Below are 144,179 nucleotides of genomic sequence, written 5' to 3' on the forward strand. Positions count from 1 at the left end.
TTTAAGAAATCTATATTTATATGTCTCTCTCTATATTTTTAAATATCAATTATAAGCAGTCTATTAATTTATAAAATCTTCCTACCTCTTTATTATTACTTATAAGCATTCTTGTTTAATTTTTTGTCTGTTTATTTGTTTGTTTATTTGTTTGTTTGTTTGTTTCTTTTTGAGAGAGAGAGAATCCCAAGCAGGCTCTCCACTGTGTGCGTGGAGCCTGATGCAGGGCTCAAACTCATGAACAGTGAAATCATGACCTAAGCCGACATCAAGAGTCAGATGTTTAATTGAGCCACCCACGTGCCCCGGACTCTATTAATTTTTCAAGTTGTTGCTAATTCTCAGTACTTTTAAAGCTGCTTAAATTTTACAGAGAGATGGTTTATGCATATATTCTAAAATCATTTTTTGTCTTTCTGTCTGTTGCCTTAATTGGATTGATTCAAATTGGGGTAACTAAAATTTTTCTTTTATCTTTCAAGAAATTTCATTTGTGTCAAAGGAGTCTGAAGGGAATATCGGTATCAAAAATTTATGACAAACTGGAGTAAGAGAAGACAATCACAAGGGCAGGAGCAAATGAACATTCCCTTTTTCCAGATTTTTAATTGGATCCTGGTTATTGATTTTTCCACAAATAATGTTTAGAGGAAATTCATGATTTAAGCAAAGCACAGTTTAAGAGATGTGGAATCTGTCACCATAACAAGACTAGACATACAGTAAACCTGACCTAGAACCCCAAGGAAAGTCTTGGAAAGAGCCCTGTAACTTTATAGTTTTTGAAGATACTTGCAATAAAAATGTGCAGAACAAAACAAACTTAACATGGAATCAGGTCCTCTCCTGACAAGTCTGATGCATCTCTGTGGGTGCATCATGACGGCAGGTCAGGGGACAGAGTGATGGCCTGTTATGTGCTGTGGATTTTAGGCAGGGAAACAATGTGCAAACACAGGAAGCTGTGAATTGTAAGAATGCAATTTTCAAGCACACACACAATATAATATTACCTAAGTGTAATGTAATCAAAGTGGTAGAATAAATAATTAAACTATGGTATTTCTGTGTTCAGGAGTAAATAAGTTAAATACATGTATGTAAATAATATACAAAAATAATTTAAAAAGTGAAAAACAGCATGGTGGGGGGGGGGCTTGAAAATACAGGCATTTTTTCACTATATAGTTTAAGAAGTTTTTTCTTTTTGTTTTCTTTTTTTACTAAGTTATTAATTTTAATTCCAGTGTAGTTAACATGCAGTGTTATATTAGTTGCAGGTGCACGGTATGGTGATTCAACAGTTCTATACATTACTCAGTACTCATCGTGATAAATGTACTCTTAACCCCTTCACCTATTTCACCCATCCCCCCGCCCACCCTCTGGTAACCATCAGTTTGCTCTCAACATTTAAAAGTCGGCTTCTTGGTTTGTTTCTCTCTATATATCTTTTTTTTTTCCCCTTGCTTATTTATTTTGTTTCTTAAATTCCACATGAGTGAGATCATATGGTATTTGTCTTTCTCTGACTGACTTATTTTGCTTAGCATAACACTCTGTAGCCCTATCTATGCAATTGCAAATGGCACGATGGCATTCTTTCTAAAGGCTGAGTAATATATATATATATTTGCACATTTGGACTCTTTCCATAATTTGGCTATTGTTGGTAAGTGCTGCTATAAACATTGGGGTGTATATGCTCCTTCGAGTCAGCATTTCTGTATCCTTTGGATAAATACCTAGTAGTGCAATTGCTGGGTCATAGGGTAGTTGTGTTTATAATTTTTTGAGGAACCTCCGTACTGTTCTCCAGAGTGGCTGCACCAGTTTGCATCCAGGAGAACTACCAATTCTACTTCTATTGTACCAAGATAAATGGCATCCACTAGATTCGCACGAAGATAAATCTGGACATTTGGAGCTAGAGTGTCGGCATAATGTCATGCTTACTGTCACAATTAAAGGATATTAGTTTACATATAATATTTTTTAAAAAAGATCTCCCTGGGTTCGTGATTAGAATATATGGCTGCACAGATGTTTCCCAGCCGATACATAAAAATGTTGCTATTTTCTCCTTAATATCCTAATAGTAATTTCCAAAGGGCATAGTATTGGATTTAAATGGAACGTTGGTCAGGGAGCCTGGGTGGCTCAGGTGGGTTAAGCATCCGACTTTGGCTCAAGTCATGATCTCGCTGTTTGTGAGTTGGAGCCCCGCATCGGGCTCTGTGCTGATGGCTCAGAACCTGGAGTCTGCTTCTGTGTCTCCCCCTCTCTCCGCCCCTCCCCTGCTCATGCTTTGTCTCTCAATAATAAATAAACGTTAAAAAAATAAAAAATATGTATATTAAATGGAGCATTGGTCATTTTTGGTTGGCAAGCACCACCTCCTCATTAGAAATTTTAACGCTTTCTGAAGACAATGACATTTATGAACTGGAATGAAACCTGGCATGCTTAAAAATTGTGAAGAAAGTTAATCTATACCTTGTGGAAGAGTATTCTGATTTTCAGCTTATGATTACAAAACTAAATTTAGTTATCCAACCAATATCTAATATGCCAAGCCAATTTAATTGATAGTTTTCTCAGAAAATTAAATGAAGCAAAATGAGCTATTTTAAGGTAGGTAAATCTTACACCATAAAAGATAGCTGCTTTTCAAATAACGCCCATTGGATTTTCAATATAACCTATTAGAATTTTGTTTTCATCCCTTTTTTGGGAGATGTTTTAAGTGAAACATAGAAACCAAAATCTACAATTTGGCTTCCTTTCCTCCAAGGCATTCTTATGTTCAATTCCCACTATTTTCAGCTTTATTCAGTTGTTCCAAGAACATACCTTTTCTCAAAAAGTAATTTTTTCTCCAACTTCAAAGGGAAAATTTAGGAAAGCTCAGAAAACACAGACTCCTTAAAAGTGTACTTGGCCTACTTCTTCTCAGAACTTAAAAACAATTGAGTTTCTTTAGTTCAGTCTCTCTACAGAACAAAAACTATAGCAGAATTTGTTGTTGTAACTGTAAACTTGACCAATGGCAGAGTATTAAGCTTAGAGCTCAGGACCACCAAATCACTTTTGTCCCTACTGGTAAGAACTTAAGTTCCTTTATAGTTGTTCCCTTTTTGTCACTGGTTCTCACAGTCAAGACTGGTCTTTCTAACCACCTACATTAGCCCAAAGACTTCACCGCTTTCTTCAGGTTTTCTGTTTTAAAAAATCAGAAGCTTGGCAATAGACACATGTCTGACCAGCGTGCACTGATCAGGTAGGATATGCAGAGATTACATTCACAATTTATTGTAGGGATGTGATATCATGATATAATGGTAGAATGTAGGGATGTGATACCATGTGATATGTGATATAATGAGTTACAAATAAATAAGAACAAATGATACTACAGAATTCCTAGAAAAGCAGGAGGTCAGGAATCAAGTGTAATTCACAGGGATGGAAAGTATTAACATGAAACCTGTGGTGATTTCAACGTTCTAAGGAGTTGAGTAGGTGTTTGAATAGTAGTGACAAAATAAATCTCTATTCAGTTCCTTTCCACTAGGAAAGGCTGAAATGTCAAAACCCCTGCTGTGTGATGACACCCAGAGTAGATAGTTCTTTGTTGAGTGGCACACAATGAATGAGTCCTTCGGAGGTAAATGTAGTCTCAGAGATGAGTGAATGGTGGCAGATTAACTTGAAAGACATCAAAAGGTGATGGGCCAGAAAAATGGCAGAGCAGAGTGAGATAGGAGAGGCCTTGAGAAAGGAACAGGCTGACTAACACGACCAGGGAAGTAGCCTAAAGACTTAAGAACAAGGACGGGCAATAATTAATTTTGTGTTATTTGCATCCCATCACTGTAGAAAATCACTATGCTGCACCTCAACTTTGCTAAGATTTGAAACAAACAGAGCCACCAGTCTGGTGAACTCATCATTTTTAAGACTTAGCTCAAATGTTACCTCTCTTCATGACTTCACCTGACCCACCCATACCCCAAGAAGTCCATCAGAGAAAAGCAATTTCTTCTCACTCTATGTTCGTAGAGTACTCCATAAATAACTTCTAGAGCTTACCTGCTGAATTATATCGTGCTGCTTTGAAAATGCGTCTCATCTTTTAGACCAGGGGCTATTTTAAGCGAGGGCCCCTTTCTGTTCATCCCTGTGACCCCCAAATATTAGTACCATGCTGGGCTTGGTGCCAATAACCATTCAAAAATTTGATTGAAATAAATCGGTCAAGCAGTTTTCTAAGGACAAATAAACTTTTCAAAAAGAAATAAAAGGTAAAAATGAAAAGCTTCAACAGCTGCTCGCTGATCACATAGCTGGGTGAATAGAGAGATACCCAAATTTAATTGTATTATAGTAGCAATTAGTATGGATTTCAAATGTCCGGCAGATCACTGTCCAGGACACGGCACTTTGTACACAGGGCCCTTATGGCCTTTGTATGACTGTATTACTGCTAATTATTTTCAAGTCTCCCGCAGAAGGTAAGCACCTTAGCCAGGACTTTCATGCATTCCTGTATACCACCCCTGAGGTTATAGCACCTGATGTACGTAGTATGGTTCTAAAAAAAAGTTTGAGAAAGAAAGAGGGGACAGGTTTAAAAGAGTGAGGGGGGGAGAAAAAGACAAAGGGTAAAATTTTAAGAGTGTGGTATAAAGTTATGACAAAAGAATTTTTTTGCTGGGTTGGAGGTGTCTAGGCCAAGGAAGGCAGTCACACACACACAAGTTTCCAACTGAGCCAAAAGAAAATCTGATTCCTCCCGGTCTCCTCCTCGCTGCTCAGGTGCCACATGCGTATCTGACTAACGTCAAAACAGAAAGCTGGACTCCTCGTACAAAAATGTGCTGGCAAGCCATCCAGTGACCTTTAAGAATCAATCACTGAAAATGGGCACTGGAGCGAGAGGAAATGATCCTCAGGTGGCCGTCTCTCTTCTACATATGCTGGTTGGCAGAGTGGCGGGCAGAAAATTATAAGGAGCACATTTCTTGTTTTCAAACTGCCTACCCAAACCTTTCAGTCTTTTCCATAGCTTTACTGCAAAAAATAACACTAGCCTTAAATTTAACAGGATGTGAACGCTCCGTCCACGCTTTGAGACAATTCCCCTCCTATGCCGCTGCGCAGCCTCCTGGCCTTTCCCTTCTCACCCAGTGTGATCTGCGTAAATTGTTTTAACAGCCGGATACCAACAGCAAATATTGGCCTTTCTTCTTCCTGTGTCCCAGGATTTTGCCCTTATCCAAATGCAGCCCGGCAACCGGCCAGAGTCAGAAGGAATTGCCTAGGTCTTATTTATTAGCTCAGTGTGGATAAACACAGCTAATCAGCAGCCCTCACTCTTCCTTCCTTACTCGGACACTTTCTTTCCCTTTGCAAACCTGGGGTCCGGCTGCCTACCTGAAGCTACCCACTGGGGCTTCTTTTTAGAAGGCCATGCCCCGTGCGGTGTGAGACAGCAAATGCAATGCCTGCCCAAATGTTTAACATACAGTTTCTAGAATAAGATTACTCCTTTCGCACGTCTCCAAGTAGTACCCGTTCGCAAGCTTGACACATTGTTTGCTACTGAATAATTCGTAGAAATAGACACAGGAAACATGTTGTGTTTATTTCTTTGTTTCTCTTCTGTTTGTTTTTGGAATGAAAAGGAGGAGAGGAGGAGAGACAGTCGTTTCATGTTTTAGCACGCCTTCTTTTAAGTCAAAAAAAAAAATCTTTCAAAAAAACTCAAAAATCAAACTATATTCAAACTTGGAATAGAGGTCGCCTTTTCCTAAAAGATACGTTTCTAGCACACACAGAGGTCAGTCAGAAGTAACGTTGAGCTGTTCTCTAAAGCAATGCTATATTAGAATAATCCGGTTATAACATTTTTGTCACCAGCCTATGGGAAGCAATTGCCTCACTGAAGAAGTTTCTATAACGTTCCGAAGTGAAGCTAATACTGTACATGAAGTACGACTGACGAAACGACCTTGTTTCATTTTGAACAAACCTGCCCACTATGATACATACATGTAATAGTCACTGTACATCCAGCTGTGAGTTAAATGTGAGGATATACATGCTTTGGAATAAAATGTGTGCTACATTACCATCAAAAACACTTTATTAGCGTTATTTCTCTTATTCATGTATCATATGGGAATAAATGTCAAAATCTCTTCATCTGTGTCCTCCCTGCACTTACTTCTTGGAAATTTGCTGTGAATGTATCTTCAGGGCCGTGCAGCAGTTGAACTCGGGGAGTCTATTCCTGCGACCTTGAAGTCTACGGCAGCAGTAGGAAAGGCTTCTTTGCGACAGGTTGGTGTAAAACTACGTTTGTTGGCAGGGCAGCTGACATCACTCCGCTGGCTCCAACATACATAGTAGACATCCTTAATCAAGGAAGCTACTTTCTCCTGCAGAGTAGAGATTAGACTCAGCCTTGCCAAATACGGAGATCCAGACAGCTAAGTAAACCTATCTCTTGGACTGCTTATGGAGTTAGAGGAAGTCCGTTTGGTTCTCTGAAGTCCCTCTATATGTCTTCTCCTTGTGGTCTCTTATCTATCACAATCACCCTGGGACTCTGTCAAGGCCAATTGGAGAAACTTGGTCGGGACACGATGAGCTACTGCTTTTCTACAGTTCTGAATTAGAGAGAAGAAAGTTTCTGACCTCTCCCGCCCTCTGAGTCAGAGAACTTTCCAGAATGCTAATAGTACTGGACAGGCCTTGCTTCTGGAGCAGCTAGTGCCACGACAGGCGAGTTCTGCAGTTTGTAGAAGCAGCACATTCTGTTCCTTTTCTTGATCAGCCAGCCAGAATAAATGAGAGCGGGGCTCCCCTCATGCCTACAGCTGCATTCCAGCATGGACCGGAGAGGTGCCCCTGACACACGGTGTTTTCTACTGGGAAACGTGCTAAAACTAAGCAGAAGTTCCTCAAGTCCTGGCTGGGGAGGTATCACACAGTCAGCAGAGCTCCCTTTTCCTCCCTCTGCACACTCTTCCTCGCTATCTCTAGAGCAAGTGACCTTTGGCATTCTGGGGGATTTATAATTGTTGTGTCGTAAACTTGTAACTCTCTAGTAATGACCAAATCGTGGACATTTCAGTGGGCAGGGCACTTTCCTATACTAATTCCAGGCATGAGCTACATACAGAAAGATTTCTTTTATGTGACTTTTTCTTCCACAGGCCCCATCTGGCGTTTGCAGCCCAAGTCTGAGGAAATCTAATGCGCAAGTGAAGCTTCCATCTGCCATCTATTAGGCTTCCTGTCTAATGTTGCCTCTTTGGGAAAAAGGCACCTGGCTTTCCAATAAGCCATCTGGGGAAAGAGGGTGAATGGGTCCAGTTCTCTGATGGCTCTGGGGCACCACGTCGCTGAGGGCCGCAGGCAGGAAGCCCACTCCTCGTGAGAACCCCCAAGCGCTCCCCGTGAATGTCAGCAAGGCCATGATGAGGCACTCCTCTACCTACTCCAGGCTACCTCCAAGCCCCAACACAAGCATTTGACTTTGGATCCGCTCACCTAGCCCCACCCCCTCCAGCACCGGCTTTGGCCAGAGCGGACCTCCCACCCCAGCTCAGGCCTGGCCCTGGCGTCCTCAGCTGCTCACACAGGTTAGGCGTCCTCTCTTGCGTCCCACACAGACCTGCATTCCTGCCTTCCTACTGACCGATGCGCCTGTGCCCTGGAGTCCTGTCTCTCCACATCTCTACTGTGTCTCTGAAATCAAGGTTCTGTCTCTCAGAAGGCAAGGACGTTGGTTGGGCCAGGGCACAAAACAGCGGTGGCAGGTGGGACGGGAGAGAGCCAGAGGCTGGGGTTGGAAGCATGGTCTGGGGAGCGTGGGTACTTGTGTGTTCCCTGACCTCATGCAAGTCTCTGACCTGCTCTCAGGCTTGGTTTCTTCATCCTAAAAAGTAGATCGTACTAACACTGAAGGAATAATTAAATATTCTATTTGAAGTCTTTGAGACCTGGCTGGCAAGCACATGGAGCTTCTCACTAGGAGCTTTTTTTTTTTTTTATTGCCGTGACATCAACATACCCCCTGAAGAAATGAATCTCAGCATTTGCCATACCAAAAAGCTTTCAAATCAAATATGCCTGGGAAATGTTGTGAACTGAAGCTTACCCAAGGTCACATGAGGTGGAGCCTGCCAAAACTACGTAATGGGTCTGCTTCCATTTTTCGGACCCACAAAATGGGACCAAGAATAGTCTCTTCCTCCTATTATATTGTAAATCACGCGCCATATATTAAACATTGAGAAAAATGCCTGGCATATCACATGTCAAGGAGAACTTTTACAACTATTATGACTACAACTCTTTAATGATACTGAGAAGTCTTGCAATTAAAAAAAAGAAACAAAAAACAACTTTCTAAGTTTCTGAACCATGTGTTTCCCAAACTTACCTGGCCACGCATCTCCTTTCTGGTGACCAGTAGAAAACATGAGCTGAAGAACTGAATCCTTTAGAGGCGTGCTGTGTTCAATAAGAAGCTTCTGGAGATGTTATGTCTTAACTGAAAGAACTTCTTATGCTGTAGTCATATCCACTGAGCAATCCTTGACATGTATGGTTCATGCTCCAGGGAAAAACATTTGAAGAGGGGCATGATAGTGAAGCATGGGCTTCAGAGTCCAGACTCAAGAGCATCCTAACAGAGGGCCAAGATTATGGGTCTGAGACTCAGATGGTACTGAGTCTAAATCCTCACTGAGTATTTACTATTCTTTTTTGGAAGAGAATTATTTAATCTCCCTAAGCTTCAATTTTCTCATCTACGAAATAGGAACCATTGGGGCAACTTCATAAGATTGTCACCTAGTGTAGTACATGGTTCAGCCTCAAGAAATTATATCTCCTGGTTATTATAACTGTATTACTATTATCTTTGTTATTATAATCTCTGATTCTCTGCCTAACCAGCATATGGTTTTCAGCACAGTACACGTTTTGTTTATGTCTGGAAACTCCTCACGGACTTTTGAAGGTTAAATGAGGAAATGCACTTGAAGAAGGTAGCCCAGGGAAAAGTGTTCACTATAACACTTCTCTTTCCCCAGCTTGTACCTTCCTATAATATTGACTGTAGCCCATTTCATACTGGTCCCCATTGTTTCTTGTACTGAGACTTTTTTTTTTCTTTACCAGAAGGTAAGGTAGATTATAAATTCTCTCCCCTCACTTGACCCTTTTCTAAGAACCTAGAATATACTAAACATATAGGAGATTGTGAATCACTGTGTGAAAAAAGTGGAACATCAAATATTAATCAGACTAGTGTAGGAGAGAGTTTCAACCTAGCTTCTTTCTGGAACCCTTCAAATCAAGACCTAAACGAAACACCTTTTCTAGTTTTATGTTCCAGTGTGAACAGGTCCCACTTCTCCACAGATCTCTTGGCATACTTTTTTCTGCCTGAATTGAAGTATTATAATGGATGTGCATTAAGTTCAATCACAAAGTCTCCAAGTTGAGACAGCAAATTCCTATAGGTATTTTATTCTGCAGAATCTTATCTTCCCAGAAGCAGTCTGCTCTGCTCATTTTAGTGGCCTGAGTAGCTTCCAGAAAGCTGCCAGTAGTTACCCACAGCCCCTAGGGCATAAGTCAAAGTCCCTTTATTTGTCTTAAGGATTGTGTATTAAGATAATTATATGAAAAAGGGCACCCCTTACATATGAAAGTCTAGTGATCTCAAATTTCTACCTTCCATAAGTACTCAGAAGGCAAGAATGGGCCCTGTGATGGTTAACTGCATATGACAACATGACTGGGCTAAGTGATGGCCAGAGAGCTGGTAAAACACTATTTCAGGGAGAGTCTGTGAGGGTGTCTCCAGAAGAGATTAGCATTTGAATAAGTGAACTGAATAAAGGCAAATCGTTCTCCCCAGTGGGGAAGGCTTGATCCAATCTCTTGAGAACTTGCTTAAGTAGAACAAAAATGTCCAGAAAGGATGAATTTGTTCTCTCTCTCCCTCTCTCTCTCTCTTTCTCTCCCTCTGCTTGAGCTGAGAGATGCATCTTCTCCCTCCCTTGAACATCAGCACTCCTACTTCTTGGGCCTTCAGATTCAGATAGGGATTTTCATCATCAGCCCCCATTTCTCAGACCTTTGGACTCGGACTAAATTACACCAGTTCTCCTGCTTCTCCAGCTTTCAGACAGATGTCTCTGACTTCACAACAATGTCTGCCGATTCTTATAATAAATCCCCTCTAGTCTATCTGTTTATCTGTCGTGTACCTATCATTGATCTCCTATTGGCTCTGTTCCTCTGGAGAATGTTGATGAATATAGACCTCATAGGATGGCCATACTATGCAGACAGTTTCAAATTTAAAGTTCATTTACACTCTCTTTATTTTAAAAAGCTGAGAAGACGGGGCGCCTGGGTGGCGCAGTCGGTTAAGCGTCCGACTTCAGCCAGGTCACGATCTCGCGGTCCGTGAGTTCGAGCCCCGCGTCAGGCTCTGGGCTGATGGCTCGGAGCCTGGAGCCTGTTTCCGATTCTGTGTCTCCCTCTCTCTCTGCCCCTCCCCCGTTCATGCTCTGTCTCTCTCTGTCCCAAAAATAAATAAAAAACATTAAAAAAAAAAATTAGAAAGCTGAGAAGATACACAATTTTTAAAGTTTATGTATCTATGTTGAGAGAGAGGAGGCTGGAGAGAGAGATCAAGCAGGGGGAGGGGCAGAGAGAGAGAGGGAGAGAAAGAGAATCCCAAGCAGGCTCTGCACTGACATGGGGCTCAAACCCACGAACCGTGAGATCATGACCTGAGCTGAAAGCAAGAGCTGGTTGCTTAACCAACTGAGCCACCAGATGCCCCAAAGATAGAAAAAATTTTTAAATGAACCAGAAAAGTATACCTCCCGTTTAGGAAAACTATGTTAATATCTATTTTATTTTTAAACAAGCCTACATTGTGAACAACTTGGTTCATTTAAAACAAAATAAAACATAGGTAGTTTTTTGCTTATTACCCAGCACACTTTTTGAAAGTAAGAGCTGTATCTTTTCTCCCTGTTCACCTTGCATACAGTGCAGCTCCTGATATTTAGCAGGGACGAAATATGTGTTTCATCTAATAATTTATATTCAAGCAGAAATATTAATAGAAATATTAAATATAACAAAATATTAAATTTTATAGTTCAAAACATAAAAGTTAATTTGCACAGCTTTCATGACTTAACTGGTTCCTCCATTTCATGAGAAGAATCACATCTGAATTCTCACAGATAGGAAATGTAAAGGTTTCTACTCATTAAAAAATTCAGTGAAACCAGTATGTTTTTATTATGCCAGACACCAGTTAAACATTCAGGTTCTTGAGATAAAATCTAAATTTAGCAACACTTCTCACAAATGGATGTTGGCAATAAATTGAGGAGTGTCTTATTGTTTGTTTCAATTGAAAGTGTCTAGGAACACGTATATGTCATTGTTTTTGATAGATTCCACTGTGTGCAAGACAAGAGACTGGGAAGCACTGTTTGGGTTCAAAACCAGTACTGTACTTTATGACAAATGTCTTTAAAAGGCATATATAATAAAGGGTTAGTATCCAAAATCTAAAAAGAATGTATCAAACTCAACATCCCCCAAAAACAAGAAATTCAGTTAAGAAATGGGCAGAAGACATGAACAGACAGTTTTTCAAAGAAGACATCCAGATGGCCACGAGACACATGGAAAGATGCTCAATATCACTTATCATCAGGGAAATACAAATCAAAACTATAATGAGATACCACCTCACACCTGTTGGAATGGTTAAAATTAACAACACAGGAAAACAACAGATATTGGTGAAGATGCAGAGAAAGGGGAACCCTCTTACACTGTTGGTGAAAATGCAAACTGGTGCAACCACTCTGGAAAACAGTATTGAAGTAAAAAGTTACAAATAGAACTACCCTATGATCTAGCAATTGCACTTGTAGGTATTTATTCAAAGGATACAAAAATACTGACTCAAAGGGGCACATACACCCCAATGTTTATAGCAACATTATCAACAATAGCCAAATTATGGAAAGGGCCCAAATATCTATTGCCTGATGAATGGATAAAGATGTGATACACACACACACACACACACACACACGCATATACACACACACTGGAATATTTCTCAGCCATCAAAAATGAAATCTTGCCATTTGCAATGATGTGGATAGAGCTACTAAGCAAAATAAGTCAGCCGGAGAAAGACAAATACAATGTGTTTTCACTCATATGTAGAATTTAAGAAACAAAACAGATGAACATAGGGAAAGGAAAAAAAAAAAGAGGAGGCAAACCATAAGAGACTCTTGATAATAGAGAATAAACAAGGTTGCTGGAGAGGGGGGGGAGTGGGGAATGGGTGAAACGGGTGATGGGTATTAAGGAGGGCACTTGTTGGGATGAGCACCGTTATATGTAAGTGATTGAATCACTAGGTTCTACTCCTGAAACCATTACCTATATGTTAACTAGAATTTAAATAAAAACTGGAAACAAACAAAAAAGATGAACTTTATTGTTTTTATTATGCAATAATAATAGAAAATTAGGATTGCATTCAAGATTTCTATGCAGATCCTTAAATGCCCACCCAACCTTCTGACAAAATTCAAATCCTTTAAATTCTTACCTGGATTCCTTCCTGAGAATTTACCACTCTCTTTGCAAACGTGACAAATCTACCACAAGAGGGCACTGTGCTCCTAACCGGCTCCAAAAAGAAGCTAAAATCAAAACCGCATTTGGCATTCTGTGTTGGCTCATACATAAAGGTTCCAGCTGTTGCAAAAAAAAAAAAAAAATGTTTACATGGGTCTATTGTATCTGGATGGTGATAAAACAGATGCCATTATGAACTCAATAGTTCCAAATGCAAGGAAATAAATATGTAATGAGAACTTTTGGCTTGCCTACACTTCAAATCATTTTTCATTTGTACCACAAGATGGCGCCTCCTTCCTGCTCATAGCTATGTTGACAGCGCTGAGCCAGCAACAATTTCTTTTTTAACACTTTGGGTTGAATAATCAGCACTGTCATTCTGAAAGTATTTCTTACAGGTGGAAGTTTTATTAAGAAACTTTGTTAACTGTTACTTCAGCTTTTTCGCATTTTTCATCTAACTATGAAAATGTGTTATTTGTAGAGAATGTGTTTCTGTTAAAGATGAGCAAATGTTAAGACAATAAAATGGAACTATTTACTATGTCTGAGGGATTTTCACTAGTCCATTGAAAATAGGCAAGGCTGTGTTTCACGTGTCTTTCATGTCCAGTATTAGCTTTAAAATCTGTCCACAAAACTGATAGAAATCTTTCTTTCACACAATCAGCAAAAATTCTTCCATGAACCATGAGGAAGATAAATTCTTTTTTGAGGAAAATGATTTCATTTCTTGGTGTTGCAATTGGGTTTTGGGCTCTGAGTTTCTGGATCGTTTTCTAACTCAGAAGCTTGCCCGTGTTTTGCCTTTTCACTTGCGTGGTCCATTGTTACAGTTCTCAAGCTTGAGGCATTTCTGGGTTGTCTTGCAGCATCTTGAACTGTGACTTCTTTTTGTAGCATGAAGGTGATGTACTTTCCCCTCTAGGAAGAGGGAGGAAGAGGGCAGCATGAGTGTGTGTATGTTTATTAGAAATATAGACCAAGGGGCGCCTGAGTGGTGCAGTCGGTTGGGCATCCGACTCTAGCTCAGGTCATGATCTCACGGTTCGTGAGTTCGAGCCCCGCGTCGGGCTCTGTGCTGACAGCTCAGAGCCTGGAGCCTACTTCGAATTCTGTGTCTCCCTCTCTCTGTGCCCCTCCCCCACTCACACTCTGTCTCTCTCTTTCAAAAATAAAGATTAAAAAAATTAAAAAAAAATATAAACCTAGATGATATAACAATAAAGAATTTTGATGAGTATTTTTGAGAAGCTATCACATTGCTTTAATTAACCAATTGTGAGCGTTCCAAGCCCATCCTCTGAGATTACGCTTCAGTAGGTATGACACAGGGATGAGACTGGGAAGTTTTATGTTAACAAATTATTCCAATATGATTCTGACACATCCAGGTTTTGGAATCACTGACAAGGTAACTGGCAAAAGACCAAACAAAAGATAATAAGAATTTGAATTGGGGATGCCTGGGTGGCTCAGTCCATTAAGCAGGCTAAGCGTTGGACTCTTGATTTTGGCTCAGGTCACGATCTTGCAGTTCGTGGGTTTGAGCCTCCAGTCAGGCTCTGCACTGACAGCTCAGAGCCTGCTTGAGATTCTCTCTCTCCTTCTCTCTCCCTCTCTCTCTCTCTTTGCCCCCCTCCCGCACTTGTGCACACCTACTCTCTCTCTCTCTCTCTCTCTCTCCCTCTTTCTCTGTCTCTCAGAATAAATAAACTTTAAAACATACAATTGAACTCATAACACTCAAGGATCTATGAGACACAGGGACAGATGACTATGAAAATTGAAGAGGTGGGTGAAATCTATGATGAGTTCAAATTTTCCAGTTTAGGTGAGTGAGAAGACTGTGGGATCTGTTCACGAAAAGGAAATAGATAAGAAGATGGACTTTTTGGAGCAAGATGAGTTGTAATAAAATTTGACCTAATATAGATGCCATATATATTCTTACAAAATATAGTATATACCTATATAACATAACATATAGTATATGTTATATATTATATAATATATAATGTAACACCATATATATAACAATATAATTATACACATATATATATATATATATATATATATATATATATATAAATCCATGTTGCTGTACCTAGTCCAATATGTTGGAGGCCAGGAATTATCATGATACAAACAATAATGAACCCCAAGAAGGACAGAACCCTAAAGAGCACCAACATTTAAGCCTGAAAGTTGCTAGATCACATAAATCCATTCTGTATGGCTGACTCAGCATTTTCTAAATTTAACTTAATTTTTAAAAATTGAAACTTTTAGTTTATGCTTGTGTTCTTTAATTTGACCAGAGACTTCTTCTTTCCAAATTTCCTAATAATTGGCAAGTACAATGCTTATTTATATTACTGGCTTGGCCACCATAGTTACTGAATTTGCCACTTTAAATTCAAGGAGTGGGTAGGGTTTAGGAAAAGATGGAAGTCTGGGGAAGAACGAGAAGAGAAACTCTGAAGAGAGAAGGAGGTAGTGATCCTTGCATTAAATGTGATTGGAAAGTGAGATGAGACTGGTCTTGGAAGCAACCTGGATTATCGTCTAATAATTTGTAAAAGAATCCATTTATTCAACAAGTGTTTATTGAGCACTTTCTCTGTACCTGGTAGTATGTTGGGAGCAAGTGAGAAAACAATAAGATGGTTAGAATTCTTATCTTTGTGGAATTTAAAGGTCAGAGGACGTAGAAAATGATGCAGGGAATATATAGTAATGAATCTTCTGAAAAAGGGAGCACATGATATTATTGGGTAATAGAAGAGGAACCACCAATCCAGATGTGAGGGATGGGAAGAGTCAAGAGACCCCTGGAGAAGTGGACACCTACAGCTGGCCCCTTCTGTCTGGATGTCTGACTTCCTGTGGCTTGAACCAATCTGCCTCAAACTCAGAAAACTCAAGAGGTTTCTGCTCCTCTTGCTTCTACACTCTTCCCTGACCTTACTGTTCCCTTTTCAACTGGGCCCCATGAAATGGATGGAAACCTCCCATTCCTGCCCCACACCCAAGGAACCCCGTTGACCAGGTAGGTAGGCTTTTCTCCTTCCTTGTGGGAAAAGTAACGATTCAGGTAGAAACCAAGTCATTTCAGATATCAACCCATAATGAGATTTGTTGACATATAAGCTTACCAATTTCATAAGTATTTATCTAGGCTGTCCTGTTCAGTGTCAAAGGAATCCAGTAATCTCCCTGAGTTGAGGAGACAGAACGGGGCTTACAAGAAAGCCAAGGATGTTAGTATTCACAGGAAGGTTATAGAGAGGAAAGAGATGAACAGAGAGAAAACCCCAGGCATCTGCAGGGGTCCTCATTAAGCATTCAGTTGACTACTAATCAGCTCAGCTGAAGCCAGGGGAAAAACCATCTGAATTGTTTGGAGGGAATAGTGCCTGGAGGTTACACTACACTGAAAGTAATGCTAGAGTCTGTTTCCACCAGTCAGAGTGAAAAACTCATAATTAATGGGGGCATTGGTTAAAATGCTGAGACATTTCTTGCTTCAGAAGTGAGGAAAAAATTAACCCTAGGCTAGATGTTTCCACCAACAAAACTTAAAAGATCTGGGGATTGAACTGTTTCCAAGTAACTTAAGAGTGATCCAGAACAAAATTCAAGAATATTCATAATAACACAAAAATATCCAGCAACCACTACAGTGAATTTCAAAGTGTCCAGCATTTAATCAAAAATTGCTGCCAAGAAAGTCCTGTAAGGATACAAGAAGATACAGTCCATAGTGGGGGGGGGGGGGGAAGTCAATCAGTTGAAACTGATCTAGAGAGGGGAAGGTCATGGGATAGTAGCCAAGGGCATTACAATAGTTATATCTATATTCCATATGTTTCAAAAACTAGAGGAAAGATAGAGCATGCTAAATAGAGAAATGGAAGATATAAAAGATTCAGTTCAAATTTCTGGAGATGAAAACTACAATGTCTTTGATGAAGAATACAAAGAGTGGTAATAGAGGGGCGCCTGGGTGGCTCAGTCGGTTGAGCGACCGACTTCGGCTCAGGTCATGATCTCACGGTCCGTGAGTTCAAGCCCTGCATCGGGCTCTGTGCTGACAGCTCAGAGCCTGGGGTCTGCTTCAGCTTCTGTCTCCCTCTCTGTCTGCCCCTCCTGCTCTCTCTCTCTCTCTCTCTCAAAAATAAATAAACATTAAAAAATTATTTTAAAAAGACAAGGAGTAGTTAATAGAGTGTACATTACTGAAAAGACATTACTGAAAAGACATAGCAATGGGAAATGACCAAAATGAAGCACAGTGAGAAAAAAGACTGATCTGAAAAAGTAAATACATAAAGCACCAATCACCGTGGTACAATTTCACGAAACCTAATATACAAACAATTGGAGTCCCTAAAGGAGGAGGCTGGAAGACAGAAAAATATTTGAAGAAACAATAGCCAAAATTTCCTCAAATGGGATGAAAACTCCAAATCCCAGATCCAGGAATCTCAACAAGCCCCCAGTGCAAAAAACATGCTGAAAAATACATCAAGGCATATCATGATCAAATTACTCAAAACTAGTGATAAATCAAAACCAGAGAAAAAGACCCACTATGCACAGAAGAATAAAGATGATGATAGCACATTTTTGTCAGAAGTAATGTCAAGAGCAACATGTTTAAAACACTAAAAGAAAGAAAAGAAAGAAAACTAACAGCCTAGAAATCTTTACCCAGCAAAATGTCTTCCCAAAAGAGGGTGAAACATAGACTTTTTCGCAATATAAGCTGAATGAATTTAATGCTCGAAGACCTGCACTGCAAGAAATGTTCAAGGAAATCTGACAAGCAGAAGGCAAATGATACCAGATAGAAAGCTGGATCCACATAAAGAAAGGAAGATGCTGGAATGTTGACTGCATGGGTCGAATGCCTTTTCTTATCACCGAAATTTCTTTAAGGGTAATACACTGTTAATGTCACATATCGTGGGGTTCATAACACATGTAGAAATAAAGTATATGACAATGACAAAAAGGTCTCAAGAGGAGAAACGTGAACATACCGTCGAGAAGTTCTCACACTATACACAAAGTAATGAGAAATCACTTGAAGGCAGAATGAGAAAAGTTAGAGACACACACTCTACCCCCTCCAGTAACCACTAAAACAACATAACTAAGAGTCCTAAGTCGCCAGCAAGAAAACAAGGTGAAGCTATAAATAAGATTCAGTTAATCCAAAATAAGGCAGAAAAAGAGAGAAACGTGAACAAAAAACAGATGGAACCAGTAGGAAACGGTAAGGTAATAGGTTTGGAACCAACCATGTCAATAATGGTATTGAATGTAAGTGGTCTAAAGACACCAGTTAAAACACAGAAATGACCAGATTGGATAAAATAGCAAGACCCAACTACACACTGCCCCAAAGAAACCCACTTTAAATATGAAGACGCATATCAGGGAAAAGTAAAAACACGGAAAAATAAATACCATGCTAACACTAACCATTATCAACTAAATAAATGAGAATTACTTTGCTAAGAATAGCATCAGTCTGCTGACTAAATTTATTTATGTGAGGAACAATATATAAGGGGGCGGGCCATGGAATATGTGAGGAATTTCTGTACCTTCCTCCCAAGTTTGTTGTAAAGATTAAAGTGGTCTTTATTTTTTTTTAATTTTTTTTAACGTTTATTTATTTTTGAGACAGAGAGAGACAGAGCATGAACAGGGGAGGGGCAGAGAGAGAGGGAGACACAGAATCTGAAACAGGCTCCAGGCTCTGAGCTGTCAGCACAGAGCCTGACACGGGGCTCGAACTCACGGACCATGAGATCATAACCTGAGCTGAAGTCAGATGCTTAACTGACCGAGCCACCCAGGCGCCCCTAAAGTGGTCTTTAAAAATAAGGTCTTTATGGGGTGCCTGGGTGGCTCAGTCAGTTGGGCGTCCGACTTCAGCTCAGGTCATGATCTCGCAGTTCGTGAGTTCGAGCCCCGCGTCGGGCTCTGTGCCGACAGCTCAGAGCCTGGAGCCTGCTTCCGACTCTGTGTCTCCCTCTCTCTGGCCCTCCCCCGCTCACACTCTGTCTCTCTCTCTCAAAAATAAACATTAAAAAATGTCTTCTAAATAAAAGTAAGGTCTTAAAAAAAAAACAGTATCTACAATTAAGTGTCTTCTGTTAAGCACTTCTGTTTGTCCCTTAAACATCATCCAAATACTGTTTCATATATTTCCTAACTGTAGGAGAGATGAAAATGTTGTGTTGTTAGGGCGTAGTGACATTTTAGAGCAACCACGAAAGGAAACCGAGTGTTAAATGAGCGAGTGGACCTGAGCAGCGGTATATGTATTGTTGGTATCCAGACATTATCAAGGGAAAACGTTGTTATTTTGCCCCCATACACTCTGACAGAATCAAGCTGGCAATGGTCTTTGAATAAGAAAGACTGTTCTACAGAAGTTGAGAAAGTCTGGCTTTTGGAGGGAAAGGTTTTCATTAAAAATCACATCAGCCCTGGCAACGAGGCTGAGACCATGGAACATTCTCAGACACACCAGGGGCCCTCGCAGCTTCAGCTGAGATGAGTCACCAGACAACAGAGGCGGCACAAATGAGTTCAGCTGAATAAAAGGGCACAGCAGCCCCGGTCCTCGTTGTAACTGCAGCTGGCCCCAAGCTGGAGCAAAGCAGACGTTCCAGATGATGTTTCTCAACTCCCATTCCTGAAATTGAACGTTCTCCTGACACTCCGCACTCCCCCACTGAGGACAGATCCCAATCCTAATATTATTTATTTGTGTGAGTTCTCCAACAAACACGCAGTGAAATGTTTCTGGTACTTAAACATTTTTCATGTACACTTTTTTATTTTGGAATAGCTTAAGATTCACAAGGAGACGAAAAATTAGTACAGATAGTCTGTGTACCATTCACCCAGCTTTCCCGAATGACGACACCTGACATAACCATAGCGCATTGTCAAAAGGAGCAAATTGATGCTGGTATAATACAATGAACTAAACTACAGACAATGTTGGTATTTCGCCAGTATTTTCATATTTTCATGAACTTTCTTTCTTTCTTTTTTTTTTTTTTTGGAAGAGAAGTGTACATAGACTGAGAGATCTCATCACATGTATATATTTGTGTAACTATCACAATCAAGAAACAGAACTACTCGATCACCACAAAGAAACATCCTCACTTTATTCCTTGATAGTCAAATCCTACACCCGACCCTAATTCCTAGCAACCACTGGTCTCTCTTCCACCGCTATGACGGTGCCATTTTGATAATATTATATAAGTGGAAATGTACATTGTGTAACTTTTCTAGATTGCCTTATTCGCTGGGCATAATGACGTGGAGAACCATCCAAGTTCTCATATAGCAGCCCATTCCTTTTTACTGCTGAGTGGCTTTTACAGTGGTTGCATGTACCCCAGTTTGTGTTTCCATTCATCCATTTAAGAACATTTGGGTTGGGGTGCCTGGGTGGCTCAGTCTGTCCAGCGTCCCGCTCTTGATTTTGGCTCAGGTCACGATCTCATGGTTGGCGAGATCGGGCCCCACATTGGGCTCTATGCTGACATCGCGAAGCCTGCTTGATATTCTGTCTCCCTCTTTCTCTGCTCCTCCCCTGCTCGTTCTCTCTCTTTCAAAGTAAATAAATAAATGTTATAAAAAAAGAACAATTGAGTTGTTGTTTCCAGGTTTTAGTTATACAAATAAAGCTGCTACGAACATTCATGTAAGTTTTTGTGTGAACACAAGGTTTCCTGTCTCTACTATAAACACCCAAGAGTGTGAAGGCTGAGTTATATATTAAATGAATGTTTCCTTTTATAAGAAACTAACTGCAAACTTGTTATCAAAGTGGCTGCACCATTTTATATTCCTACCAGCGATGTGTGAGTGATTGATACATTTTTGCTTCATATCCTCATTGGCATTTTCCCAGTGTATTTTTATTTTAGCCATTCTAACATATGGACAGGGGTATTTGTATGATTGTTGTTCATTATATTTCTCTCCCATTAGGTGGTCGGTTCCAGAAAGTTAGGAAATTTGTCATGTTTCTGGCCTGATCAAGTTGGTGCTAAACACGTGCTGTCCAGCTGAGAGGAGGTAAACAAGAAGAAAGACAGGAAGGGTGAGTCCGAAGGTTGAAGGTAGAAGGTAGCAGGGAGGGTGGGGAGACATCACGAGGGAAGAAGAATGACGAATCTAAGGGACCACAGTGTTGGCTCAAATGGCTGGATCCCCCAGTGATGGAGAATGTTCCTGCCGCTGGCTGGGCATCTGTTCACACAGTGGAGGCCACGTCCCTTAAAAGCAAAGGAGGCCTTCGACAATATGTGGCTCCTTCCGTTCTTCGGTAGGAAGAAGGTCACACCTACCCCCAAGGGACAGGAGGGAGCCCCTCTTTTCCCTTGACCTCCCTCTCAGTAACTTTGTTCTTTATTAGTCAAGCCCATTTCTTCTTACAGCAGACTGAAAGACAATGCACCTGCTGTTTAGAGGGAGCCCGTTTTCAACTTTGCACTAGATTCTCCTTTTAGGATAGAAGCCTCTTGTTTTCCTTCTTGTTTTAGTACGGATGCCGCTTTTGTGGGTGACAGGAGAGGATGCATCAAGAGCTAATTATCTTGCCAAACCTTGGGTATGGCTTATGCACACACCTACTCAGACGAAGAAAAAGGGAGAGAAGTTTGCTTTCGACTCCTTTTTAGCGCCTGTTACCTCTTGTAGGAACACACGTTCATTCTTTTACCGGAAGACCCCTCCACCCAGCACATCTCCTCAAATCCTTTTACTCCCACCACATCCTACTGAATTCCTTCTCTTTTCGGAAGGAATAATAAGGTTGGCTGTATTATTTTCCCCGTGACCAAATACTAATGTTCTATTTTTGAAATTTTAGGCAGCAGCCGGGGGGGAGAGTTTTTCCCTTCATCCCATACACCTTCGAATTCATGAAGCTGGATCACATGAATGGTTATCAATTTTGCCTATTTGCAGAATGAGCCCTGCCTATAAAACCTGGCCTTATACTAGTTTTGTTTGCTGTGTTTTTCCACCAGAAATAAGCTATCCCATGAAAGAACTTCACACGAAAACAATTTATTTTGTCTGATGTTACATGCTTTGTATTACATTTGGTACAAAACACTCTAAGTTCAGAATTTTTTTTAGAATTTTAAATACTAAATATATTTAGCTTCTTGGGATTTGGCAACCTACTTTAAATTTTTTTTAGGGGCACCTGGGTGGCTCAGTCAGTTGAGCATCTGACTCTTGATCTTAGCCCAGGTCGTGATCCCAGGAGCATGGGATTGAGCCCTACATCAGGATCTGTGCTGAGTGTGGAGCCTGCTTGATTCTCTTTCTCCCTCTTCCCCTCTCCCCTGTTTGCTCTCTTTTTCTCTCTCTAAAATATTTTTTTTAATTTTTAAAAGATTAAAAAATTTCTTTAATGTTTATTTTATTTATTTTGAGAGAGTGGGCAGGGGTGGGGCAGAGAGACAGGGAGACAGAGAATCCCAAGCAGGCTCCACACTGTCAGTGCAAAGCCCAATGAGGGGCTCAAACCCATGACTGTGAGATCATGGCTTGAGCCCAGATCAAGAGTGGGACACTTAACCGACTGACCACCCAGGTGCTCCAAAAAATTAAAAAAAAATAAAATAAAATAAAGCATAATTGGAGAAACTCTAATCTACATATTTCACAATTATTCAACAAACATTTATAATGAAAGGACTAAAGACAATTCGCTGTGCTAAAATCTAGAGGGGTTACAAAGGGAAACGATAAAAACTTTTCGGCTAAATCACATTCTACAGTCTAGTGGATGTGGATTTTTCAATAACCATCATAAGAGCATTTTTTAAAATTCAATATTGTATCATACCTTTTTCATTGTACTTGGGTCACCTTTAAATCAACCCTTTGTTCATTGTAATGAAGTAAGGCAAAGATTTAAAGTCAATTCCTCACATCAAAATAGGTTCTTAGAGCTACTGTGAGCTTCAGACTAAGCATGCACAATTGTCTTCTGTAGATATACAATATTGGCCAAGGGACACAGTCCAAGCTCTCTTCCCCTGTAGGCTCTCTGCTCACACATCCCGGCCCCCAGTTCCCTTTTCATTCTGGTAGGTAGAGTGTTCAAGAATATAATTTATAAACTAGATAGGATAGGACCAAATCACATGAGAAAGAAAATTTTTATTAGAGATCCAGGCATATCTTACTTAAAGAAAGCTCTTTTATTTTTTTAAGTTTATTTATTTATTTTGAGAGACAGAGAGAACATGAGTGAGGGAGGGGCAGAGAGAGAGGGAGAGAAAGAAAATCCCAAGGAGTGCTCTGTCAGTGCAGAGCCCGACGTGGTGTTTGAACTCACGAACCCTGAGATCATGACCTGAGCCAAAACCAAGAGTCAGATGCTTAACTGACTGAGCCACCCAGGTGCTCTAAAGAAAGCTCTTTTAAACTATTGATTTAAATAAATTCATCTACAGATAATACCAAAAATAAGTTAAAATTTCTAAAAATACCACTCACATTGAGGGGAAATAGAAAACTTAGCTGTATACAATATACCTGTCAAATATTGCAAGTAAAGATGTGTACTATAGGTGAAAAGAAACTATGTCCTATGGCCATCAGAATTGATGCTATATTAGCTATAAAAAGGGGCTCAAAAATTAGAGTCGTAAAAATCCAACCTACAACCTCTGTTTTTTTCACTATATTTGAGTTTCAGCTTTTTTTGTTTACCAGTGTATTTCAAGTCTGTAGCAAAGTGACTCAAGGTTGAATGACTGATGAAAAGTTAAATTTGTTTAAAGGATGCATAGAGTTCTTGCAGAGCCCATATGTACAACCACATCTCAAGTAAGAAAAGACGGACTGCAGGAAATCTCTGTTAACCATAAAAATAGAGATTTTAAGAGAAGGAGAGAGAGAATTTCTGTAGCTAATGAGGAATCACAAAAGCAACAGAAGAAAACTGGCAGCCTGAGAAGTAGGCTCAGTATACCGTATTTGTCCAGTTCTCCAAGTGCAATTACTGTATATGGCTCCTGACCAGAGTATGAAATTGTCAAAATTAACTCCAAACCCTGTGGTTTTATAACTTGGAGACTATGGAGTTTTAAAGAACAGAGTACTTCATATGAGGACTGAATGGATCTATGGAAAGCAACACCATTCTTACAAATCCATTGTGCTGAGTGATGGAATCTATGACTCTAGCATCTGTGACATTAAGCATTGGGGAATTTTCCTCAACTGTCCTGGGAAATCCTTTACACGAGCCAGTGATGTAGATTCAGAGAGTTTTAGGGGGGAAATTCCTCCACTGCTTCTTGTTTGCCAAGTGCATCCTCACAACTGCTCATGATTTCTGCTGAAGGGCTTCAAGCTGTTAAAGTTTACTTTTAAAGAATAAAGAACTAATGGACTAAGTAATAAAGAGACTGGGAAGTAGTGATCAAGATGGTTAGATCCAAATTAAAAGTGGAAATTAAATTAGAAAACAAAAGCAAAAAAGTGAGAAATAAGAGAACAAAAGGTTAAAGAACCAAATAATTTCAAAATGGAAGGTGAAGTATGAAAGGCAAGCTACAGTAAAACAGCAATTTGGAAATTTTAAAAGGAAGCTTAGAATCATCTCTGTAAAAGCTTAACAGACTTAAGATTGATCTTGGAGCTAAACCCTCAGAAAGAAAGTTTAAGGTTCAGGTAATTGAAGTTAGAATTAGCTCCGATAGGAGCACCTGGGTGGCTCAGTTGGTTAAGCATCCACCTTCGGCTCAGGTCATGATTTCGTGGTCTGTGAGGTCTGTGCTAATAGCTCAGCCTGGAGCCTGCTTTGGATTCTGTGTTTCCCTCTCTCTCTCTGCCCTCCCCAGCTCTCTCTTGCTTGCTCGCTCTCTCTCTCTCTCTCTCAAAAAATAAATTAATTAAAAAGAAAGGAAGAAAGAAAGAACTCCAATAAAAGTAATAGGGAAGGAAGTAGAGTTGGTGTGAAAAGTCAGGCCAGGTTCTGTAAAGACCAGCAGATACACGGAACGCCCTCTAGTGGCTAATAGAGAGAAATACTTTCCTTGTAATACAGATCCCTCCCACACCACTCTTTAATTTCCCCTATCTTTCCTTATTCTTGCTTAACAGAATATCACTATATGTTTGGAAAAGCCTGTTTTTCCAGAGGTACACTATTACAAGAAGACAACTTATGGAATAATTGCTCAAGGTGACGTGAAGTTACTGGTAATCAAATATGGAAGAAAACATTTCACAAAGCAATAAAAGAGCAGAATTTATAGCCATTCACATACAAAACTAATCATATGAAAGACAAAAAAGGTAAACTGGTTCATTTTAACTCTGAACTAGCATTTCAGTGAGAAGAGATTATTTCCAAGAGGAAAAAAAGCAAAATATGATGCTTTTCCTCCTCAGAAACATAAGACATAACAAGCAGTCATTAGAGATTCTTTTGAGTGAGTGATTGTCAAACTCACTCATATCTAATATTCATTTGATTAAGTATCATTCACTCAGCCAAAGTAGTTTGGGTAAAGTCAAATTTTAGTTGATTATATCTGAAAAGTAAGAGAAAAAAAAATCTCCATTTCTTGTCAGAGAGTGTGCATCTCAGTGTGAGATCTTGAAAAGAGAGGAAGAAAACTAGCCTTGACAGCTCAGTGTGCCAGGTGCTATATCTTCATCACCACTTTTAGTCCACAAGCAACTTTATAAGGTTAGATATTATTATTCCCACTTTATCAGTGAGAAGACAACAACTTAGTAAGTCCAAGTAATTTGGGTCTGACTTATCCACGTGTAGTTTGTAAAGTGATTGAAACGGGTCTCCCATGATTCCATGCTATTTAACTTTTCTGAACATAAGCATTCACTTATAAGAGCAGTTGTAATTAAATGAGAAATGTTGTGGAAACACTGCAAGTTCCAAAGCATTATATAAATGCACAGCATTATTTTGCTTGTGGATATTTAATAGGGTTATTTAAAATTATCAAGGAGGCAATTGGTTCAACTCAGGCTTGCATCCTACACTTGTAAATTATTCCCCACCTTTTCCGATATCTTTTTTTTTATATTCCGTCAGTTGCACACCATTAGTCTATGTCTATCGATCGTGAACTTTCCAAAGACATACAGCCTTATTTGTCAACTTTCCTCAAATACCTTATTCATCCCATGTAATTCGTTTTAGTATATTTCATTTTACTGTTTCCTCTTAAATTCCTTTTTAAAATTCTATGTATTATACTACCTCTAGATTGATAAAAATGTAGTGTTTGTGTGTTGGCAAAATAAGAACCAGAAGGAAGGAATAGACCAGTGGGCACACATGAAAGGCCGAGGACTGTCGGGCTATGTTTTGTAGTTGCCCATGAACAGTTTGGAATCTTCCAAAAACTTGTTATAGAGACCTGAAGATGTTCTGCCAGGAAAGTAGTGTGCCCCAAAGCATGTTTCTTGGTGAATGTTGCTTCACCACAGCATGATACACTGGGAGGTGTTTTGTATTACACAGCTTCTCTTGGACTTTCAAATGTAGATTTACATTTTATTTTATTTTTTTAATGCTTACTTATTTTTGAGAGAGAGAGAGAGAGAGAGGATGCAAGTGGGGGAGGGGCAGAGAGAGAGAGGGAGACACAGAATCAGAAGCAGGCTCCAGGCTCTGAGCTGTCAGCACAAAGCCTGATGCAGGGCTCGAACTCGTGAATCACGAGATCGTGACCTGAGCCGAAGTCAGTCGCTCAACCAACTGAGCCACCCACGGGCCCCTTGTGTATTTATATTTTAAAGACTCTGAAGAGTTCTGTTGTAAGCCTGTTTAACCCTGAAATAGTTTTCCATGACTTTTTATATTTTCCAGAGAACACAGCTCTAGCCAGGGGAGTAAGGGTTGCTGCCATCAGTCTATTCAATTATCCGTTTTCTGCTCATGAAGTACCAGTTTGACTATGCTGGACTTGGGAGATGTTTCATAGTACACAGCTTGATTTTGTAGGGCTTAGATGATCAAACTAAGATATAAACTAGATTCATGGTCCAAGTCTATGGAAAAAGGATGGTCCTTGATGATGAATAAGCTTTTCACAAAGCTCAATCTATTCAAGTGGAAGGACTGGCATTTATTCTGAATACTTCCGCTTTTCAAAGTGAAATGTTGGTGATGGGAGATTTTAGCTGACTCAGTCAGCGATGAGCCTCATCACAAGACTATCATCTCCATCACGGCAGAGACAATACCTGCTTTTGAGTTCTGAGGCCAACACTCTAGGGTAGAGCCTGGTTCCAAGCAGGCTTTCAATGGCATTTGTGAAACAGCAGTTATTCTGATTAGTGCTCCATTTGACAAAATGTGTAGTTGGCACCCCTCTACTGGTCTGATTGTTTCCAACTCAAAACTCTTGGAATCACTGAGCTAGATGAAAGTCAATTGTGCTAAAAATATATATTTCAGCAGAGACAGCTTCTCCTCTATTTTGCTACAGGCAGCTTATAATTAAGCATTATACACCCAGCCCCTTTTACATCCTAGTGAGGCCATGTGACTAATTTTAACTGACAGAGTGAATCTGGAAATGATTTATGTCACTTTTAGATCATGTGTCTCTCCATTAGCAAGGTGAATGCACAGGACCCTTAGGATCTGGGGTTGACGGAGTCACCAGCTCTGAAGTACCTGAATCACCTTAACAAGTAGAGTCAGTTACCAAATGAGTCACATGCATTGAACTATTAAATAAACATGAAACAAACCTTGTTGTGTTAAACCACTCATATTTTGGCATTTGTTGCATTAGCTAGTGCTAGCTTGTATCAACATATGGATTCCCACAGATATCCTTTCATGGGCATATACTAGAAGCGTATGCACCAAAAGGTTAATTCTCTAGGTAATAGGGCTAACAGATTTTGCTATTTCCTTTTTCAAAGTTACCATATTTTCTAGATTTCCTTCAGCGAATAGGCATTATTACACATTAGGTTTATAATCAGGGAAAAACACAAATAAATTATAAATATTTTTGAATGATTCCAAACTCCAAGACCTCTTGCTCTTTTGTTTTGGGGGTCCTTCTTCACTCCCTGGATTTTTCAAGCCCTTTGTTCTGGACCTCCAAACTAGGCATATGCCCATCTGTAGCCAGAACCAGCAAACTGAGGAATAATCCTCCAGCGGCATGTGAGGAATAGTCCCAACCCAACTTCTCTTCTCACCTCTCCAAAATGGTGGGCTAATGCCTAGTGGAGAAAGACCACATGGGTCACTGTACTGTCGGTGGATCCTTAATTATTTCATTCACATTTGTAACTTTGTATTCTGAAATAATTTCAAACGCCAAAGAAGAGATTTTTAAAAACCCTTCACCCAAAGTCTTCAATTGTGATCATTTTACTATATTTGAATTATCATTCTCTTACTGTAGATACATAGATAGATAGATAGATAGATAGATATAGACAGATAGATGATAGAATTCTGAACCATTTGAAAAAACTTAAACAAGTTGAAGACATCTGGCAATATTCATCTAAGTTCAACTTACAGTTACTAGTTTAAAATTCTTGAAAAATACAACTATTAATTCTGTAATTTCATTCAAAGTAATTTATTGGAAGAAGATACTTATAATCACAGCAAAGTTTATCATAGTGAAAAACAGATGGCCTATGTGTCCAACAATGAGTTTGGGTGAGCAAATCGTACAGTGTCGTCATGTACAGGGCACTTACAGTGCTTCTCTATGTCATCCTGTTTGCTATTCATCATTGGTCTCCATAGCCATTAAAATGAAGTTCAAAGTTCTTAATAGGTCTGCCTCTGTGCATTGCATCTCTTTTATTATCACTTGGACTCTCTTGATCCTGCCTGAGACCCCCTCAGAAAAAAAATGATCACCCAAATACCCTCAACCTCACATGGCTTTGATGAAGATTGGCCTTATCACATGTTTTTTCCCACCCTTCTTGCATTAAGAATCAAAGCAGGGATCACCAGACGTGGACACTCCATCCTCCACTGGTCTCAGGCACTCCTTCCTGCTGGCCTAGGAGACAGGTAATGCAACTTGGCCAAGGGCAGCACCAAAAAGCCGGGGCTGTTCAGGAAGGTCTGCTCGTTGTAAGAACAAACTAATTTAGAATTGATCAGAATCTTACCAGATTTTCAACAGATAGCCTATCCTAATTTCAAATAGAGAGCCCTGTGCCTCAAACACATACATATTCATGAGAATTCCTAAGAGAAAAAGAATGTCAGCTTTATTCTTTGCAACATCAGCTGAAGAAGTTGATTCCCTGGTTCCACCAACGCAAGCGGCCAAAAGCTGTGTATCCCTTTCTAGCCTGTAGATTCACCTTCCTGACTCAGAACATTGAAAACAAACATATCATTATGGAAGTTCCAAAGGAAATCACTTTACTCTGACATCTCAAATTCAGACATTCTGCAGTAAAATAAACACGAAATTTCAAACAGGGAGAGTTTGGGATTATCGTGTTCCTTGTATAAATATCTGTATGGAAAATCACAGAATTCGATATAGCACTTATGAAATAAAAACAAGTAAACTATGAGATACGCCTCATAAATAGTACAAACATTTCAGTAAGTGGATAAATTCTGACAACCAGAAAGGAAACACTCTAAAATACGGTATTTATTCAAAAGACGATATTGTTTGCAGGAGAGAAAGGGCTTAAAAGAATGGAATACAAAATGCAACATTTTCAATCAATTTGGCTGGAAACATCAGTACTGAATCTCTTGGTTCTCTCAAGGAGCGTACAAGATACCACACAAAAACTTAATTTTATTGAGTTTATTCATACGATCCCAAAAGACTGCTTAAGAAATGAGGAAAGGACACACAACAAGATTTGGCTGAACTATACCAAGGGAACCTAAAAGGAGACAAGATCTTCCACTGGTGACACATTCTACTAAGGAAAGTTAGTTCATTAACTAATATAAAAAATAAACCTACAACAGCAACTGCGACTCAAATTGAGCCAGGATGCGGCACGTGTGACACCCAACGTGGTCAGGGAGGTACTGCAGGGACCTCATGCCCTCCTAGGTTGGCTCAGACTATCCCCCTTTGACCTGACACCTCATAAAGGACCCCTCACAGCATGGGGTTTGCAGCCAGCTACATTTTCTCCTCAGCCTACAGTCCACCATATACCATTTCCGTGTTTCTTATAGCTTCTTTCTTTTTAGAGAGTGATAGAGCTCAAGATAAACTCACCTGTCCAGTGCAGAGCAGGGAAGGATAAAGAAATGCTTTGAGATGGGTTTGGGGTCATTTGGGGGTACCAAGAGACTCAGATAAACCAAGAAACTAGAATGGGCATCTTCAAAAAGCACAGAGGTAAGGGGCCCATTGGTTTTTCCCAGAGGAAGACAGAGCTGGATTGACAATGAAACACAGAAAGAACCATTGTTGCCCTGGGGAAGTCACACCCAAAGAACAAGAAAGAGGAAGGAACATGGGAAGAGAGAGTGCTTCCTTTTACGCTGTTAAGATGGAAGTCTTCTGAGAAAGGAATATAGAAGCCAAATGATGAAGTAAAAAGTGAAATGGCGATGATGAGTGTTTACATAAAATGAAATATGGAAGGAAATCAGACACTCTTTCACTTCCACTTAACTTTGTCCGAATTTTTAAAGAGGTGGTGTTAAGTCAGTCCAGTTTTGCTTTATTGGCAATGGATACATTTTATCAGACGTATCTGAGCAAAAGAAAGAGAACCCAATCGGCATCTCTCGGGTAGACGGGGAAGGATGGTGTAGGGAGGAAGGGCGTGTGTGACGGGAAGGTCTCCACACTCCTCACACTCTGCTCTTCATGTCCAAAGTGTCTTTGACCTGACACGTTCGGATCACAGAAAACACTGTCCCCCAGCACAGAATTATGACCACAAGTGTGTGCTGTGCAACAGACTGCAGAGTACCATGAAACACACGAGCAGCTCAAGAGGGTGGTTTCTGGGCGGAGAAGAGGAAGAAGAGGTTCCACACACCAAGGGCTCTGCTTTATATGGTCTTTCCACGTGTGGAGGTAATGCTGTCATCCCTTGAATCTGAAAATGAAAAAGTAAACAATGCCAGTGATTGAAGAGCAGGTTCATGGCCAGGCTCGCTCAATTCCCCCCCCCACTCCCCCCCCACCCCACCCCCCGACTTCTGCAGGGTAAAAGGGGTGGGTGGCATGGGTGGCTGCTTAAGGAGTCAAAGGTCAAAGGAGTTGGAGCCTGAGGGATTCTAAGGGACGTGGAGAAGAAAGCCAGATGTGCCTTTCGGATGGAGAGACACAAACCAGGCTCTGTTGCTTTTCGAAGCTCTCATCTCATCCTATCCCCGCTTCATTCCAGCCTTAGCTTAACAGCCAATCTCCCTCTTCAAAGGGAGTGGAATCAGGAGTTTTCGGTCAACCCGAGCAGTTATGGAACAAGTAAATTATCAGACATATCAAATGACAACTGAAACATCGGATTCATGGATATTTGTCCGTTCCTTAGATTTTGCCTGGAGGGGATTAGGTAACATGTGACATGTGGCTTCTCCGAAGATTCAAACAAAGTAGGGCTCACCGACCACTCCGCGTTGTCCGTCTTGGAGCATCTCACATTCACCGGCAAGCTAAGGACAAGCTTGTTGAAGGAGAGACCTTCCTTTTTAGCCCATTTAAATTTATTCATTGCGTCCATGAAAGAGAGGTTTTTATACTGCTTGGGGCTTTTGATAATGAAAGGCCAGGTCCTGAAATTCAAATAACCACAATTAGTCAGGTTCAGAACAAAAGCATGACACGTTTCCATCACTTTTCAACATTCTAAAATAGACCTCACGCTGGTCCATTTTTACACACATAGAAAACCTAATGCAAAGGATTGATAAACCCATCAGCAATTGCCAGAAGAAATACACGCCAAGTAAGGAGTCTTTTGGAAAGAATGAAATTCCTTATTGTAGTACCAGATGGGTAATACCCTAGACAAATAATTTTGACTCAGAAAGCTTCCCCAGCCTCACAACTCCTTGCTTATTTGTTTTGGCTCTAGGTAACAATGTAACTCAGTACACGTTCAGTTCTGCAGAATGTAAGGCGAATGGCGTAATGAAGAAATCTGTAGGCTTTTTTGTAAGAGACAGAAATTTCAACTCCACACAGTTGAAAAGCCTGACCCCTGCTGGCTGCCTTGTTTTGGCTTGCCTAAGAGATAATAAATGTAACAAATCTGGAACTGAACCAGTGTTCTAAAAATTCTACTGAGAAAAAAAATACTCTTGCTTCTACTTGCCACTCTAAAAAAACACATTAATGTCCAAGAAAGAAAGACGAGATCCCAGAAGAATGACACAATCTGCTTGAAAAGATACTCTTCAAGTGATGTCTTTGATTAAATGTTACGTTTTGTGTTATTGATTCCTGAAAAAAGAAGTGTAAGGAAGTGTTGGAACACCACCAGGATTTACATGAATAAATCCATGGGTCTTCCCAGAGATTATCATGGGTAACCAGCAGGTATTTGGCTCCCACAACATCCCAAGAAGCTATTTCAGTGGTTTTGGTAATTGCCAACCAATTAATTTCCAGTTGAGGCATTTACACTTTTAATATTGGATCTTCCTCATTTATTTATGCCTTTAATTACTCTCTCTCTTACACACACAAGCTACTCAGGCACTTGGAATATTAGCTTTTTAATTAAATTGAACATCTTTTATTGACCTTTTAGAGAAAATAAATTTTTAATGTCTAAAATAAAATTATTTCCCCCTTACTCTAATAAGTGAAACAATGAGTAAAACATTGGGTAATATACAAGGACCTTTACATTCTTCATTTCTAACTTCCTTTTTCTTTTAATTAAAATCAGTATATCTTTGTTGAGTTTTAAATGCATTATTTTGTACAGAGACCTTAAAGTACCTAACTTTAAATAAAGAAAAAGCATTTGGCATCACACTACACTAAACACAGCTAGCAATGACCTAAAATCTATAGCATTCAAAAATTAAACATCCTGTGAAGACTTGTAGAGATGTAAATCAGAATTCGTATAAAATAATTACTTGAAAGGGGCCCATTACGTTTACATACAAAGTCCTTTTAAACACACGAAAAATTACAGCTAGGTTTTATTAAAAATAAAAGTTTTAAAGTCAAATATTAAAGGGGCATCTGAGTGGCTCAGTCGGTTGGGCATCCGACTTCAGCTCAAGTCATGATCTCCTAGTTCATGAATTGGAGTCCCGCGTTGGGCTCTGTGTTGACAGTTCAGAGCCTGGAGCCTGCTTGCGAATCTGTGTCTCCCTCTGTCTCTGTCCCTCTCCCGCTTGCGTTCTGTCTCTCTCTTCACAGAAATAAATAAACATTAAAAACTTAATTAAACATTAAAAATAAAATTTGCTTTTCAAAAAAATAAGATGTCTCTCTTGAAAAAAAGGAAATCAATTTCACAACCAGGGAGAAATGCTGGGAGGAAATCATCAGCCTGTAATTCCCTAAAACACCACAAGGTGGCACTGGAATCTGTACCAAGGCGCTAAAGCGGCTTAAATCCGCTGCGCTGTCTGCTGCCTTGCAGGTAAGAGTGAATAGAGTATTGCACGTAGATGAAATCTTTAAAAAGCTTTGCTGCTAGGATAAATCAGGAAACTAGTTGTTGGGTTTTTTTTTTTTTTTTAGATTTCACAGCATAAAGTAACAGAAGTGCTGTCAGCACACTTGCTAATTTACTGTAAATATATGAAAAAGGATCTAGAAAAGGGCAAACCTAATGGCTCATGTGGAGACAGCATGACTGGGGCTGGTGACCTTGGGACATGGCTGTAAGCCTCTCTCGTATGGCAGCTTGACTCATATTTATTGTCTCCTCTCCATTCCTGCTGACGTCGTTCAAGCCTCTATTCTATAATGACATCACCCCAACAAACCTCCCACCCTCTCCAGCCTACACTACCCCATATTTCCTGATTACCCCTGGAGAAAAAAGAAGAGACAGAAAGAGGAGAAATACTGAAAAGGTAAATATTTTTCCTTAAAAGACTAAGCTTTAAACCAGAAACAGGTAACTTTGAAGTAGAAAGTTCTGCTCTCACCTGGGACCGGGAGCTGGTTAGGAATATTGGGAATGGTCTAGAAATTCAGTTACATTTCTGCATATCTGAGCAGTGTGTAAATGTCTACCCAGATGCATCTATAAATAAGAGGGTATTATTTATATATCACTGTAGTTGATAAAAACAAACTATATTAACATGATGATTTATTATGGGTGAGAAGTCTTCCTTTGCAAATATAATTGACAAGTTGATTTAACTATATATATATATATATATGAAATGAACTTAGACTGCCCTAAATAGTCTTTCCTTTGCAAATTTAATTGACAAGTTGATTTAACAATATATATATATAAATGAAATGAACTTAGACTACCCTAAATAATTCGGGGAAAAGTAAAAAAAATGACAAAATTTTGGGACTTACATGCTCTTATTTCAAGATCTATCATAAAACTGTGATAACAGAGAGTGATACGAGAGAAAGGCTAAATATGAACATCAATGAAACAGAATTCAGAGTCCAGAAATAGCCAGTATATGATCTAATGATTTTCAACAAACATTCCAGGGCAATTCAATAGGAAAAAGGTAGGTTGTTTTTTTGTTTGTTTGTTTGTTTAGTCAAATGGTTCTTGAATAACTTGATATTCATGTGAAAAACAATGAACCTAGATATTTACCTCTTAACACACACAAGAATTTACTCAAAATGGATCATCAACCTACATATAAAAGCTGAAAACTGTAAACTTTTTAGGGGAAAAAAAAAAGGCTATTCCAAAGAAAGCTCCTATGAGCATTATTGTATTAGTCTTTGTTATATGGACATATGTTTTGCGTTTTCTGAGCTAGCACATAGTGGCCGAATCACTGCATTGGATACTAAATTTATGTTTACCTCATAAGACTCTCAAAATATTCTCCAAAATGATGTACCCTTAACATTGTTTACATTCTTTAGAAAAAAAAAAAAAAAAAAAACAGGAGAAAGAAATCTTGGGTAGGCAAAAATTTCCTACACAGAATATCAAAAGCACAAAATAAACAAAAATGATAAAATGGTCTTCAAAAAATACAATTAAAAAATAAAAATGAAAATCTCCACAGACTAGGAGAAATTATTTGTAAAATGTATCTGACAAGAAGCTTCTATCTTAAGTATAAATAATTCTTTAAAAATATAAAGAACTTGGGCACCTGGGTGGCTCAGTCGGTTAAGTGTCTAACTCTTGACTTTGACTCAGGTCATGATCTCACGTTTCTTGAGTTCGAGCTTTGCATCAGGGTCCGCACTGACAGCACAGATTGTGCTTGGGATTCTCTCCGTCTCTCTCTCTCTACACCCTGCCCCCTTCGCACGCTCTTGTGTGTGTGCTTTCTCAAAATAAATAAATAAACTTAAAAAACTTAAAAAAAGAAAACAAGTAACCCAATGAAACAATGAACAAAAATTTGAACAATTAAAAAGAAACATATATAAATGACCAATAAGCATATGAAAAGTGGCTCAACACTGTTAGTCATAAGAGAAATGGAAAATAAAACCACAATAAGGTACCACTACATACACATTAAAATAAATAAAATCTAAAATATCAATAATACAAAACACTGGGCATAATATTAAGCAATAGGAGCTCTTAGACATTATTGGTGAGAATGTAAAAGGTACATCATTTTGGAGAATATTTTGAGAGTCTTATGAGGTAAACATAAATTTAGTATCCAATGCAGTCATTCAGCCACTACGTGCTAGCTCAGAAAATGCCAAACATGTGTCCATAACAAAGACTAATACAATAATGTTCATAGGAGCTTTCTTTGGAATAGCCTGAGACTGGAAACAACCCAAATGCCTTTTTTTTTTAAATTTAATGTTTATTTACTCTTTGAGAGAGAGACATAACATAAGTGGGGGAAGGGCAGAGAGAGAGAGAGAGAGAGAGAGAGACAGAATCAGAAGCAGGCTCCAGGCTCCAAGCTGTCCGCACAGAGCCCAATGCGGGGCTCGAACCCACGAACTGTGAGATCATGACTCGAGCCAAAGTCAGATGTTTAACTGACTGAGCCACCCAGGCGTCCCAGACCCCAAATGCCTTTCAACTGGTGAGTCAATAAATGAATTTTGGTGTGTCCACACCAAGGAATAGAACTCAGCAATAGAATGGAATGGAATTCTGACACATGCACCAGCATAGATGAATCTCAAAAACCTCCAAATCAAAGAAGTCAGGCATGAAAGAGTACATGCTATAAGATTCCATTTTTATAAAATCTAGAAAAGATTGAACTAATGTGGCGACAAAAAGCCAGTTTGCTGTTTCCAGGGGTTTTGTGTGGGAAGTGGGGTTGTCTCCAGATAGCAGAATAGAACTTTTGGGGGTGATGAAAATGTCCTATATCTTGTCCGTGCTGGGGTCAAGTAGGTATACACATCTGAGAAAACAGTATAGTTAAAACAGGTGCATTTTGTCGTGTGTAAGTTCTACCTGTAGCAATTGGACGTTAAAAAATAAATAAGAAAACAGAAATCAAAACATACCAACAGGCCGATGAAAAAAAGACGACAGAATGCCATACATTTTATAATCTAATTGTTAAAGAAGAAAGCCAGGAAGTCTGACCTAACAAGATATAACTTCTAATCCTTTTGACACCCCAAGAATATATGAATATTGGGAAGCCCACAGTAAAGTTGTCTCCCTAACTGTAGAGAAGACCCCATGATGTGAGGCCTCAGACGTTCCTCTGTGAAAGGGGATTCAATCCCAACCAGTTAGAAAACTTCCTTGGGGCGCCCCTGGCTCGCTTGGTAAAACACGTGACTCTTGATTTCTGGGTTGTGAGTTCGAGGCCCATGTTACGTGTAGATTACTTAAAAATCTTAAAAAAAAAAAAAAGAAAGAAAGAAGGAAGAAAGAAAGAAAGAAAGAAAGAAAGAAAGAAAGAAAGAAAGAAAGAAAAAAGAAAGAAAGAAAGAAGCCTTCCTCAGTAGATTTTCTAAAAAACATCCGAGAAAGGAATAACCCATGCACTGTAATACAAAGTTAACAGTCCCACCTCTATACCCACAGCCCTTTACCCTCAAAATATAGTAAGGTGTGTACATAAAATATGTGAGCTGAACCTCAGACTGGTGTAGAAAGATAGAAAGCTACTGTCAGATTTGTTTAGAAGGCAGACAAGAATTCACTCATTTTTTTTCAGACCAAAAAGAAGTGTTAGACAGAATTAGCTCAGCATAAGCAAGAAATGACATAACAACCCTGCAAACATAGGGTAAAGAACTTCTATTACATTTCATGAAAAGAGACAGAAAAAGTTGACTCTAGTAGAAAATATAAACCAGTGATATTGGAGAGAATTCCCATAAGTGTTTCATGTTGTAAATTTATTTAATAAAAACATGAATTGAATTAAATAAGAGCCCCCATACAAGAATTTAGAACAACTGAATGAGATGAAAAGGGAGATAGCAGACCAATGGAAATAAATTTAGGACAAACCAAATTTAACACCAAATAAATCAGAAAAAGCAAGAAGCAGAAGAACCCTTCCAAAAAAACTACAAGAGAAAGTACTTGTGAAAAATTCCAAATAGATTTTCAAAAAACTTGGTAGATATAATATAAGAAAATTTCCCTGAAATGGAAAAAAAATAAGTGAATATATGAAAAACACTTCATGTTTCAGGAAAATTGAATGCAGATGTTCCACACTGAAGTATGTTCAGTTTAACTTATGAATTCTACAGGTAGACGAAGAATGCTCCCATTCATTCAAAGAGACTTCCCAAGGGAAGGAGAGGGTATGACCTTAAAACGTTATATCCAACCAAATGCTGTCCAAATATAAATGCAGAAATTCTCAAATACAAAACAAAACAAAACAAAAAGCCCCCGTCATAAAGCATCTGGAAGCCCCTCTTGATTAACTAACTTGCAGATAACATTCTGATGAATCCAACGAAAGAACTCAGAAATGCAGAAATCCTATAAGATTAGGGATTACCGCTGAATCTATTTAACTTTAAAATTTTCATTAAATATTGTGGGACTTTGGTTTGAGAATTATATGCATAAATTTAAAACCTTGCAAATACAAAATTATAATATGAGTAATAAATACTTGGAAGTACGGAAAGGCACGTGGGAGAAAATATAAAAGTATGAATGTCCTCATCTTTTATGATCCAAAATCGAAACATGTAAAGTGTGTGGGACATTTTAATGTCTTTTACAATCTATGTTCTCAACATTTAAGACCCGCTTACAAAATATTACCCCTTGTGGCTAAAACCAACAGCACCAACAGCATTCATCTGAAGTTCAACAACTGTTCAGTTTTAGTTTAGTGGTTTTTAAAAAAAATTTTTTTAATGTTTATTTATTTTTGGGACAGAGAGAGACAGAGCGTGAATGGGGGAGGGTCAGAGAGAGAGGGAGCCACAGAATCTGAAACAGGCTCCAGGCTCTGAGCTGTCAGCACAGAGCCCGACGCGGGGCTTGAACTCACGGTCCCCGAGATCATGACCTAAGCCGAAGTCGGATGCTTAACCAACTGAGCCACCCAGGCGCCCCTAGTTTAGTGTTTTCATATAAATTAAACAAAATTACGATGTAATGTTTTTATTTTAAACAGTACACAAATTATAATCTTTATTACAGTTAATTTATTCATCTTTATAGCAACATCTCCGTAGAAAGATATCTGTAATAACCTTCAATTAATGTTAATATTGTTTATTTCTTTTCTTATGTATTAAAGTTTATTTATTTTGAGAGAGAGAGGGTGCGTGCACGTGCACATGTTGAGCAAATCAGGGACGGACAGAAAGAGAGAGGGAGAGAGATAATCCCAAACAGCCTCCATGCTAGCACTGAGCCTGACTCAGGGCTCAATCTCACAAAGCATGAGATCATGACCTGAGTGGAAATCAAGAGTCGGACACTCAATGAACTGAGCCACCCAGCAGCCCCAGTATTGTTTATTTCTAACAGAATTTGAGATGATTGCTTGTGTCTTTTTTTAAAAAACCTTTTCTTCTGCGCTCCTTAAAAGCCCTATAATAAGCATGTGGGATTTTTACACATTGTAAACATAAAGTGACTTTTCCTACAAAGAAAAATACAAACACGACCCTTGATTCTTTTTTAGAAATAGAATAAATTATATCAAACTTTCCATCACATAAGCCTCACTGGAACTACGTCGTGTTGATGTGTGGTGCAGCAGAGAATACAGAATTTATCTAAACTCATGATCTTTATGAGTGTTTTGTTTTTCCTTAAGCCTCGCCAGATCTGTAGGAGGCAGAGAAAAACTGCATCCCTTAGAACAGACAAATCCTGAGACAGGATGTAGTTGTCTCTATGTTTCTATCAGCTCCTCCTCTAATCCTAGGATTGTTACTGAATGTTTGAAATAAGACAAAGCACCTAACTAATCATTATATTCAAAGCACAGAATACGAGATTTGGGGCTACGTTTTAAGTGATATTCCTCTTGAGTACTGTATCCTGAAACCAAATTCACAACATTCTCTTAAATAAAACAGAAAACAAAATCACCCCAACTGTCTCTCTTTCTGATCTTTGAGCCAGCACCTTGTTGGTTTGGCTTTCAATAACATTTATGTCAATGTGATAAGCTAACTTGAAAGACTGATTTAAAGCCTAAACATAATTTTATAACAGAGCCTCCTTTTCACTTGTATTTTTGAAGAATGCCTAAATTTAACCATGTAGTTAAATGGTTCTGTGTGGGCAATGACATCTCAAAACTGGTCTTGTCCTGTGAAGCAATTCTCCTTGTCTTTTTAAGAAATGAAAAACCCAGCTTCAATATTTCCTGGGGGAGACCAAAGGTGTGGACTCAGAGCTCTCTGTAACTTGGAAGCAGAGCATTTTCAGAGGATCTACACAAGTTGAACACCAAAGAAAATAACGAGGCCGTAGAATACACTTTTGAACCTCATCGCCTTGTAAAACAAACAGCTTTCAATGTCCATGTGTTTTCAAGATTCTCTCAGATTAACCCTTGAATAGGAAAAGTTTCTAGCCAATATGTAAAACCAAAACAAAACAAAACAAAAACCAATATTCTAAAGGGAAAAAAAAAGACTACTAAGTCTTTGTAAGAGATAATGATATTTTAAACAAGACTATCCCCTAGTGTTTTTAGAATGACATTTTACATACTGTTTTGATATTCACTACTATTTTATTTTTCGCATATGTAATTACTTATTTTGAAGAAACAGGCAGATATCTAGCTACCTACCAGAGGTAGGCAAAAAATGCAAACACTAGCTCCTTCATTGCTTACGTAGATATGATGTTGAACAGCCTCTTAATCCCTGAATTTCCATTTCCATTTCCATTACAATCCAAAATAGGATTGTAAGCCCTACTCTACCTATTGGAAGTATGTGAACACAAATTAAACGAAATTATACATATGGAAATACTTTATAAACTACAAACTAATTTACACAAGCATTTTGTTATTTGTATTTTAGTAGACACAGATTTCTGACGGTCATTGGGTTGTCTGGATAGGAACTCACTAGAATGTATTCACAGATAGTAAGTATAATTCAAAAGAAGACTGCTCTTAGTTCATAATCTACAATCTCTATGACATTTTGGAATAAAAAAGTAGACCATTATTATATTCTACTCAGTGAGTGCATTTACCACATTCTCATTAAGGGTTTTTTAATCCTTAAACACACTCCCTCAAAGATCTGTGTGTTTCTTTTGCCCAATTTCATCAGTCTCTTTTATTTTGAAAAGTCCTAATCATTAGAAAATTCTTCCTTGTATTAAAACAAAACCTATGCTCCAAAATTTCTACCAGCCACTCTAATTCTTCTTTGCGCTATTACCAAGAATGAATAAAATCATTTTTCCTACATCAGCCCTAATATATTCAAAGCAGAACTTTTGATTTCTGCTTCAAATCTGTTTCCCTACAGCACTCACACATCCTCATTTTCCCCTTCCTCTTTTTTTCCCCTCATCATCTCCCTGAAATGCCATCAACCAACAAGTCCAGTGTGTGCTATCTTGAGAAAGTAACCTGCTTGCAACCATTGCTCATTAGTTCTACTGCTATCACCTTGGTCCCAGACACATTCACCTCTCGACTGGGCAATCACAACAGTCTCCTGGTTGGTATTATTATTTCCAATCTGGTCCTCCTAGAGTCCTTTCTCAATTCAGCAGCCAGATCAATTTTGTCTATATCCAATAGCGTTTTCTTTGCACTTAAAACCCAAAGTCTTTATGTCACCTATAAAGCCCTACATGATCTTTGTGTCACCTACAAAATCCCACTTGATGTCAGACCTCCTCACTTATTCTCTGCCGTGTTTCACTCTGTTCCAGCCAAATTCGCTTTCTGGCTGTTCTTTGAACATGCTACCTTCATACCCACCATAAGGTCATTACAGTGGCTCTTCTGTCTGCAAACAGTATACTTTAGATCTTTCCATGGCTGGCTCTTCATCCCTGAGGTCTCTGCTCAGACATCACCTCCTGCCATGGATTGAATGTTTGTGTCCCACCCACCACCACCGCCCCTGCCCCCCTGCCGCAAATTCGTATGTTGAAATCTTAACACTCAAGGTGGATGGTATTATGAGGTGGGGTTTTAGGGAGGCGATTAGCCCATGAGGGCGGAGCCCTCATGGGATTAGTGCCCTCATATAAGCAGCTTGAGAAACCTCCCTTGCATCCTGTGCTATGTGAGGTTACAGTGAGAAGATGGCCATCTCCATCTATGAGGAAGTAAGTCCTCACCAGACACTGAATCTGCTGGCACCTTGATCTTGGACTTCCCCGCCTCCAGAACAGTGAGCAATAGATTTCTATTCCTAAGCTACTCTGCCTGTGGTAGTGATGTTACAGCAGCCTGGACGGACTGAGATATCTTCCCAGAGAGGCTTTTACTACCCTACTGACAAGAGCTACATACCTTCTTCACTGTCTCAATTATTTTCATAACATTTACTAATATCTAAAATTTTATATTTATATTATTTATCCCCTCTCTCCCTCTGTAGCGTATATTCCCAAGAGGGCAGGAATAATATGTATCTTGCTAATTATTTATCTTAAGTAGTTTCTATGATGTGCAATTGTGCAGACAGAGTGAACCTAGCAAGCCTGAGACTTCCATCCTTAGAAATGCCCATTTGGAAGGCTGGCCTTTGGCTAATGTCAAGGAACTTAATTAGTAAACAATTTCCTATACTGATATAAAACTTTCTCTAAATGAAGAGTGACTCATTGCACCTAGAGTATTTGTACAAACAATGCAATTTATGTTGACCATCTGCTTTCCTTCTAAGAGTCTAGATTTTGGTACTTACTAGGGATAGAACACGTATGTAACCAGCCCTTCATAAAAACTCTGAGTATCGAGTCTCCAATGAGCATCTCTGGGTGACAACATTTCATGCATCCTGTCATACTTTGATGCTAGTGTTATTAAGTATATTCTGTGTTATTCCACTGGAGAGGCCCCTTGGACACTTGTACTGGGTTTCCTCTGGACTTGGCCCATAACCTTTTTCCTTTTGTTAATTTTGCATTGTATTCTTTCTCTGCAATAAATGTCAGCCATGAACACAGTAATAGGCTGAATCCTTTTGGTCCTTTTAGAAAATCACTAAACCTGGCAGGAGTCTTGGGGACGTGGACATGCCAACCAAGAAGCTCACCTTGTCACCCAGCTAAAAAAAAAAATTAAATAGGATAGGACTTGAAAAAATTCTATAACATGGTGATAAGTCCAATGTGAAGACAAGCCCATCCTTCTCTGAAGTATACTATCCCACTACGAAATCCATTTACTACTTACGTGACTGGCCTATAGATCTCCTTAACGCCAATGAACTGAAGTTGTTCCATAATGTCAGGAATACTTGCACATCGAGTAAGATTAATTCTTGGGTAATAAAGAAGGTATGAAAGACACATTTCATTCCTGGTGCTTAATCCTCCCTGAAAATGGAGATGTTTTATTTAGAAAAGTATATGTTCCACCAACTTTGACACAGCACCCAAGCCACCAATGTCATACAATTCCATCCAGCTTTAATAAATCTTAAACCTAAAAAATAATAATCTCCTTGACAATTTGCTTTTTAAAAAAGGTAGACACACGTTGAAAAATTAATAGAATTATTTCCATCTCTTTAAAAGTTGCCTTTCTTTAACAACCTAATAATCTCTTTCAAGTTCTGTTCATATGATGTGAACTTCTCACCACAGTGAGGATTATGGGGCTGTTTGATTAACAAACAGGTTATGAATCAGTTTGATAGAATCTTTGCCCTATTGCACTGAATTTTCTATAATCTTGTTTTCATGTGTATCGACATCAGCAGATGCATACCACAGGGAAGACAGGTTTCACATTTTGCATCCAGGTAATAAACTATCTACTGAAATTAAGAAGATCAAAGCTTCTCAGAAGAACAGAGTCTAGAATAGAATCTAGAGTTGCTACAATATATTATCCACAGTGTTGAATTTTCAACCAAAGGTTATTAAATATAAAAAGAAACAGGAAACTGTGATCTGTGCTCAGGAAAAAAAAAAGTTAGCAGCAGAAACTGATTGTGAGAAGATACAGATGTTGGATTTAGTAAAAACTTAAAAACACATATAAATATGTTTAAAGAGTTAAAGAAAGATGTTCAAGTACTTAAAGGCAAATACGTTAAAAATGAGTAAACAGAGAGAGAGAAAAAAAGTATAGAACATGAAAATATCCCAGAAAATATCTCAAAATGCAATATTAAATGCTCTAACATACATGTAATTAGAATTCTACAATGAGAAGGAAGAGAAAAAAAGGGTAGAAAAAATATTTGGAAAAATAATGGCTGAAATCCTCCCAAATTTAGTGAAAAACATGAACTTACAGACCCAAGAAGGTCAACAAATTGCCAAAGATAAATATGAAGAGAGCAATACCTAGACACATCAGTCATACAGATGAAAGACAAAGAGAACATTTTGAAAGCAGCAAGAGAAAAATGACACATAGCATACAGGCGAACAATAATAAAAATGACAGATGATGACATTTTGTCATAAGTGATGGAAGAAACAAAAAGATATTGGGATTATAGGAGCTCCTGGGTGGCTCAGTCGATTAAGCGTCTTTCTCTTGATTCTGGCTCAGGCCACAATCTCACGGTTGTGAGATTGAGCCCCACGTGGGACTCCTCACTGGGCATGGAGCCCGCTTAAGATTCTCTGTCTCCCACTCTCTGTCTCTCCCCTGCTAGTGTTCGCTCTCATATGTATACCCAGATGTGCTAATATTCTTTAATGGAAACTCCATCCTTTGCCACTTAAATCAATGCCATGTCTATTCTAAACCAAGTTTCCGTACAGGGGGTTTATAGGCCAGTCTCCAAAGTTCCTATTATGTTCTACTGTTCTAACTCTGGACCCAAGTACACTATCGATCACCATAGCTTTAAAATAGTCTTCATATGCAATGGCTTGTCTCCACCTTTTACTTTTTAGTAGTGTCTTGCCTATTATTAACCTTTGCTCTTCTAGGTAGATTTTAGAATCAACTGGTTCCATATAAAAGCTAAAACTAAAATTTTTAGAAATACATTTTTTAAAAAGAGAAAATCTTTGCAACTATGACTAGGCAAAGATTTCTTAGGATACAAGAATCTAAAGTCAAAAAATTTCTGTGAATTTTTTATTGGAATTACATCAAATTTTTAGGCCAATTTGAACAGAAAGATCACTTTATTGGGCTTTTCTATCCATGAACATAGTATCTCTTCATTTCTTTTGGTGTACTGTAGTGTTTTGCAATCATGATTTATAATTTTTTCCAGAGACCAAGTAATATTAGATTTTAAGTAAATATTAGGTTTTATTTCTATAGAACTTCTTGAGATAGTTTCTTATATACTAAAATACAGTTAATTTTAGATACCAATTTTCAGGGGGGGTTTGATGTAGAAAATTACAATGCCTGTGAATACTGTATTTTGCTCCTTTGCTTCTTCCTTTCTGATCCATAGATATTTTTTTCTTTCCCAGTAATATGTTGCATAGAAATAGTGATAATAAATACCTATCTTCTTCCTGATATTAAATTAGTACTTCCAATATTTCATTTAGTTAGATATTTGCTACAGATTTTTCATAGGTAAGCTGTATCTGGTTAAGGCACTTCTCTCCTATTCCTGGTTTGTGAAATGTTCTTTTTTTTTTTTTTTTTTTATGACTGACTTAAATTTTATGAAGTCTTTTTCTGCCCCTATTGACGTGGTCACATGTCTTTTTCCTTCAATCTCTTAATGTAGAATGGTATTAATATATTTTCTATTTTAAACCAATTTTACATTCCTTAGCTAAATTAATCCCAAATTTGCTCTAACATTTCATTTTTATATGATGCAGAATTTGGTTTGTCAATACTCTGTCAAAGATATTTCCATCAGGTGCATGTTGCTGACCTCTTTCATACTGTCATTATCAAATTTTAGTATTAAGAATATGCTGACTTCATAAAATGAGTTGGTGGGAGATGTTCTCCGGAAGAGACTGGGTAAGGCATGAATGTTTGTCAGGACTCCCCAGTCAATCTGTTTGGTCAGAAGATCGACCTTAGGGTCATACAATTCATTCTTCCTTTTGAAGTCTTGATTCATCTTAGTCCAGACTCAAGCAGATGGTCATTTGTGATCACAGGTCTTTAATAAGTTTTGGTGAGGAAAAACTAAAAGACTAGAGATAGCTTTTCATGAAAGAGCAAATAAATTCTACTGCAAATATTGCTGTAGTATCACTAGTTAACCTGATAAAATGCTAAAACAGCTTTAACTTCTCTTTTATGATGTTTCATGCTCAAGAGGTTCAGGAATTTTGCCTCTAAATTGGAATGCTTTTTACTTTTTCTCCTTCTCCACAAATGAATTTTAATAATAATAAAAATTTTCTTACCCAAGTCATCCGGGCTCTATCTTTTGTGTTGTAACGGCACTCAGTAATGAGATTATCTCCCTAAAACATAAAAATAAAAGCTTTCAGATTGGAGTTTAGTTTGCTTTATTTATGTAATCCATTTGTAGGCCAATAGTTTTATTTCCTACATGAGTAGATTCATTAAGCAATTTGATTCAGGGAGACCTTTGATCTACTTAATTCTAAGAATACTAGTATAATAAACAAGCAAACAAACAAATAAGGCTCTCTCAGGCCATACTCCACCATGTTCTAGCTGAATGACCTTAAATAAGAAAAGAATTAACTGGGCACAATTTATTTATTTAAAAAGTAATATAGGGGTGCCTGGGTGGCTCAGTCGGTTAAGCGTCTGACTTCAGCTCAGGTCACGATCTCGCGGTCCGTGAGTTCGAGCCCCGCGTCGGGCTCTGGGCTGATGGCTCAGAGCCCGGAGCCTGCTTCCGATTCTGTGTCTCCCTCTCTCTCTGCCCCTCCCCCGTTCATGCTCTGTCTCTCTCTGTCTCAAAAATAAATAAAACGTTAAAAAAAATTTTTTTTAAATAAAAAAAAAAGTAATATATAAAATAACTGTTATTTTTGCACAGCTGTTGTGAGGAGATTAAATGATACAACACACACTTAGCTCTTAGATTAAACATTTCATAAATGTTAGCCATGGATACTAGTCATTGTGTTACCTCTTCGTTTATATTGTTTTCTTTAAAAGTCTTTAGTCATGTCTTTATTTCCTTACAACAGAATTCTGAAGTAAAATAATAGTAATTTATTGCTCCAGTGTTTTCTAACCTTTTGAACAATTCAGTACGCATAGAAAATAATTTTTTTTTATGGGTCACCCCTCAGGTAAATGGACAGACGGCTATTCATAGACCAAAGACAGCTCGCTCTGGGTATTGGTCCCTAGATTTGCTCTCCCTGGCCTACTGCTCAGAAGGTGCAGAGATCACTATCTCAACACATGCTCTTCCATAAACCCAAGTATTGTTGCAAGCTGGATTACAGAGTATAGTATAATTAGTTCTGTCCAAAAACTGTCAAATGAAAGAATTATCCTTATATTCATTTTCACTGAACTGTAACTTCCCCAAACCATCCTATGGTACAAAAAAGATCTCTGATTTTTCCCATCACCAGAATTGCCATGCAAAGGTTTCCTGGAAAGTTAAGTAAGAAAAGAGTAATGTTTGGTACTCAGAAACCAAGTTTTCATTTTCTTCTTAAAACAACTTGAATTGCCCGTGGGAATAGTAAGAAAAATGAGTTTTGATTTTGGAAAAGAGATCAAACACATTCCATCTGGGTTGTGCAACACCCACAGTGGGTGGTTTAAAGAATGTGAATACGATGAGCAATTCATTTTACACATAGAAACCTTGCTAAGTCTCAGCTGATATATGTCTTGACTTTTCTAATATTCAGTGAAAGAGAAGAAAGCACTCATACTGGTAAGATTGTTTGTTCTTCCTTTAGATACTGAAACTCCTGAAAATTGAAGTCAAAATCATCATCATAAGCCAGTAATCTCAATTCCTCCCCTTTGCGAAAATGACGGAGCCTGATGCCCCTGCCCGCCAGGTGAGCATGAAGAAGCACAGCAAACACATGGATTCCACTTGGCTTTTCAGCTTCCAGAGCCTAAGGGCAGGGCACACAGAGGAAGACACAATTAGCCCAAACAAGCGCATGTTCAGACAGTTCACAATAAAAGAGACTTGGAGGGACAACTAAGAAGAAAATCTAAAGCAATTTAAGTGAATGCTTGAGCAGCCAAACATTTTGAACTTGGATTTTTTCATGACTTATTCCTAGCAGGGTTATTAGCTTTGTGAAGTAACGTTTGTAGGCAGAGAAGAAAGGGAACGAATGCTTACTGGGGGCCTACAGAACCACTCCTAAATATTATCTTTCTTTTTCCTTCTTTTAGGAGGTGAAGAGTCAATCAAAGCTCCTGGCAAAAAGACTCCAATATGTTAGTGACCTGTAAATGGAAACTCTTAAAAGGACAAGTCATTCCCACTTTTTAAGATAAGAAGACCAAGTGGAAGAATGGAATTATGTGAATTGTCCATGGTCCTACAGCTAGTAAGTGATGTCATGGCAATTTGCATCATGGTCTAAATAACTCAAAGGGCTCAATCTTTCCACTTCGTCCATCTGCCATCTGTCTACAATTCTTTATGGTTCATAAAGAATATGATCGAATATGATTGAAATATGTTTGCTTAAGAAAAAAAGAACTATAAATGGAAGTAGCCATTATTAAATACTTAAAATATTTTTTTCTTATCCAATATGTATTTTTATATTAGGTATTCTTGCTCTTTGGTTTAAGTAGGGAAACTATAAGCAGAGAAAAGGAGAAAAAATTGGAAATGAATAATGGAAAAAAAAAAAACAAATGTAGATGAAAGGTAGAGAAATGCAAAAGACACAGATAACCAAAGGTAGAAATTGTAAAAGAGAAAATAAAGTGTCCAATATGAAATAAACAAAGGAAGTAGGTCAGGAAGAAAAACATCCTGGATATTAGTCTTGTCCAGAATTCTACTCCTATAGACCTCAAGATTTAAAAAACCATCAGATGTCTTCCCACAATGATAAATAATGGCTTTAAAACATGACAACAAGAAAAAGATTGGTAATAATAAACATGAGATTTTCCAAACATAGTTTTCTAAGAGTATTATTCTGTAAGTGGCAGCTCGCAGACTCAGATGTTCCACATACCTCTTCTAGGCATTCCAGAGTGCAGTGACCCTCAGACCGAAATTCAGGCATCCCTGGAGGGATGGTATGGAAGAGGCTTACCCAGAGGCCAGCCTCAATCACCCCAGCATCGTATTTCCTTATATCTGTTGTATGAAACAACCTCAGTCCAGAATTATCTATTAAGCCTGGAATGCGAGCATATAGTTAAAAGTGAGTTTGAGTTCTTAAAAAAATAAAAATAAAGGTTCTCCACATTCAGTTGAAATGGGTTTATTCATTTTCCTTAAAACTTCATAAGGGAAAGAATTACAAGTAAAGATCACTGAAATACAACATTCAGTTTCACAAATGGGAATTAAAAGACAAGTCGCCATGCTGTCTGCAACCATTTTTCACTTCCAGAGCATACCATGGGAAAAATGTTTGTGTGGTCTAGCTGATATAGTCCACAATTATCTAACATAAAGACAAAAGGGAAATTCTAAAGTCACTCAATAGAACATAGAATAACTCAACAAAAGTTTTATTTTATATTGTTTTCAGGTAAAGTTCAGTAACATTTCTACAAAGGGAGAAGCCCCTTGGCCTAGAAACCATCTGCTAATAGAATAAACTACTAGTGATAACGTTCTTTATAGTTTGCCACCATTCTTTTAATCATTCAACAACGGTCATTCAATCAACAAAAAATAGTAAGAATCTATTATGTGAATAGCATGCATGATAATAGGCATGGGAGGATCAACGATGAGTAAGACACATTCCTTACTGTGACAGTTTTCATAGAGGGGAAAGTATGACCCAAACCCTTCATAAATTTGTTCCACTGACTTGGGAATTAATTGACTCCTTTCTGGAGGGTTGACTTACCTACCTGTGACTACCAAATCGATGGTTTGGAACAACGGACATATACATAAATTTACATTAATTGGTGTGATTAGTTTTATTGTTTCTCTTTCCCACCACACTATAATTTCCATGAGGGTGGTTTGGTTTGTATCATAAAGCACAGACCCAAGACAAAGTTGGTGCTCAGTATTTGCTGAATAGTTGCATAAATCAATGGAAAATAGTAACTTTCATTTGCTTCTTTTGATAGCTTCATATTGAATCTTTCAACTTTTTGGTTTTGGAATATTACATAAGTCGATTTAGAAAAGTAGATTTAGAAATCAAATGTAAATACGCTCATCTCTTCATTTCAATATCATATTACGCAGTGTCACTGCATAAATATTTCTTAAGCATATTTATGGTTTTCCTACCATACAACAAAATCTTAATATTATCTAGTGATGAATGGCAGCTTTTCTTATGTGCAGTTAGAAAGAAAATGTTTCATCAACACTGTGTATTTAGGACTAATTTACATCGCAAATAGAAAAATCTATTATTCTACTTTCTGGAAAGTAGCATGCAAATTGTTTTTTTAAGATCAGTGACCACACATGCCCATTTGCCTGGTACAGTGCTGGTTAATCACTTTTGTCCCAGTATAATTATTAATAGTACCCTCTTTCACTCTAAAGAGTATCCTAATTTGGATGACAAATATATAGGTTAATTCTTTCTAAAATGATGCTAGTTTATTTCAACTCTGTTCAGTTAGGTGTTCTAAAACTTTTAAAAATCAGAGGTAGAATACACGAAGAATAAACTCACCCTCCTTATATGTCGGATTGTCATAATGGACTTCCAGGAGCACATAACGAGGATCTAACGGTGTGCCAAGGGACAATCCAACATGAGGTGGGTAGGAAAAACCCTAAATAAGGAAAATTCCATGAGACGTGCCCTATGAAAGTCCCTACAAGCTCTATTCCTCCAAAAACCCCAACCATTCTCAAAGATATTTCAACATTCTGGAACCCCATAATCTATAGTGGATAAAATAAAGGGGCTTAAGGAAAGAATCCCTGCCAGTGGAAAGAAAAATAAGCTACCCTCATATCAGAAATAGTGTATAAAGTGGGGTGCCTGAGTGGCTCAGTCAGTTAAGCATCCGACTTCGGCTCAGGTCACAATCTCACGGTTTGTGAGTTCGGGCCCCACGTCGGGCTCTATGCTGACCGCTCAGAGCCTGGAGCCCGCCTCAGATTCTGTGTCTCCCTCTGTCTGCCCCTCCGCTGCCCGCACTCTGTCTCTTACGTTGTCTCAAAAATAAATAAACATTTTAAAAAATGTAAAAAAAAAAAAAAAGAAGAAATAGTGTATAAAGCTTTACTTGTAAGTATGAGGACCGTAGGGGAAAGACCTGATCAATGAATAGTGTCACATCTCCATAATCAGTCATTGGCCCCACCTCTCCACCAATGGCCCAGGCAAAAATCACAGTCTCGCAGGTGAGGAACGCATCAGGCATGTTAGGATGGTAGCACTCATGGCCATAGTCCAGAACGCTGTCATTGAAGCTGCTACTGCACTGATAGAGCAGGATGTGGTGGACCAGACTCTCATGGCCTCTCTGTATCACTGGCTCCACCTAAACGAGCACAAATGAGAGGGAGGATGTGACAAATCCAACCACCCGACAACACTCTCCGGTAAGCATGAAACTAGCATAGAGCATTAGCAGTTTTGCGAAGGGATCGTTTGCTCAACGATGTAAAGGTTACGATGGGGTTCAAGTATAATGCATTCTGGATATGAAAACAACGATGGTGATGGGAACAGTGGCAACGGCAAAGATGAGACGATAACCTGTTCCTCCAAGAATCACAGGATTTACTAATCTGTTTGGTTTTTTTTTAATTTTTTTTTTAACGTTTATTTATTTTTGAGACAGAGAGAGACACAGCATGAACGGGGGAGGGGCAGAGAGAGAGGGAGACACAGAATCGGAAGCAGGCTCCAGGCTCCGAGCCGTCAGCCCAGAGCCCGACGCGGGGCTCGAGCTCACGGACCGTGAGATCGTGACCCGGGCTGAAGTCGGACGCTTAACCGACTGAGCCACCCAGGCACCCCTCTGTTTGTGTTTTGAACTCACTTTTGTTTTCCTGATCATTCTGCATGGCAGCTGTTTCAAAAATTGCTTTCTTCCAGGCTACTTTGCCCTTGGTCCCCTCCCTTTTTTCCTTTCTTTTCTCCCCCTGCCCCACACATAAAAAAAAAGAAATTAAGGCTATAGACAGGCATAAACTCCCTCAGTCTCACTCTCTTCCACCTCAAAATATTTTTATCCATCCCTGCTGAAGGCAGTAGATGATGCCTTATTCATCTATTACCTATCTATCTATCAATACTTATCTATCATATACATATCTACCTGGTGCTGAGCATAGTGCTGGGCACAAAGTAGCGTTCAATAATGGATATTTTTATTCTAGTGATTAAAATCAAATTGTAATAAGAATCTTACCATTAGAATTTAGGAGAGAAAACAACACGGTAGTGATGTGTTCCTGTGACACTGCTGAAATTAGGAGAGGGGAAGTAGAAACCAGCGAACAGAGAAGGGGCAGTAAAGTCGGTTCTAATCTTGACAGCACAATGCATATGAACACGTTCCTTCCGTTGTCCTTTCTGTAAGCTCCCTTCGTAACGCTTGTACACCTCAGCCCAGGGAACTCACAGCGAGCTGAGCACATCCTAAGGTCCCAAAGTGCCTTACCTGCAGAGGACGTACAGGAGCTCTGTCTGTACCTAGTGTAGCTGGGCTACAGGTGTTGCCATCAGCCACAGGGTTCTTTGAACGCTCCATTCATCTGCTAAAGAAACCATGGTCTGTCCCTAAATTTCCAAGGCTTGACCTGTCTTAGAGCTCAACACCTTCCGCCTTTAGCCCTGACAACTCAAAAGCAGGCGAATGCATTTTGAAACACTTGCTTGTCCTCCAATTTAGACGTACTTATGAAGATGAAGTGTTTTCAGCTATTGTCTCCTAAGGCTTTCCACTTTGATTTTCTACATAGGTTTTCTTTCTTTCCTTCTTTTTTTTTTTTTTTTAAATCAGAGAATCTAAGCAGCCAAACAGGGAAGCGGTAGGTAGTAGGCAGAGATCTGAATAGGCAGCCGGGGGTTCGACTTTTTAAATCCAGCTTCCCTTTGTGTTACATAGTGAGTCATGCCATAGCTAGCCCACACGTACATTTTAACATCACATTCACAGCAATGACACTGCGCATGGCTTTGTTTGCACTTGTCTCTCATCTCTAAAAGACTGTGTGCCCTGAAGGCAGAACCTATTTTCTATTTTGCCTGAAAACGACAGTTATTGTTCAAGCATGGTTGCATAACACATTACACAGAAGGGTAGCCTAGGATGCCTATTAGATTTTAGTTTCCGTGTCTAGTTTGAGCTCTCTTGTGAAACTTGACTTATTCGGGCACCTCAGCACTCCAAGGGGAACAGGGCACTGCTAATATGTCCAGAGTAAGAGAGGGACGTGAGGCATTTTCACCAAGTGCCTTTTCAGTTCTGGCAGAACCTGTAGGTTGCACTGAGCTCCACAAGGTAGGTCCTAGAAAGGAGCCATTAGGGCTTTAAAGAAAAGCTGGCTCTTGCCAAGGCAGCTACAAAGACAGACGGTCTTCATCGAGGCACAGCAAGAGAAAGCTGAGAATGTGCATGATGAATTATATGTGGCTGGTGGTGCCTGCTTTGAAGGAGCATCACTAAACTTCTTGAGAGAATCTTTGAAGAGCACGCGTTGTTGTTGCTGCTGTTTTTAATATAGGAAATGCTGAAACCAACCCCAGGCTTCCCAACTACCAATGCATTCTAGTAATAATAATAGTAACATCTGCATTTTACTTAGCACCTACTATCTGCCAACCACTGTATTAGCCACTAGCTACATTTCATTTAATATTTACAATGAATCTATAAGGTAAATATTATTGTCTCTGTTTTACAGATGAGAAAATTGAGACTCAGAAGATTAAGTAACAAGCTCAAAATATCATAGCCGGGCAATCGTAGATGGGGATTTGAGACTAGGCAGGTCTGACCCCAAAGTCAGTATTCCTCCCACTGCAACACATCATTGGAGGAGGATACGTTGGAGATGCATCAGGACCTGGAAGCTTCTGCCTGTGAGCGGGGGAGAGGAAAGAGTGGGAGCCTTATGTCTGGGGGGGAGGATTCCTGCCCTCACCCCAGTCGCGTGTCCTTTGGCCCTTAGGGAGAGAAGACAGAGTGTGGCCTTTCAATATGTTCTTTCCTAAGGAGAGCAAATAGCAAGTTCTCTCCTCAAAACCTGGCAAGGTCTTCAAAGAAAATTAAACTGTAATCTGACCTCCAGATTACAAACTGAGGGTAGAGCCTGGAGGCTTTTTCTAAGAAAACAATACATGTATACAACAACAAGAAAACGTTCTGCATGCAAACCTGAGCACTGATCACAGGAGAAAATAAGAAGGCCGGGAAGAAGCAAAGCTCTTGGCAAAACAGAGAGGATGTGAGAAATGAAAGGGCAGAATGAGAAAGAGAAGTGCCCCCAGAAGGATAACAACTGAACTAAGGAGCCACTGATGTCAGAGGAAAAGCACAGGTTACCAAATTCTTGAAGAACAGAAGAATTTTTGGAGAAGGAATTTTAAGATGACCATGTAGAATACTTAAGGGGAACCCCAAGCATATTCTTATGGGAAGGCATAACCTGCTCCGTGCAGGGGACACGTTCCAGGGATCGGGAGCATCTTGACCAGAATGGGTCTGGCTCTCGGTGCCCCAGCACGGAACAGAATTTCCCACAGAGCTTCCTGCCACGTTGACCGAGCATAGTGATGCCAGCGCACAGCTACCCATCCCCAAAACGCCTGCTGGTCATTATCTGCTGCTTCCTCAACCAGTTCCACAAACCTTCGAAGCAGTCACATCACCTGTTGTGACATTCTTCTTTAGCCCAAATAAGGCTGTGGCAGAGGCCGGAGGGCACTAGAGGAGGTTAAACACTGCTCTTTCTTGGATATTCAGTAATTGTCCGCACGAGAAAGACTTTTCCTTTTGCATCATTGCATCATGTGAAATAATGGTGGTGTTATACATTTTTACATTAAAAACCTTTCTGAGACAAATAAAGCTATAGTGCAGTGAATCACTGCTGTAAGAGGTAGCACTTTAAAAGGGCGACTTATTTTGGTTGCTTCAGAGATGTCACATTGTCATCACAATCTAAATGGGAATGCCAAAGGTTACCTCTATTAAAACAAAAATCAAACTTATAGAAATTGCCAAGGAGGTCATGGCAACATAAAGTATACCAATGCGGATTAATTCGTATTTCTGAGACTGGAACAAACATTCAATTTCATTTTTGTTTTAGGCCGGCTGTATGAATGCAGAAGGAATAAATACAAAGGAATCGAAAGTAGTGCTTATGGAAGTGGGTGGCAATGACACAAACACCTGATGACATATTAAACTGTGTTATTAACTACAGTGTTCTCATACACAGGTGGCATTTACAGACCAGAATGGATGACAGTTCCATACACCCACCTGCATATGCAATAGAGGCCAGGCAAGGATGGCCTGGCAGCTGTGGGTTACCTGTTAGTCCCAGTGCCTAGTAAAGGACCGGCCTAGAAAAGAAACCACAGGTGGAAGGGAGGTGAGGAGGAAGCCTTCAGCCTGAAGGATTCTGAAGAGTAAAATGGTCTCTTCTTGTACCCTATGTCTTCAAAAAATTAAAAATAGAACTACCCTATGTATGACCCAGCAATTCCACTACTAGTGATTTACCCAAAGGATACAAAAATGCTGATCTGAAGGGGCACATGCACCCCAATGTTTACAGCAGCACTATAGACAATAGCCAAAGTATGGAAAGAGCCCCAAAATCCATTTACTGAGGAAAGGATAAAGAAGATGTGATAGATAGATAGATAGATAGATAGATAGATAGATAGATAGATAGAAGATAGATACAATGGAATATTACTCAGCAATCAAAAAGAATGAAATCTTGCCATTTGCAACAACATGGATAGAACTAGAGTGTATTATTCTAAGCAAGATAAATTAGTCAGAGAAAGACAAATATCATATGCTTTCACTCTTATGTGGAATTTAAGAAACAAAACAGATGAACATAGGGGAAGGGAAGGAAAAATGAGATAAAAACAGAGAGGGAGGCAAATCATAAGAGACTTTTAAATACAGAGAACAAACTGAGGGGTGCTGGAAGGGAGTCTGGTGGGGATGGGCTAAATGGGAGATGGGTGTTAAGGAGAGTGCTTGTTGGGATGAGCACTGGGTGTTATATGTAAAGTGATGAATCATTGGGTTCTACGGAAGCCAATACTATACTATATGTTAACTAACTTGATTTTGAATAAATTTTTAAAAATTAAAATAAAAAAAAGAGTAAAACAGTCTCCAGTCAGTTCAGATAACTGGACCTTTGAGGTACTCTTGAGAATACTTAGCAGTAAAAAAGCAAACAATAAGAGAGCTACTAAGCATAGTCAAGACCAAGGTGGAAATTAACATCAACTATAAAACTGGGAATTGAAAAGTTCCAAATATTATACTGTTCTCATGACCTCATCACCTTCTCTTACTCTCTTTATCCAGGTCAATATGTCTAGCATAATCACTGCAACATGCAGACTGCTTAATAACTATTTATTGAATGGAAATGAAGCCTTTCCATGAATGAGACTGAGTCATCAAATTTATTGCCTCCTAATTTCTTGATTGTCTAAACTCCAGTGACCCACCCTGCACCCCACTTCAGCTGCCCAATCCCACCGTCCCAGCCTTCACTTAGAACCACTCAGGACTGTGCTCCTCTGAAACTCTCTTTCAGTGCTTTTTTCCTGCTCTGTTGGTTCTCTCACGCCTCCCCAGCCTCTCAACATACCACTTTTTCCCAGGAGGCTACTTGAACTACTTGTGCACCAGCCCCTCACAATGGACTCAGACACTCACAGCTGCGGATCAATCCGGTAATCTCCCCCTTCTGATCCTCTACTTGGGATACTGAAGATGCTTGCACAACCATTAAGAGCTCAAAAGTCATGATTCACATTTGTACTTCCAGGCATCAATCTTTCTTTATTTTGCCATGTTCTGTTCCTTGGCTACGGATGAGCATAATCTGTTCGGTGCAGGGCACACGTTTCAGAAAATGAAAGCAGTTTGCTCCCATGCAAACCTTTTAGCATCTATGTATACTTGCTAATCAACTCTTGGTAAATGACTCAATTATTTTGGTAAGAGAGGAAAGAATTTCAGTTCACTCTGTCACTGAATGAGGGCAGAGTTGGGGTGGAATTTGATACAAAGGACACAATATGGTTGGAAAATTTTAAAAATTATATAATATAATGAAATGAGGCTAAGAATTTTACTCGGTGTGACCTAGGTCTATAGAATAGGATTAGATGGGGATAAGAAAAAAAGTTCCTAAGTGTCTCAGAAATCCTTAGAACCTAGAACCAAGACTACTGTATCAGATTCGAAGGTAAGAAAATCTTAGTGGAAATGTATATTATCTTTCTGACATAAAACATTTGGGGTCCTTGACAAAACTGTGCCTGTCTGATGGTCTCGTACATGCACCTACTGTGAAACTGATTCAGTTCCAAAAGGACTTCTCCCAAAAAGCCACTGAGCATTGGCAAACTGAAGAATCCACATGCTTTTGCAAACGTCAAATACCAACTACCTTAACAATAACAATAAAGAAATATATATAAGGGCACCTGGGTGGCTCAGTTGGTTAAGTATTTGACTCTTCATTTTGGCTCAGGTCATGATCTCATGGTTCGTGAGTTCAAGCTCCAGGTCGGGTTCTGCATTGACAGTGTGGAGCCTGCTTGGGATTCTCTCTCTTCCTGTCCCTCCCTCACTTGCACGCGCATATGTTTGCTCTCGCTCTCTCTCTCAAACTAAATAAATAAATTTAAAATTAAGAAATATGTATGTTTTTAATTGTTTATTTAGTTTGAGAGAGAGAGAGCAGGGGAGGGGCAGAGAGAGAGAGAATCCCAAGCAGGCTCTGCGTTGACAGTGCAGAGACCAACACAGGGCTCAAACTCACAAACTGTGAGATCATGACTTGAGCCAAAATCAAGAGTTGGATGCTTAACTAACTGAGCCATCCAGGCGCCCCAAGAAATAGATTTTTTACTTACTTCCCTTGTGCTGGGTTGAATAGTATCCCTCCAAAATTCATGCCCAACTGGAACCTTGGAATGTGACCTTTTTTGGAAGGAGGGTCTTTGCAAATGTAATTAGTTAAGATGAAGTTACTCTGTCTTAGGATGGGTCTGAATCCAATGACTAGTGTCTTTATACAGAAAAGAGAAGGAGATTCAGATTCAGACACACACAGAGAGGAGATGGCCATGTAAAGATGGACACAGAGGTTGGACTCAAGCTGCCACAAGTCAGGGAAAACCAGAGACCATCAGAAGCTGGAAAAGCCAAGGAAGGATTTTCTCCTAGAGACTTTGGATGGACCATGGCCCTGCCAATGCCTTGATTTTGGACTTCTGGCCTCCAGAACTGTGAGAAAATAAATTTCTGCTGTTTCAAGCTACATGGCTTGTGGTCACTTATCATAGCATCCCCAGGAAGCTAATACATCGTCTGCTCTCAATTGTTATAATCATAAACTAACAATTCACAGATTTGTACATTTTTACCTAGGTCATGAGTATCCCTGCATTTGTTTGTGACAAAAAATTATTACAAATATACATTGTTTCCCCTTACATGATTGATGTTGTATAATTCCATGTACTTACATAGTCATAAGGCTATTTTACTTGATAAATATGCAAGTGCACTTGAGAGAGTTAAACAAGTTTTATTATCTGTAGCTAAGTATATGTGAACCTTACTTTAGTTTTTACATTTGGAGGGTAAAAAGAAGTGGGTGGGAAGGGTGGAATGCCCTTCTTGACTTGTCCAAGTACGAGAGAAAAACAGGTGTGAGAAAAACAGGAGGTTATTAGAGCTCTTATAAGCAATTTTCCTACACTTATTCCTCCAAGTCTACCCATTTAAGATGTTGCTTGTTGAAACATGAGTGGAGCATAGCTCTCCAAAAACAACTTGCAATTCAATAAATTAAAAATTAAAACAAAAGGAGAGAGGTGATGGGTGAAATCTGTAATGAGCTGGAAATCTGGTAAATCTCCATCACTTTTCTTCTTGCCCATTCTTGTTCTTGGCACCCTGCTTTCCATACACACCCCAGGCACAGGTTGCTGTCCATGTAAAAGCCAGGAAACCATCTCTGACAGAGGTTATCCAAAGGGCATCTGGTTCATAATGCAATGCTGCCTATGAAAACATTTCAGCCCAAACTAGCAGTGTAGACAGACAATTACAAAATCATGCTAATATATGCTCGTGGGATTATGGTAGGATAGGACAGTAGATGGTATCTACCTGTCCCTCTTTCCTTATCCTCATCCCTAATGGGGAGGGCTCTTTTAGCATGACAATATATCCAACTTATGAGAGGAGACAACCAAATTGAGCAAGAAAATGATATCATTGTCTCACAGGTAATCCACTCTGAAAAAGGTCAGAGTTCAAAGCAAAACCCGACCTGCTGATATGGGGCTCAAACTCAGGAACCATGAGATCATGATGTCGGCCAAAACCCATGAGTCCCTGTTTCTTCATATTCATGCACCTTTATGACTTTGTGATTTCCAGCTATACAAATGAGTCTTCCACCAGCACTGTGAAACAGTCAACAATTCTATTTTCTTCAGTCTCAAAGACTGGGACGGTCATCATCTTGACACCTACAGCAATATCTAAAATGACAACACCAGGGTTCTCAACAAATGTAACTTTCACCACCTCAGTTTCACAAAACATACCCCAGATGCCATCGACAATGACCACAACCCACAACAGTTCAGTGACATCTGTTACTTCAGCAGCAATAAAGATGTATCAAAACTGACCTGTTTCCTATGCTGAAAATAGTTGTTAAATGCCACATTTATGTCTTTGTTGCATTCTGAAAAAATAGAAATGATGTCATATTAAATAAATTAATGGTATAGATCCTAGTATCCTTGTCCCTGTGGAAAATGAGTTTCCAACTTCATCAGGCCTGCTAATGAGTGTGAATAAGTGACTTGTCCTACCAGGGAATTGTACTTGGATATGATTTGAAATGTGCCACACCTTTCCCTCCTGGGCCCCTCATTAGACAACAGAATTAGGCAGCATTCAGTCTACATGAGTTCTAAACCAAATGGTTAGCTTTGGTTTTCATTCATATGTGCCATAAAGATATTTTCCAATGGTATTAGATACAGTGTATTAACAGAGTATCAGCACTCTTCATTTTCTGCATTTTTAAAAAACATAATGCCTGTGAAACTACAAATTCAGAACCTCAACATTTTCTTTTGAACTTATTCAAAGTTCAGTTCCACTTAAAAACTAGTTATTACATTCGTGATAACAGCAGACTTTATGGTATTTTCAGTGTATTTTAAAAATTTGTTTAAATGTTTATTTTTGAGAGAGACAGAAAGAGAGAGAGAGAGCAGGAGAGGGGCAGAGAGAGGAAGACACAACCCAGAGCAGGCACCAGACTCTGAGCTGTCAGCACAGAGCCTGACACGGGACTTGAACTCACAAACTCTGGAATCATGACCTGAGCCGAAGCTGGATGCTCAACCGACCGAGCCACTTAGGCATCCCTTGTGTATTTTCATATGTTTCTAATCCACAGTTTTATTACTACAATTTGTATTTTAAATCAACTAATTTCTCAAGGTCTCTTGATGCGATAAAACCAAAACAGTTTCAATTTCCAATTTATTCAAAAGGAGAAATTTCAGTTAGAACCATTTATTCAGATTAGATCTAGTTGCAAGATTAGACCTGTGTTGTGCAGACCTATTGTTAAGGCACTAACTCTTTTTTTTTTTTTCAATATATGAAATTTATTGTCAAATTGGTTTCCATACAACACCCAGTGCTCATCCCAAAAGAAGGCACTAACTCTTAAGAGGACCAATAAGGGGGAAAAAAAAATCCCCAAATCATGCTGCCTCTGAGGTTGTGGTAGGCAATCTAAGTTCAGCATCACAAACAGCTTCAGATGCTGGCGTTGCAGTTCTGGGGATGGGGGTGATTGGGAGATGTGTTAGATCAACTAGAACCCAGCAGTCACTAGACACAAAGCAGGCTGGAGAGCAACCTTCTACAACGAGACTTCCTCTTCCCCCATTCAGCAATTCTTATGTAGAAATTCAAAGTTTTAGCTTAGTATGATGTTTTTTAAAATCACCAAAGCATACTTTTTTTGTTTTCTTCTAATCACAGCAACTATTAATTCTAAAGAAAATACATTATCAAAATTTGATATTGGCAGCTTTGTTGGTGGTATTGTATTTACACTGGAAATCTGTCGATTCTTTACATTGGATGCAAAATGTGTTATTCAGGAAGAGGCATTTGGTATGGAACCATGTGAGTTTTGATAGCCAGGACTTTATTATAATTTCTGTGTTTCTTTAAATGTCACAAGAAAATACCAGAACGGGCCACAGATTTATGAATTACATTCCTACTAATCCTCTATGCCCAAAGTAAATTGTTTAAAAACATGGAACGCTTCTCAAATTTGTGGGTCATCCTTGTACAGAGGCCATGCCAATCTTCTCTGTACCGTTCCAATTTTAGTATGTGTGCGGCTGAAACACTATTAAAGCTGTTTTACTTGATGAATATGCAAGTACCCTTGAGAGTTAAAAATATTATGATTTACAGTCATCAACTTCTGAATGTGAATTAATTAGGTTCTTTTTTTTAATGTTTGTTTTTTTTTATTTTTGAGAGACAGAGACACAGAGAGCAAGTGGGGGAGAAGCAGGGAGAGAGAGAGAGAGAGAGGGAGAGACAGAGCGAATCTGAAGCAGGCTCCCGGCTCTGAGCTGTCAGCACAGAGCCTGACATGAGGCTTGAACCCACGAACCGTGAGATCATGACCTGAACTGAAGTCAGACCCTTAACCGACTGAGCCACCCAGGCACACCAAATTGATTAGGTTCTTTTTGCCAAACACCTCAAGAATATAAAAATACAGAAATATAAAATATTTTAAAATTACTTTTAAGAAAGTTTGTAATAGCATTCTTAATATGTGTATTGTTCTTTGAATTTTTAATAGATTATTCATGAATTCTAAGGTTGCTTTTAGCCTTACATTAACAAATATTAATGTTCAGTTAACGGAGATATTCAGTAAACTAGAGGTCACCTAGCTCCTCTAAGAAATGTTACATTAATACCAATACGACCCGCAAGGCATAGTGAAAGATCTGATGGTCAGGAGACTAAGTTCCCTTCTTGGCTGTGTCACTAAATAGCTGTGTGACATGACTGTGAGCAGGTCAGCAGGTCATAGCAAACGGGCTTTTTTTCCATCATTATATGTGTGTGTGTGTGTGTGTGTGTGTGTGTGTGTGTGTGTGTATTTATATATGTATTGGAGCTCTGAAGAGCTCTAATAATCTATTTTTCTCACACCAAGCTAGTATACTTGGACAAGTCAAGAAGGACATTCTGCCCTTCCCACCCACGTGTTTTTTAACCCTCCAAATGTAAAAACAAAAGTAAGATACACATATATTTAACTATATATAATAAAACTTCTTTAACTCTTTGAAGGGCACTTGCATATATATGTATATGTATATGTGTATATATATATATATATATATATATATATATATATATATATGCCTTCATCTAATTCTCAAAACAAGCTCATGAGTTTAGGTAATGGAATTATCACCTATTTTATAAATGCAAACAATAACGCACATGTAAGTTTAAAAATTTTTCCAACTGTCTGTCAGAGCCCGGATCTCACCACTGGTGACCTGGATCAGGAATTGGTGCCCCTAAACCACCATGCTGATATACAGGAAAACTTTGGTTTGCGAGCATAATTTATTCCGGAAACATGCTTGTAATCCAAAGCACTTATATATCAAAGCAAATTTCCCTATAAGAAATAATGGAAACTCAGAGGATTCCTTCCCCAACCCAAAAATTTTCATATAAAAATAATTACAATACTGAATATAATGCAAAATAATAAAGAAAATACAAAATATAAAGAAAAATAAACAAATTAACCTGCATTTACCCTTGAAAACCTTCATGGCTGGTGTGAGGGAAACAAGAGAGAGGAGGGTTATTGTGTAGGACGACTTTCACTACCACTAATGGAATCACTGCTACCCATAGGCTCAATGGAATCTTTTTCTGCATGGGGGCCATTGCATACATTCACACAGGTGTTGAGCATGGTACAGCATTAACAAGTTCTTAACATATACTGTATTTAATGTAACTGGCAATAAGGCAGCAAAGGATCTGTATCTGCAGGCAGCCTGATCCAGAATGAAGCAAAGCGTTCCTAAGCTGACTCTTGTATGGCAAAGCAAAGAACTGTCCATAGGTGCTTTGAAGTGACAAAAAATTCACTAGTGCCAGTTGTGGGCACCTTCCAACGTTCTGAAAAATCACTGATTTCTGCCAAACACCTCGGCCTGAGATGGAGCATCCAAGCACGGGAGAAAACCGCCCACAATCCCACAGCGAGATAAAGAGACAGACAGAGGCAGAGACAGAGAGACAAGAAGCATTGGTTCAGCTGTGATCATGTGACATTCGGCATCATGTACTACTCATATGGCAAGACCTCATTCGTTTATCAAGTTAAAATGTATGAGAAATGTTTGCTCATCTTGCAGAACGCTCACAGAACAACTTACTCGCAATCCGAGGTCTTACTGACTCCCATCTTGAATGGCAGGGGAGTGAATGAGACAGTGTCAGTGCTCCACCAAGGTCACTTTGGGTTTCTTTAACTTTTTCTGGGGGCCTTACTTCCAATCACTTGCACCTGTAACTTTCCTCAAAGGCCCGATCTTGGGCTCACTTTGCAAGGAGCAAAAAATGCCCCAAAATGTACATTAGTCTGAAGAAAGTGAAATGGACAACTCTAAACAAAATGAATGTTTTCCATGGGTGCTATGGACTGAATATTTGTGTTTCCTTCAAATTCACGTATGGATAGTCTAACTCCAAAGGTGAGGGTATTGGAAGGTGGGGCCTTTGGAGGACAATTAAGTCATGATGGCTGATTTCTCATGCATGGGATGAGTGTCTTTACAAAAGAGACCCCGTGGAGTTCCCTTGCCCCTTTCACCATGTAAGAACAGTGAGAAGACGGCTGTCTATGAAGTGGATTTCACCAGACACCAAATCTTCTGGTATCCTGATCTTGGACTCCAGAGTTGTGAGAAATAAATTTCTGCTGTTTATAAGCCGCCCAGTCTATGGTACTCTGTTAGAGCACCCCGAGTGGACTAAGACAATGGGATTAAGTTACAGCTGGAAGTACAGTGCAATAACACCCTTGCTTGGCTTTCTCTTCCTCAGTCTTACTCTCCCACCTCGTGTTTTCTCCTGGCACTTCCTTAGTCATTTGTACACACATCCTTCTCTCAAAGGACTGCAGCTGAGAACCCAATAGAAAACAAGTAGCATAATGGAAGAGCATTTTATTGGACCACATGTTTTGGGGTTTGAATCTAATCTGGGGGGTTTAAATCTTGCCCCATTATTTTCTATTTATTTTCTTATTTATTTACATCGAAGTCTATTTGACATGTAACATTGTGTACATTTTCAGGTGGACAACATGTTGACTTGAAACATTTATATACTGCAGGGACACCAGGGTGGCTCAGTTGGCTAAGTGTCCGACTTCCGCTCAGGTCATGATCTTGCGGTTTGTGGGTTCAAGCCTCACATCGGGCTCTGTGCTGACAGCTCAGAGCCTGGAGCCTGCTTCCGATTCTGTGTCTCCCTCTCTCTCTGCCCCTCCCCCGTTCATGCTCTGTCTCTCTCGGTCTCAAAAATAAATAAAAAACATTAAAAAAAAATTTAAAAAAATTGTTTTAATATAAATTCCTTAAAAAAAGAAACATTTATATACTGTAATATGATCATCATGATATGATCATCAAACATGCTAAAAGACTAGGTCTTAATTATCTCTACCACAAAAAAAAAGAATGGATAGTTATGTGATTTTTCCATCTCTTTTTCCTAGTTGCTCAACTTCTCTCTGTCTCAGTTTCCTTATCAGTAAATCAGTGACAATAAGGTTTACTTATAAAATTACTTGAGAATCAAATAGCTGGCACATCAGAAGCAACAGATGCCTTGTAGGTGTTCAAAGAATGATGTGACTATATTTATTAAAAGTTGGACTCTGGGTTTTAAATACGATTTTAACATTGCACTCAAATAAATAACGTCTATACTGGTAATTTATTCACAAAGTCCAGTGTTTCAAAATCTAACTTTAAGACTTTTATGTTACAAATATTCAGGCAAAAAAAATATTGCCATGGTCACATGCTGTATTGCAAAATACATAATCATATGAAATATATATTTATGTGTGCCATGTCAATTTATTTAGGATTTAATTTGTATAATAGTATGTTCTTTACAGAGAAGTTTTTCTGAAATATGACCTCCCCCCTTCCTCTAAAAGAAACATAGCTACACTGACACTTCATTTTTTAATTTTAATTTTTTTTTTTTTTTTTTTTGAGAGAGAGGGAGCAAGCACACAAGCTGGGGAGAGGGGCAGAGAGACAGAGAGAATTTTTTTTTTTAAGTTCATTTATTTTGAGAGAGAGAGAGAGAGAGAGAAAGCATGAACAAAGGAGAGCAGAGAGACAGGGAGAGAGAGAGAATCCCAAGCAGAAACCACACTGTGAACACAGAGCCCGATGTGGGCTCGATCCAAAGAACCATGAGATCATGACCTGAGCTGAAATCAAGAGTTGAACAATTAACTGACTGAGCCACCCAGGCACCCCGAGAGAGAGAATCTTAAGCAGGCCACATGCTCAGCATTGAGCCAGACACAGGGCTTGATCTCATGACCCTGGAGTCATGACCTGAGCAGAAATCAAGAGTTAGATGCTCACACGACTGAGCCACCCAGGCGCCCCTACACTGACACTTCTCGTGTGTATTTATGCACAGTTTTGAATACATATTTCCCTTACTATTTTGCTCTGAAAATCTTTTCATCTCAAAGAGATGTCTTCCATTCCATTCATTCATTCTTCATTCATTCATTCATTTATTCACTCAACTAATTAACTAAAGAAAAAATACCCCACCTATTTGGCTCTTTATCCGATGCCAAGAAGTAAACAAACATGGGTCTGACAATCATACAGTTTATATTCTAGAAAGGTAGAGAAGTTAAGACCAGAGAATGATAATTTTTGGTTGCCTTCCAGCATCAGTTCCCCCAGAAGAACTACCAGGATCCTGAATTGGCTTAGCCACACTCTTTGACTAACAATGATTCCCACTTCCCTTAAGTGGCCCAAACCCATCTATGTGGTCCCAATCTTGAACTTAAATTGGTCAAATCACAGCGACTTTCAAGTGGTGGCTGGCAGAAGAGCTGTCCTCCCAAAGTAAGAGAGAAAGTGCTATTTCAGGAGTTTGGGCTGTCATTTTTCTACCATAAGGGAAAATAGCCTAAGGCTGAGGCCCAAACAATATTAAGGGCAAAGCTCAAAAGGAGCTGTAGCTCTTGAAACATCATAAATCTCTGGACAAAGGGATTTGCTTGAAATAAACCCAAGTGACATTCAGCTGAAACAAAAAGAAGTTCGGTGCTGATAGTAATTATCAATGACAGTTGTTTTCTTCAGTCATCTTTGGTTTCTTTCCCCTCTTTAGTCCATGAAAACTGAGATGACTACCCAAACCTGGATTAAGTCAGAAGCTTTGTTAATTCAGATTTCTGAAAAACACAAAACGAAGTTGCCCAAATAACTAGTTGTGTTCTGTAACGTGTTTGGAAACCACATTTTTTCATGAGAACACGGAATACTTAGAGCATGCCAAAGCAATATGACTCATCCTAATTTATATTTCTCATCTTCAAAATGTTTCTCATGTTACACTCTAGGCACGGCATTCATCCCAGTCCACACTTCTATACATCCCACCTGGGTTCCACCAATAGCCACCAACTAATCTTCTTGGATGCTTAGGGGGTAGCTTTCTAGACAACACCCCATATCCCAACCAATCTTCCCAAATCACTTTTCATCTTGGACATCTGACCATAATATTCAGTGGCTCCACACCACCCTTTCTATAGCGATCAAGTCCACACTTCTTTTTCTGACATTCAGGATCCTATGTGGTTTGCTGCACGTTACCTACACGGTGCCCTGTGCATGAATTCCCAGTCACAGGGATCCGTTCCTTTTACACACCATGTTGTTCTTACCTCCATGGTTTCGTTCCGTGTTTTCTTCACCCAATATGTCCTCCTACTCGCTCTTGAAAGCCCAGGTTTTGTTTCCCCTGGATGCCTTCTCTGATTACTTTGGCAGACATTTGCCTTGTTTCTCTAAGCTTCTTTCAGGAGGCAGTACTGTGTGGTAGCCTGAGGCCAAAGACTTGGTTTGGAATTCAACATGTCACTTACTAGCTGTGTGATCTAAGACAGATTGCTTAACTTTACTGAAACTCAGTTTTCTTATTTATGAAATAAAAACACAAATCAATTTTTAATCCACTATAAAAAGTAAAGGAGAAAATGTGTCTAGCACATAATCATTTGTATCATTTGCAGTTGAAAACGATACTCAGTTCTGTACAACTTAGTACTTTTTTATCGAATGTAATTAGTGCCTACATAAGAGTTTTTCTTCTTATTTGGAGTAGCAACGCGCTGTTCTGCTAACTTGTTGACAATTCATTACATGGAGCAGACTTTTTCAAGGCCTTTATTATTCGCAGTGATTGTTGTAATGAAAATACAACATCAAGACTAAATCTTGCTAGTTATTTTTTGGTATGCTCTTGCTTACGTCTTTATAAGTATGAGCTGTTTTTAAATGATAAATTGAATTGTTTTTCAGGTTAATCTGCATTTCACGGCAATTCATGGAATTGAAAGTTCATAGAAAGTAGATGTGATTTTATTGTTTCACACTGCAGGAAATAAAGTTCTCTGAACTAATTTTATTACTTCAACACATGACTTTCAATGCAGCAATATGTATATCAGAGGTATGAGTATATATGGATTTCTTCCAATCCTATGCAGTGCAGAGAAACACGCGTAGATCAACATGTTTTACACAGGATAAGAATGCAGGAAACGGGGAACTTCTCATGGGAACATAGCTCATCACAGAATGACAGAGGAGATAGATCTGTGCAAAAAAATGCATAGACAGTACAACTTTATTTTACGTGACCCATCTCTTATCCTGGAGAAGTGAATTAAAGGTTAATAGAGGAAAGAACTGGAAGCAGCACGCACCTGAGCAAAAAGATAAGTAAACATTACGTTACCAAAACCAAGAAGAGAAGAGTTGTAACATTTATGTCAAGTAAAGGGCCGGTTCCTTTAACACAGGGAGAAGACAGCCATAACTACTAAGTCCAGATACCAGTCCTCAGAATAAAACCTACCTTGCCGGACCTTGATCTTAGACTTCTCCACCTCCAGAACTATGAGAACAAACTTCTGTGGTTTGAGCCATCTCGCCTATGGTATTTTGTTATGGAAGCCCAAGCAGACTAATACAGAAAATTTGTAAATGGCATAAAATTGAAAATAATTTAATGTTGCTCTTTATTAAATTACATTAAATTTAGACAATGGCCTACCAGACAATCATAAAAGAATAGGATAGGTCTGTACATAATGTAGTGGAACACTTCCAGGACATACCGTTAAGTGTAAAAAGCAAGTGTCAAAATAGATGACACTATTGTCTCATATATGATCCTGAGATCTAAAAATAAAAGCAAGAAAAACCACATATATCTATATAAATATATACTTATATACATATATAATATATATTATATACTTATAAGTATATAAAGTATATAAATATATATTATATAAGTATATAAGTATACGTATATAAGTATATAAGTATATAAGTATACTTACATAAGTATACTTATATAAGTGTATAAGTATACTTATATAAGTATAAGTATATAAGTATATAAATATATACTTATATACATATATAATATAAAGAAAGACGGATGAAAATATACACAGAAGTAAACATAACATAAAGGTACATGATTGCATACATATAGAAAATTTCAGGGGTACCTGGGTGGCTCAGTCGGTTGAGCGTCCGACTTTGGCTCAGGTAATGATCTCACAGTCTGTGAGTTCGAGCCCCGCGTCGGGCTCTGTGCTGATGGCTCAGAGCCTGAAGCCTGCTTCAGATTCTGTGTCTCCCTCTCTTTCTGCCCCTCCCCTGCTCATGCTCTCTCTCTCTCTCTTTCTCTCTCAAAAATAAACAAACATTAAAAATTTTTTTTCAAAAAAAATTTCAGAAAAATACAAGAAAATATTAATTTGGCTTTCAGGAAGTAGAACTTGAGTGGTAGAAGTTAGAGCTTTTTGATTTTCACTTCATGGCCTTCGGTATTTGAATTTTTTACAGTGAACACATGTTAATTTTATAATATATTTTTTAAATTTTGTTTTCATCACCTACGAGCTCAATGTCCCTGACAAGTTAATGAATATGTGAGACAGAGATTATCTACATCCTACCTCACAAGGTGATCTTGAGAATTACATGAGATATCGGGAAACCCCTCACAGTGCATGGTATGTACAAAGTATACATCACATGTTAGTTTTCATATTTTCTATGCATAATCTATCTACGGTATTACATATGAAGTAGATATATGCTATGCTATTATATACTTAATCGTATAAAACAAAGTCTCCAAGAACCTTCAAAATTGTTTATTTCCCTACACAATGCAAAACAATCTATTTTGTTTAAATTAAATCTGTTATTTAGAGAAAAGTTTAAAGGGCTAATAATTCCATCCATGGAAGGACAGAACTCAATTACTAACAGATGATCCTTATGATAAAATGTCACAACCCCAAGTTAGAGGAAAGAAAAACAACTTCATTTTTCATTTACTCCAATACAACTTACACATAAAAGGAACTAATTTAAATGTCTGTATAGTAAAACTGACTTTTAAAAACTTATTTTCAGGGCATGTGGGTGGCTCAATCGGTTGAATGTCCGACTTCGGCTCAAGTCATGATTTAGCAGTTCGTGAGTTCGAGGCCCGCGTCAGACTCTGTGCTGACAGCTCAGAGCATGGAGCCTGCTTCCGATTCTGTGTGTGTGTCTCTCTCTCTGTCCTTCCCCTGCTCACGCTCTGTCTCTCTCTGTCTCTCAAAAATAAATAAACACTAAAAATTTTTTTAAACTTATTTTCATATCCTAGAACTTCCAGTACTTGTGTTTGTATATAACTTACTGTAATAATTTGGCAGTTTTAAATAAAGTATATTATTTTAACATTTATTTGTCATGATTTAAGGATTATACTTCCTGAAGAAATTTAATAAATGAACCATCTTTGTCTTCTTCTAAGAGTAGGGAAATCATCATTGAATGGCATTTCTTATTCCCTCAGGCACAATTTAAATATTAGACCTAATTGTAGGCAACAAATTAATAACACTGCCTCATGCAGAATTCTTGGTTGGCTTTTATCCAGAGATCTTGAATTCATTGCTCTTTCATTTTAAATTAAATTTGAATGTAAAGTATGTTGTTTTATCCTGTAATGAAAGGAGAAACTGATGTTGAGTGTTTTTCTCTATGATATCAAACAATGCTGCTTTAGAAGTGATAATAAATGCAGGTCTTCAAATCCTCCTTAATTTTATTGAATTTTGGTCCTCTCTATAAAGCGTCTGCAAGTAGCCCAGCAGGACTGTTCAGTTCGGCACTTAAGTTACTTACAGACTCCACAGTGTCACACATGCAAAATTCCTTTGTCCTGGGAATAAGATAGATTTTCAGAACGTTGTTCACAACTCACCATAATTGAATTAGGTCTAGATTCGAGTCATTAATCCAACAAGCACTCACTAAGCACCACTATCAGGAAGTGCGCCCCGAGCTGAAAATCCAAGGACGTGCCTGGCCCAATGGGAGAGAGCCTGGTAAAGAGAGGAGTCCCATAGCCAATACGGGGTGTTATGACATCAATAATAACTACCACTGGTGAGCATTTACGTGTACCAGGTACATTGCACGTATCAACACGTTTAATTTCATTTCATCTTCCTGCATTCTGGAGAAAGGTATTACTCTCTTTGTTGCCCAGATCAGGAAACTGAAGCACAGTTACGGAAACCAAGCAAACTTGCAGGGCTGCTGTGTAGCTGGCTTGAACCAGCACCGGGGGCTGACGGCTAAGCACCATTCTCTGGGAAAGTGTGCCTGCCTTTGTGATCTGCCGTGGAGGTGTGAAAGGGCAGTGATGGTTAGAAGGGAGCTGAAGTCAGTTCAATCATTTTGTACACTAATGTAACAGTATGCTTCAGAGAGCCATTTGATTTTTTTTTTTTAATCTTTATTTACTTTTGAGAGAGAGACAGAGTGTGAGCAAGGGAGGAGCAGAGAGAGAGGGAGACACAGAATCCGAAGCAGACTTCAGGCCCTGAGCTGTCAGCACAGAGCCCGACACGGGTGCCTGAACTCACGAACCGTGAGATCATGACCTGAGCTGAAGTCGGACGCTCAACCGACTGAGCCACCCAGGCGCCCCTGCATTTGATTTTTTAAATGGAGTTTTGCTGTCTGGTTGGAAAAGGGATAATAAAATAAAAAAGAAAAAAGAAAAAGACTATTTTTGCTTGACCTCATGCAATTTGTTTAACCATGACTATAATTAAGAAATACAGTCTTTTATATTTCAAGAAAGTGAAGCAAATAAATGAGTATCAGTGGATGGCTTCTGTAATTCTGGCTCCTTTCTTATTTTCTATGTGTTTCAAACATGAGTTCTCCATAAAAAGAAGTCTTAGTTTGCAGGGCAATTCCATGAAAATGGGGAAACAAAAAACTGAAGTGTGTTCAGACTATGACTGAGTTAAACACTGGTCTTCTGTGGGTGAATCTCCAGTCTGGGTGGATAACCCCTAATCCACGAAGCCTTTGCTCAGCTTAGTAAACAGGTTCACACTGAATTCACCTTTTCAAAGCCTGTAAGTCTCCTGCTGCCTTCCAGCTATTTAAATAAAGAAGTCTCCTCTAGATGTAGGTTTCTGGAAAGCAAAGCAAATGTTTTATTAATCTTTGAAGTTATTCGTTTGCTTGCTCGCTTTTGAAAAGTTTATATACAGAGAAAATAATGTAACATTATTCATATAAAAACCATCCAGAGCTAGTTAACATCTTATCATTCCTACTTTGCTATCCATCTTTGTCCCCACTTACTCCAGCACATCTCTCTGTTCCCTCTAGGTGCTCATGTTGACCTCAATTGCCAACCGGACCATCAAGGTGAGAGCCAAGTATAAACTCAGGTACTTAGTCTTAACAAGTCTGATCTGCCTTTTTTCCTAAACATGCCAGCCAACTCCTTTAAATCAAACCTAAAATAACTTTTCCATTCAATACTTTTTATCAGTTTAAATAGTCTCAGGTCTGCAGTTATAGAAATTACATTCAAAAGGGATCTACTTATGAAGGAAACATAAAAAGCATGGGTGATTTATTCCATATTTGCTCAATCAGATAAAAGCCACACTCAACTGAAATGTCATAATTTACAACCTGCGTAGATATTCAAAGAGAATTTTGCAGTTTCAGAAATGTAGCCAACCTCCTTTCTTGGCAGCTGAAACAAGAAACCTAAAAAGGATCTGATAAATTGAGTTGCGATAATAGTTCCAAAAGGGAACACACCATCTTCTCTCCCCCATGAAACATCACTTCTTTCAGATTTGTTTAAAAGTCTTCACCCCTAACATCAAGCGAGTGGGGAGGATTTCCATCTCTACTGCCACAATAACCCTTGCGGGCATTCTCTCCTTATTTCCAAAGACACTTCCCAAATACGGCTGCTTTTCCTCTCACATACATTTTCCTAACATGTCCAGGCTAAACTCTTGGCTCTAATCCTCTGTATTCTAAAATCTCCACAACAAATCATGCCATTTCTCCAGCCAAAACCCAATAGTCCCACGTTGCCTCAAGAGAAACTCACTTCTTGGCTTACAATTCCTGCTCTCTGTGGTCCTTTCACAAGATCTCCAAAGATTACTAGGAATACGCGTTCTCAGTGTCTTTGATCATGGCATTCCAGCCTTCTCATCCTGAACCTGACAAAACTGTATTGTATCCATCAGAATTTGTACTTCCAGTAGGAAAACTAAATGTTCAGAACACCTCTCAGTTGGAAGACTGATTTTCATGATTGCCATCATTTTCAAAACTTAAAACCATGTGTCTTGAAATATATTGATAAGCTCAGTAAGAAATTAAGGAAGACCAAAGGTAAAAGAAGAAGAATATAAAGTCAAAATCAAAGTGATAAAAACAGAAACTAAGGCTCCCGTGGGAACATATGTCATACTATGATTCTAGAGTCTCCAGGAATAATGGTCACAGGATAGGATCATCAAATGATGTGGGACTCAACTTGACACACACCTCTCCCTCCCACACCCCTCAATTAAATACAGAACCGGAACCCTCCGAGCTCATACCAATCCAGTAAAGTGAAGAACTAGAAAAAAAAAAAAAAATCTAACTGCTAACAAAGGCAGCTGATGAAAAACCTTGTCTGTCTCTGCCACAGTTCTGGGTTATTATGGATCAAATGTTTTTGTCCCCTCCCCCCCTTCAAATTTATAGGCTAAAGTCCTAACTTCTAATGGGATGGTATTTGAAGATGGGATCTTTGGGAGGTAGTTAGGATGCATGAGGTCATGAAGGTGGGGCCCTCATGATGGGATTAATACTCTTATAAGAGACACCAGAGAGCTTGCTGTACTCCTCCTCTGCACCCCATCCTCGCGCATTAGGAGGTCATATGGGCACACGGTGAAATGGCAGCTGTCTACATGCCAAGAGAAGAGGCCTCAGAATGAAACCCACCTTCCAGAACCTTGATCTTGGCTTCCTGGCCTCCACAACTGTGAGAAATAAATGTCTGCTATTTACCAGTCTATGGCATTTTGTTATGGTAGCCAGAGCTGAATAAGACCTGGTTAGAAGAAAATAATAACAATATTCTCCCCTGGAGGTGTGTAAACAAAGGTCCAGCCTCATGAGACAGTAAGATTTGAATTTATAGTCCTGTACGGTTGGGGAAATTCCAAACCAAGAAAATAAAGGATCCCTCATGGGTTGCCATCCCCTGGCATCTGGCAAAAGTAAATATAAATATAATACCTCCAGGAGGGAGCATCCTCTCCTCCAGTACCTTGTGATTTCCATGGATGACATTAACTTGGCAAAACTTAGCAAACACTTGGGGAAACAAGAGACTATCCATGACATATTTAGATTCCCAATGACTTGAGCCATTGGAATTATTAAACATAAAATCAAAAATAACTATGTATGCTTCATTTTTTACATGTTATGCATTATATTTATGTGGTTAAAGAATAAAGACGAGCTTGAAAAGATGAGCAAGAAATATCAAGATTGAATCAGCATATTTGAAAAAGAACAAAATAGAATTTCTAGAAGTAAAAAATAATTGGGATTTAAAACTCTATGGGTGAGTTAAACAGCACATTAAAAAACAATTTAAGGAAGAATTACTAAATGTGAAAATATTCTGACCTCAAACTTCTCCAAGACAACATTTCTTTCACTTTTATTAAAGTGTAATTTGACAAGGGCACCTGGGTGGCTCAGTCGGTTAAGCGTTCAACTTCAGCCCCGGTCATGATCTCATGGTTCGTGAGTTTGAGCCCCGCATCAGGCTCTCTGCCGTCAGCACAGAGCCGGCTTGGGATCCTCTGTCCCCCTCTACCTCTTCAACCCTCCCCTGCTCACACTCTCTCTCAACAATAAACACTTTTTTTAAAAAAGGTATAATTTGACATACACTAAGCTGCATATATTTAAAGTATAAAATTTGTTGTTTTGACATACGTACATACTCATAAAACCACAGGCTAGATAATGAATATGCACATTATCCCCCAAAGTTTCCCCAGGGCCCTTGCGAACCCCTCATTTTCTTCCCACCTTGCTTCATTCTCATCCCTGGAAACCACTCAATGGCTTCCTGTCACTATAGATTACTTGAATTTTTTAGAATTTATAAAAACTAGAATCATATTATATGTAGTCATTTTTTTCTGGCTTCTTTCATTCAGCATAATTATTTTCAGGTTAATCTATGTTGGTTTTATGTATCAATAGTTCGTCCATTTTAATTACGGAGTAGTATTCCACTGTACATATACGCCATGATTTGTTTATCCATTCACCAATTAATACACATTTGGACTGTTTCCATTTCTTAGCTATTATAAAGTAAGGTGCTACAAAAACTCTTTGACAAGTCTTTGTATGATCATACGCTTCCATGACTCTTGGATACATAGCTAATAGCAGAATAGCTAAAGTAAATGACAATGTATGTTTATTATTTAAGAAACTGCCAAATGATTTTTCAATGTGGTGTACCACTTTATATTCCCATCGGCAGTATATTAGAGTTCCAGTTGTTCCACATCTTGCCAACCCTTTAATTTCCATATGGCAATTCTTAAAAGTGGTATCCCAGTGTGATTTTAATTTACACTTCCTTAATCAGTAATGATGTTGGGCATTGTCTCAAGGAAGTGGACTGATATCAGGCAGAGAAGGACACTGATCTCTGAGAAACAAGAAACAAGTGAGGTTAGTCCTGTGGGTTGTTCAGATGGCTGTCTATAGAGAGATTTTTCAGGCTGTTGCATAGGAAAGTGAAACTCAAGCAGGACCTGCCATTCTCCTTGAGTTGTGGAGATTGAATTGGCCCAATGAGGCCAAGTAGGTTACAGTTCACAGAATGTAATATGGGAAGGGAAGAGATGCACAGAGAGATAACTCAGGACACCTACATAAAGTCTGCTTCAGGTGAGTTACTGAATACTGATCCTTTTACAACAGGTAAAATCACCCTAAAAAAATCCTACCCAAGACCAGGTAAAAATTATTCGAAAGGATTAAAAGAAACCATGATGGAAATATCACGATGCAGAGAATAGAGCCTTTCCCCAACAGAGTGGAAAATCTTGTAATTCACACAGCATTAGGTAAAAGTACTCAGAAGGGCTTGCCTTGCAGTGGGTAAAATGGGGATCTAACAAAGCTCATAAATAAGATCCGAAAGGTCTGATTTCAAGTAACTTAACTACATCCCAGAACAAAGCTCAAAACTATTTACAGAAGTGCAAACATAACCAACATCCAGTAAGGTAAATTAAAAATGTCTGGCATCCAACAAAAGATTACTAGTTACACAAAGAATTAGAAAAATAAAACCCATAATGACAAAATTCAAACCAAATTAACCCAGAACTCACGCAAATGAAAGAAGCAGATATTATAACTGTATTTTATATGTTCCCACAGATAGATCAAAGACTGAATACGTTAAATATAGACATGGAAGATACTTTTTTAAAATACTTAAATCTAAATTTTAGAGATTAAAACTACAATGATTGAGGTGAGAAATACAGTGTATAGTATTAAGAGCAGAGTAGATCATAAAGAAGAAAAGATTGGTAAATTTGAAGACAGAATAATAAAACTACCCAAAATCAAAGCAGGCTAAAAAAATGAAATGCAAATGAGTTGCAGGATAACTTGAAACAGCCTGATATACTTACAATTGGAGTCACCATAAGAGGGGAATAACCGAAAAACCTATAACTAACAGCATACCTAAAGATGAAAGACTGAATACTTTTATCCTAAGGGAAGGAAAAGGCAAGGAATCCACTCTCACCATTCCTATTCATCATTATACTGGAGGTTCTATACAATGCAATAAAGACAAAATTTTTAAAAAGAAAGAAGAAAAGGCATCAGATCAGAAAGGAAGAAGTAAAAGTGTCTTTATTCTGAAATGGCATGATGATCCCTGCAGCAAATCCAACTGAATTCTAGCAATGCTGCTAGAACTCATAGGTGTGTTTAGCACATTTAAGGGCCAGAAGATCCACATACAAAATTCATTTGTACACATTGGTGACAGATAATCAGAAAATGAAATGTGAAGGTGAATACCATCGAAAATACCATCAAAATATTAGATATTTAGGAATGAATTTGACAAAAGCTGTATACAAACCCTACGTTAAAAACTAAAAACACTGCTTAGAGAAATCAAACTAAATATTCATGTCCTAGAGTTAGGCAAAAATGTCTTATAAAGCCAAAAGCATAATCATAAAATTTTTAAAATAGACTAGACTTGGCCAAAATTAAGAACTTCTGTTCTCCAGAAATACTGTTAACCGTGGAAAGACTAACCACAGATTAAGACAAAACATCTGCAAATCAAATATGTGGTAAACAAATTGTATCCAGGATATTAAAGCATACTCAAGGCTCAATAATAAGAAAACAAACATCCAATCTTAAAAATGGACAAAGATTTGAAGAGGCTTTGTTTCACCGAAGTAAATAGAGGAACGGCAAATAAGCACACGAAAAGGTGCTCAACCTCCTTGGTCAGTAGGGAAATGCAAATTTAAACCACAATGAGATACAACCATTAAAATGACTAAAATTTTAAAAGACTGACTATTCCAAGCAACGGTGAATATATGGAGCACCTGAAACTCACTTATTTTTGCTGTGAATGTAAAACAGTGCAACACTGGGGAAAACTGTCTGGGTCTGACAGCCTTTAAAAGTGTTAAACACAGGGGCGCCTGGGTGGCTCAGTCGGTTAAGCGGCCGACTTCGGCTCAGGTCACGATCTCACGGTCTGTGAGTTTGAGCCCTGCGTCAGGCTCTGTGCTGACAGCTCAGAGCCTGAAGCCTGTTTCAGATTCTGTGTCTCCCTCTCTCTGACCCTCCCCCGTTGTTCATGCTCTGTCTCTCTCTGTCTCAAAAATAAATAAACGTTAAAAAAAATAAAAAAAAAAAAAGTGTTAAACACATTGCATTGCATTCCACTCCAAGGTATACATCCAAGGGAAAAGAAAGCATGTGTTCATAGAAAAAGTTGTACCCAAATGTTCACGGCGACTTTAATGGTCATAGCTCCAAAATAAAGACACACAAATATCCATCAAGTGAATGGATAAACCAGTTGTGCTATATCCATACAATGGAATGCTATCCAATGATAGAAAGAATGAACTATTATGGAAAACTGTCTTGTATCTGAGTTAGAACTGCTTCTTGGGGCAAGAGTACTGGTGTGCCAGTCCCAAGACCAGGCTTTAAGTGGCTTTAGAGTTTCTTCTCTCTCATTTGGAACCTTGCCCCCACCATCTGAACAAGTTTAATCTAGACATCTGCAGAACATGCTCCATACTATAAAGGAGAACCCACTTCTCAGCTGAGGACTCCTAGCCCCACCTACAAACTGCTGACTCCCAACCATACGAGAAAGCCCAGCCACCATTCAAGAACCTGCCTACACAACCCAAGCTGGTTACAGACATAGGAGTAAGCAAAGCGACAAACAGAAGAACCCGCTGGTCGATCTGTAAACTGCAATATGTGTGTATGTATTTAAAGGCTTTGAACGTTGGGTGGTTCGGTGCACAGTAATGGCTGATACAAAATGAATAAAAAATTCTGGTATATTCAGATAATTAAACTCTATAAAAGATGAAAATGAACACATTTTTTTGACACACAAAAGCATGGTAGACTCACACATTCTGCTGAGCAAGAGAAGCCAGACACAAAAGAGTCTAAGGTTCATAAAGTTTAAAACAGGCAAAAGTAACAAGTAGAGATCAAAGTCAGAATAGGGGTTAGGTCCAGAGACAGGTAGTTACCTGGAAGGGATATTGAGGGCCACTTTTGGTGGACTGGTAGTGTTCTATTTCTTGATCTTAATTCTGATTCCATGAGTTAGTTCACCTTATGAAAATCTAATGAGTTGTATACCAGTGTTTTGTGAATTTTTATGTATGTAACTCAATAAAAGAGTTTTTAAAAAATGTTTTGGTTGAACAGGAAATTCACCGAAGAGGAAATATAAATAAAAAGAGCATCAGTCTCACCGGTAGTCTGAGAAAAGCAAGTGAAAACAATCATAAACATCAGTTTTCACCCATCAGTAGACAATAAGTTTAAAAGATGGCAATACTCAGGCTTGAAAGGAAGTGAAGAAATATTCACACATTGCTAGTGTGTAAATTTTAGAAGGTAATCTGACAAATATATTAAATTTTTGAATGCATATAACCTTAACTCAATGCATTTAGAAATCTTTCCTACAGAAATGAAACTGCTAAGGATACATATAAAAGAATATTTATTAAAGCATTGTTTCCAGCAGCAAAAACATTAAATCACCTTGAAAGTGAATCAGCTACAGCCAGCTGCCAAAAAAAATGTGGTTTATACATATTAGGGGATTTCATTATGCAGATATTAAAATAAAGGTGTTATTATGTTTTGAGCTGCACTTCTATGGGTGGCAATTTGAAAAAGCAAATTTCAAAGTAATATGGACAGTGATCCTACATTTTTTTAAAAAAAGAAGGGTGATTAACTCAGTAAAATCCTATATAATTTTGTAAGGGTTTTCTTGAACATAGATTATAGAAGGACCCAAATAAATGTGTTAACATTGGGCACCTCCAAGCTGGATTTTAGAGAAATGGGGACACCACTATTATACACATTTCACCTTTTTTCCTGTGTGACATAAGCATATGTCACATTAAAAATGAAACAATTACACGTTAGATAATACTTTTGTAAATTTCCAGCATTTAATTTTTTTTCTTAATTCTTTCTAATGTTTATTTATTTTTGAGAGGGGGAGAGAGAGAGAGAGAGAGAGAGAGAGTCCGAGAGGGGGCAAAGAAAGAGGGAGACACAGAATCCGAAGCAGGCTCTAGGCTCCGAGCTGTCAGCACAGAGCCTGACGCAGGGCTCGAACTCACAAGCCGTGAAATCATGACATGGGCCAAAGTTGGACGCTCAACCGACTGAGCCATCCAGGAGCCCCCAGCATTTAATTTTTTTTAAAAAAGAACACCAAGTCACTTAATAAATACAGTTTTCAAATCTTATGTCAAATCAGTGCAGGTAGACACAGGCTTCGTACAAAATGGATTAAAAAAAGGAGAAAATGCGCATCCGGGTGGCTCAGTTGGTTAAGCGTCTGACTCTTGATTTAGGCTCAGGTCATGATCTCACAGTTCATTCTGGGGGATTGAGCCCCCACCTCGGGCTCCCTGCTGACAGCAAGGAGCCTGCTTGGGATTCTCTCTCCCTCTCTCTCTCCCCCTGCATTCACACTCATGTGTGCTTTCTCTCTCTCAAAATAAACTCAAAAAACAAAACAAAACAAAAAAACAGGAGAGAAAAGCCTAAGCGTTCCCTTCAGAAATAGTTTACGGTCTTGGGGCGCCTGGGTGGCTCAGTCGATTGAGCGTCCGATTTCGGCTCAGGTCATGATCTCATGGTTCATGGGTTCGAGCCCTGCATTGGGGTCTGTGCTGACAGCTCAGAGCCTGGAGCCTGCTTCGGATTCTGTGTCTCCCTCTCTCTCTGCCCCTCCCCCATTCATGCCTTATCTTTCTCTGTCAAAAATAAATAAACATTAAAAAAAAAAAAAGAAATTAGTGCACAGTATAAACTCCTTAACCTTTCAAACAATGAGGGATAAAAATTTAACAGTTGTGATCTCTTTTCAAGATTATTAGAGGAGCATCTCATATTACATATGAATTTCATATGATTATTAATTCAAGCTGAGGAACACATAAATTATTCCATAAAATATCTTTTAGCAACTTGGAATAAATATGCTTTGAAATAATGTGACTGAACCAACAATCTGTTGGAAAATTTTATTTGCTATATGAGTGGAAAATATTACTCAGTACTGACATTTCCTGTTTATCATTAAAAAAAGAACTGAGCTCGCTAACCTTGCAAATTTAATTCAGTTGTAAATCTTACAACCTCTTGCAATAAGACCTTGCCTTACATAACAAATAAAATGTATCTGGCAGGCTCACTCTTAAAAGAACTAAGCTTTATATCTTAAAAGTGAATATAGAAATAAAAAGCAAAGATAGTAAAATAGTGAAATCCAAGATATAAAAAAAAAACTAACATACCATACGAAACCCAGTTGGATATAAACAAATCTATCTCAATGCTTTCCCTTTTTAATGTCTCAAAAAAGTCAATGAAATCAAAATGAGTTTCACGACTGCTCTAAATTACTAGATAATTATATCTAAGTAATTGTTAAAGTTTAAAAAAGCTTTAAAAGTTATTTCATTATAGATTATTAAAATGACAGAGCAGAAAGGGATATATATCTGGCTATATTTTTTTTATCTTGAAATTGTTTTCTATTTCATATGTTGAAAAAAAAAATAGACAAGTAATAGCAATTTGGAATTTATGACCTAAATTTGAATTCTAGTGTCAATTAATTAACTAGAGGAGACAAGCAGAGTTTTTCCCCTAGACTTCACTTTCTGCAACCATGAAATAAAATGTTGCCAAAAGTAAACAGGTTTAGAATGTCAGAGTAAAAAGAAAGTGACTGCAGAATGACAGTATTTCACATCTACCATGCTTCAAATGCTTTATAAAAACATCTTCAGATAATTTTCCCAGCCATCTTCTAAATAGGCAGGATCTCCATTTTGCCAGTGAAGAAACTAAAATTCTGAGTTCTGTTGAAATTACCCAAGTTCACATGAGTGGTAAATGAGCCAGGATTTGAAAACAGCTCTAGGTGACCAGTCAAACAGGCACCTCCAAACTTAGGCTCATATAAATTAAATGAATTGTACAAGTTCCCACTGCTAGACTACATGAATGATGTTTTGTAATACTAAGTACACTATGACGTTAAGTAAAACACGATTTTTCTTGAGCCTCAGTTTCCTCATCTGCAAAATGGCTTAAGGAGTAAATAAAGCAGTGTCTATTACATAATGAGTAATCAACAAATACTTGTTTTCTAAAATTCAATGTTTTTAAAGCACTTTCAGAGTAATCTTGAGAAGACAGGAATTGTTATTTCCATTCTGCATATGCGTATATAGTCTTACCAAGATAAAATGTAAGAAAAAAGCAAAGGGGCATGTTCAATAACATGGTCCTGATTGTCATAATGTGAAACAACGATGTTCAGTTTCCATCCAAAAGGACCAATTTTGCCTTGAAGTCATGAAGTTAAAACCAGCTATTGTGAAGGACCTACCCAATTTTATTCATAAAGATGAGTTTAGAAAATGGAAAATTTTAATAATTATAAATATCATCATCTAAATTTGAAGCCTAGTTTCAATTAGTTAACTGGAAGGGGAAAGCAGTTTTATTCACTAGACTTCATTTTCTGCAAATGAAAAAAAATGTCTTCAAATGATAAGGGTTATAAAATTTAATGGTTGTGGTCTCTTTTCAGGATTGTGAAAGGCCATTCCCTGAGCATGTCATGTCACATATGAATTTCATATGATTATTAATTCAAGCTGAAGAAGAAAAAAAAATAGTCCATAAAATGTCTTTCAGGGTGGTTTTAAAGCAACATTTTTTTTTTTTAAATCTTGGACTGTAAGTAAATTATCTCTTGAGATCTTCATTAGGCTCATAGTCCAATAAAATGAAAAACTAAATGATATAAACTTCTTCCACAAAGAAGCTCACATACATTACATACATTTAAGTTATTAACAACACGTAACTGACATTGACAATGGGAACAGAGGTCCAACAAACTCAACAGTCAATCACTCTACAGTGACTGCAGCTCTAGGGAAGTCCTCTTCATTTCCACAGGAACTGAAAGGCCATCACTCTCTTCCCAGGAAGAGCCTGCAGCTTTCCTTTCAAGAACTAAATGGTTACAGCACATTGTGCAATTAAGAGGTAGCCTTGATTTCTATTTCGGAGACTATGACGCAACTTGCCAGAGTTTTCACATTAAGTGAAACTGGTAAGTTCAGTCTGGGGATAAAGCCACACAATGGTATCATTCAAGATAAAAATCAGTGACCCCATTTAGGTACTAAAGGCCACGGTCTGCAGTTCCTTTCAGTGTTTCACACTAGGGGCTTTGGTACGATTCAGGCATTCTCTGATCAGAAAATGCAGTTACCCTGACAACAAGTAACTGGAGAGATTCTGCATTCTAATCTGACACGACTCTAGGATGGATTTCAATGTTAGGCAGCAGCTGTGAGCTGGCTGTAGCACAGGCAGATGTTGGTTTCAGCATCCTGTATTCTCTACCACATGTGGGACCAGATGGAGCTTCCGCACAGACAAATGTGTAATACTTGGGAATTCTAACGTTGAAGCAAGAGTCTTACTTTTGAGCCAATGAATGCTGCTCTCCGCAAACCTAAAAGTCATGTTTTGAGGCTAAACTAGCAAAAGTGCTCATACATGTTTATTTAAAAAAATATACTGTCTTCTTCGGGGAGAAGTATACAAACAGGAAACTTACCAACAATGTGCAAGTTACTTAACTTCTCTGGGCTTCAGTGTCTTCCTCTGTAAAACGAGGATATTAATACTACCTACTTCCTAGTTTTTTTCTGATGATTAGTGATCCACAAAATGGACAATGCTCTCAGTTTTATCACGTGCTTAAGCATGGGAACAGTTTGTGTCCTAGGCATCCTCACCACACATCCCTACCTCCCTAAGATCCATTTAGTTGTACTTTCCCCAAATTGTTTTCTCCATATGGCTTGAGATGGTGCTCAGACCTTCACTCCTTTCTTTTGCCTATACTATGTACTTTGACAGCAACGTTCACTTTCCACCGTTCGGGTTTCTCGGTTACTCGGATGTGCATGTCTTCTCCCATCTAAACTGGGAGGTCCTTGGGGTGAAAGACTATGTCTTATATTGCCTTCTATCTGACAAAAGACATAGTACGGGGGCACCTGTGTGGTTCAGTCAGTTAAGCCTCCAACTCTTATTTTCGGCTAAGGTCATGATCTCATGATCCATGGGATCGAGCCCAGCACCCAGCTCTGGGCTGACAGCACACAGCCTTCTTGGGTTCTCTCTCTCCCTCTCTCACTGTCCCTCTTCCGCTCACTCTCTCTCAAAATAAATAAATAAACATAAAAAAAAAAAAAAGACTTAGCTGAGGCAACATATCATCTGGTAAATGTTTCTTAAAAAAAAAAAAAAAAAAAAAAAGACAGTACTGAGTGCTGTCCAAAGCAGGCACTCATTAGACACTCTGATTCTTCTTTGCAATTGGGAGGGTAGTGCAAAGGGATGTCTCCAGCTGATTATGATACATAATATATTAAATACACTGATTTCTGAAACATACCACAGAAGGCCTCTCCTATATTCTCAGGACTTCCTCATGCCAAGCTAAAGCCTGAGAGGCACTAGGCAGCATTTACATAATCATTAACAGTTATTTACATGGTCTTGCCCTTACTTAATATTTAAAGTCCCACATAGACCAATTCTGTGAGATTTCAGCGATAAACAGATCGCTCTTTATTGGTAATGGAATGCATTTAGAGTCAGCAAGGTCGCCTTCAGTATACAGTTTCTAAAATGAAGCCATTACATTATAAACATTAATGTATAGAGTTTACTTCGATGTATATATTTCACTAGGTCATAAATCTTCTCCCTTCATAGAAGAAAGTATCCCTTATATCTGAATTAGTTCATGTTGAAATTTTATAATGAAAGTCAGCTGTGGTTCCAGGAAACAGCTGGTGTTTTTGCCTCTCTGCTTCCATGAAGAAATATGCAATGCATCAAGGAATGACTTATCTCATAAACTGCCTAAATTTTTTTCATATGCAGACAGCTAGCAGTGTATTTTGATAGGAGATGTTCGGTGTGAATTCAGTTTTTACAATATTTGTTGAATAAAACAGCATATTACTATAAAAATGAGTATTGATGCTACTTAACATGAAGAACCTTTTACTAGGTGCTAGAAAATATAACCTAAAAACAGTCTTTCCCAATCTGCGGGGAAGTTTTAATAAACGTAAAACAATGATTCTCGCTCAAGGAGCTTGTATCAAGATCACTTGGGGACCTTTCCAAAGGACAGCAACCACCACCAACCAACATAAGGGGCTCCATCCCTAAAGATTCTATCAAGATGATTCATCCCAGGTTATGAATCAAGAAAAGTACAGTGATTCAAGGAAGCAAGATTCAACCATAATGTTTTTGATACGTGAGAGTAAATTTTTCTTTATAAAACAGATACATTATTAAGCTTTTTGTATAATCTAAATTTTTAAATTTTTAAAAAATTTTTTAATGTTTGTTTTTGAGAGGGAGGGGGGGGAGGGAGGGAGGGGGACACAGAATCCGAATTAGGCTCCAGGCTCTGAGCTGTCAGCACAGAGCCCAACAGGGTTTGAACCCACAGGCTGTTAGACACTCAACCGACTAAGTCACCCAGGCGCCCCTAATCTAAATTTTTGATATAGAAATACATTCATTTGGGAGCGCCTGGGTGGCTCAGTTGGTTAAGTGCCCAACTTTGGCTCAGGTCATGGTCTCGTGCTCCAAGAGTTCGAGCCCTGCATTGGGCCTCTCTGCCCCTCTCCTGCTCACACTCTGTCTTTCTCTCTCTCAAAAATAAATAAACATTTTTAAAAAATTAAAAAAAAAAAACACATTCATTTTAAATGCTCCAAGAGAAGCTTGATATTAAAGAACACATCTATGCAGTCCTTTATAACTTGATTAGGATTATATAAAACTAACCTTTGATTTATGAGTTTTATAAACTCGAATAGTAGATATCTCATTTATTTAAAGTGAGATCCTACCACATACATAACCTTTTCCTGCTAATTACTAGAAGTCCCCTTCACAAAAACCATAAGAAAAGTCATTGTTGCAATCAAAAAGGAAATGATGGACGTCATCCTGTTTTGGTAAGTATATAATTTTTTACATTGAAAACAGACACCAACATAAAATTGGCATATTATACCCTGTGGGAACACACACACAAATTATCATTTCCTTCACGACTTTTTAGGACAACCTTTTATCACAGTTTATCTTATAAATTTTACACATATATCAAATTTATAGATTTGTTTTATAAATTTCTGGTTCTCTTAATTCCAATATTTGACGAAAGTCATAGAATTTAAGAGCGAACAAGACTACTTAGAACAACCTCTCAGTTACACAGATCTACAGTCTTTGAACTGTTATCAATCTGAATGCATCTCTGGAAGCGCTGTGGTGTGGCCACATTAACTTTCAGCTGAGCGAGGGCTACTGTAGGATGAGAACCGTGCTCTCAGCTGGTTCATAGGCCACACTGAGATGCCAGCACTCCTAGCTCTTTCTCCAACAATGGATCTCTTCTTGTTTTTAGGGTACTTTTCTCTGGGTATTTTGCCACAAATTTAACTTCCAAATTAAAATGTTAGTACTTCGGGGCACCTGGGGGCTTAGTTGGTTGAGCATCTGACTCTCGATTTTGGCTCGGGTTATGATCTCATGGTTCGTGAGACTGAACCCCAAATTGGGCTCTGCACTGACAGTGTGGAGCCTACTTGGGATTCTCTCTCTCTCCCTTGCTCTCTGCCCTTCCACTGCTCGCTCTCTCTCTCTCTCTCTCTATTTTAAAGTTTAAAATAAACTTTAAAAAATAAATAAAATGTCAATATTTCTTTCCACAAGTCCCTTTTTATAGACAGTTACAGTGAAAGGGGATAAAATAGGTCATTACCATTATTTTCACTTAACTCCAAAAAGGACTGTACCTGCTCAAACAGGAGGCTATGGTCTTCTTCTCAATGATCCTTATGCTCCAAGATGTGTCCCATAAGATTAGCAGGCCACTCTTTTCAGTGAAATTATTTCCAGTTCCTATCTCCCTAACATCATCTGTGAGATTTAACACTGTGTGCCTTTTTATAGCATGGGCATAATCTTTCACCTAATCATCTTAACTCGTCTTATTTAAATAACTTCCTAAATCACAAATGACATTTTATATGTGGCATTTCCTGTTAAGGAGCATTTCCAAACCCCACGTGTGAAAAGAGCAGAGTTCTGTGTGCTCAAAATGCTGTCGAAGTAGGTCTAAATCAATTCCCAGGATCTTTGAACTGGTATCTCTGGCAGGTTCTGATGGGATTATTCACATAGCCCTCGGCCTATGAACCAATTCTGTAAGGATTCAAAAGCAGCCTTGGCTCTGAGAAAGTGACTTAAAGGCCCTGTGGCCGGATATAAGCTACCCGACATCTCTCACCCAAATTATTTGTCACTGCAACATATACCAGCTAGAAGGCTTGGACTAGTAGAATTGCATGGAGAAAGGTCCACTACTTTTGGTCGGAAGATCTGTGCTCAGTCTTCGCTCTGTGTCACAGAATTTGTGAATAGGGTTAAGCAAGTTACTTATGCAAGCTATGCCTCAGTGGGTTCATCTGGAAAGTGGTGGTAATTCAACTTGCCTTGTGGGAGGCTGTGAAAATCTAACAAGAGAAGCTATTTAAAGTAGTAAGAAACAGATAAACATATTACCTGCATATCTCCCTGCATTTAAGTAAAAGTCATTCCTATCTTAATATTCCCATACTTCTTCTGAAACCTACTTTGCCATCAACACCTAGAATCCAACATAAATATCTTAGTATGAAGTTAGTGCTTTTGATAAAAATGCTGCTCATAAATGATTTACCAACTTTTATGGCCAATCATTATCAATAAATGTGCTAATGCTTTTCAATTTTGTCATCCAATGTTTTAGACTACTTTAAAAAGATGTCCTAGACTGAGATTAGAGTTGGGCAATAGAAGAGTAATAAAGAAAAATATCTCTTTCTGTCTGTCTGTTGAAAATGGTATTATTTAAGACCAACTTAAGGAAGGGTAATGGGTGACCTAAGAATGTGAAAGAATATTTCCCAGAGGATAGTCACCAGCTGGCTTTTATCCTTACTCAGACAAGAACAGGAGGAAATTAGGTTAAATTTCATTTGGGTTAGAATAATGAGAGCAAGCTATGAAATCTAATTCCCAGGGAATCTTTTCTTCAAAATAAAATAAAAACTGACTTCCTACTGTGGTTTCAGTGCAGCCCTGATAAGTATGAGAAAATACTGGATGAAGTTTGAGTCGTCTGTCTCTATAATCCCCATCAAGAGAAAAAAACGAAAAATTACAAGCCCTTTACGCAACAGGTGTTTTCACTGGTACTCATTACATCTTCACTGGAAATCATTTTCCCTGCTTTACGAGTAAAGCTATAAACTCTGAGAGTTGAGTTTGCCCAAGGTCATCAAGCTAATGAAAAGCAGAGTTGGAATACAATCCCTACCTATCTCCAGAGCCCATACTACGTGCTATATCAACCGGTCAGCCTTGCTTGCCTTGGCACTCTTAGGTCCTATCCTTATTTAAAATTTACATTCTGTCCAAGATTCCGATTTAGATTTGGATTTAGATTTAGATTTAGATTTGGATTTGGATTTGGATTTGGATTTATTTCTCTTTCTTTCTTCCTTTCCTTTCTTTACTTTTTCTTCCCTTCCCTTTTTTCTTTCTTCCTTGTCCTCTTTCTTTCTCTTTCTTTCTTTCCTTCTTTCTTCCCTTTCTTTCTTTCTTTTTTTCTTTCTTTTCTTACTTATCTATTTACCTATGTATTTACTTATTTATTTGTTTACTTAGATTTACTTCATTTAGATTATTTTCCAAGATTTAGAGGTATCTGAAATCCAATGTAAATTGGAAATATAGCCGGTATTTATGAGCTACCTAATATATGCCAAACATATAAAAACTCTATGGATATTATTTCATTTGATAATGGCAGTTACCATTTGAGACAAGTACTATTATTATCCCCTTTACAGATGGAAATCTAGGCTTCCAAATACATGCTAGAAGAGCCCAGGTCCAAGGGATTAAAGAAAGGGGCTTTTAAACCTGAAGGGAAATCGTGGCGTCCTAAGCATTTTTACCCAGGTACGCCTAGGGATAGTAAGAAGCAAGCACATCAGGAATTCAGACCACAGGGCATCCAAACCCCAGCACATATTTCACTTTTAGTTTTAGCAAGTCATAGATATTTAGAAGTAAAAAGAGCCATTTGGAATCATCGGGTCCAATCCCTTTATCTTACAGACAAGGAATCTGAGGACCAGGGTGAGGTTAAGTACTTTCTCTAGGGTCAGAAAGCTAATTAGTGACAGAGTTAGCAATAAATCACTTCCATGAAAAAGCATGCTTTCAAAGTGAATTCAATTACCTTGTACTCTCAAGTGGCTATTAAGAACACCCAAGTAGTTAGACAATCTCCAATGTTTCTGTGAAGTAGATGTAACTCAAGAAGATCGAGAAAGAACTTTGCAACACTGAACATTCTAAGTCAGCAAGCTTTAAAAATGTGCTAATTTGAATCAACTTATCATTGACAGGAGCAGTGCTCTATTCACTTTTTTTTTTTTTCTGTACAAAGTTATAATTTCAGCCACAGTAAATGGCCAAGTATTCTTCATCTCTTGGACAAAAGATACATGTAAACTTTCAGATCCACTGATACATGTATATATATTACATATAATATATATAATTATGTTAATAATTACAAACTCTAGATGACAAATTCCCAAAGAAAAGGATGATTCTTATGATTTTACAGCATAATTTTTCTACAAGATAAAGAATTATCCATTTTGTCAATGGGTGACAGAATCCACAGGTGCCAGTAGTAATGCATTGGTATTAAGAATTTAATAACCAAATATAGTGCTGCCATGTATTTAAAACGAATGGAAAGTACTTTCACAAAAAGCATACTTTGAAAGTTAATTTCTTTCGACATACTAAATAGATCTAGCTAAATATCCAAGATTTGCCTTTGTGAAATATGGTTGAATTGGTAAATAAATAAATAAATAAAAGGGAACATTGGTAAGCCAAAAACGTTCCAAAGAATTGTAATGTAAATGAGTGAAAATACAACTATTTGGTTAATAGTCAATAGCAAACACCTATTAGTCTGCCACCTAATAGAGGGAAACTGAAGGTGAAGGCATGAAAAAAAAAATGAGAACTAAAGCATAGAGTCTGTGGAAATGCATCCTGATGAGAAACCAATTCTATCAGGGAAGAAAAAAATCACATCAATGAAAATATATTTTGAAATATGATTTCAGGGAGAAAATGGAAGACGATATACTGACAAAGAGGAGATCATTCTAATAGTCAAATCATGTAGCTTGACAGTGAAAATTCTTACAATTTACTAAATTTAACCTGGAAATCTTACACATTTTCAGAAATAGAAGTCCTCTATCACACTTGACATTTCAGAATATGTTAATGCTAAAGTTTCCCATGTGATGGTGTTCTTATATTAAGAAGAAGAAAGAAGAGGAGGAGACGAGGAGGAAGAAGGAGGAGGAGGAGAGAGGAAGAGGAAGAAAGAAAAAGAGGAGGAGAACAAGAAATAAACACAATAGGGAAACTGACCAGCAATGTTGATTTAACATAGTGCATAAACCCAAATGTTCATACTACGTGTCTAGGATAGGAAAATCAAAGTTTTGAAGGACTATTTCATGGCTATACAGTACTCTGGCTTCAAGAACATTTCATGGTCATTCAATATCAATTATCCTTAGATTTTCTTGTCCTAGGAAACATTCCCCCAAATTAAATCATTCAGATTTATGAGTGCCACCAATGGAAAAAAACAGCAGCATCTAATATCAAGTCAAGAAAGATGTTCTGTTCAGTAGCAAGTGACAGCACAGTATCTCATTCTATTGATGAATAGAATAGAATAGAATAGAATAGAATAGAATAGAATAGAATAGAATAGAATAGAATAATGATAGTGTTTTGTTTATCTCCACTTCACATTTCTACACAGGAGAAAGTTTTCATGGTGGCCTCCCTACATGAAGAGTGAGAATCTAGGTTTTATTTGGAATTCTGACTCTCTAGAAGGGATTGGCAGGCTTGGGATCCCTCAGCAACCCAGAAATCTAACAAGATGATCAATAGATGAGCAGTTGTGTTTATTGCTAGTGATCTACATAATTTTATTTAGTTACTTTATTTAAAACTATGTGCCAGGCATTGTTCTAATTACATATGTTAAACTCCTTTGATTCACTTAATAGTTGTAACAACCCTATTAGTTGAGAACTATTATGCCCATTTTCCAGGCGAGAAAACTGAGGCACAGGGAAGTAAATAATTTGTCTGAGGTCACACAACAAGTAAAGGTAATCCTCTCTTAAAACTCAGCAATGGTCAACCTTTCAGCATGATGCTCTTTGCTTTTCTGGGTCTCTTTACTAAACAGCAGTTTTCAATGAAAAGTCATTCAGACAACAACATTGAAAATAAATGGCCTGATAATAATAGTTGGGTTTGTTAACAGTTTTCTATGTGTCAGATATTGTGCTAAGTGGTAATACAATTTTATTAACTACTATTTAACCTTTAGTCTAAACAATTCCATAAGGAAGTTACCATGCAAATTTAAATGATAAAATTGACATGTGAGTGACAAATAACTCATCCATGGTTAAATGCCTGATGATGGAAAGCAAGGATCCAAATCTGGCCCATCAGAGTGCAGAACCCACCTATGCTACCATGAGGCTCACTGTCTCCCTATTAGAAAGGTGGGCCTTTAAGGCAAGATAGAGATGGGATGATGAGTCAGCTTGGATGTTTTTCTTGTCTAACCCTAACCCTAACATAATAGGCAGTCAGCAATTATTTATTAAATCAAATAAGATAGATCATGCTTAAACCGATGAGTTAGGAGTTTAGTTTATCTATGAGGAGAATTCTCTGACAATAAACGCTACACACACACACACACACACACACACACACACACACACACACACACGGGTGTGTTACACCAGTTGATAACCTCAGCTTCTGGCAGAGTATATCCAATTGTCACCATCAGGTGATAATGATGTTATTATTGACTACAGAGAGCGGAAAGAATCACTTTCTCTAAAAAATTTTAAATTTAGGGTAAAGCTATGTATTTGGCAAAGCTTAAATAGGGTCATGTTTAAATATGGAGATATGGGCTGGACAGTGGGTCTCAAGAGTGAGAGACACAGAGGTGATCTCATATGAGGAGTGTGGTTTTGATATAAATTACCAAGAGCTTTCTTTTTCATAATCTCCTTTTCTGTCTTCTAGTGTGGCATGCTGTCATCTGACAATACCAATATTTTGAAATCACAATTTTAAACATTTTTCACAAAAACCAAAATACAAATCAATAAATGTGAATCCCAACTGAACTGAAACCCCAATAATTTTTATCATAATCCCATTATTCCTGTGGATGAAATTATTTGCCTTTATTAGTTTATAATTTTAGAAATTATTTACTTTGTTATTTCATATTTTTGGTAGTAAATAATTTTTATCATTATATGATTAAAATTTAAATTAAGTGAATTAATATGTTTAAGTTTACTCATTCACATTAAATATATTCACACACAGCCACTGATATATTTCATTTATCTGCTTAGTTTTATAGTTATTACAACTACAAAATGTATGTTGGGCAGCACTATTAACATTTAATTGCAATTACACACTTTTCTTTGTTTGAAATGAGAGTGCAGACAACAAAATTGATTTCTCGCCATATTACTATTATCAATGTTCTTAAAACTTGCTGTGAACGACACATAATATAATACAATATAAAAGCAATGTTCTTTTTTCTGAGAAAGTACTTTTTGGTTTTTGTCTCAGAGAAGGACTGAGGCTTTTTGATACAGTGATTCGCTGGACATAAAATACAGAATAAAGATAGACACCTAGATGATGGCTCTTCAAAACAGGCGTCTTTGATTCTATGCAAAGAAGATATATTTGCCTTAAATTACCAGAAATCATCTCTGCTAAGGAAAAGAGAATGGGAATTACGTAATTTCTTAAGGTAAGTTTTAGATCTATGAATTCTACCCTAGAAATGAATTGACATTTTATTATAAACTGGCATGAGTTGCAAACGAAAACTGTTTTTTAAAAACTGTCTCAAAACGTATACAACCTGAATTTTTTTACAACATAGATATTTTGAATTTATTTTCCAAGTAGAGCTTCCTCTTCCCTCTTTTAAGATTTCATTTTGAAGTAATCTCTACATCCAACATGGGGCTCGAACTCACAACCCCAAGATCAAGAGTCACCACATGCTCCTCCGACTGGGCCAGCCAGTCTATTTAGGCTCATTCTTTTTTGCAAAATGTTCCATAGTACTTGAAGACCTTTAGGATATTTTAGGATTTAACAACAAGCTCAGGAATCTATTCTGTAAGTGGTATTCTTAAGTAATAATAGAATTTTAAATGCCAGCCACCAACCCTCTGCCCCTGAAGCAACCAAATTTTGTATAACCACCCCCTCCTCTCTGACTTGCAGCCTGTACCCCAAACCCCCTCTTGCTAGGAGTAAAGAATTTCCATCGTCCTACAGAACTCCAAATATTCAAATACATGCCCACATATCTGAGTATTACTCTAAAAGCATGTGCCGGGAAAGCTAGCTAAGAATTCTCAGATGGGATACCAGGTAAATGTCCTACGTACAGAGTTAGAACATATACTGACCTCCCTTAAGAGCAAATACTCTTATTTCATTTGACTTAATTATTAGCATTAATAATAAGAAAAAAATGCATTAATGTCAGTAGTTAAGGGCTTTATATCCTATCCGTTAACATTTGCTGAAAAATGAATCCAGGACCCATTTTGTGAAACATGTGCTTTTATTTCTGAACCTGTAGTTTTACATTTGTCCCTTAAGCCGAGTTCCCATTAAATTTGCTGCGAATGACACAGTATTATATGGCACGTAGTCTATATAAATATAACATTCTCTTTTCTGAGAAAGGCTTTTCATTAGCATAAGGGAAGGCCTTAGGCACTGGTATTAAGGCACATGCAAGAAACAGCAAATAACATTGCACAGAGGTAAATGGCTTATCCAAAGTCTCATGGTTGGTAAATCTTCTGATTGCAAAAATATTCTACAAGTATTTAGGACTACTTAGTAATTCAAAAAACATTCCCTTCCCCTGCTCTTCTTGCCTCTGTAAGTAGTGATGAATCATATCCGTAAGCAAAAGGCAGCTCTGTGCCACTAGACAAATATATTAGAAACTAACAAATCTAAGTCGCTTTACAGAATGTACTCAGTGTTTCCAACTCTGCCAAGAGGTTTTGAGGTTAAGAGGGAATGTGTTATGGTGACCACCCTCTGCAGACAAAGAAACCAGGGCATTACCCCACAGCAACTTACCTGAGAGCACACAGTGAGCTAAAGAGACGACCTGCGAGTCAAACCCATGCATTTCCCTCTCCATTCTAGAATCCACACGTTTTCTCCTTTCTCACATCCACACTGCTTTGTTACAGAGTCTGAGGACTGACAAAAAGCTGATGATGTCTGGCCTTCTGAACGTTTAGAGTATTTGTATGCATGATTTAATTCTATCTTATTCTTTCCTGTGTCAAGGACACTTCTCCTACCTTCTTACTATAGTTTCCTGGAGAGTATGGATTATACATTCAGCCTCTGTGTAACTACCAAGCAGTACCTAGCACAGAACCAAGGACATGGAATTCTTTGAAAATACCTGTTTCTCCACTAGCTAGATACAAAAGTTTTGGGAAGCTATTCCCGGTGGAGGTGGGAGGGAGTTAGGTGCCACAGGCGAATTCTGTAATTTTTAATTTTGTAGGAATCCACCAATTTTCCTATTTTCTTATTTTCAAAAAATCACTGTAAAAATAGTTTTTTTTTTTTTTTTACAATATCCAATGTTTACAATGAAACAAGCCATTCTCAAACAATCTTGGTGGGGAATGTAATGTTCCTGTATATAGTTTATCAATATGCAAATACATTATTTAAATTGCAAGCCCAGCAATTCCAACTGTACACAATGTTGCCTAGGAAATAGGTAGCACTATTCAAATGCATCCTTTAACTTTTACCTTAAAATGTAAAATTAGGAGCCAAAAGCCAAAATCCTAGCTACAATCCAAGATTTCCCTCTAAATTCAGTAACTCATAAGACAGGGTGTGAGTCAGAGAAGCCAATTACTTTGCTCTTGAAATAACTTTCATACAATTGAAAATCATTTCTATTTTTTAAATAATTTTCATTTTAACAACAATTTCCCCTCCATTTGTGCAAATTAAATTTAGCCTGTGAGTGAGTCACATACCTTTATTACATGATGCTTTTCCTGGAACACAGGAATTTTAAACATTTGGCACCAGTAGGTCGTACCTTTGTTTGGGATGGGGACCTGTCTTAATAAAAAGGGGAGGGGGACACAAAGTCACATTCTCTTGACACACTATTAAACACAAAAGTGTAAATAAAAACTCTTACACACTTTCCATAAACCCACCCCTCCAGTCATAAAACCTGAAAAAACTTACGTCCTGATTAACAAGGTCAAAGTATGGTATGGCTGTAGACAACACGCTGGTTTTCTCAGGATTCAACAGCCGCAGACTCTTGGTGCCACGATTGGAGTCGTGGTACTTGGGGCCGGCTTCTCCCACATCTTCATGGTGGTAAGCCCAGATCACTCTCACTGTGCTCTCCTAGTGAGCAGACATGGGCACCACCATTATGTCTCATGAGAGCACTTCCCTTACCACTGAGCTGAGTTTAAGGAATTCTATTTAAAGCAGGATGCAGACGTGAAAAATAAGAGAATAATGACATTGGGAGCTCTCAACATGGTCTCTAGCATTAATTGTGTCAATTTGATTCAATCATTAAGTGTCCAGATAGATGAGTTTCTTTTTGGAAGAAACGGTATCTCTTAGCACGCAAGATTATGGCTTCCAAGGCAGAATGAAAGGCAACTGACTCAGAGGTTATGCTTCCGTGCACATGGCGACGGTAAATCGCCGTCACGCCAGGTCTGCGCACCAGCAACTAGTAGTCGCCAAGCAAATATTCTTGTTAAGAAGCAAGGATTCTGGAAAACTAAAGTCACCTTCCAGATTAGCACCTTTACATTCACTATAGATTTTCCCCAGAACTGGCCCCATCACATGTACGAATTGACAGAAAGTGCAAACACAGGAGGAATTTCTGATTCTGGGTTTATTATCCTAGAATCTAGCGTTAGTCATTTTATGAATCCTGGGAATTTCCAAGGGACTAGGGTATCCCAACAAGGGAAAGTACTGTCAGGTGAAATTGGTTTCCATTTAGCAAACAGGAGAGATTGCCCGAAGGGTGGTGGGCCAGGGGGAGGGCTTGGTGAGGTATGAAGAAATTGTTCAGTCCTCCCACAGAAAAAGGTGTCTTTGCCAGACCTCTGTAATAAGAACTTTGAAAATAAATAATAAAGCAAAAGCTATTTATTTTAAAAGCTATTTTCTTTCTTAATAAGTCAAATGACTATAATTATTTTTCCAATTAAAGTATAATTGCACAGTATATTACATAAAAAGTGATCCACGTTTTTGCATGTGGTTTTCTTCTTCTTTTACTCTTTATGCTGAATGTTAATCAAAACTGGCTTCAGATTTTTACATTCCCATTTTTAAAGCTTTGATTTATCAAATAAAAAAGATAATTTGATTGATCTATACAAAATGAAACTGATCCAAGGAATTCATGGAAATTTCCAAAGTACCACATGAATTATATGCTGTCTAAATATTTAATTTACATATGCATAAAGATATTAATTTTTGAATGAAATCTGACAATAACAAATCTTGTGTCGGGAGGCAATTTTAATCAGTCTACTATTCATCTTGATTTTAGAAATTTACAAAAATAAATCACTCACAAATCAGATGAATTATACCCTAAAATTCAGTATCATAATTCCCTCTTGTGTAATACATTTTTTCCAATCTTTATCTGTTGTATAGTCTCAAACTTTATGGAGAAAAAACTGGAAATCTTACAGATAAAATCATACCCACTTTAAATGGCCCTTCAAAATGTTAGATTCACACAAAAATTGCCTTTATTGAAATGCATAGTCTTAGATTTTCTGTGGCTTCTAAAAAGAATTCAAAGATATTCCAAAACAGACTGTGTGACTTTGTTTTCAAAGGTTATTTTTAAATATTTGTTCCTTTTATTCTATAAAGTCTTTCACCACTGTAAACAAACGTACAATTTATTCCTGTGGCATTCACTCATAGACTACTCACCGTTATACTCTTGTCATTTATGTCACATGTATGCAGTTCTCTGGTAAATTCAATTATTGTGTGTGTACTATTTTCCATGGCATATTCCAGGTGGTAATCTTGCTGAGCATCTTTTTTTAATTCTCTATTTGCATTTGTAAAATAATCCTGTGGAAAATATAAAAAATAAAAAATTAGGCTATCCCAAATTCAGAGTGGAAAAAATTTAGGTTAAGAATATTTAGGGGCACCTGGGTGGCTCAGTCAACTAAGCGTCCAACTCAATTTCGGCTCAGGTTATAATCTCAGAGTTTGTGGGTTCAAGCCCTGTGTTGGGCTCTGCACTAACAGTGTGTAGCCTGCTTAGGATTCTCCCTCTCCCTCTCTCTCTGCCTGTCCCCTGCTTGCATTCTCTCTCTCAAAATAAATAAATTTTAAAAACTTAAAAAAATATTTGCAGAACCTGAAAAAATTGATTCTGGATTTGCTCACTACAAAATACGGTATCTATAGCCACTTTTAAAGTCCTGGGAATTTTCAAGGAACTGGAGTATCCCAACTAGGAAATCAATTCCCTAAAAGAGTGGTCCATATTTGAATTTCTGGCCCTTCAGGAAAATATGGGAAGGATTTTATAGTGTCATAGAGCATCAAAAGAAATGGAATAAATAGACATTCAAGATCACTTAGTGATTTTCATTCATACAAATGAAAAGAGGAATTTCAACACTGTGAAATGGCTTGCCCCAAATGGAATTTACTAGTTTGTGATAAAGACAGGACCAACCCCAAGATAAGCACTTTTCTTACTATTACAGCAAGTGGAACTTCCTTTCACCACTCCTGAAAGCTAAGAGACCCCATCTGAGGTTATAGGCCATTTTAGTATGTGCTTTAATAGCAAATGCATATTAAAATGAAATGCAATGGAAAATTATGGAAAGAAATGAAACTAGTTGAATTATAAGACATCGAAAAACTGGAGAAATTTTGTTTTTATGGATCACCTATGATTTTTGTACTAAACTTGATCAGTGGTATGCAGATCACTTCTGGGAGGCAGACAAATGCAATGGGGAGATCATGGGTTTTGAAATAAAATGGCTGGGATCTGATCCCTAGCTCTACCCCTAAATAGCCTTGGAGAATTGTTCAAGTCAAACTCTGAGCTTTTGTTCTAACATTAGTAAAATGGGGATAATACATACCTATTTTATGGATTTTGAAAGATAAAGAAATGAAACCATATATGGGGGGGAACTGCCTATTTAATATTGCCCATTTACTACTAATTTCCTTCCCCCCCTTTGCAATATTATTTGGTTTTTATCCAAAATATTTTCCTATATCATTTACCATTTGCTTTCTACAGTAAGAGTTATAAAATTCATGGTGCTAATTTTCATTTCTTAGAGAAGACGCAAAGTTTGCCTTAATTATAATGGTCTTTGCATACATGATGATATTTTATCTCTAAAAACTCATAAATGGTTGGGGTGTCTGGGTTAATAAGCATCTGACTCTTGACTTTGGCTCAGGTCATGATTTCACAGTTCATGAGATGGAGCCCCATGATGGACTCAGCCCTGTCAGCATGGATTCTCTTTTGGGATTCTGTTTGTCTCTCTCTCTGCCCCTCCTCACCCCTCTCTCTCTCTCTCTCTCAAAACAAATAAACTTTAAAAAAATATAAAAATTTGTATTTAAAAAATAAAAAGTCACAAATGGTTGATTCAGACAATGCATGCTAAAAATGAACTACTGGGAGCTCATCAAAATAAAAAGCTCCCGCACAACGAAGGAAACAATCAGCAAAACTAATAAGCAACCGACAGAATGGGAGAAGATATTTGAAAATGACATATCAGATAAAGGGTTAGTATCCAAAAATCTATAAAGAACTTATCAAACTCAACACCCAAAAAACAAATAATCCAGTGAAGAAATGGGCAAAAGACATGAACAGACACTTCTCCAAAGAAGACATCCAGATGGCCAACCGACACATGAAAAAATGCTCAACATCACTCATCATCAGGGAAATACAAATCAAAACCACAATGAGATACCACCTGACACCGGTCAGAATGGCTAACATGAACAACTCAGGCAACAACAGATGTTGGCGAGGATGCAGAGAAAGAGGATCTCTTTTGCATTGTTGGTGGGAGTGCAAGCTGGTACAGCCACTCTGGAAAACAGTACGGAGGTTCCTCAAAAAACTAAAAATAGAACTACCCTATGACCCAGCAATTGCACAACTAGGCATTTATCCACAGGATACAGGTGTGCTGTTTCAAAGGGACACATGCACCCCCATGTTTATAGCAGCACTATCAACAATAGCCAAAGTATGGAAAGAGCCCAAATGTCCATCGACGGATGAATGGATAAAGAAAATGTGGTATGTAAATACAATGGAGTATTAGTCGGCAATCAAAAAGAATGAAATCTTGCCATTTGCAACTACGTGGATGGAACTGGAGGGTATTATGCTAAGTGAAATTAGTCAGTCAGAGAAAGACAAAAATCATACGCCTTCACTCACATGAGGAATTGAAGAGACAAACAGATGAACATAAGGGAAGGGAAACAAAAATAATATAAAAACAGGGAGGGGGACAAAACAAAAGAGACTCATAAATATGGAGAACAAACTGAGGGTTACTGGAGGGGGTGTGGGATGGGGGATGGGCTAAATGGGTAAGGGGCACTAAAGAATCTACTCCTGAAATCATTGTTGCACTTTATGCTAATTTGTATGTAAATTTAAAAAAATAAAAAAATAAAACAAGTTTAAAAAAAGAAATTAAATACATATAAAAAAAGAAAATGCATGCTAAAACATAATTGTACCTATTTTTACTAACATTAAAATTACATTTGAAGAAATGATTGCTGTGCTCAGCAAAAATAAATAAATAAATAAATAAATAAATAAATAAATAAATAAAAATAAAGTATACAGGAAAAAAACCTTAATTTTTAAGTGTCACACTCAAATGGATGGCATTTGGTATTTTTATTCCTAGTACCTTTTCAAGGTAGCTATCAAGCATATGTAAATTTCACATGCAGATCATGCTCAAAACCCACATTATTAGTGATGGATGGGGCCTAACTAAGCTTTTTTCACCCTGGTAACAACTACAACTCACTGAGTACATACCACGCACAAGGACCAGTTTAAGCATGTATTAATACATGCACATGTGTTAACTCATTTAACCTTTACGTCAAGTCTATGAGATAAAATTATTTTCCTACTTCACTGATGAAGACACTAAAGCATAAAGTTAAGCATCGTGTCAAGTTCACAGGGCTGGTAAATAGTAAAGCCAGTATCAAAGCCAGAGAGTCTGACTCCAGTCTGTATCCTTCTTCATCGTTATACACCGTAGCGGCCATTGCTGGAAAAGTATGAGTTAGTTTATATTTTCTGTCTACAGAAATGTTTCTGTAAACATTTTTTTCCATGTAAAATGTTACTTTTTCTACTGGTAAAGTTGGAGGCTGTCAAAAAATTTATTCTGAGAGCCGGCTGTAACTGTGAAAACAATTCAAATGAAATACTCCTATCATATTGTGATTTTCCCACTTGTGATCACATAGATTTTCAATATGTAGATGAGATAGCAATGCCTATGGACAATGAGAGATTCAGATAAATTGCACCTTTATACTAAGTTCACATTTCACTACATGATTCAAGCAATCACAGTTTTTGCAAACAAAAAGAACACAACACAAAATGCAATCAGCCGGAAGAGTAGAATAATTATCCTAGTCTTGCAAACATGCTTCCAAAACCATTAGTCCCACAGAATAGTCAGCTGGCTCCCCAACATTCCATTCCTTCTATTTCTACTCACCAATAACAATTCCTTTCAGCTATCCCACCTTCTTCTGGCTTTTCAGATAACTTAGCTACGAGAATATGGAAGAAACTGCACTCGGGTCTCACTGAATATCCCTTGAGTGCATCTATCCTGTGTAAACTACTGAGTGTCCAATATTTCAAAAAGATGGCTTCCAGACAAGCTCTGGACTCTTGGCAAAATGTGATTGTCTAAAAGAGGCTGGTATCTTCAACCTTATGGAGGGAAAACATGAATGGATTTTATTATAACTGAAATGTGAAACAGTCTAACCACCACCATAATTCCATTATAATTTGTTCACATTTTCTAGTACTTAAGGCCTATTTTAATATATGTCTTCAAATTTGATCACAGTATACCTTACCTATCACAACAGTATTATTGGTTACATGTTTACGTAAGCTGGGCCCCTACTGATGCTTAGAAATCCACATGTTAATCTCTTACTGTTTTCTCAGGAGGCCTCCCAAGACAAATATTCTAACCTTCTCGATTTAAGATGCCAACATTTCCCCACCCTCAGCTTATGATCACGCATCTCACTTCAAGAGAATTTCAGTTTCGACACACAACAGCCCACATCTTGCCTTTTTTCCATCCCAAATAACATCCACTCTTTTGGAATTATAAAAATACTCAATGTAAAAGAAAGCAGGAGGGGCGCCTGGGGTGGCTTAGTCGTTTGGGCGTCCAACTTTGGCTCAGGTCATGATCTCCCAGTCTGTGAGTTCGAGCCCCACTGACAGCTCAGAACCTGGAGCCTGCTTTGGATTCTGTGTCTCCCTCTCTCTCTGCCCCTCCCCCACTCATGCTCCCCTCTCTCTCTCTCTCTCTCTCTCTCTCTCTCTCTGAAAAATAAACATTAAAAAAATTTTTTGAAAGAAAGCAGGAGAAGAGAAATATAAAACAAAGAGCAGACGGGACAAGTACAAAACAAATACATATAAATGAAATAAAAGGGAAATATTACAATAGATCCTACAGACATTGAAAGGTTAATAACTTCATGGAGATGCATGGGTGGATCAGTCTGTTAAGCTTCTGACTTTGGCTCAGGTCATGATCTCACAGTTCGTGACTTCCAGCCCCACATCAGGCTCTGCACTGGTGATGCACAGCCTGCTTGGGATTTTCTCTCTCCCTCTCTCTCTCTCTGCCCCTTCCCCACTTGCACTCTCTGTCTCCCTCTCAAAATAAATAAACTTTTTAAAAAAGGCTAATAATATTATGCACACCTAGACATAAACAACTTGGATAATTTAGATGAGAGAAGGGCAAAGTTTTTGAAAGACACAAACCAGTCAAATTTATTAAGAAAAACAAATATTCTGAATAGCCCTATAATCTACTCATGGGTAAAAATCTTCTTACAAAAAAAAAAAAAAAGCTAAGCCAAGGTGCTTCCACTTGGAATTTTGCCAAATATTTATGGAAGAGATAATACAAATCCTTCACAAACTCTTCCAGAAGATAAAGAACAGAAAACACTGCCCAACTCATTTTTTGATGACAGCCTTACCCTGATACCAAAATCAAAGGCATTACAAAAAAAAATGAACAAAGCAGTATTTTTCATGGGCTGAAATGCAAATTTCCTTTATATTGTAGCAAATATAGTGATATATTTTTCAAAGGATAATATATCTGGGCACCTGGCTGGCTCAGTCAGTTGAGCATCTGACTTTGGCTCAGATCATGATCAGGTCATGATGTTTTTGATACGTGAGAGTAAATTTTTCTTTATAAAACAGATGCATTATTAAATTTAAATTTTTTTATTTTTTTAAAAAATTTAAATGTTTATTTTTGAGAGAGAGGGAGACACAGGATCCAAAGCAGGCTCCAGGTTCTGAGCTATCAGCACAGAGTGCAATGCGGGGCTCAAACCCACCGACCATGAGACCATGACCCAAGCTGAAGTCAGTCACTCAACCACCTGAGCCACCCAGGAGCCCCTAATCTAAATTTTTGACATAGAAATACATTCATTTAGGGGCGCCTGGGTGGCTCAGTCGGTTAAGCACCCGACTTGGGCTGATCTCACAGTTTGTGAGTTCGAGCCCCGCATCGGGCTCTGTGCTAACAGCTCAGAGCTTGGAGCCTGCTTCGGATTCTGTGTCTTCCTCTCTCTGCCCCTCCCCTGCTCCTGCTCTGTCTCTCTCTCTCAAAAGTAAAACAAAAACATTAAAAAAAAAAAGGATAACATATCATTAGCACGCAGATTTGGTTCAACATTACAAAATCAATCAATACAATTCATAATATCAAAGTCTAAAAAAGAAAACCATACAATCATCTTAATAAATGCAGAAAAACTATCTGAAACATTCATTCATGGTGAAATCGCTCAGTAAACAGCAGCAGGAGGGCACGCCCTTAACCTTATAAAGAGCATCTGTAGAAAATCCTACAGCAAACATCATACTAAATTCTTCCCCTAAACTTGGGAACAAGTCTTGGGTATAAGGCAAGGATGTCCACACTGCCAGCTTCCAGACAGCCCCACTATTGACTGTCCATTTCTGACAGTTTATCTCTATTTTTTCCCATTCCTAACCATACACATCAAAGTTCTGTCCTTGACATTATACTCCTCTGTCTTTGTATTTCATCCTTTGGGAATCTCGTCTACTCCAAGAGTTTCCAATCATCACCTTCATTCAGTATCACATATCCAAAAGTCTAACTCCACTTGGAAGTCTTAGTGTCCTTTCAAAATGCAATATATCCAAAATTGTATTTACCCTTTGTCTGTCTCCCTGGTTTTCCAGTTTCCCTGATTTTTTTTTTCCATTACACTGCCACTCTCCTATCATCCAGATTCAAAACTGCAATCTTCTTTAACTTCTTCCTCAATTACTCATACCTCCACAGAACCCGTCAGTTCCTTCTTTGAAAAAATAACCCGTCTTTCGCTTCTACTCGATTACAACTTCCTCTAACTCACTTCAGACTATCACCTGCATTATTTCTGTCAAAGTTTTCCTTGAAAATCACTCTCAGTGGATCACTGTGTTTTATTCGATGGTATATGGTAGAATTCTAGAATGTAGATTCAAGTTTTTCTACAATTTAGCCTAACTTGATTTTTCAGTGTCTATCACTAATCCTACCACATGATCTCTACTATCTATTTATTATTCCCCTCAAATTCTGCCCTTTTCCTTTTTCTCCTTTTGTTCACACTCTTCTTCTCTGTCCTCCCTACTCTCTTTACCCCACTGAGAAATCCTCTCCACTAACTCCACCTATTGAAACTGAACTCCATTGAAATGCTTTCTTCCCTTCAAGACTCATGATTCTATCTGCTCTATGAAGTTTTCTTTGATCATTCCAACTGGAAGTGATCATTCCCTCTTAGAATCCTTACTCCTCTTTTGCATTCCCATGTCGCCTGTAATATATTCTAGACATAGAATTATCTTCTCAACCATGTAGTAACTGCCTAAAAATAGAAAGCTAACCTTATCAATCCAGTTATACATCTGTACCTTTAATATAGTTGTGTGCACTGTAAATGGAACAAAAAGAGGGAGAGTGATTATTTTCCCAATTGCTCTCAATTACATTTACATATGGTTAAGATCCATGTGGAATGTGCTTAACCAGATGCTAGGATGAGTTGAGTCTGCATGATCGGCCATCTAGACACATCTGGCACTGAAATCTGGGAACGTTGTTGTGACCTTTTAGCCCCTAAATGGACATGAATCTTATGGAACTGACATCCTCATTTAGAAAAAAGAGTTTATGCATGCAACAGCTCTTTGAAATCCTTTTACACTAAGAAGGCATTCCCCACCTATTTTAAAGAAATAGGACAAAAAAACAAAAACAAAAACAGATCTAAGAGAGAGAAATCGTGTTTCAGAATCTTTTCTAATGTGAATTTATATCCCGAGTGACTTGTATGTTGCAGATGCTTATTAAATATAGGTAATTTTAAAAGGAGCATCCTGCCTTTCCTTTTGCCAATTCTAAATAAGGGGACAATTATGGAAATAAAAGAGAAGAACTCAAGAACCATAACCCAATATTCACATCTTAATGGTATGAGAATAGATTAACTTGGGAGGTGCACAATTATTCCCCAGAAGCACCTTAATTCTTCCTTCAGCTTGTGTTAAGAAAATACATGAACTATAACCAAACACAGTCTTAATGGTGTCGACATTATACAATAAAAAAATGGCATATTGGCAAACCTTAAAAGGATAATTAAGTGAGGCAAGAGAAGAGAAAAAAACCAAAAAAAAATCTGCATCCCTAATTTCCTATCATTCAACTATTCTTGCCAGGAGGAAGAAAAGAAGTAAGGGAGGGAGAAAAAAAAAGAGCTAAAAAGAAACCAAGTCAGTCAAAGAACAGTCAATCTTGAAAATCCTTCATGCATATTGGCTAAACCTAAAAGAGTACGCTCAGTGAAGTTAATGGTTTCCTGACAGTTTGACAAAGGGATTAATGTTATCTGAGTAGGTAATTAAATGGAATAATTATTTGGTACTATTATCCACTTGGAGAAAAAATAAACTGGAGAATGAAATTGACAGTAAAACACCAACCAATTAAGAATCTGATACCAATAATAGCACTTAGAAATTTATTTTCACCAAACCATACTGTGTAGCACTTATGAGATATTTATGGAATTTCCCCAGATCACTATTACTCCCTGGTTTTCACCTTTAAAATTAGAACTGAATGGCACCCGTCACCCCCACTGCCGGTCCCAGTTAGCAAATAGAGCCCAGATGCAACACTGTCACACACCCATGGTAAAGACCGTTCCTCAGCCATTGTCCTATGGTGCCTGATATTCCAGTACTTTTAAAATAAAAATAGGGGGCTTCTGGATGGCTCAGTTGGTTAAACATCTGACTCTTGGTTTGGGCTCAGGTCATGATCTTGTGGTTTGTGAGTTCGAGCCCCGCACAGGTCTCCATACTGGCAGTGTGGAGCCTGCTGGGGATTCTCTCTCCCCCTCTCTCTGCTCCTCCCCTGCTGTGTGCTCTATCTGTCTGTCTCTCTGTCTCAAAAATAAATAAATAAACTTAAAATAAATAGGATTATTGATCACAGTGCACTCTCATTGCCACAGTTGGATGTCACAGCCATTATAAAAATCTAATTGTATGATATATATTGCATATATTATAAATTAACATAAAATACTGGTAAATAAAAGTAGGCTTCAATTAAGTATCATTAATAACGGGCTTTATGAGGACAAGAGGGTTGAGGAGGACACAGAGAACCATGGTTCTGTAAAGATTTTGTAAAAGCTTAAAAATAAAATTTGAAGATGTTTTAATTATGTAAATATAAAAGCTGATTTGCAGAAGTCATTCTTCTTTATATTTACTCAGCTTTAATATTCTGTAAAGTGAAATATGAAGTAATGTTATCCTACATAAATGGGGTTATGTGGATTTCAATCATATTCTAACTCAGCTACCTACATGAAGATCAACTTCAATATGAATTGTCAATGAGGTATTATTTTTGTTTTTATTGTGGATTACTATTATTTTAATCAGGTTTTTAGCTTGTTTTACTTTTTAAAGATAGAATATTACCTGCTACCCTTGAAAATCTGAGTTGATAATTAGACTCCAGCAATCAAGTTAATCCGTGGTTGTGTCCTAAAAATGAAACATGTTCTCACAGGATATAGTTTCTTTTGAACACCGTGCTTTGAAAAAGATTATGAAATACACCATCGAGGTTTCAAAATGCTGTGTGGCAATAGTAAAGTAAGTGAGCATCAGCATCCATTGGCATTTATCAGTTAGCACAACAGCAGGAATCCTGACTGCCACTTTAAAACTAACCTCCTTAAAAAGCTAGCTGCGATAATCTGCAAGATTGCTCTGACCTCGTGTTAAAAAACGTGATTACACAGATGTTAAATTGGTTCTTAAGCATTGCCAGTCTTTTTTCTCTCTCTTGAATAAAATCTCTGCAACAGAAAAGAGCTTCGACCGGCACTGTGTTAAACAGGATGAAGTGAAAACCCTCCTGGGTGTAATAAAAGATATGAATAAACCCGGCCCAGCCTGGAGAACTGAATGTAAGCACAGCTGCAAGGGAACCTTGAGAAAAATGTTACCATCTGTCATCATTTTCTTCAACAGGTGCTTGTAGTTTTTCCTCTTTTTGGAAATCTCAAAAGCCTTGTTACTTCAAACATTTCTGTTTGTAACATCAGCTTCTATAATAAGTGTTATGGTGGTTCAATAATATTGATAGTATAATAATAAATATTTTTGTGTTAAAGAGAATCTTTGATCCTAAAAAAAAAATCCCAAACTGGATAAACAAACTATACAAACATAATCTTCAGATTTCAGTGTAAGCTGGTTTTAAGAAGTCATTTCTTCACTAACCTTAGAAATTGGAGAGGAAGGTCAAAACAGAAGGGGCGTGCCTTCTAGAAACCACTTCAGATAAAATTGAAACTCCTTACATCTAATAAGAGATCTGTGAATAGCTACTGGAATGCCAAAATAGGAACCCTGTTAGCTTGTGTTCCAATGAGGGGCCCACCTGAGTAATCTGTCAGTCCTTTAAGTGCCACCTTCTGAAAATACACATCCTGCATTTTCCCCTATAGCCAATCACCTCAGTTCAGTTTTCATGTAGAGTAATTTAATACTTTGCTATAGTTATAGAATTATCAGAGATAGAGTGCAAAATTAACATTTTGACTCTTTAGGTCTAACAATAAACTTCAATGGAAAAAACAATTTCAGATTTTATCATAGAAATAAACTGTATTTTACCATCATTTCATCTTATTCCACTATCTTAATTTTCTAAAAGTTTACATGACTTCTTTTAACTATGACCAGTGAATGCAAGTATATAAATTTTGAGAAGAAAACTCCCTTCCTTCCTTCCTTCCTTCCTTCCTTCCTTCCTTCCTTCCTTCCTTCCTTCCTTCCTTCCTTTCTCTCTCACTCCCTCCTTCCCACTTCTCCTTTCTTCCAACACATATTTCATTGAGCAGCTAGTATTCCTAAGCTTCTGTTGCAGGGCTGAGGGCACAGGACTATACAGGATAGCAGACAAAGTCCACACTATAATGAAACTTATAGTTTAGTTTGGGGTTGGAGGAGGCAAACAATTTTTTAAAAAATTTAATAATAATATAATCAACATGCTTAGATAATAAATACTTAGAGGACAATAAAACAGATTGTAGAGAAGGATTGGAAAGCCTTCAGGTTGAGTTATCAGAAAAGTCACCCCTGAGGCTATGATATTTACTCTGAGAAATTGACTACAATTAGGAGCCAGCCATGAGAAGTATGGATGAAGTAGATTCCAGGAAGAGAGAGCAGTTATTGGAAAGGACTTGAATGGGGCTGGTTATCCATTTTGATGAAGCAAATAAAAGCCAGGATGGTCGAACTGTATAGCGCCCAAGAGAGAGGTCAACAGGAATCAAATGAGGCCCCGGACATCGTAATACCTTATTGGTTAGTGTAGGAAGTTCAAATTTAATACTAAGCTTATATAAAAGTCATCCCAGCTTTAAGCAGCAAGTGATATATTCTGATTGACATGAAAAGTGTGTGTGTGTGTGTGTGTGTGTGTGTGTGTGTGTGTGTGTATTGCTGTGGCTACCATGTTGAGGATGCTAAGAAGTAAGAGTGGTGGTCAGAAGACAGGAGTCATGCAGTGGTCCCAGTGGTCTGTGCAAATAGTGCAAATAGTAAAACTGAAGGGAAATTGGCAGTTTTAGATTGAGCTTGGAGGAAAAGTCAACAGAACCTGAAGATGTGTTTCATACATGGGGTGAAGCAAAGAGAAGAAAAAAGGATGACTACTAATTTTCGACAGGAGCTACCAGGAGGTGCCATTTACTGAGATTGAGAAGGCTGGGAAAGAAACAGGTTGAGGGTGAATAAGATTAAATTTGAGAGGCCTACCTCGATATCCCAGTGGGAAGGTCTGGAGACAGAGAACATGCAGACTGGTACGAGAGAAACCAAAATAATGCAGCCACCAAGTTTCAAAAATTCACCAACTTCACATTCAGCCTCCCTCATGAAGCCCTCCATATTCTTCTGAGTTATATACAAATCACGAAGCATTCTTTTTCTTTCTTTTTTTTTTCAGATTTCAAATACACATCCACTAATACACATTCACTAAACATAAATCAAATATAGTGAAATACATAGTAGGGAGAGAAATGAAATTCTCTCAGACACTGTAACGACCTAGGGCCCACCCACCCATGGAGACAGGACAACTCCTGAGACAGGTTAAAAAACAACATCGACACTTTCCAATATAGTTGCTAATATCTTCTCTCCTACTAAGTTCTTGAATAACCTAAAAGCATGAATGCAGAATAAAGTTATTTTCAGCATCTCATTAAAGCTGGAGGAAATCTGAGGGACACCTGATCCTAGTTCCCACCAGAGGAGGATTTCTCTCAGAAACATTTTTTTTTAATTTTTTTAATGTTTGCTTATTCTTAAGAGAGAGAGAGAGACAGAGTGTGAGTGGGGGAAGAGCAGAGAGAGAGGGAGACACAGAATCTGAAGCAGGATCCAGGCTCTGAGCTGTCAGCAAAGAGCCCGACGCGGGGCTTGAACTCACAAACCACGAGATCGTGACCTGAGCTGAAGTCAGACGCTTAACTGACTGAGCCACCCAGGTGCTCCTCTCTCAGAAATATTTTTAAAGAGATGATTACACAGTATTTAATACCTGCAGTGACAAGCTCATGAATTTAGAACTTCACAAGGCAGTCTGTTCAATTTTAAGACCTCCCACTGTCAGAAATATATTTGTTATATTGGCTAAAATCTTTTACTCTTTAATGTGTATTAATTGGGTCTTTTTTCTTCCTTCTGGAGCCTAACACGGAGCATCTAATCCCTATTTCTTGCGGAAGACTGTCCACTATTTCAAAAACAACGATCACGTCTTTTCTAATCATTTTATTCTCCAGGCACAACACTGACAACTGTTTCCCATTGCCCAGGTAACCCCGATTTCCAGAGATTTCAACCATGTTTGTAATCCTCTTTTAGAATCTTTTTAAAAATGTTATTCTAGAACCTATCTTCTGATGCGATTAGCCTTGTACAGAGTACTATGTCAATATCACTTTCCTTGATGTAAACAGCAGAGTTTATAGGCTAATATTGCATCTGTGTGTATAGCAAACATATGTTTTGAGTTAAAATGAGCTAATAGTTAGACCTTTTCCATATGAATTCCAATTAAATTCAACTTTATACATTTTTTAACCAAGTGTTTAATTCTATTTGTATTCTCAGTGAACTTTTAACTTTTAGTTTCCTCTTATTATTTTAATATATACTACCTTTGAGTCTTTATCCTGTAGTCTAATGTAGACAGTCTGTTATCAACACATTTGGGGTATGAATGTTTAAATATTTATGATTATAATGAATTCAACTTTATGAGTCCATCCTATACAAGAAATCATGAGAAACCTTGCTAATTACCTTATCATCATTCAGATGCACCATTTATTTAATACTCTAACTCCACATCCAGCAAATCAAATGCAAGAGAAAATGCATTCTTGTCAGTATAATCTGTGTTTTTTGAAACCAGGCTGGTCTCTGGTCATTAATGGTTGCAGAGTATTCACAAATCAATTGCTTAAAGTTTGTCCTCAAATTTTCTTAAAAATTGCTATCGATATTCCCCATCTTTACACTTAGCAGATACCTTTTCCCCACGTTGAAAAGCTGCCATATTTGTCTCCGTGTCATCTTCTGACAATTCTGACATTTCACTGACGGCTTGATTGATTATAATAATATGCTGTATTTAGTACACACTTTCAATGTGCCACATACTTTGTGTAAGAGCTTTACATGCCTATTTCATTTAATCCTCACCCAAAGCCCGTGCTTTCGATATCAAAAGTCCCTTCTTCATAAAGGAAACTGTCATTTAGAAAGGTGAAGAAGTTTGCGAAGGACCACGCATCCAAAAGGTAGCAAGCAGTGCCGGGATTCACACCAAGGATTCCTGCTTTTAGGTGTTCAGCAGTTATTCAGCAGGGATTTCTTTACAACCTGCCAAGTACATGGAGTTGGTCTTGGTACCTCAGGAAGATGTGGCAACACTGACAGTCGTCGACTTGTAAATGTTCCATCCATACCCTAATAAAATACTAATTATCTACCACTCCTGCTACCTTTTCTCCCTCTCCCTTCTGTGGTGATGGCTTGAGGGCATTTCACTGCTTATTAGTAACCTTAGAGAATGGAGCTTTGAAGGAAGGGAACGTACATATCTATTTACATAACTGGAAAGACACTTGAGAGTTTTCCAATTACAGAGGGAGTCCATTGTGTTACTGTTAATTCTAATAAAAAGATTTTAAAGCAGAACATGTCCCTCGCCTTAAATACAGGCTGAGAATTATCTGGAACTTTCATTTATTAATGCTCCTTTGATGCCCTGTAACCATATATAACTTATAAATTTTAGACTCTGTGTGGGCAGATATTCTTGTTGCCTAGAAATATGGCAGCTAGTACCAACTGGCAAAAGGTGTGTAGAAATGATAGAGGGGTATGAGGAGGAGACAGATTTCTGGTTCAGCACATGTTGAAATATACCACTACCCACAGTCCTTCCACTGCTACTCTTGTTTTAACATGTAAGTTTGAAAATATACTTAGAATTGTCAATAGCTTTGCTAAACTCATCTCAGAAGTGTTTCCATTTTAGGGAAATCCACTTTATTCTTCTATTTTATAAAATAATTGTCAGTATCCAAACATATGCTAGCCTTTGCTTCAAAAAGCACACTTCAAAGGCACTGTGAATTATGTTGCATGGAATTCTCCTTTGTATCCCCCTGCCCAATGCCTGGAATCTTCGAAGCTTCTGTAGGTCTACCACAAAGGAGTAGCCTGATTTCTATCAAAGAGCCGGACCACATAAGATCAGTAGTTCCTGAACATGCCTGCTGCTCGTAATCACCTGGGAAACTTTAAAATTTATTAATGTCTATGTCCACCTCCTCAGATTGTGATTTAATTGGTATGGAAGAGGGAGGGCAGTTACCTGGATGTTGGGATTTTTTAACAGCCCCCAAGTGATGCTAATATGCAGAGAAGTTTGGGAACTTCTGGCATCAGAAGTATCTTTCCCAGTGCCCGGTTCTCTGTTGGCTCCACTGCTCATCACTGGGCTATAATCTGCCACAGCATGAATCCATTTTGGCCCTGGTTGTCCGAAGTACCAGCAGGCCTAGCTTCTACCCATGAGTTTCCTTGTATGAGTGAGTTTCAGTGCGTGAAATTTGCAGCGGAAAAAAGGGCAGCAATGTAGTTTTATTTAACAAACTGAGATTTCAGAGTTTTAGTTTAAAAATTGCCTAAAAGATAGAAATCTTCCACAGGCACATGTGGTTTTGCTGATCTAGCTTCTCCAAGTTCTTTGGGTGTCCAGTGTTATTGCAGATAAGAAAGAACAGAGGATAAGCGAAAAACATTCGCACCTAGAATTAAGAAAGAAACTCCTATAAAATCACCAAGTCTCTAGATCAAAGCTTGAGAGACTCTAGTTGAGCTTACTAAACATCTGTGTAGCAATGCCACAGAAATAGAAAAGAGAGCTTGTGTGGTTCAGACATTTGTTAAAACATTAATTATATTTCTTCCAGGTAGGCAGTTTCCTATATTCGAGGTCTACTAACTTCTTTGATGCGCATGCCAGATCATCTTCTTCATGGTATATAGTATTTTGAGTTGTAAACACTATGATTAATCTCCAAAGGCCACCTTTAAGACCTGGGACATTTGTTTTCCTTCATGTCTTGATTATAAGCATCCTTATCTGAAATAACCACATGGTTACTCCTTATCACATCGCCCTATTTTAATTCTCAACATTTCCTTGTATTTTTATTTGTTTATGTACCTGCTTATCCCCCACCAAAATGTGAGCTCCGTGATGTCACTGCCTTCATCTCACTTAATGTTATACCCTTATGACCATTCATTGGTTAAATGAGTGAACGAACATCCCAATATTCACTGCCTCACTGTGATGTGAGAGTCAAGTGATCCCCCTACTGTGTGACCTGGAGCCCCAAGTTTATGCATCTACAAAATGGGAGAAATAAGACATTGTTCTCACAGGGGTATCGTGAAAATTGCAGAAGATCACACACTTTAAGGACTTATCAAAATGTAGGGCATATATGAAGAACTCAGTAATGAAAAATCATATCATAGAAATGAATATCTATGACATTTATAGTGGAACAAAAGTAAGAGAAATACTCGGATTTTGTCTTGCCAATCTGTTTTAACATGTATTTCATTACACATGTTCTTTCAGTATTAAGGAAGAAAACTGGGATATGTATTTTTTAAGTTTATTTTTGAGGGGGGCGGGGGAGAAGATACACACACAAGCAGGAGAGGGGCCAAAAGAGAGGGAGAAAGAATCCCAAGCAGGCTCCATGCTGTTAACACAGAGCTGGACACGGGGGCTTGATCCCATGAACCATGAGATCATGACCTGAGCAGAAACCTGAGTTGGACGCTTAATGACTGAGCCACCCAGGTGCCCCTGGAATATGTTTTTATGTATGCAACTGCTTACTTGAAGGAGAAGACAGAACAGAAAACCAGGACTCAGAGGAAATAAATCCAGGCTGCTGATCTACATGGCCTCCAACAAGCCATTTAAGAGGTACCTAACACTCACAGTAAAAACACAGCTCCTCACCTGTAAAAATTGGTGTAGGGAAAGTTTGGAAATTTGAGGGGAATCAACTGAACTCCGAGCTCTTTTTAAATCTGTTTATTTTTTAGTAATCTCTGCAGCCAATGTGGAGCTCAAAATCACAACCCTGAGATCAAGCGTCCTATGTTCTTCTGACTGAGCCAACTAGGCACCCTTGAACTCTGAACTCTTAAGAACAGCAATACACAAAACATCAACACTTAACTCATAAAAGCAATAACTGTTTAAAGATTTTCTCATAATTTTTGGCTACAGGAGATGAATAGGAAAGGCCTCAATAGCAGATTAAATCTGGTCTATACATTATTTGCATAGCCCTCGATATATAATTCCAACTTTACAGTTAAGAAAATTACCCATTTGAAGTTACTTTTATAGAATTTTCTGCTTATGTGCTATATGCTATCCTTATGAGCATCATTTTTTTTTTTTAATTTGGAAGACAGATTGGGAAGACGTTTCCTGGAAAAATAACTTTCTATTTAAAAGTTTTACACTAGTTATCTTTTTAAGTTACAATAAACAGCCTTGTGGGGCATCTATATGCACTTTTTTTTTACATATGGATCAAACATTTTCAAAAACATGATGATGTATAATGAATTCATTCCTTTTGCCAGCAACTTAATTGTAAGAGGTCTGTATTACAAAAAACAAACACACAAACAAAAACAAATCAATAAGCCACCATTCACTTTCTTTGAAGTGGACTCTGCCTTCCCTTCCAAGAGTCCAGAAATATGCCATTGGTTGCTTGAAGCCTTGAACACTGTTGGTCAGTTCAGGTGCATTGTACCCTTGGTTCTTAGGTCTGCCCTGTATCCTCAGGCTGGCATTATGAAATCATCTGCTCTGCCAGGGAGAACCACACAGCTAAAGAGGATCATCTTGTGTGAAGCATTACGTTCGTGCATGTGTCCTTATTACTAATGCACAAAGCACGAAGCTTGGAGACATCCCCTCGTCATCTGGAAATTGGGGTGTGTGTGTGGGGGGGGGCATAATCTGAAGACTTATAAATATCTCTTAACAAAGCCCCAGCTGAGCTGTGTCAGGATTGTACACTCTCTTCATCTTTCCCTTACAGCTTTTCAATTTGCTTTCCAAACATTTCTTTGTTGCCGTTGGCTGGGGCGCACTTAAAAGCAGCACATCGTTAACCACAAAGAATGCTCACTGTTTTCTGTGATTTCAAATCACAGCACAATTTCCAAGCACTTCCTCAGCGAGCAGCCCAGCAGCAATTACCCTGCTGCTGAAGACTTACTTGTCAGCACAGAAATGTTTCAGTTTTAGAGACAGCCAACACCACAAGGCTGTAACAAATGATGACATATGCTCCAGCTTCCATTCACTAGCGATTTCTACCCCCAAAGGAAGAGTGAATCAATTTTTGTGCAAATTCAACAGGCACATCCGACAATGCTGCCCTCTTCTCTTAACTCACACAAACTAGGCATTCATCAACCCGGATTACTTGCCTCCAATAGGGACTCAGTTGCTAAGTGGTTCGGGTGGGGGTGGGATTGCACTGTGTCAAAAAGGGGCAAAGTACAGGGAAAGGACATGAATCCATCAGGGAAGTGAGAGTTGAGTTCATTCATTGAGACAAAATAGTGAGGTTTTCAAAAGCCAATGCAAGAGGAAAGACTGCTTCCCACCCCCTCCCCAGGCAATCCTGTGAAAGACAGTGCAGAAACCCACGGCAGCATCCCAGGGGTCACATCTCCCCAAGAGCAAGCAGCTCTCCAACAGTGTATCTGATGGAGACAGGCTCCACTTCCCAAACACATTTTTCTCTCTCATTTGATGGTACCTGGTTATATAACATGTGAGGAACTCTCTCCAGACTGGGCAGGTGGGTTACAAAATGGACAGGGCAAGTTTCCATAATGCCTCATCTCTGGGCCTATAGGTTTTAAAGGTGGCCAAACCTACTGGCCTGAGGCGAGGAAACCAAAATTTGATTTTTCACTGCACAGGACTACAACAAATGTCACACTGCCCTCTGGAGGTATTCTCATTGGGTCCAACCCTGAATTAGTGATTGGCAACCACTGAAAATTATGGGTTGTAGAGGTTCACAGGTCTTTTTTGGCAGGGGAGTATGGAGAAGGAAAATTAAGTGTTCCCTCACTCCTTGTGAGTGGTGTGAAAGACTACAAGGGAAAAAGGTGAATAAGTCAATATCGCCTCCCAGTCTCAGCAGCATCAAGAGAGATTAGACACATACAGACTCTCAAAAGTGGTGGTAAGAGAGAGACTGTGACTAGTCAGTGGGGATGGGTGTGGAAGGAGGTATTTTGCAAAGATGACCTCACCTGTATATTCCGTTCCCCTGTGAGCTCCTTATGATGTGATACTGAGGTGGAGTCTATCTTCCCTCCTGAATCGGTGGGATAGGGCCACAACAGAAGATGACTCAAAGGCTAAGTTACAAAAGCCTATCCAGTTTCTACCTGGGCCTCTCGGGATATTCAGCCTTAGGACCCAGCCACTCCACTGTGAGGAATCTGAATAGCTGCATGGAGTGGCCACTCTCCCACCACCATGGCACCTGCTGAGATCCCCAGCTAAGAGCCAAAGGCAGCTGGCATCAGACAAGTGACTGAGGGAGCCTCCTGATGACTCCAACCACTCACTTTGGAGTTGGCATCAAGTAAAATAGAGATCTGTCCCCACTTAGCTCCTCCTCAAATTGCAGATGTGTGAAAAACGAAGGGTCACTGTATTGAGCCACTATGTCTTGGGGTGGTTTGTTACACAATAGGCAACCAAAAAAAAAAAAAAAAAAAAAAAGGCAAGGTCCCCTCTGACACGGGACATTTCTTGGCACAAAATAAGCTGGGCCTGAAGAGAAATGGGACCTTGCCTCTCTGCCTTTCATGGCTTTTCATAATCTGGGTTGATTCTTCACCAATCTTAGCTTTTTTCCCTCTTGACCCCAGATTAAGTCAAGCTCTATCTCAGCTAGAATTGTGTGTACATGCGTGCTCTATGTGGTGCTTTGCACAACATGGAATTGTGGCCAGTATTTAGTGATCAGATTTACACACATCTACATTTCTGTCTTCCCCCCCAAAAAGCAAAAACAGAAGATCTGCCAATACTTGATTTGCATACCCACATAACAGTAATTTGGTCACAAAAACTCTTTTTGTCCTCAATCCTCTGTCCTGTCTGTTGCATTAGATCAAGCCCGTCACTTTGTTATACTTGCTGTCTGACCTCTATAGGCATTTGGGTTTGTGGCATCTATTTTAACCAACAATTCTTTACTGGTTGGCTGGAATGAATTCTCACACAGTTATCCAGGAGTTCATATCCTATTGAAAAGAAAAGCTTAAGGGGCGCCTGGGTGGCGCAGTCGGTTAAGCGTCCGACTTCAGCCAGGTCACGATCTCGCGGTCTGTGAGTTCGAGCCCCGCGTCAAGCTCTGGGCTGATGGCTCGGAGCCTGGAGCCTGTTTCTGATTCTGTGTCTCCCTCTCTCTCTGCCCCTCCCCCGTTCATGCTCTGTCTCTCTCTGTCCCAAAAATAAATAAAAAAAAAAAAAAAAAAAAAAAAAACGTTGAGAAAAAAAAGAAAAGAAAAGCTTAAGATAATCAGCAAAATAGAAGTCAGAATAATAAAAAATATATATACATAAGGTCAAGTTTTTGAAAGTTAAATATATGAAAATGTATTTCATAAAATATATTAAAAAATATATTTCATAAACTATATGAAAAAAAGCCACAAGGGGAGGTGACTGGGATGTCACCTTGGGTTATTACCATACAGCTTCATGCCATCTGTAACCATCAGCAGCAGCTACATATACATTAGAGCCCAGAAGCCAATGAATGCTCTGTCTTGCAAAGTTTGTTCGCACTGGAAGCAAAATTACCTGAAATCCAAAGTCTACTAACTGAATCGAATACACTGTTTAAGAACCCTATTTACCTTTTGGTATAGGTGCTGAGGAGGGCCTTACTACACCACACCACTGTATAAAGACTCTCAAGGTGATAGTTTCTAGAGAGAAGATTTGATTTCAAGTTTTGGAAAATCACCTAACCTGGATGACCCAGCTGGAACTGATACATTTCATTTTATTTTCAGTGTTTGGTGTCTTTCATTTAATTAAAGAGGTTGTTAATAAATTTTTTCCCATATAACTGACTAGCATAATTTTTACTGTATTTTATATGTCCTGTAATGAGTGGGATTAAGGAAATGGACCAGTAAAGGATGTCAGTCCACTAAGAAAATAATTACCATTTGTATATGGAAATAAGAATTTTATCTCCTGAGGAATAAAACTGAAAAGGAATATCCTATTGCTTTCTCATTAACTATGTTGGAGAAGTGACCATTTTCTAAGGTTTATCTCATAGGGATCGGTATTCACTGATTATTTTAAGAAAAGTTCCACGGTTCAAAGTCAACCCAAAGAGCACTTAGTTAATTCTCATGCAGTCTTTATGAGAATCACCAGCAATGTGAAAACACTCTGTAGTTTAACGAAGTCTGTTTTTGTGGTGGGCCAGTTATGGCATGTTGAAACACTACTCTAGCTTGGTCTTTCATTTGATATCAAATTGGATGGGCTTTCTAGAAACGCTACTCTCTGGCGGGAAACAATATCAAGTTATCCTTTAAAGTATACCCTGTTTAGGGGTGCCTGGGTGCCTCAGTCAGTTAAGCGTCCGACTTCAGCTCAGGTCATGCTCTTTTGGGGTTCCTGGGTTCGAACCCCAGGTCAGGCTCTGCGCTGACAGCTCAGAGCCTGGAGCCTGCTTCAGATTCTGTCTCCCTCTCTCTCTGCCCCTCCCCCACTTACACTCTGTGTGTCTCTCTCTCTCCTCTCTCTCAAAAATAAACATTATAAAGTATACCCTGTTTTATGATATTACCATAGTAAGATTTTCCATGTCCCTTTCAACAAAACATGCAAGGATAGTTAAGAGGCATAGTACCCTCCCCACCCAAAACAACCAAACAAACACAAAGACTTGGCTCACACAGATATTTAAACAAGGTATTTTCTACTTCATATCAGAAGAGAGTTACGTTATTCAGCTAGTGAGGCCTGTGTTTGGGGTCAAATTCATGGTTTACAAATTCAATGTCTGAGATGCCGCTGCAGGAAGAAATTTATACATCAGTGACCTCAACAAAGTGCAATCCTCATAAAACTCAATTTTATTGGAGCTGTGGAACACTTATTTTGGGAGGAAAGGACTAATTTATGAAAAACCAGACAACAGGATGGTTTTGAACTTGTTATTACTATCATTTTCTTTATTTCTACCCAGAGTTAATAGCTCAGTGCCAGAATTAGGGTTAAAATTGGATGGCTTCTCAGCCAGAAAGTTGTGGAAATCAAACTTAGAAGTCAGGAATAAAATTACTGAGAAATGCACTTTGAAATCGATCGGGCGCTTTGATTTTAATATCATCAAAACCTTAACACAATGCCAGAACAGCAAGGAGTTTTCATTTGGAAGAAGAGACTTTTAGCAAAGGGCAGTATTTTTGGATGAACTTTTATAAGTAACAGAGTATACTCACCATGATGTTATGTAACTGTGGAAAAGTGTCCAAATGTTGTCAAGATCAGATAAACAAAGATGTCCAGAAGACCTAACCACCTAATCATTATGGTTACTTCACAATTCTTTTTTCCTCCCTCCTATGCATGAAGTTATCTATGAACAGGCAACATATCTACTCTGACTCTTTCAAAGCAAATCAGCAGCTGTCAAATCAACTTTGTTGGTTATTACAGTAAGCGAAAAGTTTCTCCACTTAATAGAGGATTTTGCCGGGGAAACTAAAGATTTTGCAGGTCTCTGAATGGGGCATCCTAACGGGCTCCCAGAAGAGCAAAGTTCCTAAAAGATTCTTAGTGGGGGGCCTTTCATTCATCTCTCAGATAAGGCAGCTGACCCCAGCTCCGTGCCTGGGACCCTAGAATAGCTATGATTTGGGAAGTTCTGGGATCCTGGTCCCAGGCAGCAAGACAGCAAAGTGCTATAAAGCTCACAGGTCCCTCCAACCCTGAGAGCCGTCCTGCTAGAGCCCCAAAGGGTCGTTCTCCTTTCCCATTAGAGGTGAATAGGGATGCATGGCAGGTGTGTATGCAGGGGATCTATTAAATGGGGTGCTGGGGACAGGAGAGTGTTCAGAGACAAGCTGCCCGAGGTCACCCGTGCTCAGCTTCCCGGGGCGAAAACTCGGGGCCAGGCGGCGGAAGCAGGGAGCCCAGCCGCAGGCGCCTTCGGCTCCGGGGGTGCGGGAGCTGACCGTCCAGGGGAGCGCGTGCCGGGCGGGGGCTGCGGGGGAGGGGGGGCGGTGGCGTCCAGCCTCCGCCGCAGGGGTCACCGGGTGGCCCCCGGGACGCCAGTACTCGCGCCTGCCCCGAGGGCGGGACGGGACGGGGCTCGGTGGGGACGCGCTTACCTGCAGGTAGGGCCGCCCGTGGGCCACTCCGCCCACGACGATGTCCGCCGAGGCCATGGCCCCGGTGGGCGAGAAGCCGAAGCCCACGTAGCCGGCGGTGCGCACCTCGAGGCGGAAGGCGAGCCCGCCGCCCCGCGGGCCCCAGCTCAGCCAGTACTTGCCCTCGGAGTCGAGGAGGGTGCGGTGCGGGAGGGCTCGGCCCGAGCCCCCCGCCGCCGCCGCCGCCGCCGCGCCGGGGAGCAGCCCCCACAACAGGAGCAGCGGCCAGCGGCACATCCTCGGGCGCCTCCTGCCCGCCGGCACCTGGGTCGCGCAGACTGGCGGAGCGAGGAGGCGGCTCGAGGGGCGGCGGCCGCGCGCGGGAGGCCTGGGCCCGCCCCCTCGGCCCACCGCGCGCCCGCCCGCCGGGAGGGGCCCCACCCACTCCCACTCCCCCTCCCCGCCGTGGGCGACCCCCGGCCCGTCGGGCTGGCGGCCCATCCACCTGCCGCCCCGCACCCGGGGCTTGGTCCCCGGGGTCTAGGTTCCGTGGGGAGGGAAGAGGGGGGCGTCCTGGATAGAGGAGGCAGAGGAAAGGGGGCTGGGACCCAGGGGAAAGGAGAGGGCAGGCTGGTTCTGGGAGACCGTGGGCGCTGGCTGGGACCGTAGGGCGCGGGGCAGGGGCGGGGGGGGGGGGGCGGTGAGGGGGTGGAGGAGGAGGGGCGGGGGTGAATCCCTGGGAAAAGGAGAAATTGGTGAGGGAGGGCAAATTTAATCTGTCAGAGAAGGGGAGGAGTTGAGGGATCAAAAGGGATAATCCTGGGTTTGATGGAGGGAAAATGAGGGAAAGTCCCAGCCAGAGCAACTCTTTTAACATTCCTGTATCCATTGCAGTTGCTTTTCCGAAGCCATTGTACTCAGGGATCCCCCTACCCCACAGAGGAACACCGTTCATCTCTCCCAGGACATTTCTCTCACCCTTTCACCCTGTGGGAGTCCCAAGGTTGGGGAAGTCTTGCTCGTGATGGCAGGAGTCGGCTCTCTGATGCTTGCCTTCCGCCTGGGTTTGGTGTAGTTTGGTTTTGATGGGACAACTACTGGCAAACTACTTTGCTATCGGGGCGCCTGGGTGGCTCAGTCGGTTGAGCGGCCGACTTCGGCTCAGGTCATGATCTTGCCCTCTGTGAGCTCTGTGAGTACGAACCCCGCGTCGGGCTCTGTGCTGACCTGCTCAGAGCCTGGAGCCTGTTTCGGATTCTGTGTTTCCCTCTCTCTCTGACCCTCCCCCGTTCATGCTCTGTCTCTCTCTGTCTCAAAAATAAATAAACGTTAAAAAAATAAAATAAAATAAAATAAAAACTACTTTGCTATCAGTGGGGTAGGTCAGGGATAAAGTATCACTTAGAAGATACACTATAATTTGAAATCTTCTTTTCCTGCTATTTCAAGTTTTGATCGTAGTCCTGTTCAGCAAAACGTGTTTTCGCCTCTACCTATGACCACATCACTCCTGTCTTCAGAACGCTGATTACTCCATGTGGCAACTGTACATTACCTTCTTTATTTAGTCATTTATTTATATTCTGTCATGTTTCAAAAAAAAGAAGTTTTAAGGTGGCTTACAACTACACAATGTAAAATAGAAAATCAAATACTAGGGGATATCAGATGAAAATAGGTGTAAGAAGAATACTATAAATATGTACTATTAACTCTGGATTTGGGGGCTCCTCACAAGCCACCCGTACATCCTGTTCCCCCTCTTCAAGTTTCGTAGTTCAGCCTGATTTTTCTTCCTCCTGTTTTCTCTTTCCATTCCTCTTCCCAGAACTTTTCCAAAGTTACCAGTCCCCATCAAAACTATGTTCTCCCAAGGATTCGGGCATATTTCACCATGTCTGGAAGGAAACCAAGTGGATCGGCTCACCAGAGAGTTCAAGGAGTGGCCTGAGAAGAGCCAATCCCAGGAAGAGAGGAAATACAGGTCTACAGGTTTAGCCAATGACAATAGGGCAGCAACAGAGAAGAGTGCCATTGAAACTGTCAGACAAGGCAAGAAATAAAAACGCCTGAGATGCCTTAAAAGACCTGAGGCAACAAGAGCATGAACTATCAGGAGCAGTGGGGGTGCACTGCCCAGACATCAGGGACAGCAGGAGAAACTGCAGCAACCTAAGAACTGCAATCTTGGAGCTGAGTTTCTACAAGCATCAGGGACTTGGCTAGTGCTGCTGGCTCCAGCCATGAAGAGAAGAGGAATGTGGAGAGAGGGGAACAAAATGGTGGACAAGGGGCCGAGAGGAATGGGTCTTGGCACCCTGCGAGGCACACTCACCACACTGAGCAGGATTTCATGGAAGTTCAATTATTCCAGAGCCATCAAAGGCCAACTTCCTGCTCTGTGACCCTAGTGTTATTCCTAGCATGGAGGAACCTGGGACACACAGCTATATCTGCTTCCTGAGGTTTGTTTTATAAGTCCCAAATCCCCATCTAGAACCTGACCCCCGTTTCGTGTTCTAGCCTCACCTTCCCTCACTCTCATCTCACTCACTCACCCCAGGCCCTCTAGATACATGAAAACTACCTCTAGAATTTTCAAAAGAGAGCCCTGCTGTTTCCCATCACTTTTTCAGATGTGCCTTTTCAGATTGCTCACTCTGCCACATTTGCCTTTTCTCCCCTTTGTTCTTTGAAGTATTTTCTGATCCTTCCTCCCGTGCTCCTGCCAGATGACATTGGCCCCTCCATGGTGGTGTTCATGCAATGTTCCATCCAGGCTTCATGATTGCAGCCCTAACACCTCGGTATCTTTATATGTTTGTTTTCCTCCATTAGCCTCCTTAGATCAGGAACTGCTTCTGGTTCCTGGTTATAAACGCATTGCTTTGAGTGTAGACCATCATGCAACAGGTGCTTAACAAGTATTTGCAGAAAAAGTGAATAGATGCATTTCCAGATCTTCCTGGATCCTCTTTACAAAGTTGGACAGTGGGGGAAAAGCTTGGCCCCTAGATGTGTTGAATGTTCTGCTCTGCGTTAGTATTGAAGCAAAAACAGGAAAAAAAAGACCACACGTGGATGCACAAAAGAGAAAGTCTTAAATGGTGTTTATTATTTCATTAAGTAAAATCATTGAGTGTGAAGCTTATTGTCTTCTGTTTGTCTGTGACTGACATCGTATCTGAAAACCCCGAGTGCTCAAGAAATATTAAAACTAATAAAATCATCTTGAGATTAGCTCAATAAACAGATCATTATTAGCATAGTTCATATGCAGGAGACCCACTCTGCTTTGACTTGAATTACCTCAGTAAATGAATTTTATCTAAGTGCTTCACACACTGCCTGAGTTCCTTAGATCAGCACTAACTGCCCACTCAGTTGCACAGAGGACTCACTTTCCCAATTTGGAAGTTAATTACTATATAACTTCTTGTCTTCAATTTGTAAAGAAAGCAAGGTGAAAGCATAGGTCTATTACAAATTTGGACTATTTGGCAAAGAGGAGAATGAAATCAGTGGTGAGGGCTTTCAGTGTTATTATTTTTTTAAACTATTGTTTTGGTAAAAATGATACTTGCTCCTTACTTAGAGGGAAAAAAGTCAGGAAATGCAGGAAAGTATGAATAAGAAAATAAACTAAGAAGATCACCTGAAATTCCACCATCCAAAAATAATCCTTGTATGCATTCCGAGAACATCATTCCGGAACTTAGTCCCATTAAAATCTTGGAGGAACAGCCTCTTGGACAAGAATTTGCGAAGAAACAGGTGAATTAATTTTGGAAGACTCCACTTGAAATAAACAGACTCTAAACATGCCAGTTACAATCCCATTTTTTAGGTTTCTTCTCTCCACATGTATCCAAAAAGGAAACAGAACCAACAGCAGTAGAGATTCAGTAAGGTCTTACTCAAGTACAGAACATTCAACCAAATTACTCATTCTTAAAATGAATCATTTTCTCACACGTTTCAATCAGGAATTTTAAATGTAATGTTTATTTTGAATCCTCACCCATTCTGATACACAGCTTGAGATCAGCCAGTATGACTACACCCATGCTGAGCTCCTCACCTTCCTACCCTCTGCTGTGGAAGTTTATTTATATTTCCACATTCATCAACTGCAAGAGGGGGAAGAGGAGACAGGAAAAAAGCCCAAGGGACTCTAACAAACCAATGCAAAGTTGCTAGGGCTGAATGGGAATTGTCTGAAATAGGTTATTTCTTCCTTAAATATGGGAGTATCATAATTTTCCTGTCTACTTGTACCTAAGGTGCAACAATAATACTAAATATTTATAAAGTTCCTGTCTTCTAGGGAACTCAAAGAAAAATATTTATATAAGTGATCTCAGTAGTTCTCCAGCTTCAAATAGGGAAACTGAAGCATTTTCTCGCTCTTATGAGGATAGGCTCAGTTAACAGAGGATGAAAGCTGGTCATTGTGATGTGGAAAACAAAGGCAGAAGGAAATGATAGATAAAGTTAAATTTCTTTATAACCTGAAGCCCATTGACAAATACTTGAGGCAGGCAGAATATAGCATTCCTCCAGGAACTCCCCACTCTCTTAATGTTAATGCTTTGCTAGAGGGAAAAACAACCTCAGTTTCACAATAGCCAGGCCTCCAGTAGCCTATAAGTCTTCTTTAGCATATGGCAATCCTTTTGTAAACCTCCCCTTGCCTTAACTCTCCCAGCTCCCAAGTGTATCATCAGTCCCTCCTAACAATCCCAGGGCCGCTCTTTCTGCCCACAGGTCCTGTCCCTGTGATTTAATAAACCACCCTGTTTGCACCCAACATTTCTCTTTCTTGGCTGTGGGCTCTGAACCCCCACCACTACTCCAAAACGGCATCCATTGGTTCAAGTTAATACTATGAGTCAGTACAGAAAAGCCAAAAATAGAAATAGAACTTTGGTTCCTTCCTTTCTCTTTTTCTTTCTTTCTTTCTTTCTTTCTTTCTTTCTTTCTTTCTTTCTTTCTTTCTTTCTTTCTTTCTTTCTTTCTATTTCTTTCTTTCTTTCTTTCTTTCTTTCTTTCTTTCTTTCTTTCTTTCTTTCTTTCTTTCTTTCTTTCTTTCTTTCTTTCCTCCCTTCACTTTCTTTCTTTCTTTCTTTCTTTCTTTCTTTCTTTCTTTCTTTCTTTCTTTCTTTCCTTTCTTTCCCTTCCTTCCTCCCTCCCTTTCTTTCTTTCTCTCTTTCTTCCTTCCTTTCTTTTCTTTCTTTCTTTCTTCATTTCTTTCTTTCTTTCCCTCTTTCTTTCTTTCTTTCTTTCTTTCTTTCTTTCTTTCTCTTTCTTTCTTTCTTTTCCTCACTTCCTCCCTCCCTTTCTTTTTTTCTCTTTCTTTCTTTATTCTTTCCTCTTTCTTTCTTTCTTCCCCTCCCTTTCTTTCTCTTTCTTTCTTCCTTTTTTTCCCTTTTACCTCCATATTTTCTCTAGCTCTCACCTCACCTTCAATAAAAAACAGTAATTTTTAAAGCCACCAGGTCATCACCATGACATTTTCTTCCAGAAGAGCTGATATTTTTCACATGGGCAAGACACTATGATCCACTATTAGCCCAATGATACACTCCTCACTTCAATAAGGGGTGAAAGTAATGATGACTATGAAGTGTAGGACAAAGGTGAGGCTATAGGGCATGTACTTCTATTCTCAGGAAAACGAGATGGCCTTAACGGACTTCTTGAGGTTACTTTGGAGTGGAGGGCCAGTTGGCATTGGAAATCACCATTAGGCTCTGACATAAGAAAACAAAAATCACAGCAAGCCAACCACGTTCTCTGCTGCAAAACCTACACTTTGATATTACCTACAAACTATGCTCTGAAATACGACTGTTTCAACTAAAAAAAAGTCTGTGAAAGAAAAAAAATAATATTCTATTTTATCGCTAATGACCATCTGTTAGTATTTCCCTTTATAGGGAACCATGATGTATTATCAGTAATGCGGTGAAGAAAATGATCTATACTAGTATTTAGCCTATATTATTATAAAGCCATGCTTAAAAAGTTGTTTGGGTACTGATGACAGCACTAGGCTGTGGAATTATGCCCTTCATCAGCGTGATCTGTAGCATAATGAAAATAACCGTGTCCTCACATTTTGGCAAACTGCCCTTCCGTGGGGAGGAAGCCATATTAGCTGTCAGTGATGGTGGGAGGAAAATGAGGAGTGGCAAAATGTGCCGAGTTAATCCTAGGAGTGTCAGTTTTGAAAGGAACCTAGTCAGTACACTCAGCCTGCAGCTGGGGAAAGTAAGTCCTAGAGAGAAGTGAGTTGTTCAAGGTTACAACTTTTTTAATAGATGCCAGCAGGATGCTGGGTGCCTGGCACAATTAACAACGTTTGACTCCTTCCGCATCCTTCTCTTAACAGTTAGTTCTTTTAGATGTCTCGTGTTCAATTCACGTTGGTATTGGTTTTACCAAGTTCTAACTTCTGTAAACATGTTTGGAGAAAGAGAGGAAGAAGACATGTGAATGAGTGCTATTCTCCCCAGGCTTAGGGCTCCCTAGATATTATCCTTCTGGTTATGCAGTGCATTTGGCATGTAAGTAAGTGTGCTTATACTTCTGTGGACATCAATTTAACGAAAAGCCTAAGTGCTTAGATGAAGTGAGCAACCAGTATCAATTCAAAACTGAATATGAAGTTGGTTCCACACCAAGAATGAGATGATTCAGTACCACTTGATTCCAAAGTTCTGCACGTGGTTTGGGAAAAACTTAAAGAAGTACGTACTATAATGAAAAAAACATAAAGACCAGAAATATAAATATGAAAATGTAATTCTCCAAAAAGTTAATTGAAGTCATTACAATACGTAGGCATAATAAATAATAAAAAAATAGGCATAATAATGAAAATAATAGTAAATAATGAAATAGTAAATAATGAAAAAAATAGGCAAAATAATGAAAAGAGGTTTCCTTAAATAAAAAGCTGGAATAATTAGCAATTTTTTTTCCATGTAGAAACTGGCAACTATAAGACATAGTCTGGGAATGAATGTTAAATAAGTCTTTGATGCTCTCTAATCAATACTTGGATAATGGGAAAAAATGTAGCAGCAGGGCGACAGGGCAGGTCAGAGACCCCAGCAGGGGAGCATCGTGGTGCCAGAGTCCTTGGGCATGATGAGGAGTGGTGGGACTGGACAGGATGCTTCCCGGCCCTTCTGGGCCCACAAGTCTGTCAGAGACAGTGAACAGGCCACAAGAAATGGACCAACACCATCCCAGAAAGCAATAGGAATTGAGAAAGGAAATTAAAAAGGGTAAAGGGCCAAAGCATGGGAACCAGACAGATGGGCAGGCTGGCAGGCGCACCTAAGGAGATGACTTTTGAGCTGAGACCTGGATGATGACTGAGAGATGGCTGGGGAAGATCCGCAGGGCAGATTTCCAGAAGGAACGGCAAATGCAAAGGCCCTGTCTCGAGGGGTTGACTGGAGCCAGAGGTTGCAAAAACTGAATTGAGCACAAAGCCCCACAGGGAAATGGAACCCTAATTCCAGCCCAGTTCTTTATGACCCACAGCCCCATGGTCTTCCTACTACATTGCCTCTCAACACGATACTTCTGGTACCTTAAAATTCATCTTTGCGATTCATTAGAGGTAAAGAGCTCCTTGGAGGAGGCTGCCGTGTGGCCTTATTGACAATAGTGAAAGACTGGGAAGCACCAAAGCCCAACTACAGAAGAACATCTAAGCGAATTATGTCCCACTTCAAAAGGACTCTCTTGCAGTAGTCAAAAATGCTAATTATAAAGATGGAAACCCAGGGAAAGGCTGATTGTAGTACATGAAGTAAGAAAAAGCCCCGTGCAAAGTAGTCTGTATGCCATGATTACAACTGTGTCAAAATACGGCCTTGTGTAGGGACTTGAGGAAATGTGAAGCTGAGAATACTTGTGCGTTTGGTTGGTGGAGCCGTTTTCGTCATGCTCAAAATTATACTTCACCGTTGGTGTTAATTTGTTATTCCAAGAAGCCTGTGTGTCTAAATCCACCCCACCCCCAGAAGCCTCGTTTAGGCCCCCCCACCTCCATAACTCCCAGTAGGGCATCGCACACCTTCGTCATGGAGTTGTCGGAAGGATAACGTGTTATACCTGCTCATAGCAGCCTGTACTTTTTCTTCATGGCGCTGGAGGCAGGATAAGTTACTGACCTGGCAGCTTGTGCTTTACGTGTTCTACTTCCAACCACTCATTTAAATATTGTAATTCCTCTTCTTTTTTTTTTTAAAGTTTATTTTATGTTGCGAGAGAGTGCAGGCGAGGGGCAGAGAGAGAGAGAGGGAGAGAGAGAATCTCAAGCAGGCTCTGGTTGTCAGCGCAGAGCCTGATGTAGGGCTCGAATTCAAGAACTGTGAGATCAGGACCCGAGCTGAACTCAAGAGTCAGGATGGAGCCACCCAGGCACCCCTGTAATCCCTTTTCACAGAGATTTTAGTCTGTTCCTCAAAGACCAAGAATCAAAAGCCCCAGGTCTTCTTCACTCTTCTCCGATTTTGAAAAACTAAACTCATTGAAATGACTGTAGTGGGGGTGAGGGGAGGAGGAAGAGGACTTGGGAGAAGCCAGGAGCAGTACTCCATGTACCGTTCTTACAGCATCCCTACGACAGGCAGGGACCCTGTGCCTGCCCTCAGAAGGACTCCAACTCAAAGGATATGAAAATCCCTGGGGCTCCTGGGTGGCTCAGTGGGTTAAGCATCTGACTTCAGCTCAGGTCATGATCTCCCAGTCAGTGAGCTCAAGCCCCACATCAGGCAGGCTCTGCGCTGACGGCTCAGAGCCTGGAGCCTGCTTCGGATTCTGTGTCTCCCTCTCTCTCTCTGCCCCTCCCCCACTCATGCTCTGTCTCTGTCTCTCAAAAATGAATAAACATGAAAAAAAATCCCTTTGATTAAAAATCCCTTTGATTAGAGGTACTGGGTGATTCAGTGGATTAAGTGTCTGACTGTTGGTTTTGGCTCAGGTCATGATTTCACAGTTCATGAAATCGAGCCCAGTGTCAAGCTCTGTGCTGACAGAGCAGAGCCTGCTTGGGATTCTCTCTCTCCCCCTCTCTCTAACTCTCCCCTGCTCTCACTCTCTCTCAAAATAAGTAAATAAATAAACTTTAAAAAAAATGATTAAAAATCATTACAGCAATATAACCAACACAAAGCATCTATTATGAGCCAGATAACTTTCATGGGAAAAATATATATATACACATATGTATGTAAAAAAGAAGAAGGAGGAGGAGGAGGAGGAGGAGAAACGTGTGTGTTCACCTCCTTTGCTGCAAGATTTTATTTCCGCTCATTTGTAAATGGAAGCTTAGTTTTAATCCTTTGGAAATGTCTTCATTTAAAGGTTCATATTAGGGGCACCTGGGTGGCTCAGTCAGGTAAATGCCAGACTCTTGATTTCATTTCAGGTCATGATCTCGCAGTTTGTGAGTTCAAGCCCCAGATTAGTCTATTAGGCTCTGCAGTGACAGTGCAGAGCCTCTTTGGGGTTCCCTCTCTCCCTCTCTCTCTCTCTCTCTCTCAAAATAGATCAATTTTATTTAAGAAAAGATACATATGTTAAAGAAATGAAAGATTAAACAATTTTGCCTTACAGGGGCACCTGGGTGGCTCAGCTGGTTAAGCATCTGACTTCCAGCTCAGGTCATGAACTCATGGTTAGTGGGTTTGAGCCCTATGTCAAGCTCTATGCTGACAGCTCAGAGCCTGGAACCTGCTTTAGATTCTGTGTCTCCTTCTCTCTCCCTCTGCCCCTCCCCCACTCACTCTCTGTCACAAATGAATAAACATTAAATTTTTTTTTGAAATATTCTAAAAATAATTTAGCCTTATATAAATGCAGCTTGGTCTTCGAAAATCATCTTTTCCCTTACTTAGATAACTTTGAAAAGGCTATGCATTTATTTATGTATTTGGTTTTGCTGATCTCTACTTTTTTTTTTTTTTCCAAATTTGTATTTTAAATTCTAGTTAGTTAACATATAGTGCAATATTGGTTTCAGGAGTAGAATTCAGTGATTCATCACTTACATACCACACCCAGTGCTCATCCCAGCAAGTGCCCTCCTTAATAACCATCACCCATTTTAAACTAAACAATCAGATTGACTGTCACTGCTATAATTGGCCAGATAATTACTGTCACTTCACTTACAGCAGAGTTTACCAAAACAGAGTCTATTAAAACCCCAGGCCATTAAAAAATTAGCCATAGGAGTAAAACTACCAATAATAACGAGAATGCAAGAGTATGACCAGAAGGGTAATTTCTAGAGAGCCCTAGGCTTGGGGAGAACAGCACTGTATTCACAATGCCTTCTTCCTCTCTACTTTTTCTCCTTCCACCATGTTTGTGAAAATTAATATTTGGTAAAAACCAATTTCAACAATGAGCTTGAGACATTTAAAGAATAAAGAATAACAATTAAGGGGAGGTTATGGACAAAGCCAGGTATTATAATCAGTGGGAGTAAAACCACAATAGTGGTAATAATCATAGCAATAATAACAATAAATTTATTGAGTGCTGCAAGTATGTTACATGAACCATCCCATTTAAGCTTCAGAGTAATTATATGAGGTCAGTGGTGTTGTCTATTTGGAGGAAATTGAGAAAGAAAATTGCTTTTTGATGTGCGTAAGAGCAAAGACAACAAACAGGATCTTTTCTCAATTGTGAAGGAAGAAACCCCTTATAATATTAAATGTTTATTAATACCATACACTGTTATGGATCTTAGAAAATTCTTTATATCTCTTATCAAACCACTCTATTGGTAGTATTTTTAATGAAAAAAAGTAAAATAAACAAACAAAAATCCCAGAAAACCAATTTGCTACAGATGTTTGAAGCTTTTCTTGACACAAATCTCTAAAATTTTGTGTGGTTACTGTGTCCCCAGAGGAATGGTTATATACTGAAATTGGTCCTATGGTGATGGAACATATAAAAATTTAATGGTGAGGGACGTACGCGAAGAAGTGGTGAAATTGAAGGAAGTGAGTCATCATTTTGTTTTTTATTTCTCTGTTATTTTCTTTCTACACTCCTCCCCGCGCCCCCCCCCCCCCAACACACACACCTTAAGATAATTCAGTTATTTTTGCTAGGGGGAATGGTAATTATAAATTCATTTTTCTCCTGTCTTCAGATGTTAGGAAAAGGAGAAGTAGATGTATTGAAAACTCAAACTTCATGCAACGTAAAATGAGAGAGAAGATAAAATGTTCTCGCAAGGAACAACATAGAAAAAAATAAATAATCAAGCTCTCTCAAGTATGTAATCAGGGTTTGGAATTCACAGCAGCAAAAAGTTATGGAGAAAATTGCCCCGGTCACATTTTTTTTTTTTTTCAAATTGTAGGCTTATTTTGTGACTCCTAGTGACAGAGAGTGAAGGAATTTAGATAATTCTGACAGTGACTAAAAGCATTAACCAGTTAACGGGTATTAAATATTTTGAAAGCCTAATTTTAAAAAGAAAGCTTGTTTTTTGAAAAAACTGACAACATTTTATTATTGCTACTTTTATTGCAGGTCTGTAAAGTCAGAAAAAAAATATTCAGGAGACTAAAAAACTGCCACAATTTTGTACATAAACCAGAGAAATCAAAATATTGTTTCTGTATCTCTAAATTTTTTTTTTAACGTTTATTTATTTTTGAGACAGAGAGAGACAGAGCATGAACGGGGGAGGGGCAGAGAGAGAGGGAGACACAGAATCGGAAGCAGGCTCCAGGCTCTGAGCCATCAGCCCAGAGCCCGACGCGGGGCTCGAACTCACGGACCGCGAGACCGTGACCTGAGCTAAAGTCGGACGCTTAACCGACTGAGCCACCCAGGCGCCCCTGTTTCTGTATCTCTAACACTGCTGAAAAGCATTTTTCACAATCATAACCAATGTTTTGATTTGAAACTATTTCAAAAATATCTACCCTTGTAAGGTAGGCTCATTCATGTAAAAAATATTTAGAAAGTCTAAGTATTCCAGGAAAGGGAATTGACCTGACCTATCGGATCACTTTGACCTGCCTCCCGCAAATAGGAAGTCACATAATCAGTCAAAACAGACCATCCTCTGCTCCATTCTTCCACCCTCTTTAAAAGTGATACCTTGGGGGAGAGGTGGGGAAAAAAATAAAAATAAATAAAATAAAATAAAAGTGTTACCTTAATTCGGTCTTTCAGAAATTCCTGGATCAATACATCTCCCAGGGAAATAATAAGTAATACTGAGAAACGAATATTAATTTTAATTCTCTAATTCACTGTGAACAAGAACAAACACCATGCAATAAAATGTATGTTATTTGAGAGTACCGAAGTTAGGCAAACTGATAAGTCATATGGCAGTAATCTCCTAAAGCATGTTTATTGCCAATTCTCAATTACCTAAGGAAGCAAGTGACCCCTTTAATATGAAGAAGTTACCTGGAAAGTGTTTGTCTAAGGTGGTGTGAATTCTAAATGTTTTTTTTGGTAACCAAAAGTGGACGAAGAGGAACACCTGGGTGGCTCAACTGGCTAAGTGTCGGACTCTTGGTTTGGGATAAGGTCATGATTTCACGGTTTCAAGAGTGGAAGCCCCTGTTGGGGTCTTTGCTGATAGTGCGGAGCCTGCTTGGGATTCTCTGTCTCCCTGTCTGCACCTACCCCACTCACACTTTGTCTCTTTCAAAAAAAATAAAAAGTCTTAAAAAAAAAAAAGAGTGGAATAAGAGAGAAGTAGAAAAAGCAGCAGATGGAATCCCACTGAATGAGTCAGAGGAGTGGGAGACGTAAGGGTCAGGGTGATAGGGAAATGCCAAAGTCCTGTCAACATCAAGCACATGGCCTCTGCCTGCATTGTCTCCACCTCCCTCGATAGCCCATTTCAAGATAACTCTCCATCGGTTATGGCCACTGCCCGGATTTGGCTAGTTTGTGATTTTTCACGATAAAAATAGAAAGCTTTCTTTCTAAACCCAGAGAGTAGACCCTTGGGATGTTCCAAAAGAAAGCAGAAACTTAACTAGATTATCCAAAGCTACTCTGCCCCAGCCAACTATGATATTGATGAGGAGGAAACCAAGTTGGTGCAAAGAAACGAGACTAGGAGTAGAGCTTATCTAAAGGAAAGTTAAAGATCAAAATAAAATGCGAAAGTATTTGTTAGATATGAAGTGAGATTTATGAGCAATCTCCTCTGTAGTTTGGTTAGTAGAATGATCTCTATGTATAGGACAAATTTTAGTCTGGGGAGCACCAGAACTTCAAAATCAGAAAGTCTAAGAAAGAACAGTTTAAAAATGAAGAAATACACCTCAAATATTTAATAGAAAGAAATGTTCACAGTATGCATTCTATAATGGAGAAGGTAGTTTATTTAGCTTTTTGTGAATAGTTACCAGGATTTAGAAGCTTCTTACCAATGTTTAAAAATTATTAGAGCAGGGGCACCTGGGTGGCTCAGTCAGTTAAGCATCTGACTTTGGCCTAGGTCATGATCTCACGGTTTGTGAGTTCAAGCCCCACCTTGGGCTCTGTGTTGACAGCTCAGACCCTGGAGCCTGCTTCGGATTCTGTGTCTCCTTCTCTCTCTGCCCCTCCCCTACTTGTGCTCTTTCTCTATCAAAAATGAATAAATTAAAAAAAATTTTTTTAATTATTAGATCAGCTGATTTTTCTGAGAACTTCTAAATAAGTGAACATAAAAAGAAAACTCACACGTACTAGAAAACAAAATTTTATTTTTTATTTCTTTATTTTATTTATTTATTTTTTTTTTAGAGACAGAGACAAAGGGAGAGAATGTTAGTGGAGGAGAGGGGCAGAGGAAGAGAGAGAGAATCCCAAGAAGGCTCCTCACTCAGCACAGAGCTTGATGTGGAGCATGACCCCCCAACCCTGGGATCATGACCTGAGCCAAATCAAGAGTTGGACACTCAACTGACTGAGCCACTCAGGTGCCCTAGAAGCAAAACCTTTCTAAGAAACCATCATGTTTACACAACCTTATCAGAGGACACTTCCTTAATTCGTTGGGATTAATCCCTTGAAATACTTTTTGTTTGAAATTTGTGATTTTTTTAGTTAGATTGCATCCAGGATGTTCTTTTACTTACTTATTCACAAATACTTTTGAGACCCTGTGTGCCTATATATCTAGACCCTGGTGATATCTCGCTGAACAAAACTAATAAAAACAAAAAAACAAAAAACAAAATAAAAAAAAAACCTGTCCCCTCATGGAGCTTGCATTCTATTGATTTAAGTAACTCAGGAAGCATCAGAAGAATCAAATTCTATGTAGTCAAAAATGGGACAGTCTCCCTCCTTTTTTTGATAGCTATAGAACACATTTTTCTTTAATATAAAACCATTTTTCAAATACTATCACTTTCTTATTTTGAACTCTATCAAAAGAAAGAACTAAATAAGGGCCTCTGTTTTCCTACGTAAATAAAGTGTTGAAATGTTTTGCTCCATGTGGTAAGAATTATCGGAACATGAAGAGTAACTAAAACAAAGCAAAAATTTGGGGGAAGAGCATTTATATAAGAGAGAACTGCATCAAGATACTTTTAGTGGTGCCAAGACACAAAGTTTAAACCACCATAAAGAAATAATGCGTCTAAGGTCTGAAGAAATGGAGATGTGCTGTCCTGAGCAGGAGTAGAGTATAATGTTCACAGAGGTCTAAAATGCTAATGAATTTTGTTATGTGACACCTCAAAGCATAGCTGTCTAAATTATCAAGTTCATTTATTAGGAAGCAAATTCAGTCAACCAAACAAATGTTTGGGTATGACATTTTGAATTATTAGCTTTGTTCCATAAATATTGTCATCTCTTCCTGTCTTATATTTACTCAAATCTCTTCACACACAATTATTCTTTGGGTCCCGGGTCCCAGCGTTCCAGCTTCCCTTCCGGACTCTTATTTCCTCTGCATCCTGACATCCTGTTCCAGACCGCCTGCCTCCTACACACACACACACACACACACACACACACAGTTAAAGGGCATCTCTAATTTCATAATGCATTTGATAACCACATATTTAAGAATATGTATATGTTATGAATAGCTCTATGTGCCTAGAAAATACACACACACAGAGAACATCTTTCTAATGTCTATTTAACACACTTTTGCAAAAGTTAAAACTCTGTTATTGATACTACATTTGAAAACAGAATATAATTTTTAGGAACACAGTAGAAACTGAAACCTTTCTTCGAATATACATTTTTTCCCCTTAGCCAGTGGTTGAGAAACTTCTGAACATCCTGAAAAATATTCCCCCACAATCTTAGTCTACTCAGCAAATTAATATGTTTGGTTTAAAGCAGATGCAGGGGACACCTGGGTGGCTTAGTCGGTTAAGCATTCAATTTCAGCTCAGGTTATGATCTCACGGTTCAGTTCACAAGTGAGTTTTTGCCCCTCATTGGGCTTTGAGCTGACAGTGCAGAGCCTGCATCAGATTCTCTGTCTCCCTCTCTCTCTCTGCCTCTCCCAGCTCACACTTTCTCTCTCAAAAATAAATAAATAAGCATTAAAAAAATAAATAAAGCAGATTCAGATTTTCATGTATTATTTCACTGCTTACAAGTACAGGTACCGTTTGCTTTGCAGCATATATAAGATTATATTGGAAGCATTTGTAAATGGTACAGACTTTAAATGTGTGAAATCAAATTGAATAAACCCAACTTGTGATGACAGTGACTGATCACTGTTATTTATGATTTTCTTTCTCACTCAGTCCTTCCTCTTTCTCTTGTCTCCTTCCTTCCTTCCTTCCTTCCTTCCTTCCTTCCTTCCTTCCTTCTCTCTCTCTCCTTGCCGTTCTTCCTTCTCTTTCTATAAGCAGATTGTACCTATGGGTAACAAGGTATGGGTTTAATTTTTTAGAAAATGAAGAGCATGGATTTGGGGGTAGACTACCTGGAATTGAAATTCAGCCCTGCTGCTTGCCAGCTGTGCAACCTTGAGGAAGTTTGTTAACTTCTCTGTATCTCATTTCTAAAAAATATTCATTTTTGAGAGAGAGTACGTGTGAGCAGGGGAGAGGCAGAGAGAGAGAGTGGGACAGAGGATCTGAAGCAGGTGCTGTGCTGACAACAGAGAGCTCCATGCAGGGCTTAATATCGGGAAACATGAGATCATGACCTGACTCGAAGTCAGACACTTAACCGACTGAGCCACCCAGGCACCCCTCTGTGTCTCACCTTGTATCACTTATAACATGTGGGTAAAATTAATCATTATCTTATAGGATTGGGCTCATACTTACAAAGCCCTTAAAGATTGGCACTAGGAAGTATGATAAGTACATGTTAAATAAAACAAGTTCACAGGCCTAAAGACAAAACTATTCTTCCCTCCTGGAAATAATTTCTCAAGAACAAAACCATGGAATGTTAGTCAAGCCACCCAGTATTTTTGTTTCTGTCGTCCAATTCACCTGTTCTTGCATGGCAAATATACTTTCTCAAGAAATTGAAACTGATTCCTTTTTGCCTATTTAATTCACACTGGTAAACAAGAACTCCAGAAGTTATCTACTGTTTCCATTCCATTGGTTGTTCATGAAAGGGAGGATTCCTTCTGAATTAGATGTCAGTGGAGAAGTAGCAGGGAAAAGGAGAAAAGTACAGCAGGAGTGACTGAAAGTAAAATACAGGAGAGCTGAAAAAAACATTGAAAAACCCTGTAATTAAAAGCATGCAAAGGGTGCTGTTGACCTCGGCTGACTCCAATAACATGGTTACAAGAGAAGTGGTCTACTCCAGCATGCCGTTAACCGTAAATACAGAGGTGAAGAGTTCCAGAAAAAAAGAACATCAAAGGGAAAGACCGAGGAGACGAAGGGGCCCCACCCAACCTCCCTGGATGAGCTGGGTTTAACATAATTTTCCAGCAGACTAACCAAACCAGCAGCTTTGACCCTAAGTGTGAATTTTCACCAACTCTGGCAGACGAGCCTCCAAGTGGAGTTACGGCAGTTGCCTGGGATCAAGGCGCACCCTGAAATTAGAGATAGACCTTACATTCCCTTGTCTCTTGAGTGACGACTGCTTGAGACCCTTGAGTAGGACTTGTATGAATAAAGCCCCTCTTAGACTTGCAGACCCCCCCAAGGCTTTTGACATCACTTGCAAAACACTCACTTTCCTATGAGCTGCATCGCATCGCCCTCTGACCTAATAGAAAGATCTAGTTCCTGAGAGAGTTCTGAAATAGATATTCATTTATAAGAAAGTTAAAATACAAGTCTATAGACCTAGGAAATCATTTTGAACTAATCATTAATTCTGGAAATGTAAAATGCAAATATTGGGGGTTATATTTTTATTGCTTCTTAATTCCTAACTTACTAAATCACTATTCATTCAATGCCTATTCTCAAAAAAAAAAAAAGAGTAAAATGCGTAGCAAGAAAAAAGTCAAAAAGTATTTTTATTTATTATCTATATATTTGCCAAGAAAAGGAGATCAGGAGAAACGTAATTTCTCTGTGTGGCAGAGATTGGTGGCTCCATATGGTATGCTGACAATACAGTGTCACTCTTAGGATATATGAATCCCCTTACCTGTAACCCACCACCAGTCTTGCCCTGAACGTCTCCATTTCTAAGCATGAAATCTTTCCAATTAATTAATTTAAATTATGAAAGCTTTCTGGCACACAAAATGACAAAGAATAATAGAAAACACTTTCAGATGAATATGGGCAACTGAACACTTGATTTGCCTGGACTCCCTCCTTCCTGAAACTCACTAACACAAATTTTCAAAGCCCTAAACCCCCAAAGGAAAAGAGAATGCAAAGGGGGAAAAGAGCAGGAAACTCTTGGAAGCCATAAGGCATCTAAATCGTTGGAAACGACTTAGCAGATCTGAGAAAACTAAAACCCAACCTGGCAATAGAGAAAGTCCAGGAAAAAGGTGACTTGAACCCCAGAATCTCCAAATGGCCTAGCCCTACAGACTTCAGTTACTCCTGCAAGTGTAGCTGACTGGTGGGGAGAACAGTGAAACTATGAAGGGTGTTTGCAAATTCTGGAAGCTGGAGGCAACCACATCCCCTCTCTTCCACTCAGCCAGGCCCAAGGACCCTCTTTTGCTCCAGCCCCATACTGAAGGTTTACTTTGCAGAAAGGGTAGCAGAGCAACTCTAAATGGAGAAGGGGGTGAGGGGACCAGGCAGTGCTGAGGGCAGGAGTCCTGGAAGGAAAGAGGATGAATAAGTGAAGTGCGGAATGTCAGATGACAGTCCTCTTTCCACTAGCTTCTAGAATGCTGAGAACTGACTTAAACCCTCCGGACAGAAGGTTATTCACTGGAGAATGTACTCAACCTAAAGATATTCTTGTTGAGGACTCCCCAGTAAAACTGCCCAGTCAGATCACCCCACCATGAAGACCATGGTGTACAAATCCAGCTAGGTTCTAGAACTTTAACTTGAACTCCAGGGCTTTTGGTATGAGTGAGCTGCAAAGGATCACAGGGTATTTGAGGAAATTCTCTACTATTCTAAAATGAAAGAGACCAAAGGAGGGGAAAAAAAAGAAAACAAAACAAATCATCAAAACAATGCAACTTGAGGAAACTGAAACTATTCCTAATAAAACAAAATACAACAAAAATCTATCATTAATGTCCTCAGAGAGCTAAGAAATAATATAGCATCTGTGAGATAATAGCAGGATGCCATTAAGAAGGAACAATCAGCTAATAAAAGGAGTCTGGGAGATTAAAAATAAAATACCATAAAAGATAAGCTCAAAAGAAGACTTGGAAGATAATATTGAAAAAAAACAAAAAACAAAAAACCTAGAAAAAAATAAAACAAAAAAAGGAGAGAAAGATGAAAATAAGATGCTAAATAACTATTTTTAAGAACACCAAATCAGCAAAGAAGTTTCTATATGAATAATAGAAGTTCCAGAAATAGAAAGCAGAACAATTTGATTGGAGAGGAGAATTACCAAGAAAATTTCCCAGAGGGCACTTGGCTGGCTCAGTAGGTGGAACATGGAACTCTTGATCTTGAGGTTGTGAGTTCAAGCACCATGAACCTTAAAATAAAATCTTAAAAAAAAAGAAAGAAAGAAAGAAAGAAAGAAAGAAAGAAAGAAAGAAAGAAAGAAAGAAAGAAAGAAAGAAAGAAAGAAAGAAAAGAAAAGAAAAATATCCGAGAACTGTAGACTTGGGGCCACTGGGCTAAGAACTACACCAAACATCATCATTATGAAGTCACTAAACATGGGGTGAAAACAATCTAAAAATTGCCAGAGAGGGGAGCCTGGGTGGCTCAGTCAATTAAAGCATCAAACTTTAGCTCAGGTCATGATCTCATGGTTTCTGAGTTCAAGCCCTAAATTGGGCTCTGTGCTGTGACAGCACAGAGCCTGCTTGGGATCCTCTGTACCTCCGTCTCTCCCTGGCCCTGCCCTGCTCATGTTCTCTTCTCTCAAAAATAAATAGGCATTAAAAAAAAAAAAAAAAGGAAAAGGAAATTTCCAGAGAAAAGGGAAGCATTGCATAAAAGGGTGAGAGTCAGATTGGTTCAAACTGCCCAATGGCTGACTGGAAGCCTGAACTCATTAGAGCAAAGCCATCAAATTTCTTATGGAAGATTATTTCCCACCTAAATTAGACCCAAAAATGAATAGTTAAGGATGAGAGTACCAAGAAAGAACCTACCAACTTGAGGAATCTCAGAAATTCATCTCCTTTGCATCTAAAATGAGAAAGAGAATGGTTATGGAGCCATGAATCAGAATCCCAGACATGGGAGAGACAATGGGCGACCTCCCGCCCCCCACCAGAATTTGATGGTGAGAGATCCAGAGATGACAACTCTCATAGAAGGAAATCAGTGCACATTGGCACAGAACAGAAGCCTCCAGAAGAACTTCCAAAACTCTGAAATTGACAGGGTACCTGATGTGTTCAAGGTATAGGGAATTTATACTTCTGGGATAATTTAAGGATAGATATACGACAAATACATAGGATGCTAAGTGAACAACGTGCATAGGGCAAAAATTAAAAATTTTGGCTTTTACATTTAGGTCTGTGAGCCATTTGAATTCCATTTCCATTTGAATTAATTTTTGTGTGTGGTGTGAGATAAGGGTCTAGATTCTCCTTGTGCATGTAATCAATTGTCACAGCATTAATTTTTGAAAGGACTATCCTTTCTCCCCAAGGAATTACCTTTGCACTATTCTTGAATATCAGTTCATCATAAATGTAAATCTTTGTTATGGGACTTCATATTTTGCCTCATAAATCTATAGGCCTATTATTATGCCCATTCTACATTGTCTTGATTATTGTAGTTTTATATATTCTTTGAAATCAGGAGTTCTAAGTTCTCCAACTCCTTTTTTTCTTTTTCAAAACTGTTCTAGGCATTCTGGTCTTTTGCATTTGCAAATATATTTTAGGATCAGGTTGTCAATTTCTGCAATTCTTTTGCTAGGGAGGATTTGGGGAAAATTGCCATCTTAACACCGTGTCTTCTAATCCATAAGCATGAAATGTCTCTCCATTTATTTAGATCTGCTATATATTTTCTTTTTTTTTAAATTTTTTTTTTAACGTTTATTTATTTTTGAGACAGAGAGAGACAGAGCATGAACGGGGGAGGGTCAGAGAGAGGGAGACGCAGAATCTGAAACAGGCTTCAGGCTCTGAGCTGTCAGCACAGAGCCCGATGTGGGGCTCGAACTCACGGACTGCGAGATCATGACCTGAGCCGAAGTCGGCCGCTTAACCGACTGAGCCACCCAGGCGCCCCTAGATCTGCTATATATTTTCTAAACCAAGTTTTGTTTTTTTTTTTTTTTTTAAAGGTTTATTTATTTTTGGGACAGAGAGAGACAGAGCATGAACGGGGGAGGGGCAGAGAGAGAGGGAGACACAGAATCGGAAACAGGCTCCAGGCTCCGAGCCATCAGCCCAGAGCCTGACGCGGGGCTCGAACTCACGGACCGCGAGATCGTGACCTGGCTGAAGTCGGACGCTTAACCGACTGCGCCACCCAGGCGCCCCCCAAGTTTTGTTTTTTTTATCTACCTACCTGGTACTTTTTTTGTGAGAGATTGCATGTGTGTGCATGTGGCACATAAGTGTGGGAGGGGCAGAGGGAGAGGGAGAGGGAGAATCTTAAGCAGGCTCCACGACCTGAACTGAAATCAAGAGCCTGACACTTAACTGACTGAGCCACCCAGGCATCCCTGTCTTGCACTCTTTTGTTAAGCTTATTTTGAAGTTTTTAATTCTTTTTGATAAAATTGTGAATGGAATTGTTTTCTTAATTTTATTTTGAGATTGTTGGTGGAATATAGAAGTCAAAATGAATTTTGTGTATTGATCTTATATCCAACCTTGCCGAACTTGTTTATTAATTCTAAGGGCATCCCTAGGGCTTTCTGGATACAGGATCATGTCCTCTGAATAAATACAATTTCACTTCTCCATTCCAAGGTGGATGTCTTTTATTTCTTATAAGAACTTCCAACAGTATTGAGTACAAGTAATGAGAGTGGATATCCTTGCCTTGTTCCTGCTCTTAGGGAAGAGCATTCAGTCTTTCTCCACTAAATATGATGTTAGCTGTAGGTGTTTTATAAATGTCCTTTATCAAGCTGAGAAAATTTCTTTCTACCTATGATCTGTTGAGATATTTTTATAATAAGTGGTATTAATTTTGTCAATGCCTTTTCTGTGCTTATGGAAATAATCATATGGTGTTTTGTCCAGTGTTATGGTTGCTTTTTAGGGACAGGATTCGCTTATCTCCTCACTCTGACATGCATTAAGTAGGAGGCCAATGAGATTGTAATTCTGATTATTAGTATTTATTCCTAGTTTATTATTATTTATTCCTAGCACACAAAGAAACAAAGCTTTGTCAGTATTGTATTTCTTATTAAATCTGACTGACCATTTTTAAAATTTTACTTAGGGGAGAGAGAGAGAAAGAGAAAGAGAGAAAGAGAGGCCAAGGGAGAGAGAGGCCGAAAGAATACCAAGCAGGCTCCACTCTCAGTGTGGAGGGCAATACAGGGCTTGATCCCATGAGACTAGGATCTTGACATGAGCCAAAATCAAGAATTGGACGCTCAACCAACTGAGCCACCCAGGACCCCCTGACTGATCATTTTTTATATATTTGTTTCATTTTAAAATTCTTTTACTATAATAAAAATAGTTAATTAGATTTTTGTTGTCATAATTGTTGAATCTGAAATCCTGGGTGTTCAATTTTGTAGCTTTTGTTTCTCTTGAGTGTCACTCATAAAGCTTTGTTTCTTTGTGCGCTTTATAATTTTTTAATGTATGCTCATATCTATTAAGCATATACTACATGGGAATCATGGAGGTCATAGTTTGATCCTCAGTTCCTCTAGAGAGGATTTAAGAATTGATTCTGCCAGACACCTCAACGCTACTAACTCAAGACCACTTTTTGTAACTTTTCTTTAGTCTGGCATTCTTGGTGCCTACATGAAGTGGAAATCCAAACCTCAAGCTATGTGAGGGTCTGACTGTGGCTATAAATTCATGGAACAATTTCTTTCCACCAGAACTCAGCCCAGTAAAAATGGCACTTACTGTTTTCCTTTCTCGGTGGGCAGATTTTTCTAGTTTCCGATTTGCTAAGGGTATAACACATTCAGGGTTCCAGCTATACTGTTAGATTCTTATTCCAAAATCTTTCTGAACCTAAGCCTTAGTTATTAATAACTGTTGTAGTTAGGGTGGGGAGTGGGTTAAACGGGTAACGGGCATTAAGGAAGGCATTTTTTGGGATGAGCACTGGGTGTTATATGTTAGAGATGAATCACTGGGTTCTACCCCTGAGGCCAAGACAACACTATCTGTTAACTCACTTGAAAATAAATTAAAAAAGAAAGAACTGGGGCGCCTGGGTGGCGCAGTCGGTTAAGCGTCCGACTTCAGCCAGGTCACGATCTTGCGGTCCGTGAGTTCGAGCCCCGCGTCAGGCTCTGGGCTGATGGCTCGGAGCCTGGAGCCTGTTTCCGATTCTGTGTCTCCCTCTCTCTCTGCCCCTCCCCCGTTCATGCTCTGTCTCTCTCTGTCCCAAAAATAAATAAAAAATGTTGAAAAAAAAAAAAAATTTAAAAAAAAAAAAAAAAAAAAAAAAAAGAAAGAACTGCTATAATTAGAATATGCCTCAGACCCAGGAAGATGGAGACTGGTAGGCAAATCCCCTGGGGGTAACTATTAATTCAGTGCAGCTTAGCACTAAGGTTTTTATTTCTTGAGTGTCCACCTATATATAGGCAGTGGTGTTCTATCTAGATTCCAAAATGGCCTTCAATGATATCTCTCTCTGGTATTGACATTCTTGTATAGTTCCTTCCTACATTCAATCATGATTGTTGCCACAATGTGCCCATTAGGGTAATGTGGAAATGACAATGTGTGTCTTCCAAAGATAGGTCATAAAAACATTGCAGCTGCCATCTTGGCCTCTCTCAGGGATGGTTTGCCCGAAGGCAAACCTGAGTCATGTCATAGGGACATTCAAGCAGCCTGTGGAGAGGGCCACATGGGGGATGAACTGAGGCTTTCCACCCAGCATCGACTTTCCAGCTATGTGAGGGAGCCACCTTGGAAGCAGATGGCAGCTATGTTGCTCCTGAAGTCTTGGTTTATCAAAGCTATGAGAGATAATGAACATTTACTATTATTTTAAGCCATTAGGTAATTTGTTACATAGACATACACAGATCTAATACAGGTGGCATTTATTGTATCATATCTGGCATTTAAAGATGTTTCTAAAGGGAGTGCTCACAATTTTTCAGTCCATCGTATTTCTGAGAACAGAAGTATTAGCTATGAAATAAACACAGGTAGCGTCCTGCCTCAAGGCTTTTTCACTTGCTAATCTCTTCCCTGGTCACCTTATCTAAAACTTAAGACCGTTGTTTAAACTTCATGTTCTCCTTTACTGCTTTCCTCCCCCTCCTTAACACATCATCATTGAACACACTAATAATTTCATTTATATCTTAAAAATTGCCTGCATTACAACTAGAACATACATTCTATTAAGAGCAAGGATTTTGTCCTGATTCATTTACTGCTGCGGCTCATGACCCAGGAATAGTGCCTGGCAAATAGTAAGTGTCTAATAAATATTTGTAGAATGAATAAAGAAGTAGATGAAATTTTATACTGAACTTCTTTCACATTATCTTGATAAAACCTTCATCTATTGTAGTC

At 38.9% G+C, this 144,179-nt stretch overlaps 1 protein-coding gene and 1 non-coding gene across 2 annotated transcripts; both read right to left on the reverse strand.

The window, feature by feature from the left end:
• Window positions 1-29,420: 29,420 nt before the first annotated feature.
• Window positions 29,421-120,232, reverse strand: MOXD1 (monooxygenase DBH like 1). Its single transcript, XM_058735296.1, has 12 exons — window positions 119,897-120,232; window positions 96,826-96,972; window positions 95,077-95,244; window positions 94,857-94,940; window positions 50,888-51,067; window positions 50,248-50,350; window positions 48,601-48,767; window positions 47,317-47,508; window positions 45,850-45,909; window positions 42,725-42,867; window positions 31,375-31,543; window positions 29,421-30,864 (listed from the first exon to the last, which is right to left on the reverse strand). Exons 1-12 carry the CDS (start codon window positions 120,170-120,172, stop codon window positions 30,694-30,696), a joined length of 1,860 nt encoding a protein of 619 aa, XP_058591279.1. The 5' UTR covers window positions 120,173-120,232; the 3' UTR covers window positions 29,421-30,693.
• On the reverse strand, window positions 61,119-61,221 carry LOC131515541 (U6 spliceosomal RNA). The gene has a single exon (XR_009263612.1). It is a non-coding gene; the product is annotated as a U6 spliceosomal RNA (small nuclear RNA).
• Window positions 120,233-144,179: the final 23,947 nt, after the last annotated feature.

This window comes from Neofelis nebulosa, chromosome 6 (genome assembly GCF_028018385.1).
Source record: "Neofelis nebulosa isolate mNeoNeb1 chromosome 6, mNeoNeb1.pri, whole genome shotgun sequence".
Taxonomy (NCBI): Eukaryota; Metazoa; Chordata; class Mammalia; order Carnivora; family Felidae; genus Neofelis; species Neofelis nebulosa.

Excerpts from the sequence above, each read along its gene's own strand:
- MOXD1 (XM_058735296.1), bottom strand. The coding sequence starts at position 120,172 with ATGTGCCGCTGGCCGCTGCTCCTGTTGTGGGGGCTGCTCCCCGGCGCG. Across the intron at positions 96,973-119,896 it reads ACGGGCGGCCCTACCTGCAG|GATTATTTTACAAATGCAAA; the intron begins GTAAGCGCGTCC and ends TATTTTCCACAG. Across the intron at positions 47,509-48,600 it reads CTCTGGAATGCCTAGAAGAG|GCTCTGGAAGCTGAAAAGCC; the intron begins GTATGTGGAACA and ends CCCTGCCCTTAG.